General features: G+C 42.5%; 2 protein-coding genes across 5 annotated transcripts; one reads left to right on the plus strand and one right to left on the minus strand.

Moving 5' to 3' along the window:
- The first annotated feature begins 2,057 nt into the window (after positions 1-2,057).
- Positions 2,058-53,872, plus strand: DLD (dihydrolipoamide dehydrogenase). Of its 2 annotated transcripts, XM_060108925.1 has the most exons (15): positions 2,058-2,184; positions 3,671-3,749; positions 11,487-11,566; positions 12,056-12,124; positions 12,705-12,774; positions 14,256-14,356; positions 14,661-14,804; positions 15,241-15,342; positions 30,446-30,636; positions 31,303-31,473; positions 31,994-32,183; positions 32,601-32,738; positions 33,636-33,725; positions 33,814-33,926; positions 52,178-53,872. In XM_060108925.1, exons 1-14 carry the CDS (start codon positions 2,146-2,148, stop codon positions 33,877-33,879), a joined length of 1,530 nt encoding a protein of 509 aa, XP_059964908.1. In that variant the 5' UTR covers positions 2,058-2,145; the 3' UTR covers positions 33,880-33,926; positions 52,178-53,872. The 2 variants fall into 2 exon arrangements, with proteins under 2 accessions (XP_059964908.1, XP_059964907.1); XM_060108924.1 differs by lacking the exon at positions 52,178-53,872 and having other exon boundaries at positions 33,814-34,098.
- Positions 40,303-116,263, minus strand: LAMB1 (laminin subunit beta 1). 3 transcript variants are annotated; one of them, XM_060108921.1, is made up of 34 exons: positions 115,982-116,262; positions 115,749-115,871; positions 114,522-114,697; positions 111,551-111,686; positions 107,985-108,058; positions 100,094-100,282; positions 99,940-100,003; positions 95,669-95,871; positions 90,929-91,049; positions 89,241-89,429; positions 88,807-88,986; positions 88,557-88,669; positions 87,340-87,419; positions 77,254-77,389; positions 75,831-75,989; positions 74,399-74,526; positions 74,061-74,184; positions 73,418-73,622; positions 71,981-72,124; positions 71,535-71,766; positions 68,648-68,811; positions 67,225-67,449; positions 66,005-66,219; positions 65,183-65,279; positions 54,702-55,071; positions 51,786-51,970; positions 50,604-50,845; positions 47,730-47,933; positions 46,966-47,110; positions 45,079-45,286; positions 44,743-44,884; positions 42,379-42,555; positions 40,763-40,922; positions 40,303-40,580 (listed from the first exon to the last, which is right to left on the minus strand). In XM_060108921.1, exons 2-34 carry the CDS (start codon positions 115,783-115,785, stop codon positions 40,444-40,446), a joined length of 5,361 nt encoding a protein of 1,786 aa, XP_059964904.1. In that variant the 5' UTR covers positions 115,786-115,871; positions 115,982-116,262; the 3' UTR covers positions 40,303-40,443. The 3 variants fall into 3 exon arrangements, with proteins under 3 accessions (XP_059964904.1, XP_059964906.1, XP_059964905.1); XM_060108923.1 differs by having other exon boundaries at positions 116,002-116,097; XM_060108922.1 differs by lacking the exon at positions 67,225-67,449 and having other exon boundaries at positions 115,982-116,263.
- Between the last annotated feature and the right edge of the window lie 18,817 nt (positions 116,264-135,080).

Genomic DNA, 135,080 nt, shown 5'->3' on the forward strand with positions numbered 1-135,080 from the left:
CTTACTGGTGTCTCACCTGTATCCTTTTAGCACTCACTTTTTCTTTTTCTTTTTTTTTTTTTTTTTGTGGTACATGGGCCTCTCACTGCCGTGGCCTCTCCCGCCGCGGAGCACAGGCTCCGGACGCACAGGCTCAGCAGCCGTGGCTCACGGGCCCAGCCGCTCCGCGGCATGCGGGATCCTCCTGGACCAGGGCACGAACCCATGTCCCCTGCATCGGCAGGCGGACTCTCAACCACTGCGCCACCAGGGAAGCCCACTCACTTTTTCTTTTCATGTTCACCCAAACCCTTCTTATTGGAAGCACCAGGGACTCTTTGCCCGAGAGATTTCTCCGGCTGTTGGTGCTCACTCAGCCCACTTACAGGGCAGGCCAGATGTGCCAGGGAGTTAAAATCCCTACGAGCAGTCCTAAACCAAAGCCTGATGGAAGTTGATGGATATATTTTGGGTAGGACAACTCTGAAGTATGCTGTATGCTGTCTTCCAGAGGTGTCCAGTGAGTCTGAGACACAATTGCCCACAGTGGTAATCTGCTCATTAATGTAACTGAAATCGTTTCCATCTCTTTTCCATCCCCTACTGATGCTTTCTTGGTTCATCTCTCCAACAGACTTGTTGCACTCAAATGCTTGTCTCCAGGTCTGCTTCTAGATGTAGTCAAGTAAAACAGTGACTAATTAGATATTGGGATAAAGGGAAGAATTGAGAATGGCTATGATATTTTTTCCTATGGATGACTGGCTATTTGGAGGTATCATGAGTTATAAATATAAAGGAGACAATATGTATTTAATATTTTAGGTATTAGATAATTGCCATGGAGGTGCTGGCAGAACCCCCCAGTTGGATGTGGTCAGTAGACAGCTGAAAATATGGAATTGGAGTCTAGGAGAGAAGTAGAGACAGGAGCTAAGGATCTAGGAGTTATCAGTATCAGTGTATGCAGGTGGGTGTCAAAGCCAGGAAAATGGTTAAGATGGCCAAAATGCTTATTTACAGAGGAAAGAAGAGGGAGCATGGATATTGAGTACAAAGTGGCAGCCTCTATAACAAACACTAAACATCATTCATATCTTCTCCCCTAAAACAGCTTACCTCAGCAAGGAGTAATTTCTTTTTTTCTTTTCTCTTTTTTTGGGGGGCCATGCTGCGAGGCTTATGGGATCTTAGTTTCCCAACCAGGGATAAACCTGGGTCCTTGGCAGTGAGAGTGCCGAGTCTTAACCCCCGGACCGTCAGGGAATTCCCATTAATTTCTAATTAGTATTTAAATCCACAGTGCCTGGGCAGTAAACTTTCAAGAAATGTAGAATTAAGTTTTATCCACGCTATACAGAGTTATTGCAAAGCAAGGATCAGACCTTAGATCTCCGTGCTCAGTTCTGAAGACAATGGTTTTCAGTGTCTCTTTAAAAAGTATATCACCCCAACCCCCCACCCATTCTAATTTGCTTCAACAGGGAGGTGTCTTTCCCAGCTGAGGAGATAGAAGATAGTGTGTTTTCTACACATTGCCAGTTAGCTTAGTTACTTAAGAGCAGGATGCCGGTGATACCACAGTCTGTGACCCCCATCTCTTACATGGCATTTGAACTGAGGGAGAGATTATAAAGCAGTAATTAAGACTAAAGGCTTTGACCTCAGGGCTGCAGCTATCTGTCCTTGGTGAGACCTTGGGGGTGTTGTTTAACCTCTCAGGGCCTCATCCGAGAAGTAGAAATACTCGGAATCCTTCGTATAGTTAGGGATAAAGTGAGATAGTGCCCGGAAAGTGCTGAGATTCCTCAGCCTAGCAGCATCAAGAACTGGTGAAACCTTACTTTTTGTAGTGTGCTTTAAGCAAACGATAGCTTTACGAAAGCAAACGCCTTTCAAGTATTCTATAAGATCACATTACAACTCCGGACACTTTCATTCCCCTAAAACGGTCCCTCATTCCCCGCTGCCACAAAGCACTACGCTCCTTACGACAGTGTACGACACCGAGCCTGACTGGTCCGCACGGCGCGGGCCAATCGCGCGGCGCCCGACCGATGACGTAGGCCGCGCTCGTGCATGCGCAGAGCGGGGAGACCTTGGCGAGGCGGCGGAGACGCTTAGTGGAGGTGAAAGCTTTGGCGGAAAGGAAAGTCCAGCGGCAAGATGCAGAGCTGGAGTCGTGTGTACTGTTCTTTGGCTAAGGTGAGGGCCGACTGGGTGGGGTCGTGCTGAGCCAGAGGCACAGAGAGGCCCGCTGACGGGGTCCGGGACGCGGCCTACTTGGTGGGGTTGGGAGAGGCCGGCGGCCAGGCCGGGACCAGCTGCGGCTCCACCCCTGAACCGGCTCAGCCCGGGCGGCGGCTCGGAGGCAGAGGCCTGGGCGGTGGAGAGGCCCGGCCGGTTTTATGGGTTGTATGACGGCCAGTAGTCACACACAGTTCCCTCTCAAGCCTGGGCCGTGGGGCCTGGCGGTCGCACATAGGCCTTGCCCCCTTGGCGGAGGAAGTATGAGTCTACCTTGCCCCATATGGTCGATTCTTTTTCATACCTTTTGCTAATCCTCGTCCCGGCCCCTGAGTGGCCTTTCTACAGTGGACAGGTAACCTTGGGCCACCGCTTGAAAGACCCAGACCGAGTCAGCCCTAACATGTAGCCCTAGGAATTCCTCGAAGGTCCCTTCCGTGTTTGCAGTTTTAAGCTAGTGTGCATTGACTTCCCTCTTAGCAGCTTGTATTTTTAATTGTAACAGGTTATCCTCAGGAAAGCTTTCCTTTTTCATTTATGTACCAAATACAGCCAAAGTGTATATATGTGGGATCGTGGCTGGATACAATATTGATGCAGACCTTAAAAATAATACAGTAGTCAGACTCCTTTGTTTCAAAGATGAGTAGCTTATGTTTTCCGAAGTTAATGTAACATGCTAGAAGTCGTACTTTTAGTGAAAGGCAGAGCTGGGACTAAAACTCAGGACTGATATTTATTCTGCTGTTCTTTGGACCGCTGTCCTGACCTCAGCAAGAAGTGCCTTGAAATAGACAACGTTACTAGCTAGTGTAGGTTTTGTCACTGCTTCCCATTTGCCTTCTGTGATCGGAGCTATTTGCTTTGTTCCTTTGTGCCTCACCGTTCTTAGGAGATAGTAGCCATCCACATTTAGAGGTTGTTGTGGAGATTATGATGCAGTTTGTAAAACCGTAGTAGCTCTTGAATATGAGTACATTACTTGGTGCATTTTTCTAAGGTATTTTGTCTCATTTTCTATTCCTGTTGGACGGTTCAGGTACACCTTCATAGGTTGTACGTGGATCACGTGTAAAAGGTTTGCATAATGAAATTATCCAAGTACTTAAGCTAGAACTTTGAACACTTTAGTTATGACATTAAAATGATCCCTGGTACCAAAAGTTAGCCATGCTTCCTTAAAATTTAACACCATTGAGTAACATGTTTTAGTTAGGTTAAATATGAAATGGGATGTTGACTGTTCATAATGAAAAGTGTGGCAAGCTGACTGTTTTTACAGAAGAGGAGAAATTGATATGTAACCTCTGTGGCAGTGGAAGATACATTAATAATCATTGCTTGATACATTTGCCTTAACTCATTCTTTTCAAGGACCTTCAGGAGTTCTGTATTTTGAAATCATATTTTACATAATAGGAACATTTTCTTTTCTTTGTTTCAGAGAGGCCATTTCAATCGAATATCTCATGGTCTGCAAGGAGTTTCTGCAGTGCCACTGAGAACTTATGCAGATCAACCAAGTAAGTACTTAGTAAAACAGGTTTTCCTCATATGAACTCATATTTCCTTTGTGTTTAAATGTAAAAGCAAGTGAACGGTAGAGTAACTAATAATAAAGTAATCAGTCATAGAATTCACTTGTTCATATGTTTATTCACTTAAATGTTTATTGAGCATCTAGTGTGTTCCGGGTGGTGAATGAGGCAAAGCCCTACTGTTATGGAACTTATAGTCTGGGGGTAAAAGACAAACAGTACACAAGTAACGGAAATATTTTGGGAGGTCTTTGAAAACGAAAGCTGGTAATTGGGAGGTAAGGAGGCTATTTTAGATAGGGTGTCAGGGCTTTTCTGTGTAAGGGCCTGAGTAAAGAGAGGGAGTGAGAAGTTTATTTCAGGCAGAGGCAAACAGCAGTGAGAAGGGTCTGAGGTGAGAATTCAGTTGTGAGGTTTAAGGAATTGCAAGAAGGCTGGTGTGGCTAGAGCAGAGACCCATAAGAATGTAAAATCAGAGAGGTAGGCAGGGATCAGATATGGAGGGTTTTATAAGCCAGGCCAGGATTTTACTCCCAAGTGTGAGGGGAAACCACTGAAGGGTGTTGGGCAGAGGAACGATTTTATATGTTTACACTTGAAAAGTTCCGCACTTCCACTGCAGGGGGCATGGGTTTTGATCCCTGGTCGGGGAACTAAGATCCCGCCTGCTGTGCTGTGTGGCCAAAAAAAACCCCCCAAAACTTATTCTGTCCACTGGGTAAGATGGAGTGTGTTAGTTGCTTAACACTGTTTAGAATGGTGACAAATCTTTTTCCATGCTGAATGAAAATCTTGGTGGGCTTATCAAAAGCACGTTTTAAAGACTAGAAGAATGTACCCTGAAAGGAAGCTATGGACTATGAATACTTTTTTCTATATATTTGAAGTTTCTGTAAAGGATACCTACTTTATTTTTTAAAGTATTTAAAACAGGGAGTTAATGGGTTTGTAGTAAGATACTTTGGCCTCCCAGTACCAAGACTATTGAGTATTTGAAATTATCTGGGTTTTTTTGTTTGTTTGCTTGTTTATTTGCGGTACGCGGGCCTCTCACTGCTGTGGCCTCTCCCGTTGTGGAGCACAGGCTCCGGACGCGCAGGCTCAGGGAAGCCCAGAATTATCTGTTTTGACATTTTCTGGAATCGCTCATATAATCATAAGTAAAGTTGCATATGATGTCTTAAAGCTTCATTATAGAAAACATTAACTGGGGGGAGCTGTGACCATCGGTCTCCCTGCATCCTGTGAAATAATTTTATTCTGTATCCTTAAACTGTTGTCAAACTATTATCATTTTGTATATTCCTAGAAGAAAGAGGAGGAGGAGGATTTGGGTCACTAATGACCCCCAGTGGGTGATTTATCCTAGCTTTGAACAGGTCAAGAAATCCTATAAAAAATACAAATTTGATGGTGGCGGGGTTGGGGGGAGTTGGACCCGTTATGTCCTTTGTCCCTTCTTTCCCCCTTTCAGTTTATTGAGGTATAATTGGCATACACCCTTTGTCTCTTTTGTTAAGTGGGATTATTATTTATTCTTCTCAGCTCAACAGGAGAAATATTAGATCTTCATTTCCAAAGCATGCAAGTAAAGACTTTCCATGGCTCATTCTACACCTTTGGTATTACATATTCAAGGAGGACTTATTCAGTACCTTCTATTTGCCAGGCAGTCCCTGGGCAGGAACTTAGATTGTAATGTTACGGGGATAACTGAGCACGCATGAATCCAATAATGTAGTGATCCCTTGACATCGAGTAAGTTATAAATCCTTTAGTACCCATGTAGATTCCGTGCATAAAGTCTTTGGTTGCATGAAGTAACAAGCATTTTTTGTACATATTTATATTTGTCTGAGGTGTTTATTTAATGTCTGTACTTTCCTCAAGAGTGCACACTTCAGGGCTTCCCTGGTGGTGCAGTGGTTGAGAGTCCGCCTGCCGATGCAGGGGACACGGGTTCGTGCCCCGGTCCGGGAAGATCCCACATGCCGTGGAGCGGCTGGGCCTGTGAGCCATGGCCGCTGAGCCTGCGCGTCCGGAGCCTGTGCTCCGCAACGGGAGAGGCCACAGCAGTGAGAGGCCCGCGTACCACAAAAAAAAAAAAAAAAAAAAAAAAAAGAGTGCACACTTCATTAGGGCAAGGACTGTGATTTGTGACTGTTTAGCACCAAAAATGATGTACTCAGTGCATATTTATTGAGTAAACTCTGGGGCCATGCCTGTTTTAGTAATGCTCCATCACAAGCGTCCAGTATGATGCCTGGTACACAGTGAGTACCCAGCAGCAACAGGGATATTAACTGATGCATTGAGGGCTTACTCTGTCTCAGGCACAGTCTTTAATCCTTGTGGCTCTCCTACCAGGTATGTGCTGCTATTTTCCCCATTTAGTGAATGGAGGAGCTGAGTCGAGAGAGCTTAGCTAGGAAATGACAGAGCTGGGAAAACTCTTCTGACTATAGAGCTTACACTCTTCATCCTTGTTCTGTTTGGCTTGCCTTGTTACATGAGTATTGCTTGACCAACTTGAGGAGTTCAAGCTTATTATGATACAGTCCCTGTTACAGCATCTGGGAGGTGTTTGAATATGAACCAAGTTCATCAAGATTTGAAAAGTATTGTGTGTTGTTGTTGATATGACCTGTTTTGTGACAGGAATAGACTCACAGCCCTTCATCAGTCACATTTGCTATGTTTATTTATTCATTCATTATTTCAACAGATATGGAGTATCTACTGTGTGCTAGTTATTGGACTAGTTGCTGGGATACAACAGTGAACAGGACAGACAAGATGCAGCTTTATGGTTTACAGTCCACTGGGGGATATAAACATCCAACAGATAATTGTGATAAGGACTCCACAAACTGAGCATTGGGAGTTATGATATCTGTATATGGATCAGGAATGGCCACAGTTATTTTCTGAGGAAATGATGATATCTGAAAAGGGTTGGGGTGGGAGTGGGTATGGGAGGAGGTGTTCCAGGTAGAAGGACCTGCATGTGGGAATATTTTGATGCGAGAAGGAGCATAGTGCATTTGAGGAGCCCAAAAAGGGCCAGTGTGGCTGAAATGTGTTGATGGTTGACTTCTCCAGGTTACAGAAGACCCTAACTCTTTATTTTAAGGGCAGTTGGAGGTCGTTGAAGTGTTTTAAGCAGGGGCAGATTTGTTTTTAAAGCTCGTTTTGGTTGAAGATCAGAGTTTTTATTGTAATAACTTTTTCTCTCATTAGTAAGAACCAGGGCTCTGTCATTCATTGGTAGCCCAAGAGCTTAGAATTGTGTCTGTAATGTGAAATACATGCTGTCAGTATTTATTTCTAGGTAGATGGGCCAGAATGTATGTGGGTAGACCAGCCCAATTCTGTGCGTGTAAGGTACCAGTAATTCATTATTGCTGCAGCTTAAACTGCATGGTATTGGTGGATAAACAGAATGTGGTGGAAGATGAGGCTGGAGAAATAGTTATTGAAGAGATGTAGATGTGTATTTAGGAACTTGGATTTTATCTAACAAGAGGCAGGGAAACCAATGAGGAGCAAGAGAATAAAGTCCTAGTTGGGTTTTGGCAGGAGGGGACAGCGTGGTAGCTGAGGAGGGTGGGGATGAGACTGGCGGCTGCAGGACTTACATTGGCAGGAGGATCTGAGAAGGGAAGAAACATGTGTTGAGTGCCCAGTGTGCAGCTGGCATCCTCCCAGGATCTTGACATACCTCATCTCTCACCTTTCAACCCTGGGATGTAGATATTACTGTCACTGCTATGCCTGTGTTGCATCGAAGCCCAGAGAGATTAAATAATTTACCCAAGAATTGAAGAGAGGGTAGAGCTCATATTTGAACTCAGGTTTGTTTAACTTCAAATCCTTTCTTCTTTTACTGTGTTTCTCTTTCGTTACGGACTAGAGGGTTGTAGGGTTATCATCAGAAAGTAAAAGTATTAGAATTCAAGATTTTCTTTGAAGCTGAACGGTTTAGGGTCATCACAGGTAGAGGATGTGACTATGGAAATAGACTGAAGATTAAGGCTATTGATTATTTTATTGTATTTTTGTTTTGTTTTTCGGGTGTTTTTTTTTTTTTTTTTTTTTTTTGGCTGCACCACACAACATGTGGGACCTTAGTTCTCTGACCAGGGATTGAACCAGTGCCCCCTGCAGTGGAAGTGCAGAGTCTTAACCACTGGACCGCCGGGGAAGTCCCAGGCTATTGATGATTTTAAAACAGACCTCCCCCCGTCAACAAAACAACAAGTAAACATTACAACAAGTAGCTCTTATACTCATTTAGTGAAATTGGTAATTAATAATTACTGCCTTATATTTCTTTTCCTATTCCTGTTTTTGTTTGTTTTAAAAATGATCTTGATTTATCTACATTTTGATACGTGCCTATTTCCCCTAACTATAACGTAAGGTTTTTGAAGGTAGTGATGATTTCCTCATAGGGTAGGCATTCATGAAATTTGATTTCATTCTGATAATGAAGAGCTTCGTGTCATTTTAGTTGGAGTTCCTGATTGACCTGGAGATTATGGGATCATCTGAGTGTTTGGGAGGCATAATGGCGTAGGAGCATAGGCTTCAGAATCTAAAGAATATGGCTTGAATCCTGGCTGGATCAGTTACTAATTGTGCAACCTTATATAGGTTGTTTAGTTACCCTCAGCCTTATCTTCTCCCTGTTAAATGGCAGTAATAACTGTGTAACAGAGGTGTGCCAAGGCTTAAATAAGACAACAGGAAGCATTTAGCTCACTACCTGGCATGTATATTATCCAAGTGGCAGATAATATTGCAGACTGACTTCTTAAAACATGTGTTGTAATTTGTTGATGATTACAGTTGGTTTGTAACCGGACACCTTTACTTCAGTGGTAGCCTTGATAATGTGGTAGCCTTAGTTTCCTCATAATGATATAATAAGTAACATTTGTAGAGTAACTTGTACAGCACGTTTTCCTGCTTTTTCTTTCAGTTCATTTCATGGCGTTGACTAATTAAGTCAGTCACCTCTTACTGTACCCCAGTATTTTTTAAAGTATCAACCCAATAGCTTTCTCCTGGTATTTTACTGCCACCTGAAATGAAGATTGCTATCCAGCTGTCTTCTGCCGTTTTGGCTTAGTCATCGTTCTCTTATGCTATCAATTTGTATATCCTTTTCAGCTTTTCTTTTTCACTTTTAAAGGCTGATGCTAGTTTTGTAAAATTATATATTAAGTGTTCCCTAAATTAATGTGTTTGGTTTAACTACTTTTCTATATCCTGATTTTTAAAACTACTTTAAAATTGAGAAATGCTTCTTGACAAGGAGATGGTGAGTCAGAATCAGGTATTGTAAACTGTCACTTGCAAGCAGCTTTTGGTAAAGGTGAAAGCTAGCTGGTTTGTTTTTCCAGTATTTTATTATGAAAAATTTCAAACATTTAGAAAAGTTGCAAGAATTTTACAGTGAATACCCATGGATTCTTCACATTTTACTATACTTACATTATCACATATCTGTTCATCCATATATGTATCCATTCATTCTTCTTACTTTTCTGATGCATTTCAAGGTAAATTGCAGACATTGGTGTACTTCCCCTAAATAATAGCTTATTTTTGAAGCCTTGCATTGGATCATACCCTCCTATACTTTCAGTTGACAAATCTTCAGATGAAGACTTCTTTTTTCCCTTTATCTTTGTGCTTCCTAGCACTTTAGTGGGATTCTGATGGAATGGTACACTTAGTATCTTCAGTGCAAGGTGAACTGTTTTTTGGTATTTTCTACGGTTTTTAAAAAGACCTAAGATGACACAGTAAATTGGGAAATAAAATGCAAGTATTTTGGCTTTTTTGTGTTTAAATTTAATCAACAAACATGTATATTATAACCAAAAAAATGTTAAAAAAAATCAGCAGAGAAACATGTTTTGTAGCTTGTATTTAGATTACTGTGAAATTAAAAATTAGGACCCAAACTAAGGGATATTGTTTAGGTCCTGATTTGGTTCAAGACTTGAAAAAAGAAATACATTTTATTACATACTATTCTGAATGTGAAAGAGTGAACCAAGCATTGTGGCCAAAAAGCATAAATGGATTAGTAAAAATTGAAGCAATACTTTTATCATGTATTGGACCAGCTATAGTTTTTTCATGTATTGAGTAATCCTAATTATCATCTGACATAACCAAGGAGAATCAGTACTATGATTTATTCAGTAGGACGATTCTTAGATTTTGTGGATAACTGGCTAGGCTAACTTGTTAGTTGTCGTCCAACATAGAGGTTATTTGATTCTGTTCAGGCCAACAAAGGTCTTTTGAATGATACTACACTCCCATCCCCTAGGAGGTGTGTGTTTTGTGGGGGAGGGATGATAAGAAATTAAAATTGCTGTCTTTGTAGGTCAGAATATAGTTATTATACAGTGAATACTTACTATGTACGTTCCAGGTACTATGCTAAGCTATTTGTATACATTATTTATTCTGTATTACAACCCTATGAGGTAGATTTTCTTGTACTGTTTATTTTTCAGATGAGTAAACTGAGGATGAAGCAGGTTAAATTACTCATCTAAGGTCAGATAGCTAGTAATTATAAAGCTTGATTATTGCCCTTGGGGATAGGTGAAACTGAGGAATGGAGTAGTTTGAATAATGGAAATACCACTGGAAGGAGAGACAGAAATTTTGTCTCTGCCACACGATTGCTAGATGACCTTGGGCAAGTTAATTGACCTCTCTGAACCTAGTGTTTTTTATCTGTGATATATCGGATATATGCCATGCTTACCTTCCTCCTAGGAAGTTCTGGGGAAAACATGATAATATATGTGAAAGTGTATTAAAAACTGCTAAATGCTAGGTTGCAGTGACAGTTGGGGGGTGGAGAAGGGAGACTGTCTCTAACTCTAACAGTTATTGTTGCTTTATTTGATGTTGGATTGAGGAGAATAGGAATAATTGGACTTAATTTTACATTTGTATCATAATTATTATATTTCTCAGGCTACTGATCAAAGTTAATTTTCAGTTTCTTATCTTTATATGATAAATGTCCAGAATAATTCATTGAGTTCTGTTTAGCCTATTATCTTAAACCATACAAAATGTATCATTATTCAAATAAAGTTCAAAACGTATTTGCCATGCATCATAGGGAAGCAGAGTTTTTTCCCCCTGATATCTTAGAAGTTAAGTGCCTGAAAAGGATATAATCAGTCTTAAATTTATTGAGAGAACTAAAGTATTATACAAATTTATCTTATTTAATCCAAACATCAATCATTTAAGACAGTGTTATTGTTCCTGTATGACAGAAAAATGAGGTCACTTAGTCACACAACTAATAAGTGACAGGAGCTGAGATTTGAAGCCAGGTGTCAAGATTCCAAAGCTCAGGCTCTTTCCTTCATACAGATGTGTCAGTAAATGCCTGTCCGTTATGAAACTGTGGAATTTAGCAAGGTCAGTGGGTACAAAGCTCAGTTGTATTTTGGTATGCCGTAATGAATAAATAGAAAACAAAATTTAAAAATCTGTGCCATTTTCAGTTATGTCAAAGAACATCAGGTACCTAGGAATGAATAGTACTGTGTAGAAAATGCTGATTTTTTGCACTTTCTTGGAGGTGTAAAATGTAAGATTTTTTTTTTAATGTACTGTTTTTGGTCGATATTAAGCAATTTATTGTTTTGTATCCATTTGCTTTTATTGTAGTTGATGCTGATGTAACAGTGATAGGTTCTGGTCCTGGAGGATATGTTGCTGCTATTAAAGCTGCCCAGTTAGGCTTCAAGGTAAGGTTTAGGCTCGGACTAGGTGTTGATTCCTTTTCATTTGGCAAGAGTTGCTCACATTCACAAAATACTTTGCAGGTAATTAATAATGGTAAATAATTTCTTAATTCTATAAATTATATTTAGGCCTGAGACTAATGAAGAGAGAGGGTTTATTCGATTGTAGTATTTTCATGAAATGGAACGTGAAGTCATTATTTTTCCCCTCCCCCCAATACTTTTTTGTTTTGGCTTCTAATCACACTTTGGAAGATACAGTAATAGAGCCAGAAACATATATTTGGTTGTTAAACAAAAATATCTTTTAGAATAATTCGCTTTTGGGTTAGTATTCTTCAAATAATAAATTATAAAGGAGTCTGTTTCATTCTCACAAACACAGCTTCAGTAGCATGTTTTGTAGAAGAATTAAGACAGATATATTTGGAATTTTAGTGAACCGAAACATTGCAGGTTATGTGCAGTAAATAATGTTTTCTTTGGTTGTAGGCAGTCTGTGTTGAGAAAAATGAAACACTCGGTGGAACATGCTTGAACGTTGGTTGTATTCCTTCTAAGGTGAGCATATGTTTTGTGCAGTGCAGAAATTTTTTCATTAGCCACCAGCTAGAAGGATATATTGAGATTCAAATATTAAACTAATACAGTTATTAAAAAATAAACCAGGGATGATAAAAACACGTTTTTCCCTTGTTAAAACTTAGAGTACTGTCATCAGTCTGCCATAGATTCCTGAAATAATTTCCTTGTCTCAGAATGCCTAGCCTTTGAGCTAGGCTCTGATGATAGACTCTGATGTTCCACTTTTTTTTTTTTTAGTTTTCCTTTACAGTGAAACAGATAATAGGTAGTAACTGCTTCTTTTAGCCCCTTTATATATGAAAATATGACTGCTTTTTTAACCTGCCTTTCTGAAGTGTGTATTTAATTCACTGCTTTTAAAGAAAGTAAAGATGTTTTTTCATTCTTGTTTGTTGAACATTTAAGTCGTTATTGTTTGTCTTAGATTAATTATGTAAGAACAGAAACTGAATTGGTGTAGTCCTATATGCTATTTCACGTAGAGAATGTCATTTTGTAAGTGGTTTTTTATTATATATAGTTTGTGCAATTTGATAATTGAGTCTATTTCCTTTAGGCTTTATTGAATAACTCTCATTATTACCATATGGCCCATGGAAAAGATTTTGCATCTAGAGGAATTGAAAGTATGTATACCTTTCATATTTAGCCATATTTTCACTTAACTTGACTCTTCTGGCTTAACTTGACTTGTGTCTAATCAGTGTGTAATATATGTTCAGTGAGGGAAGCGTAAGACAAAGATCTTAATGTGAGAAGATTTATTTAAGAAAGAAGGCTTAAATTTATATTTCTACTATGATATCTTGTGTTCCTTTGCTAACGTGTGTGTGTGTGTGAGAGAGAGAGAGAGGGGAGTCAGTTTTTATTTCCCTGAAACCTAGAGATCATTGGGAGGCGCTGGATTCCTGAGTGCCATGGGCAAATAATGGTGAAGGAAGCAAAGTCTCCTTAAGTTGTCGGTAGTGGAAAGAGATGCAAGGAGAGGGGGAAGGATGCAGCATAGTGGAAAAGAAGGACATTTCATAACATTTTAATTTGTTATGTCATGTCTCCTGCCATTCTTTTTGGACTGTTTTCATTTCATCCTTTTTCTCCAATTATTGTTGTTTACAGATATCTATATATATCTATATCTATCTATGTCTATATCTATCTATATCTATATCTATATATAGTTTGGCCCTTCTAGGAAGGGCCGAAACACACCTTGGTTGGAGGGGGGGGTGGTGTTAATTGATTTTCCTTCATTTATTTCTTTGTAGCGGTAGGTTTCTGAAAGATTGGGCTGTAGTGTAGGCAGGCAGGAAGGTATAGGAGTGATGTATATACATTAAAGCAAATATATTAAGCTAGACGAAAAGTAGAATCAAAACTCACTTTCTGTGCCCACAAAGGAAAGAAGAGACAGGGCTAGTCAAAGACATGCATTGTAGGTAAAGCTTCACGTTCTAGCTCTGTGACTTTAGGTAAATCAGATCTCTCAGGGCCTCTGTTTCCTCATCTTTAAGATATGTGTTGGTTGCATGAGCTGATTTCTGAGGTATGCTTACATGTAAAGTTCTGTTGAGTTTGAGTTTCTTTATCTTCTGAGTTGTTTCAGAGTTTTCTTCTGAATTAAATGAGTGAGTAAAATCTAGTTTATTAAACTCTTTTATATTAAGCTTCTGTATTTGAAGTTTTCAAATGTGTATTTTTAGTAGTTGTTTCATGAGATTTACCCTTTTGTTTGCAATTTCCAGTGATGTTTCACTTTGTCATTTTTGTCAGTACTTAAATTTAAATCTCTTCCAGATTTATAGTTATCATAAGGTGTTTGGAGAATATATTGTCATAATGGGGTGTAATGTTTCATTTTGGACTTCGTTTTTCCTGAAGGTGGACTTTTTACAGTGTGTGATAGGTTCTGTTATTGTGATAGGACGCTGTTTGCCTTTTGCCAGCTACGATTATTGTATCAGTCATTAGATTAAAAAATTGTAATACTGCCTTTTATACAGTTCCGTAAGCATTAGGCTGCAGTTTCTTAGACCTTGATTAGTGAAACATACCACACGTTGCTTCAGGAATTTAGCTACGGACTAAAGATTTATTTACCAAATTGTAGTGTCTGAAGTTCGCTTGAATTTGGAGAAGATGATGGAGCAGAAGAGTAACGCAGTCAAAGCTCTAACGGGTGGAATCGCCCACCTGTTCAGACAGAATAAGGTCAGTGTGTTTCCTGTGCACATGTTTGCTGTAGTTTACGTACACCGTAACATTGCGTTATGCTCACAGTGATGTCATTGGAACTTGGCTGCTGGAGAATACTTAATTTAAAACAGTACGTTAACCTGACGTAGATTTCCCCGATACATGTAGCAAAACGTCTGCTGTTCCACACGTGGCATTACTAAGTAGGGAAGTATTTTGTATTGGATAAATGATTTAATAGTTTTTTCTGACTACTCATATTTGTTTCTCCAAAAAGTTATTTTAAACGTTGTGAATTTATAAACATTATTTTTTAAAGGTTGCTCATGTAAATGGATATGGAAAGATAACTGGGAAAAATCAGGTCACCGCTACGAAAGCCGATGGCAGCACTCAAGTTATTGATACAAAGAACATTCTTATAGCCACAGGTTCCGAAGTCACTCCTTTTCCTGGAATTACGGTATTTACGTGTCTTACAGCTGTCACAACCTTCCTGCAGAAATATGTTTTATAAACGACTTTATGCTCTTTATGAACTTTGAATGACAGATCTCTGACGGAAGTACTATATGTTGACAGTCATTCAGCTTTAGGAAATTGCCTGTCTTTATTCTGCAGTGATCGTGACCAGAAATAGAACACTGTATATTAAGATATATTTCAATTCAATATGAAGTTAAAATTGACCATGTTGTTTTGAAATGCTGAATGATAAATTTTTAAGTGAGCATTTTTAATGGGTTTTGATAAAATTGAGTCTATGGATAAAAGTCATAAGTAGCTCAAAGCAAATAAATGACCTAGTATTTGTAGTGATTATACTGAGTGAGATCACAGTTTATAATCAGTAGGTTTTTCCAAATAATTTTGATTATATCTTTTTTTTTTAATTACAGATTGATGAAGATACAGTAGTGTCATCTACAGGTGCTTTGTCTTTAAAAAATGTTCCAGAAAAGATGGTTGTCATTGGTGCAGGAGTAATAGGTGTAGAATTGGTGAGTGATGTTTTTTTTCTGCCCCTTATTACTTAACATGGAGTTGGACAGGACTTAGTGGTGCCCTGTTTGATTCTTTGTATAACATCACAGGTAGATCAGCATTGAGGGGTTCTTTTTGTTTCTTTTTAAAATATTTATGTACATCCATTAGTTTTTTTAAAATAATTTTTTAAGAAAAATTTTTGGCTGCTTTGGGTCTTCGTTGTTACATGCGGGCTTTCTCTAGATGCGGCGAGCAGGGGCTACTCTGTGTTGCAGTGCACAGGCTTCTCGTTACGGTGGCTTCTCTTCTTGCGGAGCACGGGCTCTAGGTGTGCGGGCTTCAGTAGTTGCAGCACGTGAGCTCAGTAGTTGTGGCTCACTGGCTCTAGAGCGCAGGCCCAGTAGTTGTGGTGCACGGGCTTAGTTGCTCCCTGGCATGTGGGATCTTCCCGGACCAGGGATCAAACCCGTGTTCCCTGCATTGTCAGGCGGATTCTTAACCACTGCACCACCAAGGAAGTCCCAGCATGGAGTTTTGCTTAGACACTTACCTAGTAGTAAAGAATTTTCAAGGCAACCTATTTAAGTAATCATTAGTCATTAGAACATTCTCTTTTGTTTTGAAATCTGCTTCCCTGTATCTTTCACATTTCCTTTTCCCTAGAACTGGACTAATTTTTAAAAATCTACCAGCCCTTCGACCCTTCAGCAGACAGCTCTCGTTCTGAGTGAATTACATTTCAGATAAAGACATGACTTACGTGACCTGACTCTTCCCTGCCTCTCCATCCTCATCTCGATCCCTCTTGACTCAAGTTTTAGAAACGTCAGAAGTTCTCTGAATACCGTGCTGTCTCCTACCTTTTTGCTGCCTGGTTCTCCCTTCTTGTCCATCTGGCAGTTTTCATGTTTGTCCAGTGACCTCTATCCCTCCATTTTAGGAGTCCTTTCCCAGGGCCGTTTTACCTTGTAATCGCCAAGAATGGCTCTACTTCTGAAATCACAAATCCAGACATTTTATTCTCTAACCATAAGCTCCTTTCCTCTTACTAAGTTATTCCTCAGGTAGACAGGCTCTCTAACTTAATCAAGTTTTCTAGTCCCTAGATCCCTCTTAGGATTTTGCTCTCTGCCTTTATCCCATCTTGACTGCTCTCCCGAGCAGGTTAGATTCTATAATGTGTCACTTTGTTTATTTTATTTTATTTTATTTTTTTGCGGTACGCGGGCCTCTCACTGTTGCGGCCTCTCCCGTTGCGGAGCACAGGCCCTGGATGCACAGGCTCAGCGGCCATGGCTCACAGGCCCAGCTGCTCTGCGGCATGTGGGATCTTCCCGGACCAGGGCACGAACCCGTGTCCCCTGCATCGGCAGGCAGACTCTCAACCACTGCACCACCAGGGAAGCCCCTATAATGTGTCACTTTAATCACTTCCTTACAGGTGTTCTTGAGTCCCTTGCCTTGCTATTCTGTCATATCTGCTTAGGAAAACTAGTCCTGGTTGAATTCAGCTGTCTTTTTATGCTATACCCAGGATACTGACTACACCAGGAGAAAGACACGCACCCTGCAGATTAGTACCTGTGTAAATTTTTGGCCACAGGTCTCAACAAGATCCTCAGCCTTGCTGACAACTCCATTATTTCCTTAGCTGGTACACTCTCCTGATGCCTGCAATGGTTGTTCCATTTCCCACTCATCTCAAACCTCTGCCAGCACAGCGTCTTCCCCTGTTTGCAGATGACCTTGTCTCCTAAATTCCACATAAGAGAAACCATCAGGTGAGAACTCCCTCAGCCTGATGCCCCAGGTTTCAAAATATTTTTACCCATTGTTACACTTGTTCTCTTGATCTCTGTTGTAACTCTCGAAGTGCTTTTTTCCCTAAGACTGAGCCCTTCACCTGTGCTTGGTAGTGCATCATCTCCTGCCTTCTTGGGGACTTTGTTTTGTGATTTTTATTTTTGTATTTTTTTTTGAGTCTTCAAACTCTCCTCTGTTTTTGCTTCCTTATTTACGTTTAAACCTGCTTCTCTGTGGGCACCTGTGTGCATTCACACATGCCAAGATGCCTTTGCACTCACAGACGCGGGCTGTGTACACATAAGTAAGCCTTTTTTTGATCCTGTGTCCTCCTTCAGTTGCTAATTTTCCTCCCACCTTCTCTTCACAACCAGACTTCTTGAAAGAGATGCCCACACTCTGTTTCATCAGTTCCCACTCACTTCTTTGTCCATGGCTTCTTGTGCCATCAAATTGCTCTTGACAGGGCATGAATGGATTTATTGCTCAATCCAGTGGACTGTTTTCTTCACTGCTTTATTTGGTAGCAAACAGCATTGCTGGTTTTCTTGCGTTTGAAACTTTTCCCTTAACTTCTCTGATCAAACCACACTCTGTGGGTTTTCCAGCTGCCCTTTGGGCTGACTTCTCCTTCCCTTTCTCAGCCTTCCTTTTAATTGTTAGTATTACTCTAGGTTCTGTCTCAGGGTTCTATTCCAGACCCTTTTTGTCTTTCCACAGAATATTCTCTTCCCTCTTACCTCAGTTACACAAGGACTCGTAAATACTTGCAGCCTAATCCTTTCTCCTTGCCTCTGAATTTTTATATCTGAATGCTTACCAGCATCTCTGTTTGAAGGTCTCACAGACCCTCAGTTCAGTAAGTGCCTCTTAACCTTTCTCTCCCTCTTTCACTCCCCAAAAATAAAACAAAGCCTGTTTCTTTTCTAACATTTACCATCTCTGAGTGGTACTGCCATCTATCTAGAGGCCTAAAGAAGTTTGGAAACTATATGTGACCTCTCCCATGCTTTTGTGCCCCATACTGAGTCAGTCCCTGGGTTGTAATGTGATACTACCTGTTAGGTGGCTCATGAATATAATCCTCTTCTTTCTTTTTTTTTTTTTTTGCGGTACACGGGCTTCTCACTGCTGTGGCCTCTCCCGTTGCGGAGCACAGGCTCCGGACGCGCAGGCTCAGCGGCCACGGCTCACGGGCCCAGCCGCTCTGCGGCATGTGGGATCTTCCCAGACCAGGGCACGAACCTGTGTCCCCTGCATCGGCAGGCGGACTCTCAACCACTGCGCCACCAGGGAAGCCCCTCTTCTTTTCATGTATCTACTTAGATCCCAGTTCATGCCAAGATCATGTCTTACCCTGGGTTTCTCTTACTTCTTTAACTTTTTCTCATCTGTTTTCCCCAGAGTGGCTGAAGTGATTTTTCTGTAACACAAATGTAGTCATGTCTCTTCCTGCTGAAAACCCTTCAATGACTCATTATAGCTGTTAGGACAAGTACAAGCTCTTAACTGTAGGTTGGTGCTGGCTCAGGTCTCCAGCCCCTTCCCTCTCAAACTATGTTCAAGGTCTATTGAAGTATCAGTTCCTGAACAAGCTGCATTCTTTATCTGTAGGTAGGCCTTGCTTCTCTTTGGAACATTTCATCCCTCTACGAGTTTCTGCACTTTCTGAGCCCTTCCCTGCCTACCCTAGATGTCCTTAGGTACTCTTGCTGAGTGTTCCATTGCACCCTATACTTCTTGTTCTAGCCTTTATCTTGCTTTCTTGATGTTACTTGTTCACTTGTCTCTCTTTCATTAAATCATAAACTCCATGAGGGTAGAGATGCTGGCTGTTTCATTTACTGTGTGTCTAGGATCTAGCATAGTGGCTGATCTATAATAAGTACTCATGTATTGGCTTTTATTATTGCTCTGTAAACATTTGTTGATAAATACCTTTCAAATGTCAGCTTAGAAGTTACCTTTTTAGTGGAGACTTCTGTTTAAGAAAGCTCAGGTCTTTCCTTCTTCGAGTCTTCAGTATAATGTGTCTGCATCTTTGCATCATCTACTAATAACAGTATATTGAATCTATTTATTTATGTCTGTCTTTTTTATAGGACCATAAGCTCCTTAAAGGCAGAGATTGAGTTTTATTCATATTTAAATCTCCATTGCTTTTCTTGTTTTGTTGTTGTTTTTGTTTTGTTTTGTTTTTTTGTCTGCACCACGCCGCATGCGGGATCTTAGTTCCCCGACCAGGGATTGAACCCGTGCCCCCGACAGTGGAAGCACGGAGTCTTAACCACTGGACCACCATGGAAGTCCCTGATACTACAGTCTTTAACCAGTTATAAACATAACTGAATACCTTGCTGATACCAAAATATACTACATTAACCAGCCCAGAAAAACTTTTAGAAAATAAAGTGTGGGTCGTTTACATGACCTGTTTGAAACACTTGTGGTAGTGTCTAATGATTGTCAAACCAGCTGTTTAAAAATCTCTTCTAGTGTTTAGCAGAGATTGACCTCTGCTCCACATTTCAGTCTATTCTTCTTTATTTTTATTTTTTAACTTTTTATTTTATATTGGAGTATAGTTGATTAACAATCTTGTGTTAATTTCAGGTGTACAGCAAAGTGATTCAGTTATATGTATATATGTATTTATTCTTTTTCAAATTCTTTTCCATTTAGGTTGTTACATAATATTGATCAGAGTTCCCTGTGCTCTACAGTAGGTCCTTATTGGTTATCCATTTTAAATATACTAGTATGTACATATCAATCCCAAACTTCCTAACTTCATTTGTATTTTTCTTTTTTCGACCTCACATATAAGTGATATCATATGATATTTGTCTTTCTCTGTCTGACTTACTTCATTCAGTATGACAATCTCTAGGTCCATCCATGTTACTGCAAATGGCATTATTTCATTCTTTTTATTGGCTGAGTAATACTCCTTTGTATATATGTACCACATCTTCTTTTTTTTGTTTGTTTTGGGTTTTTTGTTTGTTTGTTTGTTTTGTTTGCGGTATGCGGGCTTCTCACTGTTGGGGCCTCTCCCGTTGCGGAGCACAGGCTCCGGACGCGCAGGCTCAGCGGCCATGGCTCACGGGCCCAGCCGCTCCGCGGCATGTGGGATCTTCCCGGACCGGGGCACGAACCCGTGTCCCCTGCATCAGCAGGTGGACTCTCAACCACTGCGCCACCAGGGAAGCCCTGCCACATCTTCTTTATCCATTCATCTGTCAGTGGACATTTAGGTTGCTTCCATGTCTTGGCTATTGTAAACAGTGCTGCAATGACCATTGGGGTGCACATATTCTTTTGGACCATGTTTTTCTCTGGATATATGCCCAGGAGTGGGATTGCAGGATCATATGGTAGCTTTATTTTTAGTTTCTTAAGGAGCCTCCGTACTGTTCTCCACAGTGGCTATACCAATTTACATTCCCACCAACAGTGTAGGAGGGGTCCCTTCCCTACACGCCCTCTCCAGCACTTATTGTTTGTGGATTTTTTGATGATAGTCATTTTGACTGGTTTAAGGTGATATCTCATTGTAGTTTTTTCTTTTTAAGATTTTTTTTTTGATGTGGACCATTTAAAAATCTTTATTGAATTTGTTACAGTATTGCTTCTGTTTTATGTTTTGGTTTTTTTGGCTGTGAGGCATGTGGGATCTTAGCTCACCCACCAGGGATTGAACCTGTACCTCCTGCATTGCACTGCCAGGGAAGTCCCCTTGTTGTAGTTTTGATTTGTATTTCTCTAATCATTAGCGATGTTGAGCATCTTTTCATGTGCCTCTTGGCCATCTGTGTATCTTCTTTGGAGAAATGTCTGTTTAGGTCTTCTGCCCATTTTTTGATTGGGTTGTTTGTTTTTATGATATTAAGCCCTATGAGCTGTTTGTAAAGTTTGGAGACTAATCCCTTGTGGGTTGTATCATTTGTAAATATTTTCTCCCATTCTGTGGGTTGTCTTTTCATTTTGTTTGTGGTTTCCTTTGCTGTACAAAAGCTTTTGAGTTTAATTAGGTCCCATTTGTTTTTGTTATTATTTCAATTAGTCTGGGAGATGGATTGAGCAAGATATGACTGTGATTTATGTCAGGGAGTGTTCTGCCTATGTTTTCCTCTAAAAGTTTTATAGTGTTCAGTCGTACATTTAGGTTTTTAATCCATTTTGAGTTTATTTTTTTGTATGGTGTTAAAAGAGTATTTTAATTTCATTTTTTTTTACATGTAGTTGTCCAATTTTCCCAGCACCATTTATTGAAGAGACTGTCTTTCCTCCATCGTATAATCTTGCCTCCTTTATCGTAGATTAATTGACCATAGGTGCATGGGTTTATTTCTGGGCTTTCTATCCTGTTCCATTGATCTATATTTCTGTTTTTGTGCCAGTACCATACTGTTTTGATAACTATAGCTTTGTAGTATAGTCTGAAGTCAGGGAGCCTGATTCCTCCAGCTCCATTTTTCTTTCTCAAGATTGCTTTGGCTATTCGGGGTCTTTTGTTTCTCCATACAAACTTTAAGATTTTTTGTTCTAGTTCTGTGAAAAGTGCCGTTGGTACTTTGTTAGGGATTGCATTGAATCTGTAGATTGCCTTTGGTAGGATAGTCATTTTGACAATATTGATTCTATCCAAGAACATGGTATATCTCTCCATCTGTTGTGTTGTCTTCGATTTCTTTCATCAGTGTAGTATAGTTTTCAGAGTACAGGTCTTTTATCTCCTTAGGTAGGTTTATTCCTAGGTATTTTATTCTTTTTGCTGTGATGGTAAATGGGATTGTTTCTTTAATTTCTCTCTCTGATCTTTCGTTGTTAGTGTATAGAAATGCAACAGATTTCTGTGTATTAATTTTGTAACCTGCAGCTTTACCGAATTCATGATTATGGGCTCTAGTAGTTTTCTGGTACAGTCTTCGGGATTTTCTATGTATAGTATCATGTCATCTGCAGACAGTGACAGTTTAACTTCTTCTTTTCCAGTTTGGATTCCTTTTATTTCTTTTTTTTTTCCTTTGATTGCTGTAGCTAAGACTTCCAAAACTATGTTGAATAAAAGTGGTGAGAGTGGACATCCTTGTCTTGTTTTGTTGCGTATGATGTTAGCTGTAGGTTTGTCATATATGGCCTTTATTATGTTGAGGTATGTTCCCTCTATGCCCACTTTCTGTAGAGTTTTTATCATAAATGGGTGTTGAATTTTGTCAAAAGCTTTTTCTCCATCTATTGAGATGATCACATGATTTTTATTTCTCAGTTGATATGGTGTATCACACTGATTGATTTGTGGATACTGAAAAATCCTTGCATCCCTGGGATAAATCCCCCTCGATCGTGGTGTATGATCCTTTTAATGTATCATTGGATTCAGAGTTGCTAGTATTTTGTTGAGGAATTTTGCGTCTATGTTCATCAGTGATATTGGCCTGTAATTTTCTTTTTTTGTGGTATCTTTGTCTGATTTTGGTATAAGGGTCATCACCCTCATAGAATGAATTTGGGAGTTTTCCTTTCTCTGTAGTTTTTTGGAACAGTTTCAGAAGGGTAGGTGTTAACTCTTCTCTAAATGTTTGATAGAATTTGTCTGTGAAGCCATCTGGTCCTGGACGTTTGTTTTTTGGGAGTTTTTAAGTCACAGTTTCAATTTCGGTGCTTGTGATTGGTCTGTTCATATTTTCTATTTCTTCCTGGTTCAGTCTTGGGAGATTGTACCTTTTGAAGAATTTGTCCATTTCTTCCACGTTGTCCATTTTACTGGCATATAGTTGCTTGTAGTAGTCTCTTATGATCCTTTGTATTTCTGTGGTGTGAGTTGTAACTTCTCCAGTTTCATTTCTAATTTTATTGATTTGAGTCATCTCCCGTTTTTTTCTTGACAAGTCTGGCTAAAGGTTTATCAATTTTGTTTATCTTTTCAAAGAACCAGCTTTTAGTTTCATTGATCTTTGCTGTTGTCTCTATTTCATTCATTTTTGCTCTGATCTTTATTTTTTTCCTTCTACTAACTTTAGCTTTTGTTTGTTCTTTCTCTAGTTGCTTTACTTATAAGGTTAGGTTGTTTATTGGGGATTTTTCTTACTTCCTGAGGTAAGATTGTATTGCTGTAAACTTCTGTCTTAGAACTGCTTTTGCTGCATCCCATAGGTTTTGGATTGTTGTGCTTTCGTTTTCATTTGTCTCTAGGTTTTGTTGTTATTTTGTTTTGTTTTTGCCAAGCTGGGCGACATGTGCTATCTTAGTTTCCTGACCAGGGATCCATCCATTCATTGTTTAGTAGCATATCGTTTAGCCTCCATGTGTTCGTGTTTTTTAGCTTTTTTCTTGTAGTTGATTTCTAATCTCGTAGTGATGTGGTTGGAAAAGTTGCTTGGTATGATTTCAGTTTTCTTAAATTTATCGAGGCTCATTTTGTGACCCAGCACATGGTCAGTTCTGGAGAATATTCCACGTGCCCTTGAGAAGAATGTGTATTCTGCTGCTTTTGCTTTTTTTTTTTTTTAATAAATTTATTTATTTTTGGCTGCGTTAGATCTTCGTTGCTGCATGCGGGCTTTCTCTAGTTGTGGCGAGTGGGGGCTACTCTTCGTTGTGGTGCATGGGCTTCTCATTGAGGTGGCTTCTCTTTATTGCGGAGCACGGACTCTAGGCGCACGGGCTCTGTAGTTGTGGCTCACGGGCTTAGTTGCTCCGCGGCATGTGGGATCTTCCCAGACCAGGGCTTAAACCCGTGTTCCTGCATTGGCAGGCGATTCTCAACCCCTGCACCACCAGGGAAATCCCCTATTCTGCTGCTTTTGGATGGAATGCTCTCTAAGTGTCAATTAAGTCCATCTGGTCTAATGTGTCATTTAAGGCCTGTGTTTCCTTGCTGATTTTCTGTCTGGATGATCTGTCCATTATGAAACTGGGGTGTTAAAGTCCCCCACTACTATTGTGTTAGTGTCGATTTCTCCCTTTATGGCTGTTAGTATTTGCTTTATATATTGAGGTGCTCCTATGTTAGGTGCATATATATTTACAATTGTTATATCTTCTTCTTGGATTGATCCCTTGATCATTATGTAGCGTCCTTCTTTGTCTCTTATAACAGTCTTTATTTTAAGGTCTATTTTGTCTGATACAGGTATTGCTACTCCAGCTTTCTTTTGATTTCCATTTGTGTGGAATACCTTTTTCCATCCCCTCACTTTCAGTCTGTATGTGTCCCTAGGTCTGAAGTGGGTCTCTCATAGACAGCATATATACAGGTCTTGTTTTTGTATCCATTCAGCAAGCCTGTGTCTTTTGGTTGGAGCATGTAATCCATTTACATTTAAGGTAATTATTGGTATGTATGTTCCTATTGCCATTTTCTTAATTGCTTTGGCTTTGTTTTTCTAGGTGTTTTTTCTTCCCTTCCTCTTTTGTTCTCTTCTCTTGTGGTTTGATGACCATCTTTAGTGTTGTGTTTGGGTTGCTTTTTCTCTTTTGTGTTTGTACGTATTGTAGGTTTTGGGTTTGCTGTGCCCATAAGATTTTGATATAGCAGTCTATATATGTATAAGGTTGTTTTAAGTTACTGGTCTCTTTCTTGCCTAGAGAAGTTCCTTTAGCATTTGTTGGAAAGCTGGTCTGGTTTTGCTGAGTTCTCCTAGCTTTTGCTTGTCTGTAAAGCTTTTGATTTCTCCATCAAATCTGAATGAGAGCCTTGCTAGGTAGAGTATTCTTGGTTGTAGATTCTTCCCTTTCATCACTTTAAATATATGGTGTGACTTTCTTCTGGCCTGCAGAGTTTCTGCTGAGAAATCAGCTCATAACCTTATGGGAGTTCCCTTGTATGGTATTTGTCATTTTTCCCTTGTTGCTTTTTTTTTTTTTTTTTTTTTTTTTTTTTTTTTTTGCGGTATGCGGGCCTCTCACCGCTGTGGCCTCTCCCGTTGCGGAGCACAGGCTCCGGACGCGCAGGCCCAGCGGCCATGGCTCACGGGCCCAGCCGCTCCGTGGCATATGGGATCCTCCCAGACCGGGGCACGAACCCGTATCCCCTGCATCGGCAGGCGGACTCTCAACCACTGCGCCACCAGGGAGGCCCCCCTTGTTGCTTTTAATATTTTTTCTTTGTGTTTAATTTTTGTCATTTTGATTACTGTGTGTCTTGGCATGTTCCTCCTTCAGTTTATCCTGCCTGGGACTCCCTGCACTTCCTGGACTTGGGTGACTGTTTCCTTTCCCATGTTAGGGAAGTTTTCAGCTATTATCTCTTCAAATATTTTCTCAGGTCCTTTCTGTCTCTCTTTTCCTTTTGGGACCCCTATAATGCGAATGTTGGTGCTTTTAATGATGTCCCAGAGGTTTCTTAGACTGTTTTCATTTCTTTTCATTCTTTTTTATTTATTCTGTTCACACTGTGATTTCCACCATTCTGTCTTCCAGGTCACTTATCCATTCTTCTGCCTCACTTATTCTGCTATTGATTCCTTTTAGTGTATTTTTCATTTCAGTTATCGTTCATCTCTGTTTGTTCTTTAGTTTTCTAGGTCTTTGTTAAACATTTCTTGCATCTTCTCGATCCTTGCATCTTCTCGATCCTTGCCTCCATTCTTTTTCTGAGATCTTAGATCATCTTCACTATCATTATTCTGAATTATTTTTCTGGTAGGTGGGCTATCTCCACTTCTCTTCATTGTTCTTCTGGGGTTTCATCTTTTCCTTCATCTGGGACAAATTCCTCTGCCATCTCCTTTTGACTGACTTTCTGTGATTGCAGTTTCCATTCTGTAGGCTACAGTATTGTGGTTCTTGCTTCTGCTGTCTGCCGTCTGGTGGATGAGGCTGTCTAGGAGGCTGGCCGGCTTCCTGATGGGTGGGGATGTGTTCCCGTCCTGTTGGTTATTTGGCCTGAGGTGACCCGGCACTGGAGCCTACAGGATGTTTGGTGGGGCTGATGGCTGCCTCCGGCAGGGCTCGTGCCAGTGGGTACTCCCCGGAAATGTTGCTGCCAGTGTCCTTGTCCCTGCAGTGAGCCACAGCCGCCCCCTGCCTTGCAGGCAATCCTCCAATACCAGCAGGTAGGTCTGGCCCAGTCTCTTACGGGGTCACTGCTTTTTTCCCCTCGGTCCTGGTGTGCATGAAATTTTGTGTGTGCCCTCCAGGAGTGGAGTTTCTCTTTCCCCCAGTTCTGTGGAAGTCCTGCGATCAAACTCCGCTGGCTCTCAAAGCTGGATTCTCAGGGGACGACTCCTCCCACTTCCGGACTCCCAGGCTGGGAAGCCTGTCGGGGGGGGCTCAGAACTTTCACTCCTGTGGGAGAACTTCTGTGGTATGATTGTTTTCCAGTTGTGGGTCGCCCACTGGCGGGTATGGGATTTCATTTTATCTCGATTGTGCCCCTCCTACTGTCTTCTTGTGGCTTCTTCGTCTTTTGATGAAGGGTATCCTTTTTGGTAGGTTCCAGCATTTTTTAGTTGATGGTCATTCAGCAATTAGTTGTGATTTTGGTGTTTCCATAAGAACGGGGTGAGCTCACGTCCTTCGACTCCACCCTCTTGAGCTAATCTCCAGAATCTATTCTTTAGAATCTATTCTTTTCCACCTTTGGCAGTACTCTTATGCTAATATGTTCTCAGAGTTCACTGATGGACTGTCTCTGTTATCCGAACCCTGTGATCTAATTTGTTTGATTAGGGAGTTAATTCATCCAAAATCATTAGGAGTTGTTGTCTTGGGCTTCACTTCTCGTTTAATGGTATTTCTTCAGTTCACTCCACTTTGAAAATTGTTCTCACAGATGGATAAAACAGGCAAGAAAAAGAATAATAATAGATTTACTTTCTTTTGTTAAACAGTATAATAATATCCCCAAGCAGTAATTCTGTTTCCTCCATCTCTGCACTTTTGCTTTAGGTTTTTTACAAGCCTTGGGTCATTCCAGATATCTTGCCACAATGTTTTAGGGGTCTGTTACCATATTGAATTAGTTTTTACACGTCATTTTAAAAATTTAGGCTTATCAGAGAATTTACTGATAGTCATACATAGCTCTTTACTTTCTCATAAAGTTAGTCATATGAGTTTTATTTTTTATTTACAGTTCTAGTTCCTTCTTCCATTACAGTGTAATGTAGTGCTTTCAGGAACATAGGTTTTGGACTCAGATATAAATTTGAATTTTAGCTCTGCCTTTTAATGACTTTATGTCCTTGTTAAATTTATATCCCTCTCTGAACTAGTTGATTAATCATAAAAAGGAGGAAAAGAATAATTGCCTTATAAGATTTTGTTGGGATTTTATAAAGTTAATACATTTAAGAAACTTAACATAGTGCCTGGCATTTAACAAGCTGTAAATAAATTGTAGATATTATTGGAGTTTTCCTATCTCTAAGGATTTTGAAATCAGCTTTCCTAAAGAGTAGGGCACTTGTCTAGCTATGCTCATTGTTCCATACTTTGAATTATAGACTTTGAGATGCTGCTTCTCATCATTTCTACTCTTACTATTTCGATTTAGGTTCAGAAGAGTGATTCCTTTCTTTTAAACATCTTTATTGAGATAAAATTCACATATATAGTTCACCCATTTAAAGTGTACAATTCAATGATTTTTAGTCTATGCACAGAGTTATGCATCTGTCATCAGTATCTAATTCCAGAACATTTTCATCACCCCAGAAAGAAACCCCGTGACTATTAGTAGTCATTCTATATTCCTCCCTTCTTCCAGCCCTTGGAAATCTAATCTACTTCCTGTGTCCATGGATCTGCCTATCCTGAACATTACATATAAATGGAATTCATGCAATATGTGGCATTTTGTGTCTGGCTTCTTTCACTTAGCATAATGTTCTCAACGTTTAGGTATACTTCATTTCTCTTTATGGCCAAATAATATTCCATTCTATGGATATAGCACATTTTTAAAATTAATTGATCAGCTGATGAACAATTGGGTTGTTTCCACTTTGGGGCTAGTATGAATAATGCTGCTATGAACATTTGTGTACAAGTTTTTGTGTAGACCTCTGTTTTCATTTATTTTGAGTATATACTTGGGAGTAATTCTGTTTTTAACCTTTCAAGGAACTGTACAGCAGTTGGGAGATTGGGATTGACATATATATACACTAATATGTATAAAATAGAAAACTAATAAGAAACTACTGTCTAAAATAAATAAATAAATTAAATTAAATTTTTAAAAAGAGTTGGGAGGCCAGAAGGAGGAGCTCTCTTGCCCTACCACTAGTAGTCAGTTGCAGACCCAACAGGAGACATACCTCGCATCTCCAACAGGAAGAAGGTTACTACTGTACTACCACAGCAGAAGGAAGGAAGATTCTCCTTGCAATAACCTTGCCAATGGGAGACTGTCATTACTCAGCCAATAAAAAACCACTACAGCTTCCAATTTGCACGACTCCAATGGACTTTTTATTTGTAACAACCTTCCCAACTCCACCTTTTCCTCTATAAGAGAAACGTTCGTCTTCTTTGTTCTCTGGACTTGCCTGTGGTTCACCATGGATTGTATGCCCCAAATTGCAATTCTTTGATATTCCCGAATAAACCAGTTTTACTGGTTTAAAAAAAAAAAAGGAACTGTACAGCAAAGTGAATCAGCTATATGTATACATATAGCCCCTCTTTTTCGGATTTCCTTCCCAGTTCGTTTGTTTTGTTATTGAGTTTTGAGACTTCTTTATGTAATCTGGATTTAGATTCTTTATTTAAATACTTTATATGTTTTTTTTAATTTTATTGTGCGTTGTGTCTTTGCTGCATGCGAGCTTTCTCTAGTTGCAGTGAGCGGGGGCTGCTCTTCATTGCGGTGTGTGGGCTTTTCATTGCCGTGGCTTCTCTTGTTGCGGAGCACGGGCTCTAGGCGTGCAGGCTTCAGTAGTTGTGGCACACGGGCTCAGTAGCTGTGGCTCGCGGGCTCTAGAGCGCAGGCTCAGCAGTTGTGGCACACGGGCTCAGTAGCTGTGGCTCGCGGGCTCTAGAGCGCAGGCTCAGCAGTTGTGGCACGTGGGCTTAGTTGCTCTGCCACATGTGGGATCTTCCTGGACCAGGGCTCGAACCCGTGTCCCCTGCCTTGGCAGGTGGATTCTTAACCACTGTGCGACCAGGGAAGCCCCCAGTAGATGGTGTGCAAACATTTCTTCACAGCCTATGGTTTCTCTTTTTGGGTTCATAATGCTGTCTTTTGAAGAGAAGTTTTTAATTTTGATGAAGTCTAATTTATCTTTTTTCTTTTATGGATTGTGCATTTGGTATTGTAGCTAAGAAATCTTTGCCTACTCAAGGTCACAAAGATTCTCTCCTATATTTTCTTCTAGAAGTTTTATAGCCTTTGGTTTTACGTTTAGGTCCATGATTTTGAGTTACCTTTTCATGTATGCTTGTCACTGGATTTTTAGTGTCATTATATAGCCTCTAGTTAACTCAGCTCTCACCCCAAAAATTCATGAAATTTTAAAAATGAATACATGAACTTAATTTAGTTAGTAAGGTAAACTCTTAAGGTGAATTTTAAATTATGAGATGAATTTAATACAGATTCTTGCAAAGGATATATTCATAGCTTTTCATAGTTTATTTAATGCTGTAAAATTATCTTCATATTGCCGGTTTCACATATAAGTATTCACAAGTTATAACTGATAAAATGTTGTTAAAATAAAAAGCCAGCATTTACTTTAAATTATCATTTGAATGAAAATGTAAACATTTCTCTGTTGAGAAAATAAAATACGAAACCAGTTTAATATTTTGCAAGCATCAGTAATTAGCAATAAGAGGTTACTTCTTCTCCCTCAGGACCTGCCTTCCCACTGCAGTTCCTCTTTCTGGACCAGTTACCAGTGTATTTCATTCCTTCTCCAAGTCTTTGTGCAGATGGCACTTGCAGTGAGGCCTTCCCCTGGCCACACTGCTTAAAATTACAGTCCCTCTCCTTTCAGTAGTCCTGGTTCTACTTCCTGCTTTATTCTTCTCATAGCTCTTCTACTGTCCTCTGCATGAATTTTACTTATTTGTCTCCCCTGTCAGAATCTAAGGTCCCTGAGGGCAGTGTTTTGTTTGCTGACGTATGTCTATCACGTAAAATGGTGCCCTAGCCTATAGTACTTGCTCAGTACATGTTGAGTTAGTGAATATTAAGTTATATATGTTTGTCACATGTTAATTTTAAACCTCAGAGTTTCTAATAGGAACATATTAACACAAGAAAACATCGTACACTAAACTGTTTAAGATGATTTTTTTAAACGTTTGCTACAGAAGCCTTTATGTTTATGATTATTGTTTTTTTATTATTTGCAGGGCTCAGTTTGGCAAAGACTTGGTGCAGACGTGACGGCAGTTGAGTTTTTGGGTCATGTTGGTGGAATTGGAATTGATATGGAGATATCTAAAACCTTTCAGCGCGTCCTTCAAAAACAAGGACTTAAATTTAAACTGAATACCAAAGTTACTGGTGCTACTAAGAAGTCAGATGGAAAAATTGACGTTTCGTAAGTACGCTACATCTGTTTTTGTTATGATACCCTTCTGTGCGTTTCTTTAAGAAAAACATTCCGTTTTTAGAATCAGATTCTTCTATAACTTACTACCATTTTACTGCGTAGTATAACTCAGTATTGCTTATCAAGTCAGTCCATTGAAATGCACGATTGCAGTGATGATAGAAAAATGAAGCCAGTGTTCTCATTTGTAATGTACTTTTTCATAGTATACATTCAGGAAAATTTAAACTCTGAACGTTCAGTAAAATTCATTCAGTATGTTTAGACAGATACATGGGGAAATCAGTAATATTACGGGTTCCGTTGCTTACTGTGTGCTTGGCATTCTGCTCGTTTAACCCTGAAATAACTTGCCTAAGGTCACCCAGCTGGTGGGGGCAGCAGCAGTACTTGAACTTGGATCTGTCGGACTCTTAAGACTCAATGTTCTTAAACCGTGTTGTACAGCCTTTTGGTGTGAGGTTCTCATGATAGACCTCCAGAGGATATGTACATTTTTCTTTGCCTGATCCTGACGTTCATATTTGTAATAAAATAAAGGTACACTGTTAGAGGTGTCCTCGATACTTGAGAAATGTCTGGTCTTAAATTTCCAAGTCTGTCAGCTATTCATGTAGACGTGTGTTTAACAGTTATACACTGTTCATTATCTAGCATTGAAGCTGCTTCTGGTGGTAAAGCTGAAGTTATCACTTGTGATGTACTGCTGGTTTGCATTGGCCGACGACCCTTTACTAAGAATTTGGGACTGGAGGAGCTTGGAATTGAGCTGGATCCTAGAGGTAGAATTCCAGTAAATACCAGATTCCAAACTAAAATTCCAAAGTAAGTTGGATACTTACCTGCATTTTCAGTAATTTTAAGCAAACACTCTTTTGAAAATAAGGCTTTTATCATGCTTAAAAAGTACACTGGTGGCACAGTGGTTGGGAGTCTGCCTGCCGATGCCGGGGACGCGGGTTCGTGCCCCGGTCCGGGAGGATCCCACATGCCGTGGAGCGGCTGGGCCCGTGAGCCATGGCCGCTGAGCTTGCGCGTCCGGAGCCTGTGCTCCGCAATGGGAGAGGCCACAACAGTGAGAGGCCCGCGTACCGCCAAAAAAAAAAAAGTACATTGGCTTTGGGGAAGAACAGTAAACTTATAACATGTAAAAGCAAAAGTAATTAATTGAATTTTTTCACTACCCAAAGATTAGAACCTGAACTCACAGATATTTGAAGAGCTGTATTTGATTTATTTTTTGGTGACTTTATAACTAGAAACGTGTATTTTGTTACCCTGGTATAACTGTAGATGAGTGTCTGTGATTTCAGAAGTTGACTGTTTCTTTTGATCTCCGTGGCAGTATCTATGCAATCGGCGATGTGGTTGCTGGTCCAATGCTGGCTCACAAAGCAGAGGATGAAGGCATTATCTGTGTTGAAGGGATGGCTGGTGGCGCTGTGCACATTGACTACAATTGTGTACCATCGGTGATTTACACACACCCTGAAGTTGCTTGGGTTGGCAAATCAGAAGAGCAGTTGAAAGAAGAGGTAATTCAGAGTAGTTTTCCTCTAATGTGTGATTTGAGTTGATACCAGTGGTTGAGAATCCTTTCATTGTTGCATTAATGCATTTAAATAACTATGTAGAACAGTATAGGTAAGTTTGTATAATTTTTTACTTTGTATCTTAAAGGAGATCATTTGGTTGACTGTATTCAAAAACTAGTAATTCCAGAGCTCTGATATTTGGCTTTGAAATGTATCCAGGTGGGCTGACCTGTGCATTTGCTTGTGTTTGTACCCAAAATATATTTCAGTAACAAGCCTTTTGGTCTTTCCTTCTATATGCTTTGTGAAGAATTGCCTTCTTGGGATTTATGTTCTGAAGAAATGGCAGACACTTTCACCAAATGGGAATGAATGTTTTGATAGCTTACGTACATCCTCATTTTCTGCTTCTCACAGGGTATTGAGTACAAAGTTGGGAAATTCCCATTTGCTGCTAACAGCAGAGCTAAGACGAACGCTGATACAGATGGCATGGTGAAGATGCTTGGGCAGAAGTCAACGGACAGAGTATTGGGGGCACACATTCTAGGACCAGTGAGTACTGTGAGACCAGAAATCCCACTAGGATTTCTGGGAAGCATTGCTGTTTACCAGATTAATTTAAAACCACCTGGTGTTTACATTCTGCGGTTATTATTTACTAGCAAAAGTTTGCATATGGCTTCTTCATGCATCGTTTCTAGCACCGACATTCTTGCCCATCGCATCATCTGCATGCTGTGCTGCAACTAAGATTATCCCTTTAAAACAGAGATCAGGCCATTTGCCTGCTTAAAACTCTCTAATGGTTCTTTCTGCTCTAGACTTATATAAAAGGCCCCACTGAATTCGGCCCTGGTTACTTTTCTGACCTCATCTCTTTCCACTCATCCCCTTTGCTTATTAATTCCCTGTCTCATGGGCCTTCTGTCAATTTCTTAATAGGCTGAGCTTGTTCCCATTTTAAAGCCTTTGTTCTAGAATCCTCTGCCTTCATATCTTTGCATGACTGGCTTATTATTCAGGTCTTAGCTCAGATGTTACCTTCTAAGAGAAGCCTTTCCTGTCACTGCACATGAGGTATGCCCTCCCCTAGGTATCTGGTGCATCAGTAATGGTACTAGAACATTTGAGTGCTTACTTTGTAACAGTTTTTCCTAGATGCATGCATCAACTTTAGTTTCCATGACCCTGTGGGGTAGGTGGTGGTGTTCCCATTTCTGAGGTGAATAAATGGGCCAAAGCACAGAGTCAGTGAGTGGTTAGGGCAGTAAATGGTAGGAGTTGAATCCAGGCCATCTCGCTTCAGAGCCCAGGCTCTTAACTTCTGAACTGCTTTTTTCTGTTAAGGTTTTTCTGACTGGAGGCAATTAACTGTTCTAATCTCTCGTATTAGAAGGTAGTTGTTTTTGCCATAGAAACAAAATTACTTCTTGGTTTATTATTTTAAAGGGTGCTGGTGAAATGATAAATGAAGCTGCTCTTGCACTGGAATATGGAGCATCCTGTGAAGATATAGCTAGAGTCTGTCATGCACATCCGGTAACAACATATGCAGTTAATGGCTATCTCAAGTTTCTTCTCATTCACAAATACTTGGTTTTTAATTCTAAATTTCTTCCCTTTGCAGACCTTATCAGAAGCTTTTAGAGAAGCAAACCTGGCTGCATCATTTGGGAAATCGATCAACTTTTAAATTAGAAGATTATATTTTTCTGCAATTTCCTGGGAGCTTTAATAGAGGTAACATTTCTGAACAGGAAATGCTCACAGCTCCAAGAATTTCTAGGACTGAATTATGCAACTTTTGGAAGGTATTTAATAGGTTTGGACAGAATGGAATAATCTCATATCTATATTTTAAATAAATTTAATATTTTATTTCACTGCATTAATACTGCAGAAAAACTGCTTATGGTAGCATCCTGGAAAATTTTCTTCAACCCATATTTTCATGCTGTTTATATAAGGCTCAACTTCACTGAATTTATGCTAAGTAGCTTTTATCTCTGATACAGGATTTACTTACATGGATAGAGCTGGAGTGTGGTATGTGAACAGCTGTGTTTGAAACAAGGTGATCAAGTTATTTTAAACTTGGTTTTCACATTGGAAAGTCATTAGAATAAGGTAAACATGTATAAACTTAACTGATGTAAATAAAAAATGATGGTCTATCAGTTATTTTAATCCCCAAAGTCTTGGCAGTTAGAGGTAGAATTTGTGTTTAGATTTTTAAGGTTCTAGTGAGGTCTGCAGTCTGAAGTATAGTTATACAGTTGACCAAAGTAAGGCAGTATATATATGAAATTCATATATTAAGTGGAGAAGTAATGTATTACAGTGGGAAATTAAGATATGGAAATAAACACGTCTTAAATATTCATTTACTGGTTATTCTGAGTGGATGTCAAGATGGTCCTAGATTTTTTATGACTACCTCTACCATACATTCTTGTTTATTACTCTTTATTGCTTTTATAGGCCTGGATAGATCTTTTTTTCCCCACACTGTAGGACAGTATTAAGGTATTTAAAAGGTCATTATCCTTTCATCTGTTCTAGTGATACCTACTAAATGTTTAACATTTATTTTTGAAGAAACAACATAAGGCAATCTTTAATCTGTTGTCTTTTAAGTGGATTGCCAGTGTATCCTGGCTGGGTAAAATTGACTATTTCTTTAAAGAGTGCTATAAAATTATATTTATTGGTAAATGCTTAAAATGGCTGTTTCTTAAAACACTTACATAACAAAGTGTTGAATACTAAGTAGACTTTATTATAACTAAATTTAAGAATCATTTCAGATTCATTCATCATATTTGATATAGCATAAATTTCTACAGAAAGTAAATTAAGGAACTGAAATGTGCAAACCAGATATTCACTTGATTGCAATTTAAAGGTTATATATCATCTTAAGGAAAGTTTGGAGAATGTAATTTATGAGCAGAAAGCTGTATGGAATAAGAAATCATCAGTTGATCCATAGATAAAAGGAAAATGTTTTGTAGCCTTCAGGTTTTTATTGATTTATATGTAGGTCACATTTTCCTTTTATTTCACACATCCAGGGCTCTTGAATTGTATTATGGTCATTATAAATGGATACATTGTAAAGACTGGATTCTGTTACATACCTCTGAAAAATACTGAATTTTTTAGTGGGCAGTTAACTTGGTTAAACTCCAAACTCTTGTTGTCTTTGTGCGCGCGCACGTGTGTGTGGGGGGGGGCGCGGGTGGACAGCTGAAATCTACGCAGTTGTTTTAGCTTTACCTGGGCTACGTGAAGTTTGTGCCATGCATGTAAAGTTCACAGATCAGCTAGAGATTGGACAAGGGATATGCAGAATTTATACCTCTTTTCTGGGGTTCCTCCCCTCATACTTCAGTTGCTGTTGGTTACCCCAAACTCTGTCCTCCAATTCCTTAACCAGTAAAACTTGGCTTCTCTCCAAGTTGCCACTTGGGACCTCCCCTCAGTGAAAAGCTATTAAAAATGGAAATCTCACGCAAGGCTGTTATTTGAGTGCGACGCGCACCCCCCTCTTCTGCCTACTTCTGGTTGTTGTCCAGTACCTTTACTTTTTAAAAATATATTTTATTCAGAGTTTTCAGTTGTTATCTGTAGGAGTGGTGGTCTGATATGTGCTATTTGCCATTATTGGTAATGAACGCTGCATCTTTTTAAAATATGAAATCCCAATATTATGTGAAGTGCTAATTTATTTAAACCTCAAACATGTCCTCTAGGTAGAAAGATTCTGATGAGGGAATAGTGAAAATTAATTTAATACAAAGTCCTAGCTATAGAGAGACACAAAATAATAGTTAAGTGCAACTTTAAGGTCCCTTTCACTGTGAGAATGGAAATATATATGGTTGGGAATGAAGTCCTAGGTATAAGACAAATTTTTAATGTTCACTTATTGTTATTAAGTTATGAGTATTCTCCTGGCTTGTGAAGGGTGGGGCCCACCCTTGTGAAGGGTTGTCCAATTCATTGATCTGATTGAAATTACTAATTTTAAAGTGCGACTTTTAGTTGTTTAGCTGAAAAGCAATGGGGGGTAGTGAAGGTTTCTACCTCTGCTTTTAAGTAAAATACTTATAATCAAGGGGAACAAAAAGACTTAGTTGCCCTGGTAGATGAGGAGTTACAACCACTTTGCTAGCAGAATTCCTATCTAAATAAAAGTGACAACTGTGTGGAACCAGAGGGAAGTTGCCTTATTATTGAGATTACAGCAATTAACGTAACTTTTGTTCAGGCCCAGCTTCAAATGCAGCTGTGTTGGATGTGTGGGTTGTTGTTACGTGGTGCAGAGTAGCCTATTCTCTAAGAAGAATGTGTGAAAAAACCACTTAAGGCCTGGCCTGTTTCCAGCTAACTCAGCTATAAAGTCAACAAAGGCTTGGCAATTGTATTCCAGCTATTTTCTTTTTCTTGTGGAATAACTGTTATCTGATTGTGAAATCAAATAAAATTCAATGTAAAATCTGAGAAATTATAGCATCCTTCTGTACTTTGAGTAGCACTGCTCACTGTGCACAAGCAGTAATATCCCCAAACTTCGGCTCAACTTAATTTAAACGTTCCCCTCAGCAGCCCTAGCCCTGTTTTAGGTGGCAATACTCGTATTTTTTTTAAATTTTATTGGAATATAGTTGATACACAGTGTTGTTAATTTCTTCTGTACAGCAAAGTGACTGAGTTCTACATATATATATTCTTTTTCATATTCTTTTCCATTATGGTTTGTCACAGGATATTGAATATGGTTCCCTGTGCTATGCAGTAGGACCTTGTTAACCCATCTTGTATATAATAGTTTGCCTCGGCTAATCTCAAACTCCCATTCCTTCCCTCCCATATGCCCCCTCCCCCTGTAGTTGTAAAGGCAACTACAAGTCTGTTCTCCTTATTTGTGAATCTGTTTATGTTTCAGCGATAGGTTCATTTGTGTCATATTTTAGATTCCGCATATAAATGATATCATATGCTACTTGTCTTTCTCTTTCTGATTTCAGTTAGTATGATAATCTTTAGGTCCATCCATGTTGCTACAAATGGCATTACTTCGTTATTATTTATGGCTGAGTAGTATACCATTGTACATATGTACCTCTTCTTTATCCATTCATCTGTCAATGGACGTTAAGGTTGCTTCCATGTCTTGGCTATTATGAATAGTGCTGCTGTGAACATAGGGGTGCATGTATCTTTTCAAATTATAGTTTTGTCTGGGTATATACCCAGGAGTGGGATTGCTGGATCATATGGTAATTCTATTTTCAGTTGTTTGAGGAACCTCCATACTGTTTTCCATAGTGGCTGCACCAATTTACACTCCCACCAACAGTGTAAGAGGGTTCCCCTTTCTCCACAGTCTATCCAGCATTTGTTATTTATAGACTTTTTAATGATGGCCATTCTGACTGGTGTGAGGTGGTACCTCGTTGTACTTTTGACTTGCGTTTCTCTAATAATTAGTGATGAGCATCTTTTCATGTGCCTATTGGCTATCTGTATGTCTTCTTCGGAGAAATGTCTATTTAGGTCTTCCCGTTTTTCGATTGGGTTGTTTTTTGTCGTTGAGTTGTATGAGCTGTTTGTGTATTTTGGAAATTAATCCCTTGTCAGTCACATGGTTTGCAAGTATTTTCTCCAGTTCTGTAGCTTGTTTTTTTGTTTTGTTTATGGTTTCCTTTGCTGTGCAAAAGCTTGTAAGTTTGATTAGGTCCATTTGTTTATTTTTGTTTTTATTTCTGTTGGCTTGGGAGACTGACCTAAGAAAACATTGGTACGATTTATGTCAGAGAATGTTTTGCCTCTGATCTCTTCTAGGAGTTTTATGGTGTCACATCTTATGTTTAAGTCCTTAAGCTATTTTGAGTTTATTTTTGTGCATAATGTGAGGGCGTGTTCTAACTTCATTGATTTATATGCAGCTGTCCAGCTTTCCCAGCACCACTTGCTGAAGAGACTGTCTTTTTGTCAAAGATTAATTGACCATAGGTGTGTGGGGTTTTTTTCTGGGCTCTTTGGTTTTGGTATCAGAGTGATGGTGGCTTCATAGAAAGTCTTTAAGAGTGTTCCTTCCTCTTCAGTCTTTTTGGAAGTGTTTGAGAAGGACCAGTATAAGTTCTTTGTATGTTTGGTAGAATTTCCCAGTGAAGCCATCTGCTCCTGGACTTCTTTTTGTAGGGAGGTTTTTTTTTTTTTTTTTAATTACAGATTCTACTTTGTTTCCAGTGATTGGCCTGTTCAAGTTATCTATTTCTTTTTTATTGGCGTATAGTTGATTTACAGTGCTGTTAGTTTCTGCTGTACAGCAAAGTGAATCAGTTATACATATACATATATCCACTCTATTTTAGATTCTTTTCCCATATAGGTCATTACAGAGTATTAGGTAGAGTTCCCTGTGCTATACAGTAGGTCCTTATTAGTTATCTATCTTATATATAGTAATGTGTGTATGTCAATCCTAGTCTCCCAATTTATCCTCCCCCCTAGTAACCATAAGTTTGTTTTCTACATCTGTGACTCTGTTTCTGTTTTGTAGATAAGTTCATTTGTACCATTTTTTTAGATTCCCCATATAAGTGATATCATACGATATTTTTCTCTAACTTACTTCCCGCAGTATGACAAACTCTAGGTCCATCCATGTTGCTGCAGATATCATTTCATTTTTTATGGCTGAGTAATATTCCATTGTATATATGTACCACATGTTCTTTATCCATTCCTCTGTCAGTGAGCATTTAGGTTGCCTCCATGCCCTGGCCACTGTAAATACTGCTGCAGTGAACATTGGGGTGCATATATCTTTGCAAAGTATGGTTTTGTCCTCTATTCCTTTTTGATTCAGTTTTGGTGGGCTATGTTTCTAGAAAGTTGTGCACTTCTCTAGGTTGTTGGCATATAAATTTGTTCTCAAATTTGTTGGCATATAATTGTTCATGGTATTCTCTTATGGTGTTTTGTATTTCTGTGGTATCAGTTGTGATTTCTCCTCTTTCATTTCTTATTATTTCTTGTGTCTTCTCTTTTCTTCTTGGTGAGCCTGGCCAGAGGTTTGTCAATTTTTTTTTTTATTAGTTTCTGCTTTATAACAAAGTGAATCAGTCATACAGAGGTTTGTCAATTTTGTTTACCCTTTCCAAGAACCTGCTCTTGGTTTTATTTTTTTTCTTTTAATCTCTATTTCCTCCATGATCTTTATTATCTCCTTCCTTCTGCTGACTTTGATTGTTCTTCTTTTTCTAATTGTTTTAGGTAGTGGGTTAGGTTGAGATTTTTTTGTTTCTTAGATAGAAAGGCCTGGGTTGCTATGAACTTCCCTGTAAGAACTGCCTTTGGTGCATCCCATAGATTTTGTATGGTGGTTTTCTCACTGTCATTTGCCATGAGGTATTTTTTAATTTCTTCTATGATTTCATTGTTGACCCATTGGTTTGACAGTAGCAATGTGCTTAATCTCCTTGTAATTTTTTTTTCTGTGGTTGAGTTCTAGTTTCATGCCATTGTGGTCAGAAAAGATGTTTGAAATAATTTCTATACTCTTAAATTTGTTGAGGCTTGTTTTGTGCCCTAGTACATGGTCAATCAATCATAGAGAATGTTCCATGTGCACTTGAATGTGTATTTTGCTTTTTGGGGGGATGTAATGTCCTGAAGATATCAATTAAATCTGACTGTTTTATTGTTAGGTGGCAATACTTTAAAGTCAGTCACACTGCCCTAGAAGTTGCTTTTGTTGTTCTCTTGCCTAGAGCAAGGAATACTTATAGGAGTTTTGGAGACTGGAGCAACTGAGCAGCCAGGGAAAGGGTGAACGTAGCTCAGGCCGCTTCCTTCCTCTTTAATCTCCACCTGGGAATCCAACTGGGAGGTGATTTTTAGGAGTGGATTTGTAGAGGATATTGACCCAAACAGATGACTGATACTTGTTTATAGACATAAGAAAAATTAGCATCTCTGTGAAGGCAATCAGCTTGCTTTTAAATCCATCTTTACAGTGAAAATAACATTCTTTGTTAAAGGGATTCATGAATGCTAAATCAGGAAAAGTAACAATGAGTTTAAGAATTATTCTGAATATACATTTATACAAAAGCACTGTACTTTATTTAAGTCCATACAAAATGTGGCGATTAAAAACATTAAAAGTCAGTTTTTAAAATGTAGTGATTTTGCTTTGGTCACACACTGTAGCCATCTTTTACTTATAGCTCCTCCTCCTCTGTTACAAGCAGGTGCTGTAAACAGCGACTTTCTGGCTTATATCCTTTAGGAGTGAACGGACTTCTCCTTCCAGTCTTACTAATTCTTGAGCTTTGTCTTCTAGATATTTTTGATTGTCCTCATATTTCCTTTCTAAATCTGTGGGAGATAAAAAGGTCTGAGCAGTTACACTACTATGATGATCATCTCAAAATCAAACACTGCTCCTCTTTGCCTATAAGGCTCTATTTAAGTGCCTAAGACAGAGTGAATAGATGCTTACCATTTTTTAAATAAACTAAAAACTCATGAGTCTTAAGTGAAAGAAAAAAAAAATCTACCTTTCAGGAGTTGCAGCTTGCTGTTTGCTTGAGCCAAAAGTGTTTTTGCTTCGTTTTGTAGCAGTTCAGCTTTCCTTCTGGCATCAGCCGACTCTTCAGTTTTTTGGGCAATTATATTTTCTACTTTCTTGTACTTTTCATCAAGTTCACCATCCAGAGTCTGCAGTTCCACATTTCAGCACAAAGAGGTAATAGCATTAGTAAGTTACATTTAAGACTGGTAAACCGTGGCAAGCTTGGATGAGATTAACTTGCATGGCCAGCATTCTGAATTAAAGGCCACTACCAAGGGTACTCGGGCTTCAAGCTACCCAGTAGTAAATAACTGAAAACATTAACTTGAAACAGTGGAATTAGAAGACACAACATTGACACACAACATTTTTTAAATGAAAGATCTTAAAGACATGTTGTGGTAGGTCTTTGGGGATTAGTACTTTTCTATGGAGATGTCCTAGGAGAATGCACGGAGGGAGAGTTTGAGAATTAGGGTTTCTCAGAGGTAGGTTTGCCGAGATCCAAATATTTAGAGATCAAAAGAAGCCAACTTTGGGGGGGAAAAAAAACAAAACAGGTAAGACCATCTTGATTGTGACTAATTGAGGGTTGATAGAGACTTGCTATCAGGAAAAGGCAGATTTAACAAAAGGGAGGGAGGGCAAGATAGCACAAGTGGGGTTAACGTGGGTTTGGAAAGATGGTTGTGAATAATTCTGTTGATAGAGGAATTTCATGTCAAGGGGTTTTGTTCTTATTTCTAGTGAAATTTAATATTGATTCAAAGTGTTCTATAAGAAGACTACTTGGGAGATTTACGCTCTCAGACCTGTAGGAACCTAGACTAGAATGAAAAAAGACAGATGTGGCAGTAAACGTATTGTTCTCTTCCCCAAACCACAGGTGTAGAGAAGTCACCTGTATGTAATGCCTAAAAGCTACAGTCGCTTCTAGGAAAAATCTCGACTTCATGTCAGTTTCTAGCACCCTGCTATTCATTTAAAAGTTTCAACACTCCTAAAAAGTTTTAAAAGGTTTCTTTAAATATTTGCTTACAGAAATGTAGAAATTAAATGTGTCTCCATGATTACTTGGCTTGTAGTGAGAAATCTGGGCTTGAGACTTTCCTCTGCAAAATATAGTACCATCCACTGAGAAGCAAGAGGTGGTTAATTCCAGATGAGCACAGAAGAGTTGAGATAAGGGTTCCCTACTAGCTGTTGTCTGTTAGGAATTCTTTAAGCATTTTCTACCCTGCTTTGGAAGATTTCTCAAAGGGCCAGGTAATTTACTGTTTGCCATAAAGGTCTTCCTAATTGAAATATAAGCTCAATAATGCTTGTTTGAAGGTTTCACCCCTAAGTTAATTTCATTTTTCTAAACCCTTATCCAAGTTTGGAGTTGAGGGCCTACATCACGTGTATGGATACATTTATATCCACTCCCATTCTTTTCCATCTGTGTCTCTGAAGACTGCTCTTTCAAAACAGGTCACTTGGGGATGTTTCTGATGAATAACCATGTTTAGGTCCGTGTCCCTTATTAATTCCAAGGAAGGCATGAAGGAGACTAGTTGCTCCTTTATCCACATAGCTGTGACGTTACAAAGATTTACTTACCTTCTTAACATCTTCTGCACTTTGTTTCACAGTATATACTACTTTTTCAATGTATTCTGCCTCCCCAGAGTTCTGGGCAGCTTTCCGCTTAAGTTCTTCCACATTTCTCTCTAGCTCGCTGAGGCGCTGGGAGGCATTGAACAAGGTTTCCTCGGAAGCTGCTGTTTCAGACTCAATCTAAAAGCGTCATCATTCAGCAAGCCATTAATTCAAGAAGTGGTAGCAAGTGCTATGACTATAGTGTAGAGGAAGATTTTAAAAGCTGCTACGACATTGCTCTAGAACAAAGGAAATTTCAAGAAAGCTTATATAAAGTGCCCAAGTTTAAAATGGTCTCTGCTACATCTCATATATTAACTTCATTCTTTCACTACTTCTGCTGGTCTAGGCTGAAAGTTTTGTAAAATTTTTCCTTACTGAACCACCTCGAGGCAGCTTGATGTGTTGAGAAAGCATGTTAAGAACACCTGCAGACTTTGAGTAGAGGGATATCCACACAACTTTCTGAAGTATTACGGGTGGAAAAATGATAACTTCTATCAACTGTAAATGTTAAACTCTAGTAGCAGAGGTTATAGTACTTCAGAAATGACATGGAAATCAGGAATGTTAAAACTCTGAAAAGTTACTATAGGATTGTGAGATGGCATAGGTCTGGGAATGTTATAACTGGAAGCTATAAGTGCTCAAAATTATTTAGGGAAAAAGTATCTTACCTGTGCAACTGGTGAGGGTCCACGTTTGCTCTCATTTCAAAGTATAATCAGTAACCGTTGTTGTTTTTAAAGCTAGCCAAAGTAAGCGTGAACCATAACAGAAGAACCAGTTTCACTGAGCACCTAATTTTTCTGAAAAATGATCTTCAAGGATGGGTCTATTCCACAGAATTACTCTGAATAACAATGTCGTAACTAATGGGTCAGTATATGCATATGCTAGAATTTGTAACTATTTGATTCTTATCTGAGAGTTCACCCATTAGTTAACTTAGAAAACAATTCTTAGGGACTATTCTTACAAGATAACCCTTATAGTTTTAAGTAGGCAAATAGTTTGTGACGAGCTTTCATTAGTGTGGTTTAGGTAAAGGCTCTCTTTTTTCTTACTGTTAACCTGAAACACTTCTGCCCACCATTATTAACTTGCAACAACAAGCCAGATATTGCACCTACAGTTTGATTAATAGTTTCCATTTTGCTTTTCAAAACAGTCATTTTTTTAAAGTCAGTTAAAGTTCATTAACATGTTAACAACCCACTGACAAATTTGCAAATCCTAGAGATAGAAAAAAAAACTAATTGAAAGGGTTAGAACGTAGTCTGGTGGGAAAACATAATTTTTCTAAACTTGAACAAGCAGCCTGAAGAAAGGGCCTTAAATTGCTCATAATGTAAGAAAGTGGCTTGGGAATGGTCCGGCTTCATTCTACTGAGAGTAATGGAATAGGGGAAGATGGGCTTTTATCAACTACTCGTAGGGAAAGCCGGCTGAAAAGGCATTTCCCAAGGTTTTAAACATTAGGGGTCGTTGGCTTGAGAAGGGGGATAGCAGCAAGTACTAAGAGCATCTAACTTCACGGTGTGTTCTGAGAACGTAAGGAGGGGTTAGACGAGTCCTCAGTTGTCTTTACCCAGTTTCATAAAAAATGAACTTTCCTAAGATTGGAAGGAAAGGAAAAATTTGCCTCTAGAACTGATTTTTGAAAAGTGAAAGAATAAAACAATTAGTTTGCATTACTTTTAAGAGGGAAGTTTTTAGAATAAAACACTAAATCCACATGAAAAGTTCTTAGTGTCTTAAATATTTGGTAGGCTCTAGGTTATTTTGCTTATAGATTTCCCATGCATTCTGAACAAAACAGATTGTTTGTTTAGCTGTAAGAGCTCTATTAGGATCCTCTAAAACTGGGTGTTAGAAGCAGACGTTTTGTGAACAATCACCTCATAAATCTGAAGGCACTGGTCTTACGTGTAGTTGCTTTTGGGCTGCAAAACCTTGCTCTGTTCGTCCTCTCTCTCCAGCCAGAGATGTTCTAAAACTGGATAAGAGTAAGAGTGTGCTTCATACTAAATAAAATCTGTGTGATTCCTTGAAGGAACAGGAAACTCTCTATCTTTCTTAGGCTTTCTGTGGGGATGAAAATGAAAGGGGGTTTAATGTTTCTCTTTAGAGTCCTTTTTCTTCCTTGAAAAATGACACTTTTAGCACCTTGTGCTATGGGAGTAGTTTAGATTTACTGAAAGGACTCCTTTAGCGTTCAATTGTAAGATTTTTCATAGATAACTGTCACAGGCGCTTCTTTTCTGATAAGAGTATATGTGCCCGTGTTTTCTCCCACACGTAATAATGATTGCAATCTCTTACTGAAGTTAGCAGGTTCTGGGTTCCTTGGATGTCTTCGTCTGCTTGTTTAATTGCCTTCTCTGCTGCAATCTGGGCCTTTTCTGCTTCTTCCAGAGCTTCCTTTACCATGTCTGCAGTGACTTTAACATCTGTCGCACTGATGCTGAGTAAAAGAATGAGACAGTATATTATATGTGAACATGAAAAAAGTACTTCCTCCCAGAAGAGAGCATTTCTTTTAAAGAAAAGCCTTCCTGAAGTGACCCCGAGAGACTCACGTGGAGAAATACTTCACTCAGTGCTGGATACACAAAGCCCCCCCCCCCCCCCAAACGCCATAATACTGTCTTCAGATACCTGGCTCTTTGAGCTTCTTCTAACAACATCTCAGCTCTGGCAATGTCAGCAGCACTCTGCTGTAGAATAACCTCTACTTGAGAAAGGCTTTCAACGCGTTCACGAATATCTTCTGTCAAGTTCTGTAACTGCTGTGGGGTGCTAGGCATTTCCATTTTCAGTACTTCGTTAGCAACTGCTTCAATGCTGTCCAGGTCAGCACTATCCTCTGTTAAAAGCAAAGATATTCCCATGAAGAGGTGAAAATCATATATGGTTCACTCATTCAACCACTTACTGGTCATCTTCTATGCAATCAGCATGGTGGGGTTACACCAAGACAAAGGTACTTCCTCTTTAAGAGTTTTTAATCTAGGTTGGGGAGATGAGACCTACACACAGGAACAGTCCTGCAGACAGCGTGTACTACTGGAGTGGGTTGTAGGCTGGGGTCGTCGGGTAAAACTGTGGAGGGTGAGGAACTGATCAGGTTTTGAAGGATAACAGGATTTGAGAGAAGAACATCTCTGGCTGGAGAGGCAGGATGGGCAGAGCAAGTTCTGTGGAAGTTGAGTGAAGCGAAAGGTTCAGATTATAGAAGATGACACAGGCCAGGGTACAGAAGCTGGGTCTGGATCCTAAAGGGCAATGAAAACTTTTAGGAAACTACTGTAAATGCAGATGTAAGTGTGGAAATTCCTAATAAATTATCTGGATTAAAAAACTACAGAAAGGGAGAAAATCCAGTCAGAAGCAAGAGAATCAGGATAGTTGCCTTATCAAAGAAGCCATGGAGTTTCAAATGTCAAATGTGAAAAGAGATAAAAAAAATACCAGAGTTTAAACTTTAAATATGTCATCGATATTTAGGCTTTTTTCTTCTTTTAAACTGTGCAAGAACATAAAAATGGAGCCCTAAGGGTTTAAGCACAGGATAATATATGATTGAATGATGGCTTCCACAGAATATTCCATAAGATATCCTTAGCAAATACTGTTGGCGCCTTACTTATTAGCCACTCTCCCTTTTTCCTTGCTAACAGCATACTGATTTCGTTCAGGTACCAACCTCAGGTAAGGTGAGCTTATCAACTCAGTTAAATACTGCTTAGCCTGCCAATTACGGTAATCCCTTTCCTTTAAAAATGATACAACAAAGGAATAGGTGGTCTCTTCTTCTGTTAGCTATTATTGTGTCTTTATGTGAAGTCTGGAACTCTGGCAGCCACCTTGTAACCGGGAGGAGCTAGCCTGAGAACAAAGCTGATATGCTTAAAATGGCAGTACAGAAAGATGAGAAGTGCATGGATCCTAGAACGATGGAGCTGTTCTACTACTGAACTTATTACTATGTGTTATAACATACATCCCTTTTTTGATTAAGTCCATTTCAGTTGAGAGTTTTCTTTAACTTGCAGCCAAAACTATCCTGACTGGTAACACTCAAACTGTGACCTGCAACATTTATGAGCTGGACCACAAATCCCATAGATTTTCTGTTTCTGTACAGAACACTTAAGGTATAGAGCTATGTAACTAACTATAAGTATAATATCCTATAAATAATAGGATTACAAAGCTTTAGGGACAATGTCAAAAAAGCTCTACTTTGAATTAAGGTTCTTATGACGCATTATATGTGATCTCTAACACAAATTCCAAATTTAGTTCTCACTGTATGTTTGATTTCTTGATTTGTTACTTGGGTATCACATCGGGTGTGTCTATATCAGCGTAAATTAGAGGTTATTTACATACAGATACATTTAAAAATGTGGAAGTATTTCATTCCCTGCAATAATTTGATTTTATCTACAATGCAGATTTTGAATTATGGCCTCTCAAATACTCTTTAAAAATTGTTGGACAGAAAGAAATGTCTAAAAGTAAAAGTAAAAAGTTCCTTACGGGTCAAAAAGTTCCTGATTTGCTTGATCAGATTTCTCAGATCCTCATTGCTCTTGTCCACTTTTTCTTTGGTAGCATTGGTTTTCAACAGAACATCTTGAGCATTCTGTTTTGCCTCATCTGCCCTCACTTTTGCTTCAGAGACCTATGTATGGGGAATAAAATACCCATGGAACAATGTCACTCTTTCTAAAACAGACGAGAATATTATAAATGGTCCAGAAAATGATGTCGAAAAACTTAAGCATTTGGAGTCATGGCTTTTAGAAACAAACATCTCCCATTCAACCATATTATATTCTTGTATAGACAAAGTATTCACTATACCAGTTCCTATACAACAGTCTTACATAGCTAGGGCTAGCATATAAAATTTTTTTCTAGTTGTTTTTAATTCCTGCAAAACATTTGGTGGTGTAGAGATGTTCATTAGTCTTTTTCTCAGGTACTAACCTACATACTTCAGTTAACATGAAGTTAATACTTCATGTCACTTCAGAAGAATAAAGGCTCAATTGAAATAACAGCTGGAGGTAGTCATAACCCTGGACCCATAGTTAGTAACATGGTTATTTCAAATTTTTGTGAGAAACAAGCAGATTCTTAAGCCATATATGAATAAAACCTCCTCCTCTCTTTCCCTGACCTCACAAAAACTTAAGCCTTTTCGTTTTAGTCAGCATTTGGAATTGACTTGTCCCATTCAGATCCTCCAGTCCACAACGGAAAGCAAACAAACAAAAACAGCCCATCCGTTGAATTACCATCTTGGAGAGCCGTTCCACCTCAGCCAGGGCACTCAGGACATCTCGGTCAAAGTCCATGGCTTTCTGCCAGGCGCCGTGTGCGACAGTGACCAGCCCGCCACAGCCAGGCCCCCCACACTGCTTCTGTCCTTCGTCAGTTCTGCAGTTTGGGCCGCCACACTCGGTCTCGGAACAGGAGGCTCCTGGAGGTGTTCCACACGTCTGCAGCGAGCCAAGGAACAAGCACGGGGTGCAGAGTGAGTCCGCTGCGGCCAACAGCTGTGCAGGGCCTGGGTGGCCCCAGAGAGCGTGTAGGTGGTCCTCAGCGAGGGTGCTTGAAAACAGTGTTCAGGATAGAGCGGAGCAAAGAACCTCAGGACTGAGCTAACCTGCTTATTTCCAAGGAAACGAAGATTTACAGCCCTGCATCAGTACCTTCTGCCCTAATGAACTGCAATGCCATATGGTTTCTGTGCAGGGTGCAAATGTTACCTGCCCCATCAGGCTGAAGTCGGCCAATGTGAAAGCCAAAGAATGTGTCCCGTCCCCTTTCTCCTAACTGGTAGGGTTTACCAAAAACAAAAAAGTATTGAGAACCTTCTTTAGACCTAGCACCATGTTAACTGTTCTGGTGAAAAGGGTGATATAAAAGGCCCATTATCGGGCCTTTTAGTAATTTCCCATCTAGTAAGGAAGACAGGATCATTCTAGGTAAAACAGCCAAGAATAGGTCAGATGCTGCAAGTGCAAAGGAAAGCAGGCAAAGCAGAGACCACCGAGTATTACTGTAGTTTGGGAAGGAGTGTCGGCTGGTGGGATTTAAGCAGGGGAAGTGGGGGAACATTCCACATGGGAGAAGAAGAGAAGACAAAAGTACGGGTATAGCTTTTCCAAATAACCTCCCAACGGCCCTGCCAGACTACTCCTTTCTTACCTACCAGAAACTTCCAAAGACCAGGGCTTGGTTGTAGAATATACACAGCAAATTGATAAATTACAAGATTGCTATGTGATGGAAAAGGCTGAGCAGGAAGAAAAATTACATTTAGAGCTATCCTTTTGTGGAAAATGGTCATGTTGAAAAGAGGCAAAAGCTATATACTACAGTGAAAAACAGTTAACAGGATACTCCCAAACAAGTACTCCTTTTAATAAGTAAAAGAGTAGGTTTTGAATAAATACTGTCAACTGTTTAACCGAATAGTTTTGTAATAATAATAGTCCCATTATATCTCAAAATAATAAATAGTAGTCTTTCATGTGTCTGGTTTACAGCACATAAAAAGCTTCAGAAAATAACATTTATTCCGCATGCTGTACAAGAACATGAGCCTTAATCAAGAAGAGATGCTTTCTAAAAACTATCTGACAGCACACTAGAAGATCTGTTTTGTTTCAGCAGCCTGGCAGGCTTAAAAAAAAAAACCAGCATGGGTCTAACTAAACATACACAAACACAAAGAACCAACGGTACTTGAAAACCACAAAGGAGCAAAAATCTTTCTACACGAGAAGTGGTGGTATGGACTCTATAAAGGGAACTCTCACAGGATCATTAACACACGACAGAGTGGGAGATTGGAAGGAGCGAAGGGTGTTCCTAGGCCACGCCCCTGATGGAAAGCAGGCCCAGGGCAGGGCTCCTGCTCCTGTGGCCAGAGGCACCCGCGGCAGCCCCCACCCCCACCCCGGCTCCCAAGACACCCTCTGCTGCAGAGTCAAACATCCTTTAGCATGCTTATCTGCTTTTCAATTTAGTTTGGAGAGATTTTGTTTGTGATGACTAGTTTTGAATTAGAATTTATAAGGAAGGAGCCAATACACCGAAAGGAAGGAAGACAGATTTGGCATTTCACGCTCTTGTGTGATGGCTTTGTCTCAGGTGCGATTACACATTGATCTAGGCCTCTTTCTCTGATAGAGAAATAACTCCCTATTTCCATTAGATGCCATCAAGTTTCCTAAGATAATGAAAATGTAACCTTGTAGGCATTAATTATAAAGCACAGTGTGTTTTTGTCTATTTTGGAGAAGGCGGGGGAGGGGAGAAGGCCGAGAGGGCGGGGGGACTGTTACTAAGACAAAACTGTAGTGAGGCCTGAACTCACAGCTTCCTAGGAACCCACCTTCGCCCTTGTACTGACCCTCTGTTCTAAGCTAAGAGAGCAGAAGCCTTATAAAATAAAGGTACAGTACATAAAAACATCCTCCAAAGTCTCTCAGATAGGTGTTCCTCCATGAAAAACAGTAAAGGAGCAAGAGGAAGAAACAGGCTTAGTTTGGCTTTTTTTTTTTTTTTTTTTTTTTTTTGGCTTTCTGCCTGATTTTCATTGAACTCGCTACTCAGTTTCATTTGGCTTCAGAGTTACTTTTTAAAAGCTTCCGGGAAATGAATCCACTTCCTAGGCTGGTCTTCACTAGGTAAAGTTACTGGGACAAAGGAGCATTTTCACTAACACCCACCCACCCATGAAAAAAAATTCTTTAGCGCCCTTTAATTTTTTTAAGAAGTCTCTCGCAGAATGATTCTTAGTTGCTCCCCTGAGATGGAGTTTGCACTTCAAATCAGAACAAAGTAAAAAATGTCCACAGTATAAAAAGGATCCAGTTTAGATAAGAAGGCAGTGACTCAGTTCAGCAGCCTTGGGATAGTAGCCCTGATTCTTGGTTGTACCACAGAGAAACCTCTAGGAGAGAGGAAGGTTGGAAACCCACACACTGTTGTGTTTAATCTGGCTTGGTCACGGATATCCCAGACTGTGGGCCAGAGACTTGAGCTGGGGAGTTTCCCTCCTGCTGACTCATTTGCAAAGTGGACAATGTTAAAGACAAAGCAGGGTGTTTTTTTCTCCTGTAGCATGGCAGCCTTGAGGCCAAACCCTCAAACCTTACCATTTCGGCAGCAGCTGAAAGGTCAAGACTTTGTAGTTTGCCTGCCAGTTCATCCAGAAGGCGGGCCTGCTCCTCCTGTTTTTCCCTGAACTGGGACTCGCGCTCCAACATCAGGTCTTCCACTCTGTCCCGAGTGCGGGCCGACTGCTCCACGGTGCCACTGGAGTCTGTGGTGGAGGCGTTCACGCGCTCCTCTGCCTCGAGAGACATCTGGAAATACTTGGTGATGCTGTCCAAGGCGCCTAGGGCATGAAATGAAACTGCCCATAGTTAATCCCCTTGTATTCGATCTCCTCCATCAAGCAACGGCTGTATTTCGCGTCTAAACTGACCATATATGGTTTTGTTTTAAAATTCAAGGAATAAAATCTTTATGAAGAAATATAACTTTCCTCTCATGATCAATGAATACACTTTGTCCCGTTAGCACCTAACTCTGGCTCTGGAGGATGCCAAACATCTGGATTAGAAAATTAAGGCAATCATGCAGATGTTGTTCCTACACACAGGCAAGCGTCCAGTTCTCTCTAAATAGCTGGTGTCAGGCAGCCTGTAGATTACATGTCCAGATGATTTTTCCCTTTTCTCAGTCATTTAACTATTTAGATTCACTCAAACGGCTCATATCATATACATAAAACAGCTTGACGTGTTTTGGCTTTAAGGATCTAGCCAAAAAAATAAGCAATCACGCATAAAGCAGGATGGATAGGGTGATCGGACACATTTTTAACTTTCTTTTGCTTTGGGGAAGGGAAGGTCCTCTAATATGGCCTACAGTACCAATAAACGATTTGAAAATGTGATTTCCTGACCAAGTAACATTCTTGAATATAAAACGATGTGCAGAAGTATCAACTTAATTTCTTAGCTTTTTACAAGAGCCCGTTTCCAAGAGAAGCCAAGGAGGTAAACCACTAACTGGAAAAAAAATTTAAAAATCAGAGAACGCGTGCCGTTCTAACGCAACCACCACTGCTCGCTCCGTGCAACCTTCTGTGCCCCACGTCCCGTGTTTGTAAAATGGGGACTTCAATCCTCATCTGTGCCAGTCTCAATGAGAAAAAGCTTAAAAATGATTACAAAGCACTTAATTTTCTTCTGAAAGTGCTCTATTAAAAGGTTAGGCAGGTGGTAAAATCCATTGCCCAGGATTAAGTATTTGCACAAAAAAATGCTCACCCCGAATATCTGAATTTTTGATAAATTCCAATTGTTCAACAAGCTCTTTCACTGTGTTATCCAGGCTTTCTGCTTCTGTCTGTAGAGCATCTAGTTCTCTGGCCGTGCTGTTGTTTTGCGTAGCTGTGTCAGATAAATTTACTTCTACTTGAGCCATCTTTTCTGTAACATCTTTGGTTAGTTTCCTGTAAAGAGGAGGGCAAATTTACTTAAAGGAAAATAAACCAAAGGGAAAACTTGAAGTCTCAGTTTTACATTTTCTACTAATACTTTATCCATTCCTCTGTAATTTCAGACTGATTCAGCAGTCTGTAATAATTTATCTTTAAGTACTGGTTTTATTCTGATCATTAAGAGACTCTGTTAAATCTAATAATTTTTCTTTCTTCAAGACTTTGAAGAAAAACATAGCAGCACCACTCAGCTGTGTTGTGGCGGATGGACTACAGGAGGGATTCCGAATGTCTGATGTAACATGAGCACAGATCCAGGGCGTGGAGTACCAGCTCTGTGCATAAGCAGCTTCAAGCCCATACAGTCCCACAAACTCGAACCATGTAAGTGACTCCAGCGTACAATTATGCCTCCCAGCCACCCACCAAAAATGCTCTCATGTGAACCTCAGGGATCTCCTTCAAGATGTGACATTCAGAAAGCAAGCCCCACCGCCACCAGGAAGACAGTGGGAGCAACCCAAAGGAGCTTTTCATACCCAACCCCCTTCAAGCCACGTCTCATCAGAGGAGCCTCCTCCTTCCACCAACAAAGCAACCCTTTCGTTTTTCCTGAGAACGGAGGTGGTACCAGTAAGCATGGAATATGATCACCAGTTAAGCTTTCACAGTATTTCATGTGGAAGCGAAACCCACCTGCATTTTGTTCTGTATCTTCCTGTCTCCAAAGCTGTACTTTAGGCATCTATTTGTAAATTACTCGTATATACAGTGGGCATGTGTGTATGTATCTCAAAGAAAGGAATATTTGAGAAGACCTTACCCCTGGGTATCACCTAACTCAGTATTATTGTCTTCTCAGGAATATAATCGTACAAAAAAACGGGGAAAATGCAGAGATGCTGAAAGGTTGGGGGCCAATCGAAAAATGATGTTTAACGCTGAGAGAATACCATGACCCAACTCAAAGAAAAAGTGCTTAAAAGGATTTGCGGGTTAAATTACATTTTGTAAACCTGATGGCTCTTTTCCTGAGGCTACTTTCTGTTTTTTTCAGTGCTTTGCTTTTATTAATCGGTTGATTCACAGAAGGCTTTCATTTCTCCTCAGGTCTCGTACAGTGTTACAATTTTACAAAGTCAAATCTCATTGTATATTTGTAAATAATGCCCCTTTGGATCCTAGACCATGAGTCCTTGGATACTGTGTTGAAAAAAGATTGATGAAATTGGTGTTCCTGAGGTGATTACAATCTGTCTGATTAGGTGAAGAGTGAAGGTAGGACCAGGGCTGTCTGAAGAGTGTAGTCGCTCTTCTGGCAGGCTCTTGATGGATACCAGATTTTCTTGTTTTCCCTTAAGGTGCATGACACCCAGGTCAAGACATCATTTCCTAAATGGGCTTGCACTCAGACCGGGGCCTTCCACGGCTCGTGATCGCTACATGTAAGAAGGCTGAGCTGTACCATGGTCTTTTTAATGAGGTTGAATTCCTCACTAAGTGCATTATGGCCCCACATCAGACATCGCCTAACACCCTGATCAACCGCACGATCTTGGCCATGAGATCTGAGGCTTGAAATCAAGGGACTAGTTACTTTAAATCTAGAAGGTCTAGGAAGGACCTCCTACAAGGTACTTGAGCTAATGTCAGCCGTTAGCTTCCTGCTTCTCATACACAGCACTGAGATGAAAAGGCCATCTCACTTCGTAGAGATGCTGATTAAAAGTCCCATCACACAAAAATGTTACCATAGTCTGTCATGATATAATATCGCCTTAATGTATAGGACTTAGCCATGAAACAACCCCCTTGCTCATACCAAACGGTGAGTCTACAATAAAAACCCATAGCATTTGGGGAAACACAAATGCTTCATACCTTTTCCTGTTTTGTCCTTTAGCCTAGACCTTATGCTGTTTTGGGTCGGGGGTGGGGGGTCCTTTTTGGCAAAGGGAGTTGGAATGTTTGAGAGCAGGAAAGATGACTGGCTGGGAGAAAAAAATGGGAGAAAGTTCAGCATCACTTTGCTCAATTCTCTCTGCTTCCACTGGCAAAATACACACTTTACAGTTAGCGAGATGATTACCCAGAGAAGGGCTAAGAAGAGGAATTTTCATCACAGAGAATTTGTTATAATTCGATGAATGAAGCACTGCTCTAGCGGACCAACAGCTGAGCAGTGGAAATAACCTAGAAACAGGAGTCTTATTTGTGGTAATGGACTTTTCCTGGTAGTAGCAAAACATATAATAACAATTCATACTGTTTTCTGCAATTACCTTCCCATTTCATAGATCAGTCCTTTTGTTACTCTGTCGGGGAAAGGTAAATACTATCCTCCCCTCCTCCGCAGGAGAGGAGGGAGAGGCTTAGAAATGAGCGAGTCATTCAAGTTCACAAGCCTAGCAAGTAACCCAGCTGTGACTCTGTTATGGATCCTTTGTCTCTGAATCCAGCATCCTTGCCCTTCTCCTGCCCAAGAGTACTATTTGCAGAGAAGAGTGCCGAATATAACATTTACACAGTTTGCACTGCAATCTCTGCAACTCTGGTCCCCAACAATGAGCCAGCGTCCACTCACCCCCATGCCCAGAGCAGCGACTGCTGGAAAACGAATGGCCCAGTTACCTGTTTTCACTCACAGCACTCACCACGCCTCCTGGTGGAAGGGCCAGGCTGTGGATTCATCGAGTGCAAACAGCACCGTGAGCTGTTACTCTCTGGTCCATCAGCTACTTACTCTGCTTCCTCAAAGAGGTTCCCGATGTTCTTCAGCGGCTCGGCGGCTGGGCTCTGGGCCAGGACGTCTCTGATCTCGTTGACTTTCTTCTCCACCGAGTCCACAGTCTCCCGGTAAGGCCCAATCACGCCACTCATCTTCAAGGCCTTGGCTTTCTCCAGGAACTTCCGGGTCCTGTTGGTCAGCTCGGCGATGATCACGTCCCAAAGCGCAAAGCACTGGTGGCAGGGCGTGCAGTCGGGGAAGACACCCGAGTACCCCCGAGTGCACTTGTCACAGCGGGGACCCTCCACTCCCTCGACGCACACACACTGGCCGGTGGACTGCTCACACTGCGGCGTCTCGATGCCCCTGGGGTCGCAGTTACAGGCTAGAAGGGAGACGGCAGTGCTGGGTGAGCTGCTCGAGCCCCAACCTCAGCGACTTGGCCGTTAGAACCCTCAGTCACCGTTACAATGGGAAGGTTTATAAATGGTCCACGGCAGCTTGCCAACGGTTTGCACAGAGACTGCGGCTGCTTCCTCCAGAACACGCGTTACCTCAACCCTGGCTAATCATGTCTTAACTATACTCGTGACGATAGCTATTTTTTAAGTGAACACCATCGTACACCATTGTGCCTGCCATTGCACAGATGGTTTACATGCATCATCTCATTTAATCCTCAACATAACCCTACAGGATCCAGGTGTTACAATCATCAGTTTTATGGATGTGGAAACTGAGGTTTAGAGAGGTCACATGACTGCCAAGTCTTCCAGCGAGGAAATGGCCAAGCCAGGATTCTAACTCAGCACTTTGCAGGCTCCAGAGCCTGTGCTCTGAAGCTCTGTCCTGCCTTTGCCTCCCTCTTTTTTTGACCCGTCTGTAGATCCTACCAGGACAGACAATTCAGGTGACGGCCTGATGACGTGAGGCCTCTGGCCTGAGATACAGCAGTAATGAGCAACACACCAACATCCCTCTACCTGGTCACAAAGCAGAACAGTGAATGCTTGATGAAATGCAATGAAGTTGATAAAAAGAAAACTAAATCAGGCAGAAGTCTCAGGAATTCCAAGTATCCGATTTAAAAGGCTTTCAACTCAGTATCATCTAACTCAGGCTTTCAACTCAGTATCATCTAACTCGTGGGTGGGTGTCTGCCATTGTGATAACCACCCCTAGCGCTAAGAGCATAGGCTCGTAAAACATCTGAAGTGATAGGAAGGGCCAGCCTCTCACTGGCCCAAGAGGGTGAGGCACCTTAAGCAGACCAAATGGTACAGGGTGAGATCTGTGTTCTTGGCCAACGGACTGTGGCTGAGATTACCCATCACGATGCTGTTGAACCCTGGCTCAGAGTCCTAAAGCTCAGGTGACTAACTTGGTTTTATATCAACACTTGACATTTCACAGTATCTGTACAGTGTTTGAGTAACAAAAGGCCTGTACAGACATCTTATCACTGGCCTTAAATCCTTTCTGGGAAAAGGTGGGGATAAAAACAAAAACAAAGATCCTATTTCCCTAACTAGATTGTGGACTCCAAGGGCAGCGGTACACCTGTAACCATTTCTCCATTCTCAGCTCTGAGCACAGGGTCAACTTGCAAACTGGAGTTCAACCGTCTTTGCCAAACAAGCCTTTAACCTCGCTTTTGATACAGGTACACAAGAGACATCCATACACCCCTACAAAAGAAAATAATCCTCCTAAGAGTCAATGTCAACTGTGGCAAAGCACAACAGAATCATCCTGTCTGAGGTAGCTTTGCACCCCGGTGCTCCTAGCAGCAGTCTTTACAATAGCCAAGACACAGAAGCAACCTAAGTGTCCAAATGGATAAAGAAGATGTGGGGTCTCTCTCTCTCTCTCTCTCTCTCTCTCTCTCTCTCACACACACACACACACACACACACACACACACACACACAGCCATCAAAGAAGAATGAAATAATGCCACTTGCAGCAACATGGATGGACCTACAGATTATCATTCTAAGTGATGTAAGTCAAAGACATATGATATTGCTTATATGTGGAATCTAAAAAAAAAAATGATACAGATGAACTTACTTACAGAACACATAAACCCTGAGACAGAAAACAAACTTATGGTCACCAAAGGAGAAAGGTGAGGGAAGGGAGGGATAAATTAGGAGTTTGGGGTTAACGTATATACACTACTATGTATAAAACAGATAAACAACAAGGACCTACTGTACAGCACAGGGAACTATACAATATTTTGTAATAACCTATAGGGAGAAAGAATCTGAAAAAATATATAACTGAATCACTGTGCTGTATGTCTGAAACTAACACAACACTGTAAGTCAACTATACTTCAATTAAAAACAAAAAACCCGGGCCTCCCTGGTGGCGCAAGTGGTTGAGAGTCCGCCTGCCGATGCAGGGGATACGGGTTCGTGCCCCGGTCTGGGAGGATCCCATATGCCGCGGAGCGGCTGGGCCCGTGAGCCATGGCCGCTGAGCCTGCGCATCCGGAGCCTGTGCTCTGCAACGGGGGAGGCCACAACAGTGAGAGGCCCGCATACCGCAAAAAAAAAAAAAAAAAAAAACCCCTTCTTGAGTCAATAGGTATGATTGCCTCTGACAGACTTTCTAATAAAACATCTTCTAGAACCAGTTTCACCGATGGTCCTGAGAAACAAAACGCCTCTATCCTCCAAAGCCAGAAAGACGTGTTTGTGGCTTGGACGGTTCACCTGAACATCCTCACACCTTGCCTTGTATTGTTTAGCTTTTCCTGGCCTTTGTTTGCCAACTACACTCCACGATCTCAAGCAGCAAGTTTGAGTAGCACAGCGTTGTGATAAGAGCGCAGGCTGCCTGGTGGTGAATCCTGCCTTCCCCACACCCAGCCATGCGGCCCTGGGGAGGACAGAAACAGTCACGGCTTTCCGCGTAAAAGGGGTGATGATTATACCCAGCTCCTCCTAGGATTGCTTTCAGGATGAAATAACTTAACTCTAGAATAGAGAAGTGTCTGGTCCAGAGTAAGCACTCAAGACATGTTTTTATTCTTATCGCTCTATGTCCAAGTGTCTGGTGGTTCCTGTCCAGAGTGTTGATCATATTTCCATTGGCAAAAAGTTGTCACAGCCTTACGTTTGTCTCTGCATATTTGCCAATAACACGATTATTAAACAACTTGAAGTTTGGAATACTCCAGTCTTCAACCTTTAGGATTTAAAATCTATAGCATTTTCCTGGTACCTTAGGTTTTCAAAACAAAATTTCTTTTTCCTTAAGCATTTTGTTTCTTTCCAGGCATGTTTCATTTTCCTGTGTTCTTTGGGGCATTCTCATGAATCGGGAAGCAGCTTAGGTGAGCTGTGGATAACTGTTTTCCCTAGACCATTAATTAGTTCTAGGAGATGTTCCCAGAAATGAGAGTTCCATGAACAAGCAGGTTTGGGAAATTCTACATCCTCCTCTTGAAGGTTCAAGACAAACGGCATATTAAAGACTCACAGGAGTTCTGCAGGAAAAACCCTGTTTCACTTTTTTTTTTTTTTTTAACCCAGTCATATCCCAGACTCACTGGACTGTGGGATCTTTCTCTAGTGGAATACCTAATGACACCCCAGAAAAAGAATGGGAAAGGCTTGGGGAGACCACTGCCTTCATCAGTTTCTACAGTCAGGAGGATGGGAAGCACTTCAGACTTTAGGAATGAATTTCCGTATCGTCTCATAACATTTAGTCATCGTCCAAAAAGCTGTAAGTTACCTGGGTCATCTAGGTCCTAGCCTCTCAAACTCCGGCACGCAGCAGATTCACGAGCAGGACTCTTTAACACATTTCCACCCCACCCCCAGATCTGGAACCGGTGAGGTCTGAGAATTTGTATTTCTAGCAGTTGCCAGGAGAGGCTGATGCTGAGGGCTGCTACACCCCATTTTGGGGAGTACTGACTGTTATCTTCCCAGCTGTTCTCCTCCCTTTTGCCTGTTAAGTGTGTATGTGTGTGTGGCGTAGAGCCATCATAAGCCTCGAGTTAAGCCATATAAGCTGATGCACAGACCTCAGGACCTGTGCAAGTGGGGGGCCTTCATGATGCCATGTGAAACGAATCAGACTGTCCGTTGCTCCTGTCCCACAGGCCCCAGCAGGTAGCCCTGCTTGGGGCCTCAGTGGCCCAGCAGATCTGTCCTGTTTTACCATCCCCCTTAGGCTTGGGACAACGGTAGCAGATGCTGCACATGCTTAGACAACCTTTCTTTCCCCTAGATAATGCAAAGGTACACTTCAGTCCTAAAGAGGTTTTCAATAGATGCATGCTGGGGCCAAGGGCTGTGTGCATATGTCAAATTTAGTTTTAATTTCTCTAACACTTTTTCATTTAAGTCATTGGTAAAGGCATGTCTTGCTCTCATTCTATCATGGGCATCTTTGAGGGGGAAAATATTGGCCCCAAACGGGGGGATTTAGAAGGCAAGTGCCCTCCCGTTAAGGCTTTCCTTGTTTGTCTTTCACACAGCTACATCTTTTATCCATAAGGAGAATACTTAGCTATGACTCAAGTCTTTCCAGAAGCATATAGGTGGTCCCAGAAAGTCTAAACCTGTGCCCTCCAACAAACCACTTCAACTGAAAGATTAGCAATGGAAAGCATATTTGGCAATTAATTACATCATTTGAGAAGAACGGTCATATTCTTTTCCCATAGTCCACCTAATTCTCATCCCAGCTGATCTCTGGACCCTTCCCCTCAAGACCAGCATCACAGAGGCAGGGCAGAGCTTCGGCGCCCTCCAGAGACCAGGACCCACTCAGCTGACAACATTCCTCCGTTTGAAAAGCAGAGTCACATTTCATAGATGGCTGGATTGCGGTTTCATCACTGAAAACGTCAATCCTGACCTTTCTCTAGAAGGGTACCAAATGACTACCTAAAACGCATCAGGTTTTCATTTCAAACTGAAGCTGGGAAACTGCTATAGTGCCGAAGGGCACGTGCTTCTTTGCCTCATTGAGTTTCCAGAACTGCTTCTCTAATGGGGCCACCTGGAAGGCAAGAACTAGAAGGCCCACACTCAGGACCTTGTAAAAAGACCTCCCCTACGAGTAAAGGTTGGTTCTCACCTGACAATTTACAACTTCAATGACACTAAAATTGTGAAGGAGACTCTCCAATCAATCATCTCTCACATCCACTGGGATGGGAAAAATTATCAGCTAACTGTGCAGGCTGTCTCTGACGGGGGCCAATGGGTTTCCTCCTCTCTTCAGAGAAAGGCATAGGAGTCCAGGGGAACCTGGAACTCAATGTGGCTTTAAGGAATGGGATTATTTGGCAGAGGATCAAAAACTTTCTCTTGGGAAGAAGAAGAGTGTATATAGCAAAAGTTATTGCCTGATTTTTAAGCTAAACAAATTGTGAAGATGACGAACAGCATTCTAAAGATGAGACCGTCATCATTTTAACGAGCCATGAGAATTCTACCTTCATCTATAAATATATTCTTGGTTATGTGGGCAGCGGGTTCTCTCAATTTTTACGAAGTTTTCTCATCATTTAAAACAAGAGGTACAAACTATTAGGTATAAAGTAAGCTACAAGGATATCTTGTACAACACAGGGAATATAGCCAATACTTTATAATAACTATAAATGGAGTATAACCTTTAAAAATTGTGAATCGTTATACTGGACACCTGTAACATATAATATTGTACAGCAACGATACTTCAGTTAAAAAAATAAGTAAATAAAATATGTTCTCTGGGCTTCCTGGGTGGCGCAGTGGTTGAGAGTCCACCTGCCGATGCAGGGGACACGGGTTCGTGCCCCGGTCCGGGAAGATCCCACATGCCGTGGAGAGGCTGGGCCCGTGAGCCATGGCCGCTGAGCCTGCGCGTCTGGAGCCTGTGCTCCGCAACGGGAGAGGCCACAACAGTAAGAGGTCCGCGAACCGCAGGAAAAAAAAAAGAAAAAAAAAGTTCTCTAAGAGGTAGGCAGATGAAAAATATTGTACCCATTTTAGAGATATTGAGATCTAGAGGAAAGCATTAGCAAGTGAATGCCAGAATGGGAAACGTCGGCCCGTGTGCCTCTTTATCAGCAGGTGTAACTTTTCCGCTCTCTTTGTATCCTCCCCTCCCAGTCTGCAGACCTCCCCTGCCCAATGAAGAAAATCCATCCCCAATGGTGAAACCAAAGCTCCTCGTTACTCTCCACGAAGACAGTTTCCATGACACCTGCCAAGTGACTCCAGTTCCTACCAGGCTTCCCTCCTCTGATGCTGCAAAGGACAGCACCACTCACCTCCAGCCGTCCTGCTACTTTACCTATCCTTTCCCACAGCCTGCAAGCTCCGCCCCCCAAGCCCCCCTCTCAGGGAGTGGCTCTCCTCTGCTGCATCCACTCCCCACTGGGCACCAGTGGGCAGTCACTCAGGGTTGTGTTGGTCCCCCCTCTTTCCTTTTGAAACTTGAACCTGCCTGGGGAGCGAGAGAGTGCTATATCCTAAAATCAGGTGACTGGGTTTATTCGCTTTTGCCGTGGACCTTGCCTCACAGCAATAAGGGACCCCAGGATGTGCTATCATGCCCAAAGCTTTACTCTTACTTTACTTAGGCTTTTCTATTTTACTTTAATGTGGGAAATTTAATGCTTTTAATGCTTTTTCATCTCTGAAATGTGATTTTCTTTTCCTTTAAATTCTCTACCTCCTCCAGCCCCACCTTTTTTTTTTTTTTTTTTTGGCCTCAGTACTGTAACTTCAGTTTTGAAATGAAAGTTGGGGGAATGACTATGACTTCACCTGCAGAAATGAGCTGGCTGTCTGGCCCAGGAGTTGGCAAACGTTTTCTATAAAAGATGGTGCATATTTAGGCTTTGCAGGCCCTGTGGGCTCTGTCACAACCGCTCAACTCGGGCACTGCAGCACGAAGGCAGCCCCAGACAGTATGTAAACAAATGGGCATGGCTGTGTTCCATTAAAACTTTATTCACCAGCCCAGGCTGTGAGCTGGATTTGGCACATGGCCGTAGACAAGCCTTCCCTCTACTACTGTGGTTCTCTAAAGAATCAAATTAAATCTGATTTCCTGAACCACCCTGGAAATAAAAATGTGGGTGACTGTAAATGAATCTCAGCCTGAGAAAAGATGACAAGCATTAAAAAAAAAAAATTATGTCTGAGAAAAAATGTACTTCGATTTTCTACAAAAAACAGTTTGAAATGAGAAACAAGCAGGATGAAAAAAAATGGCCACTCTGCAGAGCCTCTCACCTATGGCCCACATTTCCAATCAGCCTGGGTTTAAGAAACACTGGCCTTGGGCTTCCCTGGTGGCGCAGTGGTTGAGAATCTGCCTGCCGATGCAGGGGACACGGGTTTGTGCCCCGGTCCGGGAGGATCCCACGTGCCGCGGAGCGGCTGGGCCCGTGAGCCATGGCCGCTGAGCCTGCGCGTCTGCAACGGGAGAGGCCCGCGTACAGCAAAAAAAAAAAAAAAAGAAACACTGGCCTTTTCCAAGAGCCAGGATCCCTGCTTCTGCTATCCACCAATCAACAGGAAGATTCCTCCTGTGACCCCTTCAGTCCTCAGGGCACAAGGCAGCGCTCCGGGCTGAGGCTTTCTCGGGCACGTTCAGGACAGGGTAGGCGAGATCCTCTCCATCCAGCACAGTGATGGACTTGTTCGGACTCGGCACCATCGGCCAAGAGCCCCAACCCGCCAGGACAATGGGAACATTCAACCATTCATGAGCTGGAGGCTCAACTCGTTTGTCCTTGACATAACTCCATTTTCTTCCATAAGGAGACTACTTAGCTATGACCTAAATCTTTCTATAAGCATATTGTTAGCAAGGTGGCCCCAGAAAGTCTAAACTTGTGCCCTGTTCAACTAAATGATTTGAAACTGAAGACTCTTGGGCAATCAATGATGTAATCTGAGAAAAGTGGTCACATTTTTTCCCCACAGCGCCACCTAATTTCAGATGACACCTATTCTTGTCCCTGCTGGTCTCTGGACCCCGTCCCTTCAAGTTCTTATCCTCCCATTTTCACTGGTGACTCTGTTCCACTCCTGAATTTTTGTCCCTGCCCTCATCATATTATACTGGTCCTGCTCCGACTGCCATCCTATGTGCACAAGGCCCGCAGCTGGCCAGGACTCCCCCGTCGTTAACTCAGTTCTCACCCTCTCTGGGTGCCTTGTCAGTTACGAGCTGCCTCCACAGGGTGTTGAAAGCATTTGGGTCCGCATAGTTTCTTATGTAACAGGCTGACCTTTCAACTAGATAAAACGAACAGAGAAGTTGGCGAACATGGATGCCGTGGATCTCTCTCTTTGCAAAGTTTCTAAAACATGATCTAACTTTTGACCTGAACAAGTTGATACTGTTCCTATAAGCCACAATGTCTCTGGCAGATTTAGAGGTGAAAGTTTAAAGATTAAAGGGTAAGGGGTAAAGTCCTGAGTATTAAATGAACAATCCTCTGATTGACTCTGACTCCAGGAAACAGGTTTTTCATGCTAATAAAGCTTAGATGGAGCAAAAGGTCAGAAAGCTTTGGCAGCCAAAGCTATTTTGCCAATGACACATGCTGACAGAATCAGGCTATAAGCAATGATAGAACTATTATCTGGAGAAAATCAAGCCCTTGGGGCAGTACAAGATTGAGAAATTTAACAGAATTGTGGTTAGAGCTCTGGAGAAACCAGATTTTAAGCAGGATCTTACTTGCAGGAGACATCTCGAATCAAGTGGTCCACTGAATGTCAGGGACCTTCTAAAGGAAGTGAGAAAATCAGATCCCGTTAAGAACCAACGTTGGGACTGAAGCCTGATGAATTAAAGCACGCTTATCAACAAAGCCTTCATTCCTCCCCTGTGGAGCAAACCTTCATCTCATCTAAGATGTTAATACAGACCCTTCTGGCTACACCTCGAATGAAAACAAACAAATCATATGCCATTGGTCCTGGCCATGCCCACTGTCTGAAGTCTTCTGGCTATTCAGGAACAGATGAGTTGACTCTGAAAGAACACTTAGTGTCTAGGTTTGTGACTTTCAACAGAAGAGTCTGAATGAACCGCTAACTTGCAGATCTGTATTATTTCTCAGTTGTATCCAAGAAAGAAAAAGATGTATTTTTTTAATGTAGAGTCCAACAGGGACCTAGAATTTCAGATGTGTGATGAAGAAAATGGGTCAAAGAGCAAATAAGAAACTACAGAAGATGTTTATCCATAGTTATAAACTTAAAACACAGGGAAGAAAACCCAAGTAGGAAAGAAAGAAGAGGAATACAGAATAGCAACAATCTATTAACATCTTTCCCATAAATGCTTTTACTTGAAGATCTTAAAAATAACCTGGCCGGTCAAAAAAAATTGCAACAGCCTAAAAATTAAGCAATCCTTCTGACCCACATGATTGTAACAAGTTTTATTCTTAAGAAAACATCAAGTTTTCCCTCACAGTCCTAGCTAATCATAAGCCTAAGTGGGACGTGGCGCTCCTGTCACCTGTTCCTTTGTTGTCCTCGCTGATGAGGACAGTGCACTCCTGCCGAGGGCTTTAACTGTCAGCACCACCTGCTTGTTACACTGGGATCAAACAATCTTTCCAGAACATTTAGCTCTGCTTGTGCAGACAAGAAAGCTGGCCCCAAAATACTGTTCAGAGGGGGAAAAAGTCAATTTGCACAACTCGATGGTGAATACGAACACATTTTGGTTAAACGCATTTTTAAAAGCCATTCTGGTTACTCAACCATAAAAAAGAATGAAATAATGCCATTTGCAGCAACATGGATGGACCTAGAGATGATCATACTAAGTGAAGGAAGTCAGACAGAGAAAGACAAATATATAATATCCCTTATAGGCGGAATCTAAAAAATAGTACAAATGAACTTATTTACGAAACAGAAACAGACTTGCAGACATAGAAAACAAACTTATGGTTACCAAGGGGGGAAAGAGTGGGGGAGGGATAAATTAGGAGGTTGGGATTCACATTTATACACACTACTATATGTAAAATAGATAACCAACAAGGACCTACTGTACAGCACGGGGAACTCTACTCAATACCCTGTAATAACGTATAAGGAAAAGAATCTGAAAAAGTATATTTTTATACACACACACACATATATATACCTGAATCACTCTAATGTACACCTGATGCACTGTAAATCAACTATACTTCCATTTAAAAAATAATAAAAAAAATAAAGCCATTCTGTGTGTATTTGGGGTACGTACGTATGCTCGTCTGTGCTGAGACAAACCTCACCCCTGGGGAACAGAGCTGGAAGCCAGCGGGTCCACTTTTTACCACTTACATGCCTCCAGGATTTTTTTGTTTTTAAACCATGAGCATGCATTTCTTTTGTAATCAAACCTCGTGTTTATAGACAAGTTCAATTGTGCTGTACTGGACAGAAGGCTCCCTCAGACACCCGTCCCCCCCCGCTCCACCCGAGAGCCCGGTGCCCGCGCCTCACCTCGGCACTCCACGCTGGGGTCCCCCCAGAAAAGCTCCTGGCACTCGCTGCACGTGCGGCCTCCGAAGCCAGGCATGCACTGGCACTGCCCCGTGAACTGCGGCCAGAAGACAGAGCCGGGTCAGACAGGCTGCCGGGCCAAGGCCAGGCTGCACTGCCTTTTCCGGCTGCCGGTTATGGGAACGGGGACCCATCTGTCTGCCTGAGAAGGCCTCACACCTGACCAGGAACAGGGCATCTTACACTGATCCCAGGTGCTGAGGGCCCCAGGCCGGTGTCTCCTAACTGCTCTTCTGCAGCTGGGGCTGGGAAGGCCCACAGCACGTCCCCCTTTATTGACATGTTTCCTCACATCGCTCACAAGCCTGGACCACCTGTGACCTGTGACCTCACTCACCATTCTGTGTGTGTCAGGGAACAGGAGAACTTTCTACAATGTTGGGTATGACTCTGTGGCTCATTTCAGGCTGTGGGGTTAAGGGAAAAAAAGCCTGACTCGGCAGCCAGGTATTGAAGAAAAACGGCCCCCCTTGTCCACTCTAAAGCGAGTCTGCACCCCTTCAGGTGGGGCGCTAGGCTGCGGTGCTACGGGTGCATCCGATGGGGCCTCTGGGCACAGTTACGCAGCCCCAGCCAAGGGGGACCGGTGACGGTGGATATCCAGTCTGCGCTGTGTTTGCCAAGCTGTGTGCCCTGGTGCAAGGCTGTGACAAGGAGGGGTGCCTTTCTCTAACTGGGGCCCGGCCACCAAACAGCTGTCACCAGGACTCAAAGTCATCTTTCCATATGCCATGACGGCCTCCGCCGGCCACCACACCTCACCTCGTTACAAGACGGCCCAAAGGAATGAGCAGCCTCGCAGTCGCACGGGTCACACCCTGTCCCGCTGGCCAGATGCCAGGTGTTGGGTGCACAGCGGTCACAGTTCTGGCCCATCACATTAGGCAGACAGAAGCACTGCCCAGTGATTTTGTCGCACTGGCAGTCAGAGCCGTTACAGTGCTCCTGCACGGTGCCCAGGTAATTGCAGACACACTCTGAAAAAGGAACAACCGGTCAGATGTACTTACAGAGTCACACTCGGAAAACATACAGATCACGCAAAAGTGAGCTACATCAAATGACTACCATTTTCCCTCTGCAGATTTCAACTTGGAAATGCAAACAAGTAGAGAAAGGAACAGAGGGGATTAAAAAAACCCTAAAACTGTGGTCTTCATCTTCTTATGACGTTCCATGCAGTTCTGACATTTCCCAGGCAGACCTGCAAAATGACACATTCTGCCCGGCAGTGTTTTCACAATACTTGATTGAATAAGCGGCTGGTGAGTCATTGTAAAGTTGAAGACTTAACTGGAAATAAAACCTACGCTGTGGGAACGGAGATACCTAATGATTTCCAACGCCTGGCAGGGAAGAACAGTCATGGCTGTGTGAGCCGTGGCAGGGAGAAGCCCTTGAAGCTAGGAAGGCTTAAAGCAATCAGGTCCTGCTGGTCCTCAACATTCCGCATGTGTTTGTATCAACAAAGACAGGGGCCTGGGGGCCGTGCAGCCACAGCAGGACATGCTGGCTGATCTTGTGATGAGAGAGAAATAATGTGTTCCAAAACAGAGACTTCAGAGATGTTACTTCCTTCTTTTCCTTAAGCTGGAAGGCTCTATGCATCTATGACGTAAGAAAAGGTACGGACCAAAGTGCGTATTTAGGACGCAGAAGTCCCAGCCCATTAGCCAGTTCACGGGCAGAACACGAAATCAATATACTCTATGGGATGGCATTTATCACGGGGACAGCGACACAGCTTTTGGTTCCCTTTCAGCCACAGCTCGACCCTTCAGCTCTGCCAGGAAATGAGGAGGTAAAGGAAAAATTTAAAAAATCATCCTCCTCTTTCGTCACCAGTGAAATTTTACTCCTCTGAACAAGCATTTTCCCCGATGAGATCAACCCCTGAAGAATAAAATCCCCCAAGGAGGAGGAGGAGGAGGAAGAGAGTGGAAGTCATCCACAGGAGCGGGCAAAGGGAACGGGCAGCTTACTGCGACAGTCCTGCTGGAGGGCGTCGCCGTAGTAACCAAAGCAGCAGAGCTGGCAGTGCTCCCCCTCCGTGTGGTACAGGCACTTGAGGCACCTCCCGGTCTCCTTGTCACAGGCTTCTGGGTCCGTCGTGTCGATGTTGTGGTGACACCAGCAGGGCTGGCACGCGCCCCCCGCGCCCGAGGGCTTGCCAAAGAAGCCCGAGGCACAGTCGTCGCACCTGGAGCCTGTTGTCCAAGAAGACCGGCATGGGACCTTCGGCTTGCCCACTGCGAGGTCTGGTCCCCGACATTCCCGCCGCCCAGAGGGGCCACCCAGGCAGCGCCTGGGTCCCCAGTGTGCTAGTTACCGAGCCGGGTGGCTGAGCCTTCAGGGGAAACGGGCCGTAGCCGTGAGGGGAAGCAGGGTCTTTGCAGCCATGCTGCTGCAGCCTGGCTCCGCGGCCACGGCGGGGCAGGGAGAGTTTGGAGGTTCCAGCACACAGGAGGTTAGCTCCCCATTACACAGGGACGGACAGATCAGGAGTGAAACAGTGGTCTCACAGCGGAAAGCTTAGCTTGATGTTACATCCTAACCCAAGGCGTGTAGTCACGGAAAAATCCCCGCTCTTCCGTGAGCGACCTGAAAAATGGGGCCCCTCGGGATGACCGATTTCCCTTCTTAAGGAATCCCGAAGGATGAACAAGCTCCTACTGTAGAGCACAGGGAACAATATTCAGTATCCTGGGATAAACCGTAACGGAAAAGAATATGAAAAATAATATATATATATATATATATGGATAACTGAATCACTGCTGTACAGAATTTAAAACACTGTACATCAACTATACTTTAGTAAAATAAATTATTTTTAAAAATCCTGAAACATGCCAATTGGCTGAGCCATGGAGAAGCATAACGAGTATTTGAAGCGGCGGCATCAGGATGAAATAATGTTTGTATGTACAACGATGTACACGATGTAAACTACGTAAACAATGAAGAATGTATCTAGCTTTGACTGGTTCTGTTGTCTGGGGACTCCCAGGTGATATTCTTTTCTTCCTTTTGCCCCCTATTTGGCCACTTCACTACTCTGAGACTCTTCCACGAGAAGCTGGATAAGGAAATGAAGAAGTAAAATGTAAATTAACTTTTCTACTGGTGAAGACCAGAAAAGTGTCAGCAGGGACTTACGGATTAAATGAGCTTGCTGTTGTGCCCTGTATTATAAGATTATTATCAGAGACACAAAAATGGACTCTACCCCACATGCCAGACAGGAAAAGAACATCTTCTATATATTTCAGATTCCCTTCACTTTTAAATAAGGATTGTAAAAAGAAAAGCAACTAAATTGGCTCACTCTTCATCTTTTTTCCTCCTTAACAACTAATCTCGTGAAGACGCATCTTTTCCTCCCAAAGTCTGCACATCACTTACCGATGTATCCAGGATTACAGACACAGGCAAGCTGTAAAGTAACAGGGTCTTGGTAACAGCTACTGGCAAAGTGGCGTCCGCTGTCGGGACCATCTGGACAAGGACAAGGACGGCAGTGATCTCCTGACCCAATGATGGGATCTCCATAGTAACCAGCCAAGCATCTACATCAGTTGCCGAAGAGAGAAGGTCATGAACCCCAGTTATAAGAAATCTGTTACAAGAAGGAGTCTAAGAAACCATGTTCCCTGTTTAGGAACATCATTCCTCACGTTTCCACACGAAGCACTTCCCAGCAGAGCAGTGGCTCAAACACTAGTTCTAATCCGAAATCCCTGGAGGGCTTTTGAAACACAGATTGCTGGGCTCCCTCTCCCCGTTTCTGATTTAGGGGCTGATGCTGCTGCTCCTAGCCTGGGGACCCCATGGCAGGACCCCTGCATTAGGGTGACGCCTCTGGCCTCACCCGGACCCTCGTTCACTCCTCCCCAGAGGAAGAGGTACGTCTCCCCAGGTGCACCCTACTGCCTGCCCTGAGCATCCTGGTAGCTCCCGTCCTTGCATTAAGGAGTCTGGGGGCGGGGCTTGGGGGAAAGAGAGCCCGTGGTTGTCAGTCTCTGCCTATGCCTGGGAGGGATGTTGTGTCAGCAAGCCCATGGTGCCTTGGTTCTGCAGTCCAGCCTTTACCAGTAATAAAGCCGATAAGGATGCTCTCCAGATGCCTGACCCTTGTGTCTGCCTCTCAGGGATGAGAGATGTTACTTATCAGTTCTCAAACCCAACAGGTTCCGTCTCCTCTCCTTACAGACAAGGCAGCCATGGAGCTTAAACGGCTGGCAAGCCTTACAAAACTAGTGAATAAATGAGCCATGATTTGACTTCAGCCTCCTGACTTTTAGCAAGGAATTCTTTTAGTATGTCATGCTGCTTTTCAACATGACTGGTAATTAGGTTACTTTTTTACTTCCTATAACATGAGAGCTTGAAGGACGTTTGGATATCATCTAATCCAACTTAGTTATTCTACTATCAGAAAGTTGGATACTTGGAGAGGTGAGCTAACTCACCCAAGATAAGCAGGTTACAAGCACAACTGAGCCTGGAACTTCTAATTCAGTGGGTTTTTTTGTTTGTTTTTTTTCTTTTTTGAGGCAGAGGTAATTTTTTTAAAATGGGGAGCGGGGAAGGATGAAGAAATAGAAGGGGAAAGTTGTTCAGGGGACATTAACCTTCTATTTAATTAGACACAGACACAATACAAGAACATGTGCCCCACTTATGTGCTGGGAAAATCAGCAGTGATGAAGCAATTTTGTGCAACAGTTTGTGAGAAAGTTTCCTATGAGGCTTTTCTAGGTGAAATAAGTCCAAATACATCATGGTAAGAACTGAGTGTTCATTTCCTGTCTCCTCCCCTCTCTAACCCTCTCGGCAATAATCTGAGCCTAGAGCTTCTTTTTAAATTCACAGGAATGAAAATTGATCATCTCAGAAAGAGGAAAAGAATGAGAAATCAGCTCAAACTAGATAGCAGCATCTGAAATACTTTAATGCACTTTTGTCATCCAAACTAGGGCTGAAAATCTTTTCTCTTCCTATACCCTTTTGAGTTCTGCAAGAAATCAAAATGCTTTACAAAAAAAAATTCACAGTGGGCCTGATTTCAGATTGGTCTTGTGGACAACCACCGCTGTTGACCTGTGTTCCCCACCCATCTCTTCCCCTTTTTCATCTGATTTTCTTATCTGTTTGTCTCTCTCTCTCTCTCTCTCTCTCTCTCTCGAATATATTCTCCATCTCTCAATGAAAGAACAGTAATGAAAAACTTAAGGGAGAAAACAAAAGATGACACTAATATATTAATTTCTTCCTTTTAATCTTGTGTAACTGTTTCCTTGTTATCTTTTCACAACACCATTTGTGGTTAGAAGGACTGACTTTTACTCCAAGGAGTAGTCACTGAAATCGCTGAATTCTTGAATACCATCCAGCAGTATTCGCTGCCTTGCGTATCTTCAAGCCATAAGGTAATCGCAAATGCAGTTTTCACTAACAACTTCTTTCATCTGATGAGCAACTTTTGCACTGACTGAAGCACTTGCTGAAATTTTTTTACAACAGAAATCCCATATAATGTGGATGGATACTAGAAGAGAGAAGAGTTATTGACTTGAAAGGTGGAGACTAGTAATCCAAAAAAAGCAGGTTCTAAGAGCATGTCTGCCTTTCTTAATTAGTAATGAATGCTGTAGGTCAGGATGTAATTTTTTCATATGGACTGTTCCTTATCTACTGAGCTGGGCTGTAATGTTATTAGAGGCACATTTTATGTCCAATTTTTACTATCCCTTAGTGCAGTGCACTACATCCATAATAATTATGCAATTAACATCTGCTAACTGGAGAACAGATCTACTTGTGCACATTTTATGTGGGCTGTAGCTGCATAACATGTTTCCAAAAAACAAAACCATCTAAAATGACTAAGCCCCATTTGGATTTGGTTTCTACTTTGACCTAAATTAGGCATTAACATTTCACAACTCTCATCCTAGGCCAGGATCTGCTGAGACAGAGAGATGATTTCTATACAGCCTTAAGGTGACCCCTAGAAAGACTCTCCAAAGAGGGCAGATTCACATCAGTTCTGTTCTCTGCTGTATCCCCCCACACACACACCAGCCCTTGAACAATGCCTGGCACGCAGAGGGTAAGCTAAATCTGTTCTGCATAAATGAATGAGTTCCTAGAAAATAAATACCGAGCTGATCGGAAATGAAAGGGCCATCTGGAGACTGGCAGAGATTCATTCTGTGGTTTGTCTAAGATGCTGTTTGCTTAGCCAAAAACAATCTCGTTCTCTTTACTTTCAAGAGGCTGCGTGTACCTTTCACAGTTATGCCCCGTGGTGTAGTCCTGGCAGCTCAGGCATTCCCCTGTCACTGAGTCGCAGTCATCGGCATGGCCGTTGCACTGGCAGGGCTGGCAACTTGGAAAGCCCCAGTACCCGGGTAAGCACCGGTCACACTGCCGCGTGTACACCCCCTGGAAACAGTGGCACTGGCCAGTGATGGGGTCACAGAAAGCATTGACAGATCCTTGCAGATGGCACTCACAAGCTGAGGAAACAGGCAACCAAGGGACCAGCTGAAAAACTCATTAACTGCAAACACAGCCCTTACATAGGCCAGTCCCCCCCCTGCCCAGTGCAGAATGCTCATGGGCCCCTGTGGTCCATTTCCAGAGTGCAGCATGCCTTCTGAAGCTACGGAACCCATGCTAGTATGACTCATGATCTGAATGAATACGTTACAATTCTTCTGATCAACTTACGTTTGCACCCGCTGGGGCCAAAGCCAAAGGTGCCGGGCGCACATCTGTCACACCTTCTTCCAACCACGTTTGGCCGGCACTGACACTGGCCTCCGTTGGGGTCGCAGACGGAACTTAAGGAGCCCTGAGGGTCACACTCACAAGCTGCAGGGAAGAGAGGCAAGAGCCCATGACCCTATATACAATGGAATATTACTCAGCCATAAAAAAGAACAAAATGATGCCATTTGCGGCAACATGGATGGACCTAGAGATTGTCATACTGGGTGAAGTAAGTCAGACACAGAAATACAAATATCATATGGTTTCACTTATAGGTGGAATCTAAAAAAAAAAAAGGTACAAATGAACTTATTTACAAAACAGAAGTAGAGTCACAGATGTGACTCTGGTTACAAACAAATTTCTGGTTAACGGGATAGCGGGGGAGGGATAAATTGGGAGTTGGGATTGACATATACACACTACTATATATAAAACAGATAATTAATAAGAACCTGCTGTATAGCACAGGGAACGCTACTCAACACTGTAATGGCCTATATGGGAAAAGAAGCTTAAAAAAAATAAGAGTGGATATGTATAACTGATTCACTTTGCTGTACACTAATGTTGTATTAATTTCAACTATACTCCAATAAAAATTTTTTAAAAATTAAAAAAAGGGCTTCCTTGGTGGCACAGTGGTTGAGAGTCCACCTGCCGATGCAGGGGACACAGGTTTGTGCCCCGGTCTGGGAAGATCCCACATGCCGCAGAGCGGCTGGGCCCAGGAGCCATGGCCGCTGAGCCTGCGCCTCCAGAACCTGTGCTCCGCAACGGGAGAGGCCACAACAGTGAGAAGCCCATGTACCGCAAAAAAAAAAAAAAAAAAAAAAAAAAAAAAAGCCTGTGACCCAGGGCAGCTGTGCGCCCCACAGCGATGAGCCCAGTGAGGACCACTTGGCTTGCACTGGTCTGTCCTTTTGCTGGGGCCCTTCCCAATCCTCCCACCGTGAGCACCTTAACTTGTTCAGAATTCCCATTTAAAGCGGTATCCTCCCTCGGATGGGTGCCAGGGAAGTGGCAGGAGCCGGAGTTGACAGATACAAGCAGTTTTTCTAGGAAGGAGGTCATTAAGGTTTTCCCTCCTTGCCTTCAAAGCTCAAATATCACAAGACCTTCAACAAAAGCCCAGTGACCTTTCAAAGAGCAACATATCCATTTCAGTTATGGGGTGCTGTCATTCCATCCCAACTCCCCACCCTGCGTATGGAGAGTCTCAGGGACCTTTCCCTAGTCCCCTATGCTTTGTGTGTTACTTGATGACTGAGTCCACTGTCAGCGGTGATCTATCACTAACATACCCTTAAAGAAACAAACAACGCACCTCGTGATGTCAAGTATCCTCACGCCTCTTGAGAAAGAAAGGGCAGGAGCAGCAGCAGTAATACCTACCCAGGCCCATCTGGTGTAACAGGGCGGAAACGCTGAAGATGATGTTTCTGCAAACATCGGTCATCGGAGTCTTCACGACGCTTCTGCTGTTCTCCAGACATCGGTATCTCTGAAAGGTTTCCCAGGCACTGTTGGTGACGACCCCATCTCCTGAGCCTCCCACAGTGAAGATGTCCAGCGACTTACAGAATGGCATGAGAACAAGCTAGGAAGAAAACAGACCACCACACTGTTCTTACGGGGGTTGTCTCAGGTCATCGATGAACGCAAGCAAACACATAAAAACCCCAGTGCTTCTTTGACTCTTGAAAAAAAAAAAAAAAAACAGACCCCTGGAGTCACGTGAAAACCTTTTCATTCTTAAATATTCTTGCCAGATAAAGTTTAGAGACTTCTTACAAAGTTGGATGGGGTTTGAAATGGCATCATTAAGACACTTCATATTTTCAGGGAGGACCGTCTTCAGTAGATCCTTTCCAGAGGGTGGAGTTTTATTAAAATAAATAAGCAAAGTGGCCTCGGGGGCAGAAAGAAGGACTGTGCCTCACCTCTCAGCATCACCCTCCACAAAACCCTCTGGGGAAGCTGACGCACACTTTCTGCCCAGCCCTCCTTGCTCATGTCAGAAACGACCTCCACTTACAGAATCGATCAGCGTGTAGGGGCTGTCCACACTGCTGTCCGAGGAGGTGTACCGGGGCAGCTCTAACCTCACTGTGTAGTTCACACCCTTCTCCAAGCACACGGGGCGGGGGAGGACCACATACCTGCCCCGAAACAAAAGAGAAAAATAACCACCAAAGGTGCGCCTTTAAGTATCTAATCCATCAAAGCTCCACGTAGATCATCCCAAAGGAAGGAACAGTCCACGTTTGGCTCTGGCCCCAAAATGGTAACTGTACAACTCACCAGGCGAGACATGAGAAAAAGAATTAATTTGCATGTTGGTTCTGTTGAGCTGCAAACCACTGTCACACTGACCTGGAGCCCGGCGACAGGGACACCACCTGGTTGTCATCATCAGGAACAGTGTTTCCACATCGGCTGCTGGTTGGAATCTTCCCTGGTCGCTGCACTGTGATGACAGCTTTCTCCCAGTGGTCGGGGAGCTACAGCAAGAAACAGATGATCGGGAAGACCAACCGAGCTGGCCCACTGCTGCCCGTTTGTTTGGATGGATCCATCCATCCATCTTTTGCCAAGTTTAAATGGGAAACACTCGCTTGCGTTTCCCTTCCCTCTTGACCATTCCCTCGGCTATTACCCCAGTTCCAGCCCGAGCCCCTTCCCACCTGGACACTGAAACAGCCTCCCACTGCGCTCCCTGCCTCTCCCAACGTCCCTTTTCATCCAGCTTAAAACACAGCTTATTATTATTATCTTTTATTGGAGTTGACTTACAACGTTGTGTTAGTTTCAGGTGTACAGCAGTGACTCAGTTATACATATGTATCTATCTATTCTTCTTCAGATTCTTTTCCATTATAGGTTATTACAAGATACTGAATATAGTTCCCTGCGCTATACAGGAGGTCCTTGTTGATTATGTGTTTTATATACAGTAGTGTGCATCCATTAATCCCAAACTCCTAATGTATCCCTCCCCCACTTTCCCTTTTGGTAACCATAAATTTGTTTTCTATGTCTGTGAGTCTATTTCTGTTTTGTAGATAAGTTCATTTTTATCGTATTTTAGATTCCACATGTAAGGGATATCATATGATATTTGTCTTTCTCTGACTTAAAAGCAAAAAAGAAGATTAAAAAAAAACCCAAAACCCCACAGCTTAGATAATGACAATCCCTTGCCCCAAACCCCTTGACAGCTTCCTGTTAGTATAGAGTCCAAGTTCATTTACTGGTGCCAGCTTTTCTCCTAACAGCATCTCCAGCCATATCCCTTACCTGGCTATGTGGAAGGATGCTCAAAGCACCCCCTTCTCTACTGCTTATGATATTCCTTACTTCCTCTTGTGTCAAAATTCCACCTCTGTTTTAAGGCCTACAACTGACTCTTTAGTAAACATTTTGGCAGCCCCTGGCCAGTCCGGCTGGTATGAACCTCTCATCTTGCAGCCCTGTTTGTGTCTCTGCTCTTAGACTTTCCACCTTTGATGGCAGTTAGGGACATGTGTCCATCCCTGGGCAGGGCAGGCCATCAAAGCAAGGAGAGAACCTGGCACATTCTCATCACCACCTCAGTTCTCAGCAAGGCTAAGTGCCTAACAAGGAGATCACTAAATGTTTGTGAAACTGAAGAAAAATGTACATTTTTACTTCCAAGGAGCAGAGAAAGTCAGAGAGAGTTCCCTCTGTTACAGTGCACCCTCCACAATTCACAAAGACATAGTGTCCATTAGAAGAAAGATTTTTCTACCAGTATCCCCCCCGCAATAGTCTACCAAGGGGTTACCTGTGGCTCATAGCGAATTAGGATGTCATACTCCATAGAATACGGTATGTTGTCGATGAAAAACTCCAGATAAGCCCCTTCAGGCACTCGGACGAAGCCTGCTCCAGTCCAGGAAGGAATACGGTCCTGGATAAACTGCCGCTCCACTATGCTGACCCCCTGAGGACAAGGGGACAGGACTGATGCTTTATTTGAAATGGAATTCAATGTAACGGTCAAAGAAATCTGAAGTCACCCAAAGGTCCAAAACTGTAGATATTAAACCCATTTTTTGCAGTCATATTTTCCAGTAGACTGTATAATTTTTTGCTTTATAAACAGGTAATTGGTTTCTTTTCAGTTTTTAGGTTGAGGTAGTCTTGGGACATTGGAGATGGGCTTAAGGCTTAGGATATACCTTCTATGATATAACCAGGAAAATGAGCATGAAGGAAGGAAAGAGAACATCCCAAATGCCGTTACTAGCAAGCCTAGGAGTGACCAGGTATGTCCCAGATTTCCACAAGGCTAGCCCGATATCTAGAGGATGTATTTCTGTCATTCTCATTGGTATTTGTTTCAGGCGCCACATCCAAGTGAGGAAACTTGTTACAACCGTGAATGTTCACTACTGATGAGTGCATTCTGTTTGTAAGGCTGAGAATGGATCAATTTGAGTTGCTTAACTCAAGTGTGCATTTGAGTTTGTTCACAGGATTACATACAGTAACTGTGATTAGCTACCTCCAGAGATGAAGTCCTTCATTCCCTGTAATGTATGTGTGTGCAGCCTTACCCATCATGAGGTGGAACCTATGTTCCCCTGCCCTCAAATCTGGTCTGGCCTTGTGCCTTGGGACCAGCAAAGTGCGAGAAAATGACATTCTGGCACTTCTCAGCCCAGACCTTGAGAGACCTGGCAGTTTCTGTTTCCTCCTCCAGATGCCAGGTAAGAATTCTCACTGTCCAGACACCTCCATGCAGTGAGGAAGCTCAAGACAGCTGCTTGGAGAACAGCACCCAGCTGGCCTCCAGCTGTTTCCGCCGTCCCAGCTGAAGTGCCAGACGTATATTTGAAGCCGCTAACTTTGGGCACGGCTTGTTACACAGCGTTACAAAACTGAAGTTATCCTCTCTGAATATTTACTATACCAGCTAACTCTGGTGCACCAGTAGAGAAAAGAATGGAAAAAGAAAAAAAAAAAAAACCCACCTGCCTAAAAACACCAAAAGCCTTACTAGTGAATGTTCCGAAGTCTCCTTCTGCATTACGGATTTACTTACGCTTTAAATACGACTGTTCTCAAGAAGGCTGCTCCTGGCCCTTATTTCGTGCTCACTGATGAGATGCTTCTTACTTGGTCTCTTTACAAAATGTGTATGGCCATTACCGCCCGCCCCCCATACTCTGCTTTACCCACCTGGCCAGCACCCCCCTACTTACAGGCCCCAAGTTGGCTTCTTCTGCTTCGTAGATGTAGTGATCCAAGGTGGGGAAGTAGAAACCAGATTCCACTCCGTTGCACTGGCGTCCGATCATGTGGGGTCGGCAGACGCACTGGCCTGACTCTGCAGAGCAACTGGAAAGGAAGGAGAGCTGGTCAGTTGTGCTCACCACGTTCATAAGGACCCCACTGGAAGCAGATCCACGTTTGCCATTAAATAGTAAGTGGGATGAAATATTCAGGTAGGGTTTTCTTACTTCCTGCAGAAAATAAGTACACGGAAAGAAACACTGCCCACAAATTAATCCCGGACTCCTGAGGTTGGAAGCTCTCAGTGACCTGGTCTTTCGGTTTTATCTCCCTTGCTCTCTTGACTATGCCCCATCTGTGCCACGTTAAGGTTTTCTGTAGTTGTCACATATGTTCTTGCATTGATCTATCTTTTGCAAATGGAACCCCTTTTCCTGGGCCTCACATCTAATATCCAGCTCCCAGAAGGACAGCTCCAACTTAGTTGTCCCAGAGGCTAATCAGAAATCCCAGAAAGCAGCACCCCATCCCTCCCATGTTCTCTCCTGGGGAGAAGACTTCACACTACCCAGAGTCGACCACATCAGAAGCCAGAAGTTCTTCTCTAGATTCCTTCTTCATAGCCAATCAGGAACCAAATTCGGTGATTTCCCCTCCTAGCGTCTTGTGTATCCTCTCCCCGCTTTGCACTGACTAGGCTACGCCTTTCTTCTCTCTCTCGCTCACAGTAAAAGCAGTCACAGTCCTCTAATTGGTACCCTTACTGCCAATCTTCCAACTTCCCAGCCTGAACTTCCTTCCACCTTCCCCCAGAGCTGCCTGAATGACCCTTATGAGATGCATTAACCACATCACTTCCAGGCACGATGGCCTCGGGGAGGTGCACCAGGCCCCCACCAGCTGGTTCTTCTCTACCTTCCCAGCCTCACCTCTGCCCTCACCTCTGCAACCACAATGAACTACTTAAGAGTTTTTCCAATGCACTGGGGGACGCATGACCCCTTCCCTTTGCTTGTGTGGTTCCTGCAGCCTGGAATGCCCTGATCCCTTATTTACCCAGCAAAGATCCACCCACTCTTCTTTCAAGATTCAGCTCACAAATCTCTCCCGCTGTGGTGTTTCCTGACCATCACTCCCCAACCCATAGAAGGAACCACCTTCTCCGTCGTGCCACCTCCTCCTTGCAGGAGAAATGATGTATGCGACACATCAACAACTAAGCTGTCACCATTAAAGTTGACGCACTATGTCTTCAAATCCTCCTGATTTTTCAACTGTCATCCCTTCATGAAGGCTTGTGTGGTTCCCTCCCTCTCCTCTTCTCAAATGGTGCCTTCTGAGGCCTCAGTTGTTTGCTAACTTTATTGTTAAGACATTGATCACTTCCTCTCTTGTTGGACAATTATTGACAACTTTGCTCTATACCTGAAACATTGTAAATCAACTATACTTCAACTAAAAAAAAGAAAAAGCCCTGAATTACATGCATCTATTTTTACTTCATTAAAGTCAAGATGTGATTTGGAATTGTTACTTTAAACCTATTCCCAGAGTTCTTTTTTTTTCTTGTCCCAAACTTCATTTTAAACCAAATACCTAAGGCAAGTTACAACTCACAGGAAGACTGAACACTCAGAGCTTTATTAAAAATGCCCCGAACAGCCCTGTCATGGTCCAGCTGAAGTCTTCTTCCTTTATGTCATATAAATAGTTTTTATCCTACAGGGATAAGAACACACTCAACATCCTGTAGACAATTCCCAGAGGAGGAAAGCTTGTTCCAATTAGGACCTAGACGTCTTTCGAGCTAATCCACCAAAAGCCATTTTCCAAAATTCAGGCGTCAGACATGACATCACAGGGACAAAAGAAAATCCCTTTCCTCCCCAGCAGATGTTTACTGAGGGAACAAATGTCTCAAACGTGAACCACCAAACAAGAAAACACCCAGATTCTTTCCAATGTCATCCATTTACTAGAGAACAAGCCAACGAAGGCAAGGATAGAGACAGCTGGCAGAGTCCCAAGAGGTTTTTACCCACAGCACAGTTGGAAAGAAGAAACAACTCACCAGGACCTGACCCTGTGCAGGGAATTCCCCTCATGTCAGCTCCACAGCCACACGCCTGTGTCCACACACTTGAACGCTTGTCACCGGTAGGCGTGGCCCCCACTCAACACCCACTCCTTTGGTGAACTCGTTCTTGGGGCTTCACCTGCCCCCCTGCAGGTGGCGCTCACCTGCAGCTCTTACTTCTGACTCACGACTGTGCTCTGGTCGCACCCCTCCAGCCGTGGATGGGACATTTCCATGGTTTGCCCAGCCATCACCTCTAATTCATCCTGTCCCAAACTGTTCGCCACCTCACACAGACTTATCTTCAGCTCTGCTATTTCCGTCAGCAGATTTAAAATTACTCTGATGTAGAACACACTTGTGCTTGCCAAGGGGGAGAGGGGGAAGGGATGGATTGGGAGGTTGGGATTAGCAGATGCAAACTATTATATAGAGAATGGATAAACAACAGGTCCTGCTGTAGGGCACAGGGAACTCTATTCAATCTCCTGTGATAAACCATGACAGAAAAGAATATAAAAAAGAATGTGTGTGTGCATGTGTGTGTGTGTGTGTGTATATATATATATATATATATATATATATATCTGAATCACTTTGCTGTACAGCAGAAATTAACACATTGTAAATCAACTATACTTTAATTTTAAAAAATTCCTCTGGGCTTCCGTGGTGGCGCAGTGGTTGAGAGTCCGCCTGCCGATGCAGGGGACACGGGTTCGTGCCCCGGTCCGGGAAGATCCCACATGCTGCGGAGCGGCTGGGCCCGTGGGCCACGGCCGCTGAGCCTGCGCGTCCGGAGCCTGTGCTCCGCAACGGGAGAGGCCACAGCAGTGAGAGGCCCGCGTACCGCAAAAAAAAAAAAAAAAAAAAAAAAAAAAAAAAAAATTCATCTGATGTAGGTGAGACGTAATCTTCCCTTTATCCTCAATATAACACGTGTTATTTCAAGACGGTTCTTGACTCAGCCGTTTCCTCTCATTGTCACTGCGGCTACCCTAGTCCCATGTGTCATCGTTCTACACCTGTTACTCCAGCCACCTCCCGAGCTGATCTCTCCAGTTCCTCTCTCTCCCCGCTACCCAGATCATCCAGCTACACGGCCAACTGGCCAAACCAACCTTCCCAAAGCCCTGCCTTCCCCAAAACCCACAAATGTTTCTTCTTCTATCAAGTCACGGAGCCTCTGCCTGGTTTCCCGCAGCCTCTATAACCCCTCCTCTGAAAACAACTGCTTCTCTTTCGGGTGCCCACCCTTGGCTTTAGCTGAGCCACACTCATACTCTTCCACAAATAGTTACTGAGCAGATATTAGCCCTGGCAGCTGTGCTTCCTGGTGTCGAGACCCTCCCATTTTAGTCCATGTCAGCTCTTTATTTATTTCTTTTTTTGGCTGCACCTCGTGGCATGCGGGATCTTAGTTCCCCGACCAGGGATCGAACCTGTGTCCCCGGCAGTGGAAGCGCAGAGTTTTAACCACTGGACCGCCAGGGAAGTCCCTGTCAACTGTCTTCTGAACCAATCCTACCTTCCTTGTTAAGTCCATTATTTCCAGTGAAATGATATGGAGAAAGAAAAATGGGAGAAAAATATAGTTCCTGCCCTACAGCACTTCCAATCTAACCAAGGGGGATAAACAATAAAGCAACTGCCCAGTACAACCAATCAAAATGCAGGCAGTGCCCACACAAAGCTAAGAGCAAAGAACGGCAGGTGAGAGGAAGACGCTGCTCACCTGACTGAGGAGACGAGGGGACACCGGGACAGAGGTGGGCCTGAAGGCCGCAGAGAGGAGACAGGAAGACAGGAGCCGAGACGGCTCATGGAGAAACGTGAGCAGACACGGTCGAGATCAGACCAGGTCATCCCACCTGTGTGCCTTCACCCCAAAGCTCAAATCCCGCCTCCTCCCGAGAGAGGAAAAAGATTTATCACGTGCCACAGTTCTTTCCTGTGTTCAAGCAAAATCAAATCAGATAGAAATGGTACGTCTGACAATGCTGTATGTTTCCCCACACCCCAATGTCCCTGTAACTAGATACAGATGCAATTCACTGGATCAGTGAGGTAGAAAAAAGACATAAAACACAATATATCAGGGCCCGTGGCAGGCAGAGTAATGACTCCCAAAGATGTCCACATCCTCATCCCTGGAATCTGTGGATATGTCACCTCATGGGGCACAAAGGACTTTCCTAATGAGATCAAGGTTAAGGCCCTTGAGATAGGGGATTATCCTGGGTTACCCAAGTGGGCCCAAGCCAATCACATGAATCTTTAGAAGCAGCAGAGGAAAGCAGGGGAGTGGGTCAGAGCTGTGGCGCGAGGATGACCTGACCCACCGTTGTTGGTTGTGAAGGTGAAACAAAGAGGCAAGGCATGTGGGCAGCTTCTAGAAGCTGGGAACAGCCCTCAGCTGACAGCCAGCAGGAAAACGGGAACTGCATCCTACAACCAAACGAACTGAAATCTGCCAACAGCGAGACTGAGCGGCAACAAGTCTCCCCAGAACCTCCAGGTGGAAATGTGGCCCTACCGACGACACCTTGATTTTAGTTCCCTGAGACAGTGTCTGACATACAGGACTGTAAGATCATAAATTTATGTTGTTTTCGGCCACTAGGTGGTGGTAATTTGTTATGGCAGCAACAGAAACCTAACACAGGCCCTATTTTTTTCCTCAAAGGGTAAAGGCCAAGATTATTTCTCAAAAGGGAACCCTCCCACACTGTTGGTGGGAATGTAAGTTGGTGCAGCCACTGTGGAGAACAGTATGGAGGCTCCTTAAAAAACTAAAAATAGAGTTGCGATATGATCAAGCAATCCCACTCCTCGGTGTATATCCAGAGAAAACCATAATTCGAAAAGATACATGCGGACTTCGCTGGTGGCGCAGTGGTTAAGAATCCACCTGCCAATGCAGGACACACAAGTTCGATCCCTGGTCTGGGAAGATTCCACATGCCACGGAGCAACTAAGCCCGTGGGCCACAACTACTGAGCCTGTGCTCTAGAGCCCGCGAGCCACAACTACCGAAGCCCGCACGCCTAGAGCCCGTGCTCCGCAACAAGAGAAACCACCGCAATGAGAAGCCCGCGCACCGCAACGAAGAGTAGCCCCTGCTCACCACAACTAGAGAAAGCCCACATGCAGCAATGAAGACCCAACGCAGCCAAAAAATAAAATTGATTCTTAAAAAGAAAAAAAAAGAAAAGATACATGCACCCCCATGTTCACAGCAGCACTATTTACAATAGTCAAGACATGGAAACAACCTAAATGTCCATTGGCAGATGAATGAATAAAGATGTGGTACATATATACACAATGGAATACTACTCAGCCATAAAAAAAGAACGAAATAATAACATTTGCAGCAACATGGATGGACCTAGAGATTATCATACTAAGTGAAGTAAGTCAGAGAAAGACAAAAATCATATGATGTCACTTATAAAATATTACACAAATAAACTTATCTACAAAACAGAAACAGACACACAGAGAACAGACTTGTGGTTGCCGGGGGCATGGTGGGGGGAGGGATGGATTAGAAGTTTAGGTTGAGCAGATGCAAACTATTATGTATAGGATGGATAAACAACAATGTTTTACTATATAGCACAGGGAATTATATTCAATCTCCTGTGATAAACCATAATGGAAAAGAACATGAAAAAGAATGTATAGAAATGTGTAACTGAATCACTTTGCTGTACAGCAGAAATACAACATTGTAAATCAACTATATGTCCATAAAATAAATTTTATAAAAAGATCATTTCTCAAAAACACAGATTTCTCATAAATGTAGCAACTGGTAACTCTTGGAAGGAAAACCCTTTCATTTAAACAGTGATGAGCAGGGAGAATACTGTACAATCTCAACTTTACTACTAAGAAATAAAGCAAAAGAAAAACATTAAAGGATAAAAATCATTCACAAGGACCACTACTCTGTTCAACACTGAAATCTCCTCCAAAATACTGATTACAAGTAAGAGCTGGTTCCCCAGTGATAAGCAGTCAGCACCATCCCTTCTATCCAGAGCAGCTTTCCCACCACCCCTCCACCCAACCTCCACCGCCAATTCCCCTACAACTAGAATAGGTTCTTAAAGGGTAGGAGCTATGTTCGATGATCTCTTTATGTCCAGCTGCCACAGCAGTTAACAAAGGGTTAGATACACCACAGTTATCCCATACGTTGATGAAAATATCTATTAACTTCTGCTCTGGTTTCGAAGTACAATAAATTTCAGCTCATTTACTGAGCACCTATCAATGGGCTGGGAACAAAAGAATATGCAAAAACAGCTAAGACAAGATCCCTGTCCAAAGAGACCTTTCAAATACAAACAGCTATAACACAAAGCAGAATGAGTGCTAACAAAGATGCAGAAGTAATGTGTTTTCACATTAAGGGAGGGTTGGGGCCTTCAGTCTAAGAAGGAGAAAGGAGAGGTCTTCAGAAGAAAGTGGTGGGCTTCAAGCCAGGTATCAAAGTCCTAAATTTAACTGATGAAATAATTTTGAAGGCTGCTGTCAAGCTGCTTCTATTTTTCAACGTTTTAAACAGTTGCAAGCAGCATTTACTTAGCAACCACTCTTATTTATTCATTGAAGCAGGTTAGGGGACTTCCCCACTGGTCCAGCAGTAAACGCCTTGCAATGCAGGGGATGCGGGTTTGATCCCCGGTCGGAGAACTAAGATCCCACATGCCATGGCCACAACTACTGAGCTCGCACACCTCAACTAGAGAGCCTGCGTGCCGCAGACTACAGAGCCCACGCATTCTGGAACCCGCGTGCCACAACCAGAGAAGAGAAAACCCGCACGCCACAACTAGAGAGAAGCCCGCGCGCCGCAACAAAAGATCCCGCGTGCCTCAACGAAGACCTTGCGTGCCGCAACTAAGACCCGAAGCGCCAAAATAAATAATAAAAATTAAAAAAAAAAGCAGGTTATCTACTAGGCAAAACGTCATTAACCTGGTTTGAGTCACGTTACTTAAATCAATTAGGTCTTACTTTAAAATATTCCAAAGTTCAGACTAGCTGTCAATATAATAGGCATGGATTACACACTTTAATTGTTCTACCAAAAGCCACTCAGCTCATTAAACATTTAAAAACTTTTTCCACTTCATGACTTTACACTTAATCTAGCCCTAGCCAAAGTAACTAAGGAATGTTTGGGGATTGATTTAGAGATTGCCTGTCCCGAGGAGGGCATGTTTAATTTTTTTATATCATAAAAATCTTTTGTTTCTCAAATTCTTTTATTCAGTCAACATTTATTCAACATGTGTCTGAGGCAAAGCAAAGTACGATAATACTGTCAGGTGGAAGATATTTATGACTGTCTGCAACAAATCAATCATTCAGCAAGTATGATCCTGAGCATCTGCTATGCACCAAGCATTCTAGAAGAACTGGTGCTTTAGAAGACCGACCTCTGTCACCTCTTTGGGACTCGTAAAGTCCTGTGGGGAAAAACAACCTTGAAAAGGATGACTATAAAACCCTGAAGAGTCACAAGACTAGAGGTATCTTGAAAGTTTCTTTTCTTCCCTCACCAATGGTGCCAAAATATAAGGCATTTATTTCATCCATCATGCTAGAAAGATCAAATCACCCACTTTAAAATCTTCACTAAAGGATAAAGGATATACGTATACATGTGTAACTGATTCACTTTGCTGTACAGCAGAAACTAACAAAACACTGTAAAGCAACTCTACGCCAACCAAAACTGAAAAAAAAAAAAAAAACTTCACTAAAATGTTTTGTTTCACAAACTCTTGACTAGCACATTCTGGGTTTTGCACATTTTTTGCAGGAGAGATTAGGGGCAGGCCAGGGGCTGTGCGTGGGTGCATTTAGAGACAGGAAGCATGTGCGGACGAGCGAGAGAGAGGAAGGGAGTGTAAGCAACAAAAACCGTTTAGGGTAAAGGAACACAGGACATTCCTGAGTTTAGGACATAATTTGGAGAGTTACATATGTCACTTTCCTCTAATCGAGAAGCATTTTCGGAGTGGCAAGAGCTTTGAATTGAGGAGTCAGTTACGAAAGGAATCATCAGCTTGTGTTCTGGGGGTCACCAAGGGAAGTCAGGGAAGTGGCTTCATCAGCAGAGAGAGCAGTTGGTCTCGCTTTCCTCCTTTATGGAATTATCCTCGCTTCCTCCCCTCTGGAGGTTTTCTAAGAACAGGCATTCACCCTGGAGTTCCGGAGGCAACATGCCGTCCCAAGTTCACTGCATGATCTGGAACAGAACAAACCCCAATACGGAGGCCAAACAGATCATGTTCTTGCTGCCTAAAATCTCACTCCTGCCCAAGCAGACTACTACGGTGTTGGGAAATCTTCCTGTAAGAGTCAGTTTTTGAATCCATGAGGCTTACTCAATGAATTCAGCACATTCTCCCGGGGAAGATCCTGGGCCACAAGGAAACATCTGTCTATCCTCCCAACAGTCACTTATGCTATTTTTACCAGATGTTCTGAATCTGATCCAGTAACACACAGAGACGACTCAAAGGTAATTAATCCAACTCCCACAAATTGAACATCTTGCCAAAATGTGTACTTTGATCATTTTGAGGAGAGGGTCATGTCTCACCAATTCAAGGAATATCAACCTATTTAAGTCACTAAAATTATTGTATGTAATTTTCATTAATGTACCCGCAAGTTGGAAAAAATGAAATAGTGAAGAATAAAATGAAGAGCCTTTACACAAATCAAAATGGGACTGCATTTTCCGTCTTTTAAACTGGTGAAAATAAAAGTTTTGATGATACCAGCTGCTGGTGGGGGGACTGGGGAAGAAGGTACTTTGTAACTGGTTGGGAGGAAAATAGACTAGCACCATACGTCTGGAGAACAATCTGACATCCTCTAGTAAAATAGAAAATGCACATGTACTTTGACTTAGCACTTCCATCACTGGGAACCCAATCTATAGACAGTCTACAAACACTCATCGAGATTACCAATAAGGATATTCACTGCAACATTTTTGAAAAGAAAGAAAAGCAAAAAACAGAAATCAATAAATCATGGCACTATCACATGATAGAACACACAAAAAGAGGTAGATGAATAGATGCTGATATTTAAAAAAAACCCTCTAGATTAAAAAAACAAGTTGCAGAGTAATGTACATACATATATTATTTGATTTATAAAAAATGTTAAGCTAAGTAGGAAATCATGGACTATATTCCTTTGTACTTGTCTTGTTTAAAAAGTAACATCTAAGATGATTTCAAAAGAAATGAGAGGAAGAAAACTGTCATTTTTATAGGTATTTTGAGCACTATTATTAATTTCTAGAGAGACACAAGAAACTGTTAACGGTGGCACTTCAAGGCAATGGAACTTGGTGGGGAAAAAAGGCAGGATACCTGTTTGAACTTTTTGAATTTTTTTTTAAAACCACGGGCATACACTGTTTCCATAATTTAAAAAATACTAAAAAGTAAAATACAAAACAAATAACACTATTAAAAACCAAGAAACAATAACCAACAAGGACCAACTATATAACACATGGAACTATACTCAATATTTTATAATAAACTATAAGGGAAGAGAATCTGAAGAACATATATATACAACTGAATATACACATATATAACTGAACCACTGTGCTGAACACCTGAAAATAACACAATATTGTAACTCAACTATACTTCAATTAAAAAAAAAGACAAAAACTAAAGACACATGAAAAAACAAAATAAAAAACCCAAGAAAGAAAGACTAGAGAAGGCTTCAAAGCTAACTCTTGGAATGAATAAACCTTTGAAAACTTTGAGAGCACAGGTAAAAGTGATTCTCAGGCAGTCAAAGCAAAGGCGAATGCGCTCTATCTTCTTAGGAGACACTGAACGTCACCCTCGTCCTAGAGGTCGCCAAGACCCCGGGGGTGACTGAGCGCAAGAGTGTCAGAGCGGCTCCACTCACCTATTGTTTAAGGCTCCCCCAAGGTCACAGTCACAAGGTCGACATCCATCCAAGTCGTTGCTTAAGCCCCAGTGCTCCGGCTGCAGAACAAAAGATTAAACATCTAAAGGGGGGTTCCTGTAATTACACCATAGACGCAGCAAGAGACAAGTTATGGCGTGTTTGGGATGTTCCACCAAACGTTCATCTGCACCGTGAAAGCAGTAAGCCTACAATAGGTGTGAGTAGGAGTATTCTAGCATAAAGAACCCAAGCTGCGGGTCGCTGGGGTCAGAGAGGGTTGCACACACCCACATGGTAACCCCAGATCAGAGCAGTTTCTCTGCCCTGTAAACAGCCTTCATCCAAGAATTAACGTGAGCTATAGCAGCAAACATGCCAATCTTCTTCACTGGAATTACTCTGGCGGTGAGACAGGCATACGACAGCAACCACAACAGTGTTTTAAAAGATATAAAAATTACTCTCATAAGTACTCCACCCAGAATCACGACAGTGAACCTTTTGGTCTATTTCCTTCCAGAGTTTGTTTTTCTGGATGAACTTTTTCCCTAGTCAAGATACTACTCACATCCTGTGTTCTTTTATTTATTTTTTTCACACCAGCATAAGCATTTCCTCATGTTACCATCATTTTCAATGGCAACCAAATACCACACTGCACAGAAACACCCACATTCATTTAACTATTTTCCCTACTGTTGCTTCCAAGTTATTTTTGTTATGATTAATAAAAGATGCAATGAGTGTTCTGGTGAATACATCTTTGTCCAATTTTCTGATTATTTCATCAGGATAGATTCCCAGAAGTGGGATTACTGGGTCAAAGGGGATGCACATTTCTACAGGCTATGGATACACATCTGCAAAACACTTTTCACAAAGTATGAACCAGTCTGTATTTCCATCAGTAGCACACGAGTACCCGCCCCTCACTTAACAGTCAGCATTCCTATTTTTTTTTAAAAACTTTTGTTAGTTTTGTCTGTAAAGATGGTACTTCACTGTGGTTTTATTTTGCAACTCTAACAGTGATGGTGAATATCTTGTCAAAATTATTCATTAGTAATTCTTCTTTTGTGAATTGTCTGCTCGTGGCTTTTAATATTAATATTTACATAAAAGGGTGATGGTAGAATCTACAACTGTGAACATCGTTCTCTATTGAAATGTCATATCCACAAACCACCCATCCCGTGTAATTACGATTTACCTACCAGACACTGGTCACAATGCTGTCCTGTCACCAGACGCTTACAGTAGCAGTAACCAGTCTCAGAATCACAAGGATTCCTGCCAGGAATTGTTCCCAGAGGACTGCAAGTACAAGCTTCATTAAAGATAAAATGAAGTAAAGAAACACAAACCAAGTGAGTCTGTAGTACTCGACTGGATTAAGAATTGCAAAGTAAAATGGGAATCACGTGCACATGAGAACTCCCAAACTTTTTGAACACACGTACTTACGTTTACAACCAAATGGATCTTCCGTGCTTAAACCATAGAAGCCTTCTTTACAGGTATCACAATGTTCTCCTTCCACGTGTAATTTACACCGACACTGACCAGCAATGAGACCGGTAGAAAAATCCGTGTAACTGTCACAGATTCCCTTGTTCTGAGAACCAGCTGGGTCACAGGTACATTCTAAGGAGAATGAGAAGCATCAGGTAACACAATGTGTGTGTACGTAGAAATACACATATTCCCTTCACCCTCCAAATGTCACAAAAATAGACTCAAAAAGGCTGGACTACTAAGTAAATTCCACCCCCAACATCCTATACAGCAGCTAAAATAAGGCTGGGTCTGAGTCCCAGGAGAAGGATGGTGACTAGCAGACTATTCCAGCTGAAAGCTGACCTAAACAGGTCCCCCCATCATGACCTCTCCCCACATACGTTCACAGAGGTTAGGATCCCGGACGTCCCTCTCTGGGTGCTGGTAGTAAAACGGTTTGCACTGCTCGCAGTTGCGCCCCATTGTGTTGTGCTGACACTCATCACACACCCCTCCACTGACATTGCCAGTGGCCAAGTAGACCGCCATGTCGAAGTGGCAAGAGCTGGAATGTTCGTTGCAGTTACATTCTGCGAGACAAGACCCACAGCAGGAGAAGTCTTTTCAATCTACGTACCGGGGGAGGATGGGGTTGGTGGGAAGGAAGCTCATTTTGGAAACTGGGGACGAAGTTCAGGCAAAATGGCAATGAACAAGTAGGCGCTGGCGGTGAAAAGGACGCATCTGCTTACGACATCAGTTTAAATCCTAAGCCATGCTGGAAACCTTCCGAGTGTGACCTTTATGAAATAACCTCACTTGCCCTCTTTGGAAGAGAATGGGCTATAAAAAGTTGAAAAGTTCTGCGGGAAGTCCCCCTTGGAGACTCGCTCACAGGACGGCTGCACTGCATGGAAAAGCGTTTGGGTCATGCTCAGGGTGGGATGGGAATATGTCCCTCCAGAGGGTTTTCTACGAGGTATGTTCCTGGGGAAGCCTGTCTGGGCTGCCGGCTTTGAGGAACGTGGTATGAAGGCCGGATTCCCTTGCTTCTCATTCCCACCACCACACCGGGCCAGGTTGTTAATCAGACCCTTAACAGCCATCCAGCCGGCCTTCTTGGGTCATGCTGTCCCTCCTCTAGCCCATTCGGCGGAGTCCTCTTGGTCCAACCCAGCTTTAACCATCTCTCTCATGCTCAACAACCCCCATCGACGACTCTTGTCTTCTCACAGTGAAGCTTCTGTCACTGGGGCCCTCACGGGGCTCTACACACTGGCCTTATCCGTCCTGTAGGGAGGGACTGTGTCGTCGTGCCCTGGATACGTTGCTTTAATTAAAGCCCAGAATCATGAATTAAACCCTCATGTCGTGAGAATGTCCTTAGAGCCTTGTGTTTTGTGTTCTCCTTATCTGAACTCCCTTCCACCTCCCCCCACCCCCCGCCCCCCTGCGCTTTCTTCTCTTTACCTAAACAATCCTAACTATTTGTTAAGGGCCAGCTGGTCGTCCTTACTAACAAAACCTTGACCACTCCAGCCCTCACTGTTTTCTGAGCTCCTAGAACAGTCCTCAGTGGGGGAAGAGACGGCACGCCTCGCAGGGATGATAGTCTATCAGAATCACTGTGTGGAGGGGGGGCAGGGTGGTGGTGTTGCAAACTACCCTTCTGCTCAGAGAATAGCATCGGGAGGGATGGGTGGATGGAAAGATGCCACAGGCTGCAGCTGGGCTGGCACAGAAACAAGGCTGACAAATATTCCGTCTCTTTTAGACCTTACTGATCCACCACACGATTGTTTTCATTCACTGTTCGCTCATGGTCATCTTGCCTTAAAAACAGGTACAATGTCAGGGGTGGCATCTCTGTCTTCTACTAAACCTGCCAAACACATAGGTGCTGCTCAAATACTAATTGATTAATTTAATAGACTGGATAGTGGCTTCCTAGGATTATCAGGGTGAGGCTGGGAAAAGAGTAGTAACTTTTCTTCCTTTTGCAGACCAAGGTACTGTTACAGCATCTCCACTCCAAAAATGGATACCGGGGTCTGAATTGATTCAGAACGTCCCTTTGCCTGAGACTTACTTTTACAGGCATTGCTGTTTCGACCTTCGGCGGGTCTCCAAGGTAAATCATGGTAGAAATCCATGCACTGTTCACAGTTTAAGCCCTTAGTGTTATGCCTGCACATGCAGTGTCCGTGAACCTTGAAAGTTACAAAAACAGAAGAAAGCAAAGGAAGAGATATACTAACGGCCAGACCTTTCCCACAATCAATGGAAAATATCAACCCCTTCTGACACTAATCCTCATCTGTAGCGCACCACAATGAGGGTTTCTTTGTTTTTATTTTGTCCCTTCCCCCTGGTGCGTCCTGTCTTATTTTTTTTTTTTTTTTTTTTTGCGGTATGCGGGCCTCTCACTGTTGTGGCCTCCCCCGTTGCGGAGCACTGTGGCCTCCCCCGTTGCGGGGCACAGGCTCCGGACGCGCAGGCTCAGCGGCCATGGCTCACGGGCCCAGCCGCTCCGCGGCATATGGGATCCTCCCAGACCGGGGCACGAACCCGTATCCCCTGCATCGGCAGGCGGACTCTCAACCACTTGCGCCACCAGGGAGGCCCGTCCTGTCTTATTGATGTCCGTAATTCCCAACTCTAGGAAGAGTTCCTGCTATATAACGGGTACTCGATAAATATTCTTATTGAAGTATTGATGAGAAAAACACAGAAGAACAAAATTAGTCACTTAAAAATTTTTTAAAAAAACAAACTAGTTACTTAACAGTTAAAAAAATCTATTATAATAGAAATCAACAAAAGTTATAATGGAGAACTAAATGTGTACACACCACTGGGAACCAACTCAATTTACTACAAGCTTTACCCCATGCCATACAAAAGACAGGTTTTCTCTGCTTGCTTTGTTTGGTTTTTGACTTCCAGCTCAGCACTTAAAAATGTTTTTTCAACCCAAAATGAGATTTTAGGAATTAATCAGTTACCACATTTACATTTTTAAGGAAAGAAATATAAAATGCCAGAAAAAGAAACAGATTATTTTGCTTCAGTAAGGGACCATGATGTGCTCTTTTACACCACACCACCAGTCACACTTGAGCCCCTGAGGCACATAAATGATAAATCAATTCTTTCCGTCGAGCAAATATGCACGTTCACGGATCCCTCACCTTAACACTAGTTTCTACAGGATGGAATTCAGAAACAGGACAGACAGGTCCACCCTGAACCCACCTCGACAAGAGTGCAGTTAGCAGAAGATTAAATTCCTCTCATTATAAGGTGGTTTTACGTAGACTGAAAACCAGTCCCAAAGCCCATACCACAGGAACTACAGCATCTGAACCAACAGTACAAAATACTGTGAGGCGCATGGTAGTGACATGACTACATGAGGTTAGCTACACGCAGGATTTGTTACTCTGAGAAGAAAATATCATCTACCTGGCACTCTCTGAAAGATGGAGCAAAAAGATTAGAAGGACATATTCTCCCTTCAGGCTCTGTTAAAAATTCAAGTTTATCTGCGCAATAAAGGTTCTAAATGGAGTAAAGGGAAGACAGAAGTTTTAGACTGTTGAATACAAGTCAGTCCTGCACCTTCACCTTCTTAGATGAGCACTAACAATTTTTGAAAAGGCCAGCATCAACTAAGCAAGGCACACCTTTCGTCAAGAAGCAAGGCCCACAGTCCAGTGGAGGCCCCGGTGCAGAGTCAAGTGGGGTTTATCCCAGGGATGCAAGGATTCTTCAATATACACAAATCAATCAATGTGATACACCATATTAAACAAACTGAAGAATAAAAACTATATGATCATCTCAACAGATGCAGAAAAAGCTTCTGACAAAATTCAACACCCATTTATGATAAAAACTCTCCAGAAAGTGGGCATACAGGGAACCTACCTCAACATAATAAAGGCCATATATGACAAACCCACAGCAAACATCATTCTCAATGGTGAAAAACTGAAAGCATTTGCTCTAAGATCAGGAACAAGACAAGGATGTCCACTCTCACCACATTTATTCAACATAGTTTTGGAAGTCCTAGCCACGGCAATCAGAGACGAAAAATAAAAGGAATACAAATTGGAAAAGAAGAAGTAAAACTGTCACTGTTTTCACATGACATGATACTATACATAGAGAATCTGAAAGATGCCACCAGAAAACTACTAGAGCTAATCAATAATTTGGTAAAGTTGCAGGATACAAAATTAATGCACAGAAATCTCTTGCATTCCTATATACTAATGATGAAAAATCTGAAACAGAAATTAAGGAAACACTGCCATTTACCACTGCAACAAAAAGAATAAAATACCTAGGAATAAACCTACCTAGGGAGACAAAAGACCTGTATGCAGAAAACTATAAGACACTGATGAAAGAAATTAGACAATACCAACAGATGGAGAGATACACCATGTTCTTGGATTGGAAGAATCAATATTGTGAAAATGACTCTACTACCCAAAGCAATCTACAGATTCAGTGCAATCCCTATCAAACTACCAATGGCATTTTTTACGGAACTAGAACAAAAAACCTTAAAGTTTGTATGGAGTCACAAAAGACCCCGAATAGCCAAAGCAGTCTTGAGGGAAAAAAACAGAGTGGTAGGAATCAGGCTCTCTGAATTCAGACTATACTACAAAGCTACAGTCATCAAGACAATATGGTACTGGCACAACAACAGAAATACAGATCAATGGAACAGGACAGAGAGCCCAGATATAAACCCACGCACCTAAGGTCAATTAATCTATGACAAAGGTGGCAAGGATATATGATGGAGAAAAGACAGCCTCTTCAATAGTGGTGCTGGGAAAACTGGACAGCTACATGTAAAAGAATGAAATTAGAATACTCCCTAACACCATACACAAAAATAAACTCCAAATGGATTAAAGACCTAAATGTAACACTGGACACTCTAAAATTCTTAGAGGAAAACAGGAAGAACACTCTTTGACATAAGTCACAGCAAGATCTTTTTTGACCCACCTCCTAGAGTAATGGAAATAAAAACAAAAATAAACAAATGGGACCTAATGAAACTTAAAAGCTTTTGCACAGCAAAGGAAACTACAAACAAGAGGAAAAGACAACCCTCAGAACGGGAGAAAACGTTTGCAAATGAATCAACGGACAAAGAATTAATCTCCAAAATATATAAACAGCTCATGCAGCTCAATATTAAAAAAACAAACAAGCCAATCAAAAAATGGGCAGAAGACCTAAATAGACATTTCTCCAAAGACATACAGATGGCCAAGAAGCACATGAAAAGCTGCTCAACATCACTAATTATTACAGAAATGCAAATCAAAACTACAATAAGGTATCACCTCACACCAGTTAGAATGGGCATCATCAGAAAATCTACAAACAACAAGTGGTGGAGAGGGTGTGGAGGAAAGGGAACCCTCTTGCGCCGTTGGTGGGAATGTAAATTGATACAGCCACTATGGAGAACAGTATGGAGGTTCCTTAAAAGACTAAAAATAGAATTACCATATGACCCAGCAATCCCACGACTGGGCATATACCCAGAGAAAACCGTAATTCAAAATGACACATGCACCCCAATGTTCATTGCAGCACTATTTACAATAGCCAGGTCATGGAAGCAACCTAAATGCCCATCAACAGACAAATGGATAAAGAAGATGTGGTACATACATACAATGGAATATTACTCAGCCATAAAAAAGGAACAAAATTGAGTCATTTGTAGAGACATGGATGGATCTAGAGACTGTCATACAGAGTGAAGTAAATCAGAAAGAGAAAAACAAATATCATATATTAATGCATATATGTGGAACCTAGAAAAATGGTACAGATGAACCGGTTTGCAGGGCAGAAATAGAGACACAGATGTAGAGAACAAATGTATGGACACCAAGAGGGGAAAGTGGCAGGGGTGTGAGCTGGTGGTGTGATGAATTGGGAGACTGGGATTGACATGTATACACTAACATGTATAAAATGGATAACTAATAAGAACCTGCTGTATAAAAAAATAAAATAAAATTCAAAAATTCAAAAAAATAAATAAAAATATTTATTTAATTTAAAAAAAAAAGCGAGGCCCACAGTCCAGTGGAGGCCCTGGTGCAGTCAGGAGAGCAAGATTTCAATTCGCATCTGCCATGTACTTACATAAGGCCCTTTGGCAAATTAAACTCTGGTCTATTCTAACAAGAATCAACAATTCACTTAGAAACTGGTAAAATATCCTAACGTTACCCATTTGGCAAGTTACCTAAGTCCTCTATTTTTAAAATTACATAATTTGAAAACACAGCATAAAAGTGGGAAAAGTATGAAATTAGAAGATCAAGAAACAAAGTCCATTTGACTCCTAAATGGTGTCCGTGGTTCTAGGTTCAAATTTCCAGGTTCTCTGGGCTGGGGTCAACTTATGCCTTCTGGCATGCAGGCTGGAATGCTTGTGGTTTTTAATATTCCCTCAAGTAAAGGAAGATGTGACTGTCATGTAGAAAACTCTTTAATCCTTACTGACTAAAATATCTACTGTAGCAGCAGCCCACAGGGACAATTTCCAAAAATTCGGTGTCTATGAAATGAGTATTCTTTACATTCTTGTAGTCCAAGAAAATCAGCAAACAGAAAAGGAAAAAAAAAAAAATCAACCACTGGAATGGTACAAAGGACTAAATAGCAGTCTGGAAAAATAAGACCCCAAATTAAAAGGCTTAAGGTAATACTAGCTTCCATCTGCTTTTTAGAATCACCCGTACGAAGAAGGAAGCTGCCTGGAATGTGTACTTACCATTCCTTCTCCTTCTGTGTGGAATCCATCCACCGGGGCACACTCGCTGGCGTGGCCATAGCAGAAGCAGTTTCCTCGAATCACCATATCGTAAACCGCGTAATAGTACTTTTCTCTGATTTCCATTCTGGAATCCAAAAGGTTATCTCCCAAAGTATGTAGTTTCACAAACTTGATTCTCAAGTTGGTGATTTTTAAGAGATCTACGAAGGTCACCAAGAATATGAAAAGTGTGATCAAAGAAGCAAGGCTTCCTTTGCAATTAGACAACTTGGTTTTTTTCCTTAATAGAAAGGCATGACAAATAAAAATGGCTTAAGCTTACCGCCCCCGCATGATCTAGATGCACGTAATAATAAAGGTTAACATAATGTGACAGTCTCTCGAAGAAAGGTTATTCCCTTCTCATCAATTTAACAAGAACATTTGCTCTGTGATGGATTTGTTGGCAGACTGATGTCTCAGGAAGAAGTGTGGAGGCGGAGAAATTTAAAAATGCGGTTGCATGATTGCCGGAAGCCACTGAACACACAGTAATCTAAACTATTGCAATACCATCTGGTTCCCACAGCAATTAGTCTCAGAATCAGAAAATTCCATTCAGGTGGGAAAGAGCTTATCAAAGCACTCCAATTCTCATTATCATTATAAGACAATTAGAGACATTTTTGTGTTTATCTTTGGAGAGGAAAATGCTATCTGAAATTTCCCACCATTTAGGTGAAATCCAAGTTACTAAAATCGATTTAACATGAAAGAATAACCACAATCCAGGGCCTGACTTTTCAACCAATTGTGGAAGCACCGTTACAATCTACAACTTTCTGGGTCTCAGTTTTACAGTTGACCAATATAATTACCAATATAATACAGTGGCGTGAAGATCAAGGAGCTTAGTATTGGGATGCTGAGGCAAATTATTTTTTCCTAAATAGAAGTTACTTCTAGACCAATGTCTCTTATTTGATCTTTTCTTCCTTTTTCTGGGTCTATGCTTACCACAGAAGCGGGGTTGTCAATTACGTTCTCTAATAACTTGATAAACCAAGAGTCATTCAATCTTCTCTATCAGTGTTTTCATTAATCACTAAGTGGCTCTGGCTGAAGTGGACCCCAAAAGATTGATTAGTCCACCTGTCCTCCCCTTTTAGCTCTGTAGCCTAAAATTGCTCCTAAGCTTTACTTTCATTTCTGCTGATAGATTCTTAAAATTTACAACACGGGACAACGGGGCATTGGCCCAATGCATCAGATACTTTCAAAGCCCAGATACAATTTTAAATACTTATAATATATGCATAGCTTACAATGAAGACTATAGAAATAGCTGTGGGTTGAAAGAGAAAGCCCATGAGTCCATGCATTCAACTTAGGCTCTTTGAAAAGTCAAAAACTAAACAGAGAAACTGTGGTACTACTTCACCGAATGGAATTTCTGAATGCCAACATTTCCTCCTGCACAATATGAGCACAAGCGCCTATTGACAAGAGGCCAAACAACAAACTTGAAGAGCAGCTGGAGTATTTAGAAGCCCTTGAGTGATCTCTGTGGAAGCCCTCAGCAGAGCAAATAAGCTCCCTCGCTCTCTCCTGCCATATTTAACAACAGCTAAGCCTCGTATTTACCGCTGTTATAAGAGGCACAATCACTTTTGAAGTGACTTTCGGAGGCCTCAACAATAGGGACAACTAAAGAGATATTGTTCCCTTGATTACAAAGTAAATCCAAAGCATGATCTCTTACAGTGGATGCTTCTTTAATATAGGAATAGGTTTTCTGATGCCCTTTAATAGCCAAAGACAATAGAATTATAATGGCAGCACACTCTCCAAGTCCCACAAATTTCACCCAAAAGGAACAGACCGTGAGTCCTTTTACGGACCCAGGAGGTGTTGGTCATGGAGCCTGTGTGGACATTTCTCGCAACTGGATTTTGAGAGCGGGGAGGGCAGGCCTCCCAGAGCTCACTCAGAAATGGCACAGGGCTGCATGTACCATTAAATATTTGTTTGATATCACGCTAAGTGAAGTAAGTCAGACAGAGAGAGACAAATGTCATATGATATCGCTTATATGTGGAATCTAATTTTAAAAAATGATACAGATGAACTTATTTACAGAACAGAAAGACTTACAGATATCCAAAACAAACTTATGCTCACCAAAGGGGAAACATGGCGGCGGGTGGGGGAGGGATAAATCAGGAGCTTGGGATGAACACACACACACACTACTATATGCAAGACAGATAACCAGCAAGGACCTACTGGATAGCACGGGGAACTCTACTCAATATTCTGGGATAACCTATACGAGAAAACAGTCTGAAAAATAACAAATATATGTACATGTGTAACTCAATCACTTTGCTGTACACCTAAAACTAACACAACATTGTAAATCAACTATACTCCAAAAAAATTTAAAAAATAAAACTTTAAAATAAATATTTGTTTGACAATACAATGACTGAGTAAATTACAGACCAGACACAGTCTGCGCCATAGGTAAAATTAAGTGGGGAAACAGCACTTTTCTGGCAATATTCCCTGGACTCCTTCCATTCTAGTCTCCCTTGCTGTGAGCCAGGAAGTGCCACGGGGCTTTGGTTCAAAGGAGGGCCATGCTCCACTGAGAAAGATCAGCAAGACCTCACCCCACCTCTGCTCAACTGACTGCACCTCAGTAGCTGGAGAGGGGGCCTTATCCTCACTCTGAGGTGCAGGACCCGGTCTACAGAAGGCCTGAGTGACAGCTGATGGCAGTGACCGACACCAACAGCGGCAGCAGCTTCACGGACCCAACGTTTTCTATGCGTTGGGCACCTTGGTGAGTCATTTATCTACATTATTCATTTTCCATCCACAACAACCAGAAGGTCAATATGACTCTCCATTTACAGATGAAAAAGTAGAAGCTAAAAAAAAAAAAGTTGTAAGTAAATTACTTGCCCAAGGTCACAGAGCTCTAACACGCTGGAGCTGGGACTTAAACCCAGCTGTGTCGGACTCCAAAGCCCATTCTGCCTACCAAGAAGATCAAAGTGTATTTCTGTAAAGACATGAGCCTGGTTGCTGGATGCTGGAAAGCACTCTGATCTAAGAATCATAACACGTGTGTTCAGGATCTCTCATTACATAGCCATGTCACTTTATACGTGTGAGTCCAACTCTGAGCCTCAATTGACTCATCTGTGAAATGCAACTGCAACCCTCATCTTAATGAGCACATTGAATATGGCTGAGACCTCAAAATTTCCCCCAGGATTCTTTCTTCTCTTCTTCTTTTGACAATAAGAGCCCTAGCCAAGAGTTTGAGAGAGCACACAGCCACCAGCTAGAGCATCTCACATCTCCTGCGGTGTAGCCAGGGGACTAATTTTGGCCAGTGGGGTGTGAACGGATGTGATGTACGGCTTCAGGTCGCTTGCTCTTTACTTGTCCCCTCCCACAGGTTGGGACAAGGACAGGGTGGGGTTGATCCAGGTCTAACCATGTGGATACAGACTACAAGACAGAGGGAACCTGGGAACCTGGGTGACCTAATGGCTACAGTTGCCAGATTTGGCAAAAATAATACAAGGTGCTCAGTAAATTTGACTTTCAGATAAACAATCATTGCAGTAGCAATATGTCCCAAATATCACATGGTTATACTAACCACAAATATTGCATGGAATAGGCTCGTACCAGTCACAAATATCACATGGGATATGGTTATCCGAAAAAAATGATTTGTTATTTATCTGAAAATTCATACTGAACCGGGTGTCATCCTGTATTTTATCTGGTAAGCCTGCTTGCGGCAAGTGAATGGTACTTTATCTGTAAATCTACCTCGGTGATTTTGTAAGAGAGAAGTCAACTTTTTTTGAGACACTGCATTTTTGGGGACACCTTGTTACAATGGCCTGATCTGTACCTTTATATACATAATTATATATATGTATGCATAATATGTGATATGTATCATATATGCGATATATATACACACATGTGTCATATATATATGATACTGAGCAATAAATAAGGTATTATGACCAGCATAATGGTTTGGGGTCTTATGACACAAACCTTTTACTCTTATCAAAATGTGTTCCCCTTCAGTGAGGACTGATAACTGCCAATTTCAAGAGCATTGCAAAGAAAGAAGGAAATGGAGAGGGTGGAATTAGCACTTGATATTTAGATTCTGGGTAGCAGTGCTCTGGGTAAGCATTCTCCCATGATTGCTGTTCTTCATTAAAGCTTTTATTTGAAAACAAGCTTACTCTGTATCCTTGGACTGTAAGGATCTTCTATTCTGAAAGCAGGATCTAAAGCACGAAAAATCACCTAAAAATAGATATAAGAGTAATTGGTATTTTTGCAATGATCCAAAACTAGATTTGTAAGTAGAATGGAAAACAAAAAGAACAAACAAACCTCTCCTTCCGTTGAGGGTTCAATGTCAGAATATCGGGAATCACAAATTATATCATCGACTTTTTTCATGGGGCCGGTGGAAATGCCAGGAAACGAGCTCTCACAGTCATAGGCAAAGTATCTGTATACACCCCAGGATTTTCCAAAGTCGGACGATCGTTCTATCAGCATAGCGGCTGGACGGAATGTCTAAAGGCAGGGTGGAAGAGACTCATTGGACGTTTTTATTGGTAATCTGTATTTTAAAATCTCAGAGGAAAATATCATTCAATTGTGTGCCACAAACCCTGACTGCAGGTGGTTGGTATTTCAGACTGTGGCTGGATTTCAAATATTTCAAGCTGTTCCATGGAGCCTCTTTGCACAGAAAAGTGTCTCGCCTCTAAATTTTGCACTTGCTCCCACCTTACCAGAGACTAGTAAGCTTTTCCTATTTAGAAGCTGATTATAAACAGGCCTTAATATCATACAAGTTTTGGTGCATTTAGCCACCATGCCCATGAAATGCCTGATTAGCTTGAGTGTTCCTTCTTTCATTCATTCATTTAATCATTCAGTAGATGTGTAATGACAGCTACTCGGTACTAGACAGGGGTCTAAATGTTGTAACTAATGCTGTCCAATGAGATAGAGGAATGGGCAGAAATTATTTACAAAACAATTCGTCAAACACTATAATAGAGTCACATGTGGTGTGCTTTGGGAAAACAAGAGGAAGGAATTACTAACCCAAGAAGCTAGAGAATCCTGCAATTCCAGCTACACACCCCAAAGAGCTGAAAACAGGGACTCAGATGGACACTTGTACATGAACAGTCAGAGCAGCATCATTCACAATCGCCAAACAAGTGGAAATCACTCAAGTGTCCATCAGTGGATAAACAGATACACAAAAGGTGATATATACACGCAATGGACTGTTATTCGGCAATAAAAAAGAATGAAATTCTGATACTTCCTACAACATGGATGAACCTTGGAAACATTACTCTAAGTGAAATAAGCCAAACACAGAAGAATAATGTGTGATTCCACTTATATGAAACATATGGAATAGGCAAGTACATAGAGACAGAAAGTAGATTAGAGGTTAAGAGGGCTGGGAAGGGGCTTCCCTGGTGGCGCAGTGGTTGAGAGTCCACCTGCTGATGCAGGGGACACGGGTTCGTGCCCCAGTCCGGGAAGATCCCACATGCCGCGGAGTGGCTGGGCCCGTGAGCCATGGCCGCTGAGCCTGCGCTCCGCAACGGGAGAGGCCACAACAGTGAGAGGCCACGTACTGCAAAAGAGGGGCTGGGAAGAGGGAGTGATGAGGAGCTATTGCTTAATGGGTAGAGGGTTTCTACTTGGGGTGATGAAAAAGTTCTGGAGATAGTGGTGTTGGTTGCACAACATTGTGAATATACCTACTGCCATCAGAACTGCACATTTAAAAATGGTTAAAAAAGCAAATTCTGTGCTACGTATATTTTAGCATGCGTGTGCAGACACACACACACACACAACTAGGGAATGCTTCAGAGAGAAGATGGCATTAAACTTATCTTAAAACGGTAACTGGGTGTTTTCTGGACAGTGGGTAGAGATGGTTACAGGTGGCAGGAGGGGTTGGTTGGGAAGGAATGTGTTGCCATGCTAAGGGGTTTACTTTATCTTCATGCAATGAAGGGGAATACTGAAACATTTAAGTGAACAGAATGAAACGCTTAGATTGCACTTCAGAAAAACAACTCTGGCAGTTATTGGACATGGACAACACAAAAGACAAGGGAACCAAGTGACAGAAAAAAGATGAAGGTCTTAACTCAAGCATTACAGTGTGGATGGCGATAAAGGGATGGGATTGACTGCTCTGAAAATTTACTGGAAGTAAAATATGCTGAATTGCACTTGGTGATCAGTTTGATTCCAGTGGAAAGGGAGGGAGAAGAAAGAAACAGGAACCCCTGAGCTTAGGTAGGTGGGCACGTGTGCTGCTACTAACAAAGATACGGAAGAGAAGCAAAGGCATGTAGTTTTGGTCTAGTTACGTGCAAGGTCTCAGAATCGAGACGCCCACTGGACAACTGGAAACAGTGGTCTTGGACTCAGCTATGAGAATGGAACTTGAAACATGGATTTGGGAGGCACTGTATACATACAGTATTTGAAACCTCCAAATATTTAATTTCCCCTCAAAAAGAAAAGGACAAGATAAAAGAGAGCTAAGTCAGTGCTCTAACATCAACCAAGGGCTAGCAGAAGACAAGAGAGGAGTGCTGGGAACTTTAATCACATTATTTCATTTAACCTTCCATTACGGGCTGAACTGTGTCCTTCCCAAATTCTGATGTTTAAGACCTAATCCCTAGTACCTCAGACTATAACTGTATTTGGAGATAGGGTCTTTAAAGGGGTAATTAAAATAAAGCGAGGTCACTGGAATGGACCCTAATCACATATGACTGGTGCCCTTCTGAGAACAAGACATCAGGACACAGACAGGTCCAGACAGAAGACCAGGTGAAGACACAGGGAGAAGACCTTCATCTAAAAGCCAAGGAGAGGGCTTCCCTGGTGGCGCAGTGGTTGGGAGTCCGCCTGCCAATGCAGGGGACACGGGTTCGTGCCCTGGTCCGGGAGGATCCCACATGCTGCGGAGCGGCTGGGCCCGTGAGCCATGGCCACTGAGCCTGCGCGTCCGGAGCCTGTGCTCCGCAACGGGAGAGGCCACAACAGTGAGGGGCCTGCGTACTGCAAAAAACAAACAAACAAAATAAAAAATAAATAAATAAAAGCCAAGGAGAGACAGAGGCCACAGAAGAAACCAACTCTGCCGACACCTTGATCTCAAACTTTGTCCCTTGAGAACCCTAGAAAATACATTTCTGTTGTTCAAGCCACCCAGTCTGTGCTACTGTGTTATGGCAACCCTGGCAAACTAACATACCTTCACAACACATTTGTCTGACAGATGAGGAAATCGAGGCTCAGGGACATTAGTTAACTCGCCAGGTACTGGCAGAGAGATTTCAATCCAGACTGAATGAAGACCTTTCAAATCCAGGCTGAATGAAAATCTTGTTTGCCTCACTGGCTAATGGTGTCATAGAAGCCTGAAAAATGGATGTCAGAGAGGAAGGAGGAAAAAGACAAGAATTCTGGAAACTGGCAGCATGGAGATTTAAGAGGGTGTGGTGAACAGGGGCAACGGGAAAAAAAGAGATGAAGCAGAATGAGCACTAAAAATAGGCAAAAGCTTCAACAGTGATGAACAGGCTAAGTGCCTTTCGGGAAGTGGCAGTCAGATGACGATGGAGGAAGACCAAGAAAGTTAAGGCAACTCAGCAAACGGAGCCTCAACAGAGACACTCACTTGTGAATTTAAACCAGTGCTTGACTCACAGATACAGAGAACTAGTGGTTACCAGTGGGGGGTGGGGGAGGGGAGGGGAAGTGGGAGGCACAAGCTACTTGGCATAAGACAGGCTCCAGGATGTATCGTGTTGTACAACACGGAGTACAGCCAATATTTTCTAATAACTGTAAATGGAAAGTAACCTTTAAAAATACATAAAAATAGGGCTTCCCTGGTGGCGCAGTGGTTGAGAGTCCGCCTGCCGATGCAGGGGACATGGGTTTGTGCCCCAGTCCGGGAAGATCCCACATGCCGCGGAGCGGCTGGGCCCGTGAGCCATGGCTGCTGAGTCTGTGCGTCCGGAGCCTGTGCTCCGCAACAGGAGAGGCCACAACAGTGAGAGGCCCGCGTACCGCAAATAAATAAATAAATAAATAAATAGAAATAAAAAATTTTTTTAAGAGAGTAAATGTTGGGGGCCAAGACGACCCATATAAGAACTTGAACAGAACCATAAAAAAAAATAAAACAAATGCTTGACAAATCTGGGTGACAACTAAGGGTGAAAACTAGTACATGCCCAGTTCTCCTTGTACCATCCTTCATAATCCTGATGGTCTTTCTCAAGGATAAAAGGAGACAAGGGTAAGGAAGTGGAAAGTCACATTTCGACAGATTCCTTGACTTACACATTTACTAGTTGCTCAGGTTTTTGTTTTTTTTTTAACCTATTCAGAAATATAAGAAAATGATACTTTATTAAACCCAAAAGAGTATTAGACTAAAAATTTTAAACAAAGGGGGAAAAAAACAATAACTGAACCAAGGCAAACTCCCCAGGGGACCTGCCTCGTGGGTGGCAACACTTTGGAGAGAGACCAGCCTGATGCCTCTGTGGCACAAGACAGCAGAGAGGAAAAGCCTTATAGCCAGTCCTGGCTGTGCTTCCTTCTCTCTCCCTTCTGGAACCTTCTGAGTCTCAAAAGGCCATTGATGAGTTATCCAATTTCCTGTGAAGTTAGGAAGCTGCTGGAAACTGGGACAACACATTTTACCTACAGAAGGGAAGCCTTTCCAGGTTCACTGCTGAGTCATTGACCCTCTCAGGCCTCACACTGCTGCATAGCTGCCTCTGAATTTATACTAAACAAAAGAGCTGTGAGTTTGGAAACCTTTGGCTATGAACAAAAACAGACTGTGGATATGCTAACCGGGTTTTGCTACCCTAAGAAAATCCAATCCACTTACTAAACAGCCATGTCCACGCAAACACGAGTTAGAACAAACACACTCTCGTAAGATCCAGCAATCCCACTCCTGGGCATACACCCAGACAAAACTATAATTCAAAGATACATGCACCCCTGTGTTCATAACAGCACTATTCACAAAAGCCAAGACATGGAAGCAACCTCAATATCCATCAACAGACGAATGGATAAAGAAGATGTGGTACATATATACAATGGAATACTACTCAGCCATAAAAATGAATGAAATAATGCCATTTGCAACAGCACAGATGGACCTAGAGATTATCATACTAAGTCAGAAACAGGAAAACAAATACCATATACTATCACCTATTATGTGGAATCTAAAATATGACCCAAATGAACTTATCTACGAAACAGAAACAGACTCACAGACATAGAAAACAGACTTGTGACTGCCAAGGGGGAGGAGGGTGGGGAGGGAGGAATTGGGAGTTTGGGGTTAGCAGATGAAAACTATTACATACAGAACGGATAAACAACAAGGTCCTACTGTATAGCACAGGGAACTATACTCAATGTCCTGTGATAAACCATAAAGGAAAATAATATACATATATATACATTCGTTTTCATAACTGAACACTTTGCTGTACAGCAGAACTTAACAGAACATTGAAAACCAACTATACTTCAATAAAATAAATTTTTTTAAAAAGGAATAAACACACTCTTCATCCTCGCCCTCTGCCTGTCCTCACCACTCAATGGTATCACCACCCTCCTGATTCCCCAGCTTGGACAACTCAGTAATTTTTGACTCATCCCTGCCTTCTGCTGTTCTGCTTCTAATCCTTCTCCAACTCATAGCTGAGTCTTGATTCTAAAGGGTCCGACTGACTCCCTTAGAAAACAGGGGCTCCTCCTCTCGGCAATGACTCTCCAAGGCCACAGTAGCAGAGGGTAGCAGAGAGGGCAGCAAAGGGAGACGTGGGACTGGGAAAAGCTCTCCAGGTCACACTGCCAGGACCCTGGGTTGCAGCAGGAGGCTTCCTCCTACTTGAGAGCCACAGCCAGCCTTGGCGTTAACACCACCCCTGCCTAAGGCAGTTCCAGCTCCCCCTGACCGCTGACCTTGAGAGCCCCCTGCCTCTGTGCCCTCTCTTCTCCATGCCCCAGGCCCTCCTCTGCATTTCCTCTTGGCTCCCTTCCGGAAACACAGGTCTCATTTCCTGTCGATGGCTCCCCATTTTCTATGAAGTTCACACCCCTCAGCAAGGAAGCAAGGTCCTTCTGGCTGTAACCTTACTTCCCGCTCCTCTCTTCACCAGCCCAAGTTCAGGGCGCGTCTACATAGTACGTGTTGAATAAACTCTGCCCGAACTGTCCCACCACCAGAGCTTTGCCCTCACACTGCCAAGAAGGGTTTCTCTTTTACCTGCTCTCCCTAAAATCCTGTTCACTCTTCCTGGCCCAGGTCAAGTGCAATCCCAGTCCTCTCCTCGTAAAGCTTTCTCCTTTATCCCAGGCAAAAATGAATCTCACTCTCCTCCCTGCCCATGTACATTACCTGAACTTCTGCTATAGCAGTGAGCACATCCTACCTTGTACTGTAAGTTATTTGCAAGTACGTATTTCTCCCCTAGAAGACTGGAGCTTCCGGACAGCGCAGAGCAGGAACATGCTACCTTTAAAATCTAAGGCAGTTTCTTACAAACAGAAGATGACTGAATTCATTTATCCACGTATTTAGGCCGTATTTGTAAAGCAATTACTACATGCCAAGCATCAGCATATATAAAAGCAATCAGGCTCCCATTACACGCCAGGGTGGTAAGATCATTCCTACCCCCAGGGCAGAGGGGTGTGCCACACAACCTATAATGCAAGTGTTATTTTTCTTCCCATTTTACCAGAGAGGAAGGAGAAGCTCTGGCCACACACGCCAGTAAGGGACAGGATGGGGAGTCACACCCAAGTCTGTGCAACCCTGTAGATGTTGCTTTTCACACGTGAACTAGGGGCCCAAAGGATGAATTCTGCCAACGTGTACCCATTCTTTAGGTCTCAGTTTAATCACCACCTCCTCTGTTTGACTTTCAGCACTTCTGCGCAGAACTTCATCTTTGGCCCATTGTATTCACTTGAATGAGTATTCAACTACAGGATATGTGCCCACCCGACTTTTGGATATAAACGAACTACCCATAAAAGGTAGTTTTACCTTTTAAAAGGAGAAAACGAACAAAGTAAAAGATAGCACCATAAACATTAATAAAGACGATTTTGAGTATTTTTAGGTGTCCCATAACATGAAGGCAACATCCGAAGCTGAGTCTCAATTCTAACTGCCAGGTTGAGCACATGGCCAATGAAGGGACAAGGCGTGGTTTAGGGAAAGTCCTCCCCACCCATCGTGGGACCAGGTGCCACAGTGTAAACCTTCCCCCCGCCCACCACAACCAGCAACAGCAGGTTCCCGTGGAGGAGCAAGGGGAGGAAGAGCTCAGGCCTGGGGACCAGCAGCCCAGCAGCCCTCCTAGTCACGCTGTGATTTCCACGCCCACCCCTGGCCCTTGGCCGCCCAGGCTTAGGCAGAGGACACAAGTAAGACTTTCATGGCTACCCGCCCACACTGTAAACCTACCCCTGGCACCTCTTCCAAACCTGAGAAGGTATAGATAAGGCCCCCAACTGAAAACGATTCAAAAGTGATTTTAATCTGAGAAGCAATAAGTAAATTATAGGTTTTGTGTGCACCAACATGTACTTTAAGCCATGTGAAGCCTGTCATTTCCAGGCAGCTGCTTAAGAAGAAACAAAGGGACTTTGTACACAGACATTCCCTAGTCCTGGAGTCATTTTACATCTCTCAAAGAAAAAGGATGGGAAAAATCCACGTTGAAGAAGGCAGGCACATTTCTTAAGGAACTCAAAAACCGTTCCCACATATTTTGCAAAACCTTGAAAACTAAAGATAATACACTTCCTTTTCAGTTACCAAAGTCAGCATTAAAACATCAACCCAAGGGAGGAGGGCCTGACTCTCCAGATGTCTTACTATGATTTGGGAGCAAGTCAAAGCTGCCTGTCTCCATGGGGAAATAAACAGATATCTAATTAAAAGTTTACAGTCGAATCATCTGAGAACAGTGGCTCTCTCTACTTACTGCCATGAAGAGAGAGTATCTGTTAAGCGTAGTTCTTCATGCCCATGTTGGAAAGCTGTTCAATTATCCCAATTTATAGCAACAATAATGTTTAGGTTCCCACTGAGGCCAACTCGCAACAGCCATCCATTTTGAAAGGGGAATTTGTGACAAAGTTAGGGATTCCTTACCTTGAAGGTCATGATGAGATGAGTGAAATGGAATTCTGCTTCCAGATCCAGTTGGATAGTTACATTTTCCACGCCTATAGGAGAGTTTTTTGAAAAGACAAAAGGAAACAGCAAGGTAAACAGGAACATCTGTGAACAACTGAGACTATTCTCTTCAAGTATCCTTAGGCTCCGCATAGAAGTTCTCTCTGCAGTCCATCTTAAGCTGAAGATAAGTAATGATAAAACCCTGGCTTGATTCAGGTGATGGAGCACAGCTGAGAATGATTCCTCAGTTGTTCATAAATCATTCTGGAGTTCAACGTATTGAATGTGTTCCCTGGAACAAGACATCTGGCAGAATGTCAGAATGACAGCCTTTAGTTGCTGTCAACAAAGACATCTTTTGCTTAGAAAAAAAATGAAAAGTCTTCCCAACCCACTAAGCCAAGGGACTCTCAAAGGGGAAACAAGAGGGGGCACTTCCTGTGCACAGTAGGGGTTCAGCTTTGCTGTCTGAAGCCCAGGAACACAATCCTCTTCCAGTCCAAACACAAATATTCCTTTTTTTCTGTGCAGCAGCAAAGAAAACAAATAAGAGTCCACCACGTTTTGTGAGTTACACTCCAATTTAGAAAAACCTATCCCTGATGGAGAAGCCTTTGGGTGCATTTCCACAACTGAGAAACAATGCCAAAGAGACAAAGAATGGGTCAAATAAATAAACTGGCCCAGAACAAATACTAACATCTTCCCTTTCAGGGGAAAGCCTGAACAAACAAATGAGCCTCTGCACTATGCCCTGGGGGGTCAATCCACTGGAATTCCAGGGACAGAAAGCACCTCCTCCCCAATCCCTTGGGCCCTCAAGCCTGCCTGTTTAGTGAAGGAGACCTTTCCACATTTCCTGTGCTCCAGAGAGCTTTTGGGGGGTCCATCTTCTGAAGCAAAAGAAGTCTTAAATGCAGGAAGACAGGAATGTGTCGGGATGAATCATGTCACAGGCTGGTGTATTTTCAGGAAATCAGTAGACTTTTGAAATAAACTCTCCCGCTGGACAACTGCCAAGTCAATTGGGGATGGGGGTTGGGGGGAAGTGGTCACTGGAACGGATATGAGTTAGTTGGAATGTTAAAGAAAAACATAGCCGTGCTAACTAACCTTATCTAACTTATTAGAAAGAAACGAACTACAAACCTACTCTCCGCCTTTCTTTTTGAGCGACAAGGTTAGCTAAGCAACTATCTGTCTCTCCTTTCCCAGGCTTTTAAAGACCTGCACTATATGTTTAAAATGAAGAGATAACGAAATAGTGTAAAGTACGAGCAAGACTAGGACCAGTTCTGTAACATAAGAACGTATTCGGCAATGTGGGCTTGAAAAGCACATTCCATTTTAGATTCCTAACCTGATAAAGCACTGCAGGTTTTTTTTTTTTTAAGTATGGGAAGAAAAATCCACGGAGAAAAGAAATGAGATCATTCTTCTATAGTGTACTTGATTTCTGTCAGACCTAGGAATAAAGCATCATGAGGGGTAAGTTAAAAGTAGCTGCACAGGGGGGCCTCCCTGGTGGCGCAAGTGGTTGAGAGTCCGCCTGCCGATGCAGGGGATACGGGTTCGTGCCCCGGTCTGGGAGGATCCCATATGCCGCGGAGCGGCTGGGCCCGTGAGCCATGGCCGCTGAGCCTGCGCGTCCGGAGCCTGTGCTCCGCGACGGGGGAGGCCACAACAGTGAGAGGCCCGCATACCGCAAAAAAAAAAAAAAAAAAAGTAGCTGCACATTCCAAGACTGTTTCTGGGCCTGAGCACTGATAATTTAACACGTCACGTAAAGCTCATCTTGGGGGCTTCCCTGGTGGCGCAGTGGTTGGGAGTCCGCCTGCCGATGCAGGGGACACGGGTTCGTGCCCCGGTCCGGGAGGATCCCACATGCCGCAGAGCGGCTGGTCCCGTGAGCCATGGCCACTGGGCCTGCGCGTCCGGAGCCTGTGCTCCGCAGCGGGGGAGGCCACAACAGTGACAGGCCCGTGTACCGCAAAAAAAAAAAAAGCTCATCTTGGACAAAATATAAATAGATAAAATCACATTCCTAAAGAAAGTCTTCACTTGTGACCTATCAGACAGCAGAGAGATGAGAGGGGACAGTCACATTCAGTCTGACTTTCTAAAACTAAGTTCCATCCACCTCATCTCATCTGATCTCTTGTGACAGAGTGACAGTGCCCTCAAACCCCTCTATTTGAAAATCCCTTCTTTCTGGCATTTGGCCTCTTTTGTCCCACAAACTCAAAGCTGTAGAGACTGATTAACTCCTGATGTAACCAAGAAAAACCCTCCTCTAGAACAATAGCACGCGATGAACTATTTTACTGTCTATCAGCTTGATACTGATGTTGAGGCCTCCTTCTTCTAATTGTCTTTCGGTCTCACTGGAAAAACGTGGATCGTCAGGAACGTCCTACATTTGTCGTAAGCTCTATGTGGTTTCAGAAGTCCCAGGCTTTCTCTGCCCAGGCTTAGATTCACTCTTTGAGAGTCCTTTCTCATAAATGTTGTGTAAAAAGGATCTAATGTTCGGGACTTCCCTGGTGGCGCAGTGGTTGAGAATCTGCCTGCCGATGCACGGGACACGGGTTGGAGCCCTGGTCCGGGAAGATCCCCGGAGCAACTAGGCCCGTGAGCCACAATTACTGAGCCTGCGCGTCTGGAGCCTGTGCTCCGCAACGAGAGAGGCCGCAATAGTGAGAGGCCCGCGCACAGCGATGAAGAGTGGCCCCCGCCTGCCACAACTAGAGAAAGCCCTCGCACAGAAACAAAGACCCAACACAGCCATAAATTAATTAATTAATTTTAAAAACAGAAGGAAAACATTAAAAAAAAAAAAAAGATCTAATGGTAACATTGTTAATGACAAACACATGAACTCTACCTTTAGTCCTCAAATTTCAGCATTCAAGTTTGAAGCAAATGCAAAACTAATTTGGGCTTAGTTGTACCTCAACAGTAACATCGTATCGGATGAATTTATTAAACCAAAACCCAAGAGGCAAAGAAAGGAAAAACGGTGGGATTCACACACTCACTGGAAAAGCTGACTTGGGGTCATTATCCACATTGAGCCTGAAAAACTACATCTAGTGTGTATTCAGAGTACTATGATTAAATGTTCTCTAGATGGAAGGAAGATGGTGGGTGTCGATTCTGCCCTTTCCTTTGGCGTTGATCAAAATGAAAGATGCTGTTTTGTGGAGGAATAAGGGCCTGAGATGGTGCAGGGCCTTCCCACGCCCTCCCCAGACTGCCCCTGGCCCATGCCCACGCTCCCCAAGGCCTCCTCAGGATGAAGACTATGAAATACTCCTTTGGTCTCGCATGAAAGACTTCTTTCTTATAGGAAGTGCATACTTCAGGAAGAAGGATTGGATTTTACCAAGAGAAGTTTGTGCTTCAGGCAGTAAATCTGTCAAAGGCCGTAATTCCAGGATAGAGAAACCAATCGTAATTACAAACACCCAGTAGCCCGTAAACCCCTTCCAGGTGACCAATCACACTCCTTAGAACTTATCCCCATACCAACCACATACCATTTTCGGATTGCCACCAGATCTTAAGACGGTTTGGAGCAAATGTCGTGACCACATTTTCAATGAGATGACTGTCAGGGTTCAGGGTTTCATGATAAGGATCTTGTGAATTGCATATGAAGCATTTTTTGTCCTCCTGAAAGCAAAGTCAGCTCTATGAGTCTAGGAAGCAATCGCGCGCGCGTGCACGCACACACACACACACCAAAATCAAGCCCACAATACAAAAACCCAACCTACTTGCTTCAAGAAAAAACACACCAAAATCAAGCCCACAATACAAAAACCCAACCTACTTGCTTCAAGAAAAATGCATGTGCCAAAATTACTTAAATGGCCTGTCATATGTCTTTCACTTTTTAACTTAACTGAGTATGAAATACTCCTGAAATTTTCCTCTTCTCTTGCAACTTCAAGGTCAAAAGTAGAAGGCATTGTTTCCACAAGCTATTAATTTAATCAAAATGAAACTTCTAGGCTTAAGTCTTAATCTCAGTGAATAGCTGGAGAAGTTTACTCTTGCAGCAAACTGCAGAGGAGGTTTTAGAGAATTTTTGCTGACATAAAGCAAACTGAAAATAAAAAAAGAACAGTTCAATTGGCCTGATTTTCGAAAACCTATATAAAGCAGAAACCAAGTATTAGGCAGACGTATTTAAGAAGCTTTGGGAACTACAGATAAAGATTTCTTAGCTTCTTCTCTGCCCCAGCAGTGAATTCGCAGTGGCAGCGAGCAGGCTAGCCTACAAACTGCTCAGAATATCCAGGAAGAGGACACCAGACTCTCATGTTGGGAGCACTGAAAACTGGGACCAATTCAAAGAACACCAAATTGGACCCGAACTGAAAATATACTTTAGGTTTTAGAGTAGCTTTGAACTTCTCTCTTCTCATTTTCCTTTTCCCTAAAATGGGGGTCACAGCCAAAAGAGCCCTCTTTGCACTCCATCACCGTGAATTATAAACAGTGTCACTTAAAGTTCCCTTTTCCACATAAGGATTTACTCTCTAAGATTTTCTGAAATGCATATTATTCTTAGCTCTGAAAGTGACACTGAGATGGAAATCTATAGAGACCCACACACATCTTACAAACATTTAAGCAAGGGTGGTATTCTTATAAGGACAGTATCAACTGCCTGTGCTTTTTATGTTTGTATTTATTTAGCTAGCTATTACTTATCACCTTCCTCCCAAAAGGATTTAGAGACTGGCAAGATGTACCAACTAGAAAATAGAAGCCAGAAGTCAGGAATACAATGGGACCCTAGACAAAATACTTAGGCTTCCTACCTCAATTTTTGACCTGTTCAACGTCTGAGAGAAGTACACACCCAGTACCTTTCTTTAGGCTCTAATATCTGTGAAGACTGCTCCACAATTTCATGGCTAATCACATAAACCAGGGAGTCTGGCTCTACTTGCTTTTAAGGCAAAGAGTCCAATTCTCATTCTGGTCAAAGCTGGTTTCAGGACCTGGTGATTCATTTACAGGATGTCCTGGCCTTGGAGGTAAATGTTAGCATAATATTTTAGGTAAAATTTACATGTTAATATTAGAAAAGGTAACATCAACTGCCTTCAGTAACTTGTAGCCAAGGAAACTAATACTGGAGAACAATTACCAGAACTTAAAAAAAAGTTTAACTACAGCCTCCCTTCTAATCAGGAGGAAGCAGTCTAGACATCTCCGTATAAAGCTGGAAGCAAGTAAGTGGAATCCACTTTACCACATTCCTTTGGTTTAATTTATCGGGTCTCCAGAACGGGCTCTCCTTCTGCTTTGTAAACGTGACTCCACTTGAAGGCATCTGCCTGCAAACCACACGGTATTCTGACCCACTCCTGAAGGGCAGATCTGCAGGTGGGTGCAGTGACCAAGTTTAGAGCAAGTGGCTTGGCACTTGCCCTGCGCAGGAGACTAAGCCCTTATGCTGTCTTTAGAGGCCAGAGATACCTGCCTCCCTTTTCAAAATCAAGGAAAGGGATTCTGATTCTGGGTGGTTTATGCTTTGTGTCTTCTTTTAAAATTAGTTTTATTAAAAACGTGACCTTTGGGGCTTCCCTGGTGGCGCAGTGGTTGAGAGTCCGCCTGCCGATGCAGGGGACACGGGTTCGTGCCCCGGTCCGGGAAGATCCCACATGCCACGGAGCGGCTGGGCCCGTGAGCCATGGCCGCTAAGCCTGCGCGTCCAGAGCCTGTGCTCCGCATCCAGAGAGGCCACAACAGTGAGAGGCCGGCGTACCGCAAAAACAAAAAAAACAAAAAAAAACAAAAAACGTGACCTTTGAAAGCTAGGATCTGGGTCTACTTTTAGAAACAGATAACACTCGGAAATTTCATTTTGGTCTTCCTCTATCAGGTACCATGGCAACCAGGGCATTTTGAAAAAGCAAGCATCTGATTCTCCTATCTAACAGAAGTAGATGGGAACAGCACCAAATGAGGAGACAAAAACATTGGAGTGTTTTTCTCCATGACGGGAGTGACCTTGCAAGATGTCTGTCAGTGCTGGAATACTCTTTATCCAAGTGAAAGATTTGGGAAAAGCCCAAGATCACCACTCAGTATATAAAAAAGAAGAGGTTAAACCACCTTTTATATACATTTCCAAAGAGAAAAGGATTAAAAAACAAACCAAACCAACAAACAAAAAAAGAGACATGGGTTTTTTAGACGCCTGGGTCTTTTAGAGGTCAGGGCTTGGGGGCAGGGGCCACCAGATCTGTCTGCAGCCCTGCCTTTCCACACTGACTGTGGCCGCGGCAGGAAATGTTTGGCGGATACAACTGTGCAAACTGTGAGCCACCACAGTGCAAAAGGGTGAGAGCTACCAGCCTAATCCCGGGACTCCCTGGCTGCGGCGCTTCCTATCTGGATCGCTGGCAGGATGCGGAGTCCCCTGGGCCTTCCCCTTCGGTCTGGACTGGAGGCGGCGCGCGCAGAGCCTGGAGCCATCTCTCCTCTCACCTGGAGGTGGCTGACGATACAGTAAGGCTCGGGTTTGTACAGCCCGCAGGTCGAGGTCACCGAGAGCTTCTGGGCTCGGCCGATGAGAAGGTCGCCGGTGGCCGGGTAGCAGCTGCCCTCGGCGCAGCCGTAGCTGAACTCGGGTTCTTGAGCACTCACTTGGGCTCCGCACAGGGCTGTGGAAAGGGTCAGGCGACAGGGTAGGGCACAAGCAGGGAGCGGGCCCCAGCAAAGGGAATAAGCAGGGGCGGGGAGAGAGTAGATTCAGTAAAAAAGCAGGATACACAGAAAAGAGACACAATGGGGAGATGAACGAGGCCGGGAAGGCAGGACGTGGAGAGGAGGATTCAGACAGAAACAGAGACGCCAAGTTTGTCCAGAGCCGAGAGCATCACTCCCAGGAAACCCACCTACACTCGTGCCCACCCTAATCTGCCCGGCAAGCAGATCCGGGCACTTCGACATGCCTGGACCTGGGCGCAGGGAGGCAGGTAGCCAAACGCCGCACACCCGTACTCGCGCACGTGTGTGTCTGTGAACCCGCGTGCACGCGGCAGCGTGTGTATGCTCGGCGTGACAGCGCGAGTGTGTGCGCGGAAACCTGTGAGCGTGCGGGCGCGTGAGTGTGTGTGCATGCACGCTCGGAGGACGCGGGCGCTTCGCCGGGCGACGGGGGATGGTGGGGCTCGCGGGGGACGCCACTCTCCCGAGCGAGGGGCCGGTGGACAGTCCCTGCGGCTTTGGATTGGCTTCAACAATTCGTCATTCAGGGGACGCTCCCGGTCCAGCTGTTTCTGGCGCCATCCGGGGGCAAACAGCGATGGTTAATTAAAGCCACATGGCCCCAATCTGTTCCCAGGACGAAGCCTGCGCTCAGCTCGGGGCACTTTCCCGGAAAATGGGCTCCCGGCGAGCCCTCCACCCCAATAAGCCCGACCCCAGCGACGGACAGACCCACCGAGAAAGGGCCGGAGATGCAAAGCCCAGAGAGGCAGCCGCGGGAGCACCCGGAGCTCTGGCACAGCCCCCCGCGATGCAGTCGCCTGCGATCCTCGCACGCCGTCCCCGGCTACCACCCAGGGCGCTGGCGTTTAATCCCAGCGCAGAATTTCCACCGGGCCCCTCTCCCGATCCCCCAGGCTCCCCCGAAGCTGGGACCAACGGCTTGGTTTATTCTTTCTCCGCGTCCAAGCCCACGCCCTTCCCCCACCGTTTTCTCGGAATTACCTAAGAAACTGAACACGAACATCTGGAGCCGCCCCATGGCCAGTCCCTGCAGCCGAGGGGACACAGCAGAGGAGGGCAGGACACGGCCGCCGAGCCGCCGGCTCTTTTCCGCCGTCTTCCTTTCTGGAGAGGGGGAGAGGGAAAAAAAGGCAAGTATTCAGGGAGAGAAGAGGGGCCCTCGCATTTCCTGCCGCTCCCACGGAAGCGGGGGGATGGGGAGGCAAAAATCGCACCGCCACTTTGTTCTCCTCACCCGGCGGGGCGAGCGCTCTCCCGGCTCCTGGCAGCCCCGGAGCCCAAAGAAGGGAATTAGAAAGTTTCGCCCTGGGAGGAACCGAGGGTGGCGCCTCTGCTCATGCGCACTCGGGGAGCCGGGGCGGAGGGGGCGGGCGGCGGGCGGCCCCGACTTGGCGGGGAGGGGGTGAGGGGCAGGTCCAACCCTCCCCCGGCGCCTCTTTTGTTTTAAGGCCGCATCTGTGGACGCGGCGGGGCTGTGGCTCTTAACATTCCCTGCGCAAAGCTGCGGGGCGACCGCCGGGTGCGCGTCCCGAGGTGCGCAGTGCTGGGGCGGGAGGTGCTCGGATCGCAGGCTAGGAGGCGGGTCGGGACCCAAGGCGAGCTCCTGCATTTACATTTGTAAGCAGTGAGTCACGAAGAGGTGCCCAAGGCTATAAACTCTGGCACCCAGCGCTTGGGGAGGGCCGGTTAAACCCTTTAGATAGAGGGTCGGTTAAACCCTTTAGATAGAGGGTCGACCTGGCAGGTTTGCTCCTGAGAAAGCAGGGAAGCCCCCTGTATTGCTGAGCCCGGGCTGGGCGCCACCTCTGATGTCTTCATTCGAAGGAAGGAAAGTGCTCTTCGGTCGGCTGCCTTTGCGCACCAGCTCGGGACCTGCCTGGAGTCCCTGCTACCCAGGTGGCCACAGCATTGAATTACCCATCTAATTCTTTTTTTTTTTTTTTTTAATCTACTTCTTACCTAAATCCAGACGTATGGCTGGAATTCAGGTGACTTCTCGAACGCCGCTCTTGGTAATGACGCTTTTTTCCCATCTTACCGTGAAAGGGTCGACTCAGCCACGAAGCTGGAGGTCTCTCCTGAGACGCACTTGTCCACAACCTCCACAAAGCACAACCTCGCAAATTCTAGAGAGGAATTCCGTGGTGTACAAATGGTGAGGTGTGCGAGCAAGCCTCTAACGTCGGGTCTCCAGCAGCATTGTGTGTGACCTGTCTGGTTAAATAAGGGGTAAATACACACTCACCCTTCTAGGGGTTGGAGAGGGAAGAGAGGCTGGTGGTGTGATTCTGCCACGCCTTCTGTGAATTAACCCAATTCTGCTGCCTTAGCAATGGCTGGAGTGAGAGCTTGAGCTTTCTTTAGTCCGCTGGGCAAAAGTGTTCCCTAGAATGAGGAGAGTAGAATTAGTTTAGTCCAGTCAGGAGATTTGGTTTCCTAATTAATCACCCCAGGGAGAAGCGTTTAAGTGGCCAGTTGGTCAGCTTTTAACTTAGTTGCAATGAAATAGGGCCCAGGGAAGTTTAATCATTAGACCATAGAGTAAGCTGCTTTGTGAGTTTATCTACATCCTTTCCACGGAGGGAGGCCTTAGGTCTCGGTGATACATTAATTATTCACCAAATCAAGACTCGCCCTGCTGCAGCCTTTGGAGATTTTTGCCTCTCCCTGATGTTCAGGATCCTTGGTGCTATCTGGGCAGCCCTGAACACCGAGAAAGCGGGTGCCTTTGCGACGGTCTTAATATTGTGAATGGAAGGTCTTCAGAACTTAAAAAAGAGATTCCCAAGCAAATGTCTTCTCCCTTTGTGGAACATTTGATACCCTGGGCCAAAGTTGCTTATTTTCATCCATACGAGTTGCAGGCAGCGTTCGGTTCTGCCTCTTTTGGGGAAACTGGCCTCTGCTCTCACAGCAGCTGACCCCTCCCTGCTACTTGGCAGTTCTGTCTGTCGCCAGTCAGTGTCCTCTCCCAGAGGGCAAGCACCCTCAACACTCTCTTAAAGCCCCCCTGTGTGCCTTAACACTTCACCTACAGTGGTAAACTTACCGTTACTGAAAAAATTAGATTTGTTGGGTTTTGTTTGTTTCTGCATGCATATATTCTGACCACTCCATCTATGAATGTGTCTGTCTCCGTTCCCACCTTTATCTTTTGTACTTCTGGCCTGGAAAGTGTGCCCTCATCTCACCTCCTGAGAGCAATGCTCTCTCACACACAAACCTGCTCTATTCCCCCATCTCAAGAGGGAAAAATAAAATAAAATAAAAAAGCTTTATTCTCCACACCCCTCTACTACTTTCCTCCCTTTGACTTCACAGCTCAGGTTCTTAAAAGGATATTCTGCACTCACTTTTGTTTCCTCCTGGTTTCTCCTCCATCCCATTGGAATGTGGCTTCCGTCTCCACCACTGGTCTCCGTGATGACCACCAACCCTCTAACTGCCAAATGCAATGGACAGTGTCCCTATTTAATCATTTTGTGGCATGTGTTCCTCATGATTCCTCCCTTCTTAAGACATTTCCTTGGCTTCCAGGACACAATTCCCTCTGAAAATTTCCCACAGGACTCTGACTCCTCCCCCCAACCCCCTTTTCTCTCTCCCTCTCTGATCCCTTACACATGAATGTTCCTGAAGGTTCCATTTCCAGCTTCTTTCTCCTCTACACCCTTTCATCCACATCCTGGGGCTCTACCACCTTGGCACGCCCCACATGGATGACTCTAGCATGTACCTTGCTTAGGATTTACATCTAATTTCTAAGAGCCTATTGACCATCACTACTTTGATGACCCATAGGCACATGGCTGCAAAACTGAACTCATCCCTGCACCCATCTCTTCTGCTTCCAGTTGCAGTTACTAGTACCATGATCCCCACCCCACCCCCGCCCGTAGCTGAATGCAGAAACCTGGGAACAGGACAGACCATACGATTCACAGGACCCAGTACAAAAGGAAAACGAGCACGTGGGGCCCCTCATTCAAAAATTATCAGTGATTTCAAGATGGTGCCAGTAGGGACTCTTCTGAGTGGGAGGCCCTGTGAGGCTGCATGGATCATATATCCTTGAAGCCAGCTCAGCCTGGGAATCACACTGGACATTTCTGTCTCCTTCACCTCCTCCCTTCATCAGGTCCCATCATTTCTACTCTAGTGGCAACTAGCCATCAGGTCCCCATCACTCCAACCTCATCACGCTGCCTTAGTTCAGTCTCTGCTCACATCTGGTCTGAAAGCCAGCAGGAGCCTCCTGGCTCGTGTTCCTACTGCCAAACTCTTCCCTTGTCCAGCCTAACCCTCTGTAACACTGCCGGAAGGATTTTTCAGAGGCACAACTTGGATCACATCACTACTTCGTTCAAAAGCGTTCAACGGTTTCCCCCTGCCTACGTTAACCTCCTGAAGTTCCCTAGACATACTCCTTATATTATACCTTCATTTCTCCGCTACATGGACCCTCCTTGACCTTATCAACTTAGGGAGCTACCGCACATCTTCAAGGCTTCTACTTAAACATGACTTCCTCTCCTCCCTCTTCTCCACTCCCAGCTCTGTCTACCACCTTGTAAAAGCCTGTTACAGCATACATGACATAATCTTGTAACTATTTGTTTATGCCCTTATCTCCCCCAATAGACAGTGAGACAAATACCATCACTGTGTAACATTCCTTTGTGCATAAACATTGTCTCATGGGACATGGGGCACATCTTAGGTGCTCAATAAATGCTTCTGGAACCAACGTAAATCAAGACTTGTCTCCATGTTTTAAAAACCTTCTTAAATCTTAAATATCTACTTTTGCCTAACAAATTTCCAGTCCAAGACAAAAGACTTGGCCTTGGTACTTGGCCACCAGACTTGAGTTCACTTTAGGAATGCTTCCCAATTTCACTGCTGAACAAATTCTTTCTCTCTGTTATATTTCATTCAACTTCCTCTGATTTCTGAAGATGTTACAGTTTAGGAGGAATGAATCCCTTTTGCTAGTGAACCCTAACAATGCTTTACTCCTGCTGACAGGGGCCTCTTGTCCCTGAACTTACTTACTTGGCACTACGTGCTTCAGCGGAAGGCAGTCTCACTGGAGAGTTCTACAGCAGTTCTGAATGGCAGATGGGATTGCCAGCTGTTGGCTGTTCCATCTCAAAAGAATGTGTGACAGTTGTCGCCCTGAGGCATTGTTTTTGTTCAAAAAAAAATCCAAGACGTGCTTTCAAGATTACCTTTCTCAGGACTTCCCTAGTGGTGCAGTGGTTAAGAATCTGCCTGCCAATGCAGGGGACACGGGTTTGACCCCTGGTCTGGGAAGATGCCACAGAGCAACTAAGCCCGTGCGCCTAGAGCCCGCGCTCCACAACAAAGAGAAGCCACTGCAATGAGAAGCCCGCGCACCACAATGAAGAGTAGCCCCCACTCTCTACAACTAGAGAAAGCCCACATGCAGCAACAAAGACCCAACGCAGTGAAAAATAAATAAAATTTTTAAAAAAGATCACCTTTATCATCTTAGAATGTCACCTATGTGCCTCATTTTAAATTCTTGGGTTGACAGTGAAACAAGGACATCACATTCTAGACTTTGATCATTAGGTCCTAAAACCCGGCTATTTACTTAACACTGTTCTCATGAAAATTACTAGGTTTTTGCTGTTTTGAAAATTAGACTTAAGTGTACTTTGCAAGCTTCAGAATTCATCTAGAAAAGTAGGTTCGATGACTAGTAAATTTCAGGACAAAAGTCACAGTACCTTCTACATACTTATAATATGCAGGATAGTCATTTGTAGTTTTGAGTGTCCTCCCCCCACCCAAATCCCCGGGAGCTCTTTGAGGGCGAGGACTGTATTTTAGTGGAATTTGTATTCCCATAAGTTGGCAGAGTTTCTGGTATACTGTACACTCAATATCTGCTTGTTGGATGAATAGCTAAAATTGAATAACCCTTACTTATAGCCATTATAGAGAGCATACAGGATTATTACTGTAACCAGTAATATAATATGGAAAACATCAGGGGCTGAGTCAGGCAGTTTCAGTCTGGGACCCACACAATAGAAACTGCTGCTTGGGCTTGCATTAACATCCTTTTATCAGGAAACAGCTCCTAGATGTGAGGTGACTAGTCCTTCCACATTTTCAACCCACATCACTGGAAGAGGCTCATCCCTCCATGGGCTCCAGGCTAATCAGTGCATTTCCATTTCCCTCTTCCCAGTAATGGGTTCAGGGATGGGTATGCAACTTAAGATTTCCAGTTAGGGTGACTTGTGGGATTTTTAAAAAATAAATTATTATTATTATTATTATTATTATTATTATTTATTTTGGCTGTGTTGGGTCTTTGTTGCTGCGCGCGGGCTTTCTCTAGTTGCGGTGAGCTGGGGCTACTCTTCATCGCGGTGCACAGGCTTCTCATTGTTGTGGCTTCTCTTGTTGCGGAGCACGGGCTCTAGGTCTGCAGGCTTCACTAGTTGTGGCACGTGGGCTCAGTAGTTGCGGCTTGCGGGCTCTAAAGCTCAGGCTCAGTAGTTGTGGCACACGGGCTTAGTTGCTCCACAGCATGTGGGATCTTCCCAGGCCAGGGCTCGAACCCGTGTCCCTTGAATTGGCAAGCAGATTCTTAACTACTGTGCGACCAGGGAAGCCTGACCTGTGGGATTTTTGTGGGAGTTACTGGAATTTTCATGGGAGAGAAGAATACCTTTCTCTCTAGACTTGGAGTTATATGGATGTCTGCCTGGAACTAGTAGAGGCTGCTTGAGATTGGGGCCAACACAGAGGAAAGCAGAACTAAGGGATGCAATAGGACAAATCCTTAAGGATCACCTTGGATTATCTTGATCCAGCTATGCCTGAAGCCAGAAGATATTACCTTAGCCAATAAATTTTTCTGTATATGTAGTATAAGAGAGTTATAAACCTTTTCTGTTTTTAGCCTGAGATTGGGAGGTTTTTGTCTTCTGTTTTAACTGCAACATAACCTAATTTATCCTGACTGGTTCTGGCAGGTTTTTATCAACATAGTCTTAAAAATAGTCACCTGTCTATTCTTGGATATCTCAAAAGCAATGTCACAAGTGAGAGAGTACCCAAGTCAATACTTGAGTGTTTTAAGATAGTCACTAAAATAGGTGTAGGCAGGCCTCATCCACGCTTTTTACAGGTTTTCTGCAAGGTTGCACACACATTGCATTTCACCTCCCAGTAAGTAGCAAGATGATAGTTTAGATCCAACAGGAGATGGGTAGAAACAAAGTTCCTCCCTATCTATGCCCATGAATTCCAAGGTTTTTTTTTTTTTAATTTCTAACCTATATTTAACATGAATGCCATAGAAACACCCTAAATGGGGCAAGCCCTCTCAGTTCATTGTTTGTGGATTTTTAACTTCTGGTTGCTAACCTCATTTAAAAATGAGTAGGAGAGGGCCTCCCTGGTGGCGCAGTGGTTAAGAGTCCGCCTGCCGATGCAGGGGATACGGGTTCGTGCCCCGGTCTGGGAGGATCCCATATGCCGCGGAGCGGCTGGGCCCGTGAGCCATGGCCGCTGGGCCTGCGCGTCCGGAGCCTGTGCTCTGCAACGGGAGAGGCCACAACAGTGAGAGGCCCGCATACCGCAAAAAGAAAAAAAAAAAAAAAATGAGTAGGAGAGGGCTTCCCTGAGTAGGAGAGGGCTTCCCTGGTGGCGCGGTGGTTGAGAGTCCGCCTGCCGATGCAGGGGACACGGGTTCGTGCCCCTGTCTGGGGAGATCCCACATGCCACGGAGCGGCTGGGCTGGTGAGCCATGGCCACTGAGCCTGTGCATCCGGAGCCTGTGCTCTGCAACGGGAGAGGCCACAGCAGTAAGAGGCCTGCATACCACACACACAAAAAAATGAGTAGGAGAGATTAATGTCTGAGGTTGGGCTAGGGAACCTCAGGAAAGCTCTGACAATTAAAAACAAATTAGATTTATAGCAGAATTAACTGAAATTTAGTCAATTAAACCCCTTAAGACTTGAATACTAGTCATGAGCCCAAGTTTCATTTTTCTGGCGTATCCTATCTTTACCTTCATTCATGAGTGCCCTAACTAAAGAAGGGAAGTAAGAATTTAAAAAAATACAAATACTTGCCAATTCACAGGTAAGACTTAAGGCCTTCGAAAGTAAAGGCTTTTGTTTCTCTGGTTAGCTTTTGTCACCTATAATAGTTACATTCAAACATTTTTATTTGTATAATTGGAAGTTTACTACTATTTACTATAGAAATACTTAAGATATTTTATATAAGATACTTAGACAAAAACACATTGGCATCTAAAACTTAAAGTGTAGGACTTCCCTGGTGGCACAGTGGTTAAGAATCCGCCTGCCAATGCAGGGGACACGGGTTCGAGCCCTGGCCCGGGAAGATCCCACATGCTGTGGAGGAACTAAGCCCGTGCGCCCCAACTACTGAGCCTGAGCTCTAGAGCCCATGAGCCACAACTACTGAACCCCGCACGGTAGAGCCTACGCACCACAACAAAAGAAGCCACCACAATGACAAGCCCGCGCACCACAACGAAGAGTAGTCCCCGCTGGCTGCAACTAGAGAAAAGCCCACATGCAGCAATGAAGACCCAATGCAGCCAAAAATAAATAAATTTAAAAAAATTTTTTAATGAAGTGCATTAAGACTGCTTTTTTTTAATGTTTATTGAAAGTCACCAATGGCAAATTGAGTAGGCAACTAACACTCAGTGGTTGATGGTTACTAAGTTTTAGAAAAACTTTCCTTAATTAAAAGAAAGCTCATCTCTTATAGCAATCCACCTAAAATTGTATTTTCAAGATTATCTTGAAAATTTTATCTTAGCTGGTAGTGTTACGTCCTCAGCTTTTTAAGGATGCTGAAATTCAGCACTAGCCAGGAGGAAAAAAAGGACTTTCTGTATTCCAATATTTTAATTTTTTTAAATCCACCTTTACTCTTTTAAAAAAAATCCAGAGTCTGTCTTTCTCCATTTGAAAGGTCAAGTTCAGCTCCTACTGAGCCTCTGAAGTCCTTGCTGCATCTCCCTGTGAGTTCCCATACTTGGCACTTAGTGGGTCCTTAGGAAATGCTTATTGAATGAAAAAGCGCTTCTTGTTTAGTCTATATTTTGAACCTAGCAAGGTTCAGGCAATATCTTTGTACCAGAGGCTTGAAGCGATAGTCTAATCTACTCGCTGGCTGCAAACCTTTCTCATAGTTCTGGGTTGTTAATTATTACACAGAGGGATCCAGGAAACTAGATTTAATTAGCAAGTTAAATGTTCCACTAATATTCATGGCTTGTACTAGGAACAGTTTCTAGTTCTCAATCCAGTAATTTTACCTTGGGAAAATGGGATCTTTGCTCTGAGCACATCTCAGAAGTGATGGAAATGCTAGTAAAAGCCATCTCCATTCTCAAAGAGACGCAGTATCGCCTCATCTCCCCCAACCACTACGCCCTTGGCTTTCTAGACGCATTAACGCCACGACTGCAGTTCCTCTACAGGAATAAGCCTGCTCTTCGGGAAAGAGAGCATTTATTTCATGATGGTTGCTGTACTGCTGACGCCAAGGCTGCTAATCAGATTTAGGAAGGCCAGCCCACCCAGAGCACAGTGGCTGTGTTTTTTATCACATCAGAGACAAGTCAGCACTAGGTCTCACCCCAGGGTTAAATGCCGTCTCACATAGTGGGCTGTTTGCCAGACAAAGAAGTTGTAGCATGTGTCTGCCCTTTTCAAAATGGCTAGTAAAATGCTGCCATCAACCTCGAGGACTGCATACTTTCTCAGGGATTCTATTTGGAAATCATGGAATATGGAGCTGACAATCGAGTCATTGACTCTGTTTTAATCCAGGTGGTGATAATCCCCACTACTTTGTTGACCTTTGACTCTGGCAACTCCCACATCTGCCTAATTAGTACCTTAAGCCTTAGCAGTGACCTATCTCTTATTCTTTAAGATTTCTTGAGCATTTACTATGTGCCAAGCTCTGCTATGTACGAATGGTGTATATTCTACATTTTGAGGAGGCCAGGATTGTCTTAGTTGTACATGCTATTGGTAAAGACCAGCAAGGGGTAAAGTCTAAGATGAAGGAAGAACATTACAGTTCTCTATTTTTGTAAACATATACACATGAGTAGACAATGGTAAAGTTCTAGATGGAGGTAGAGTAAACAGATTAGTGGGTAACTTGAAGGAAAATACAGGGATTGTATTTGGGATGGGAGTTAAAGGGAACTGAGGCCTTACCTGTAAGGTTTTAACTTTTTTTTAAGTAAGGAGACTATTTGTGTACAGCTGGTATAATTAAAAACAAAAAAACAGCACCAAAAGTCTGTTTTGAAGTATAAAATGTTATATTTGGAATGAAGTGTGCTATAAATGTTGACAAAATCAGGGTTCTTCACTTCAAATATAAATTCAAAGACCTACAGAATTAAAATTCACTGTTTCTAGTCACTAATGAGTTTACTGAATAACATTACAAGGCTCTTAAGTTGGGACCATGTGAGTCACATTTCTGTGTGCCTCAGTTTCCTTATCTGTAAAAGGAGTACAAAGTTCAGTTTCCTTAACTGGGAGTTTGGGATTAGCAGATGCAAATTAGTATATATAGGATGGATAAACAACAAGGTCCTACTGTATATTATATTCAATATCTTATAATAAACCATAATGGAAAATAATATGAAAAAGAATATATATAACTGAATCACTTTGCTGTATAGCAGAAATTAACACACTGTAAATCAAAAATACTTCAAAAAATATTTTTTACAAGTTCAGGTGCCTTAGCACACTATACAGGCTCTTTCCAATCTGGCTCCAATACAATCTCTCTCATCTCTGCATTCTCAGGATATCAGTCTCCCACTAAGTCTCTGTATATTCACCAGTCCCCAAACCCAGACCCTGTTTTATGGCTCAGACTGTTCCTTCTGCCTGGAATGCCTCTCTCTCTTCTCTGCCAAGCCAGCTTTTACTTATGTTCAAAGTCTACCTCTGATGATACCTCACTTGTGGAAGCTTCTCAATGCCACTTCCCAGGTACAAAACTTGGACATACCCCTATTGGAGAAGGCCTTGCTAGATTGTTCTAGGACAGATGTGCCAATCATGAGGTCATGCACACCCTCTCTCCCACTCGCTGCTGTACCCCCAACACCAGCATGGCACAGAGCACATTGTAGGTGTATAATGAGTATTAAGGAAATAAATGGTTAGTGCATGAATAGATTCTGTGTGGGTTGAATTCCAAGTGCCTTCAGAGCATCCTAATTTCCCCAGCACTGAGCACAAACCTCATCAGGTATCTGTTTCATGCATTTGTTCAGTAAACAACTGGCACTATGTCCATTGTGCTTTTTGGGGAGAAATCATTCCCAGGTAGTGCTTTAGTCAAAATGAGTCATACTCAATACATATTAGTACTTTAAAAGAGCATATAGTACATTTCATTTTATACCATGGGAAATCTCTCAAAAGTGAACAGTTTCTGATTTAGATATATGAAGGATTAATCAATATACAGTATTAACATACACTTGCTCTGTACTATTATGTGGAGAATGTAAACCTACACAAGGATAACCAAGAAGTGACTACACTTTCACAATCATGTGAGAAGCTGCGAGGTGGTGATGATATGGTTAAGTCAATGTCCCCAAGTCTTACCTGTAATCAAACTCACGAGGGCACTAGTATAAGTGATTATGGGGAAGGTAAAATTGTGCCTTTCTGGAGGGCAATCTGAACAACGTATAAAATTTAATATATACATCAAACTGACTCTAGAAAAATATGTCAAATTAAGCATATAAAGATGTTTACACTATTGTAATGAGAAAAACTGGAAATAACCTAAAAGGTCCTCACTAGGGGATAAGTTAAGTAATCATGCTAGACCCCTGTAATGGGATACTCCATCGCCTAAAAAGATTGGACCTATTTCTATGATACAACTGAAGGAAAAAGTAGGCTTCAATTATGAAAAAAGTATACGTTATCATATTTCTTGAGATTAAAAAGAGGTGTCACCCAGGAATTATCTGTGTGTACAGCCCCAAATATTAGATGATAGTTCTCCTCTTTTTTCTCCATAATGAACATGTATAGCCCTTGTTCTAAAAAATCAAAATTAAGATAGCTTCCAGTATTTGCATTCCTGTGGTTGCATAAAAGACTGACTCTCCTTGTTTAGAAGTGAAGGTCATGTTAATAGACTTTACAACCTAGATGGAGATATTGGACAATGTTCATATCTCTAAGAAAAGGGTCAGTCTTCTGGCCAGCCAAGACTGAGGAAAAACAAATCAATCTTGCAGATATCCCTTAAAATATGCAGGTACTCCATAAAAACTTGAGTTTGAGTTCAGTAGGAAGTGTCATGGTCTATCTGGGTTTGAATGCAGTGTTACAACAGCCATGATTAATTTTTTAACCACTTCCTTTGCTCCTATGTTCTAATCAAAATATGGTAAGCTGCGTTCACAGTTAAAAGTAGATTTTTCTTAGAGTGTGTTTATGTCAAAATTTAAATCTTTAAGATTGTCTGTATATTAAATGTGCCTCCCATAGTAGGGTGAAAGAAAATTGAGCTTAAGTAGAAAATTTAGTATACATATTTTTCTGTATCTGCTGTTTAGCATGTATGATGGTGGTCTAGAGAGTTGAGGAACAGAACTGGGATTTTTTTTTTGGCCATGTGGCATGTGGGATCTTAGCTCCCTGACCAAGGATAAAACCTGTGCCCCCTTCAGTGCAAGTGTGGAGTCTTAACCACTGGACTGCCAGGGAACTGGGATTTTAAAAATAAAAAATTGTAACTTAACATATCAATCATATCTAAATAGATTGACGTTTTTACATTTATTCATAAGAAATGTTATACTTCCTCTTTCCAAATGAAAGCAATTGTTCCCTTAATCCTGAATATTTGGTTTTTCCCATTCATATCTTGCCTTTCCTAGATGAGTCATAATGCAGTTAAGGCCAAAAAAAAGCTAAACCTGAAGGTCATAAGATCCTAAGTGTTTATCTTTAGATATGGAATGTTTATACAACTTCTCCAAGATTTGAGCATCTTCCCATGGTATGAAACCCTGGAATACTCACACACTAGTTTGGTTGCTAGATTTTTCGGGCTCCATTTAACTTCCATTTCTACTCCTTTTAAGAATGTTCACAGTATTGTGATAACTTTAATAGGCTTAATTAACTGAGAATCAAGAAAAAAAAAGACATTGAATAGTAAAAGGATATGAACATGTAAAAGAGGACATCAGGAGAGCAAGAAAATGCAGATTTTTTTTTTCCTAGAATGTGTTTGAGCCTATATGACTACCAGTCGAAAGCAAGTAAAGATAGGAAGGGGTTAATATAATTGAAAACAGGGTAATCACAAATCAGAAACATACAATAGATTCACAAAAACGAAAAAGATGACAACATGAATATAATACAAAAGAAAATCAAACCAAAAAAAGAAAAAGAAGAAAAAGGGACAAAGAAGAAATATAATAAAATCAATGGGAAGACAAGGTTTAAAATGGCAATAAATACATATCTATCAATAATTACCTTAAGTGTCAATGGACTGAATGCTCCAGTCAAAAGGCAGAGGGGCAGATTGGATTAAAAAAAAAAAAGAGCCTACAATATGCTGCCTACAAGAGACCCAACTTAGGGCAAAGGATACACAGAGATTGAAAATGAGGGGATGGAAAAGGATATTTCATGCTAATGGAAATGACAAGAAAGCAGGGGTCACAATACTCATATCAGGCAAAACAGACTTTAAAACAAAGGCCATAAAGAAAAAGAAGGACACTATATAATAAAAGGATCAATACAAGAAACGGACTTTACACTCATCAACATATATGCACCTAATATAGGAGCACCCAAATACATAAAACAAATACTAACAGACGTAAAGGGAGAAATCGATGGGAATACAATAAGAGTAGGAGACTTTAAAATCCCACTCACATCAATGGACAGATCTTCCAGACAGAGAATCAATAAGGCAACAGAGATCCTAAATAATACAATAGAACAGTTAGACTTAATTGGTATTTTCAGGGCATTACATCCAAAAAACCAGAATACACATTGTTTTCAAGTGCACATGGACCATTCTCTAGGATTGACTATGTACTAGGGCACAAAACAAGCCTCAACAGATTTAAGAGTAGAGAAATTATCTCAAGCATCTTTTCTGACCACAACCGCATGAAACTAGAAATCAACCACAAAAAAAAAAAAAAAAAAAGAAACGAGAATAAAACGATTACATGGAGACTAAACAAAATGCTACTAAAAAACCAATGGGTCAACAATGAAATCCAAGAGGAAATTACAAAATGCCTTGAGACAAATGACAATGAAAACACAACTATACAAAATCTATGGGATACAGCAAAAGCAGTCCTTAGAGGGAAGTTCACAGCAATACAGACCTTCCTCAAAAATAAGAAAAATCTCAAATAAATATAACCTACCACCTAAAAGAATTAGAAAAAGAACAAACAAAACTTAAAGTCAGCCAAAGGAAGGAAATAAAGATCAGAGAGGAAATAAGTAAAATAGAGATTTAAAAAACAATAGGGAAAAATCAAAACCAAGAGCTGGTTCTTTGAAAGGGTAAACACAATTAGCAAACCTCTGGCCAGGCTCACCAAGAAAACAGAGAACCCAAATAAAATAAGAAATGGAAAAGGAGACATAACAACCGATACTACAGAAATAAAAAAAAACCATAAGGGAATACTATGAACAATCATAGGCCAACAAGTTTGACAACCCAGAAGAAATAGATAACTTTCCAGAAACATACAGCCCACCAAAACTGAATCAAAAAGAAATAATTTGAACAGACTGATCACTAGAGGTGAAATAGAATCTGTAACTTAAAAACTCCCTACAGGGCTTCCCTGGTGGCGCAGTGGTTGAGAGTCTGCCTGCTGTTGCAGGGGACATGGGTTCGTGCCCCGGTCCAGGAAGATCCCACATGCCACGGAGCGGCTGGGCCCATGAGCCATGGCCGCTGAGCCTGTGCGTCCGGAGCCTGTGCTCCGCAACGGGAGGGGCCGCAGCAGTGAGAGGCCCGCGTACCGCCAAAAAAAAAAAAAAAAACACTCCCTACAAAAAAGTCCAGGACCAGATGGCTTCACAGGTGAATACTACCAAACATACAAAGAAGAACTTATACTGATTCTTCTCAAACTTTTCCAAAAAATTAAAGCGGGAACACTCCCAAAGACATTCTATGAAAGCCACCATCATCCTGATTCCAAAACCAGAGAAAGGCACCACCAAAAAAGACAAAGGCAAATATTTCTGATGAATAAAGATGCAAAAATTCAGCAAAATTTTAGCACACCGAATCCGACGACCCATAAAAAAGATCCTACACCACGACCAAGTGGGATTCATCCCGAGTTCACAAGGATGCTTCACTATATGGAAAATCAATGTGATACATCACATAAGCAAAATAAAATACAAAAACCACATGATCATCTCAATAGATGCAGAAAAAGCATTTGACAAAATTCAACATTGATTCATGATTAACAAAAAAACTCTTGGGCTTCCCTGGTGGCGCAGTGGTTGAGAGTCCGCCTGCCGGTGCAGGGGATGCGGGTTCATGCCCCAGTCCGGGAGGATCACGCGTGCCACGGAGCGGCTGGACCCATGATCCATGGCCGCTGGGCCTGTGCATCTGGAGCCTGTGCTCCGCGGCGGGGGAGGCCACGGCAGTGAGAGGCCCACGTACAGAGAAAAAAAAAAAAAAACAATTCTTACCAAAGTGGGTATAGAGGGAGCATATCTCAACATAATAAAAGCTATTTATCACAAACCCACAGCCAATATAATACTCAATAGGGAGAAGCTGAAAGCCCTCCTGCTAAAATCTGGAACAAGACAAGGATGCCCACTCTCACCTCTCCTATTCAACACAGTATTGGAAGTCCTAGTCACAGCAATCAGAGAAGAAAAAGAAATAAAATCTATCCAAATTGGAAGTGAAGAGGTAAAATTGTCATTATGTGCAGATGACATGATTCTATATATAGCAATCGTAAAAACTCCACACAAAAACTACTAGAACTGGGCCTCCCTGGTGGCGCAAGTGGTTGAGAGTCCGCCTGCCGATGCAGGGGATACGGGTTCGTGCCCCGGTCTGGGAGGATCCCATATGCCGCGGAGCGGCTGGGCCCGTGGGCCATGGCCGCTGAGCCTGCGCGTCCGGAGCCTGCGCGTCCGGAGCCTGTGCTCCGCAACGGGGGAGGCCACAGCAGTGAGAGGCCCGCATACCGCAAAAAAAAAAAAAAAAAAAAAAAAAAACTACTAGAACTGATCACTGAATTCAGCAAGGTAGCAGAATACAAGATTAACATACAGAAATCGTTTGCATTTCTTTACACCAACAATGAAATATCAGAAAGGGAATGTTAAAAATACAATATCTTTCAAAATCACACCTCCCAAAATAAAATACTTAGGAATAAACCTGACAAAGGAGCTGAAAGACTTATACACTGAGAACTATAAAACATTAATAAAGGAAACTGAAGATGATTCCAAAAAATGGAAAGCTATCCCATGCTCTTGGATTGGAAGAATTAATATTGTTACAATGGCCATACTACCCAAAGCAATCTACAGATTTAATGTAATCCCTACCAAATCACCCATGACATTTTTTCACAGAACTATAACAAATAATCCTAAAATTTATATGGAAGCATAAAAGAACCAGAATTGCCAAAGCAATCCTGAAGAAGAAGAACAAAGCAGGAGGCATAACCCTCCTAGACTTTAGACAATACTACAAAGCCACAGTAACCAAAACAGTGTGGTATTGGCACAAAAACAGACATATGGATCAAAAGGACAGAAAAGAGAGCCTATGAATAAACCCACACCCCTACAGTCAATTAATCTTCGACAAAGGAGGCAAGAATATACAATGGGAAAATGACAGTCTCTTCAGCAAGTGATGTTGGGACAGTGGACAGCTGCATGTAAATCAATGAAGTTAGAACACACCCTCTCACCATACAAAACAAATGAAACCACGATGGCTTAAAGACTTAACACATGACACCATAAAACTCCTAGAAGAGAACATAGGCAAAACATTCTCTAACATAAATCATACCACTGTTTTCTTAGGTCAGTCTCCCAAGGCTATAGAAATAAAAACAAAAATAAACAAATGGGACCTAATCAAACTTACAAGCTTTTGCACAATAAAGGAAACCATAAACAAAACGAGAAGGCAGCCTACAGATTGAGAGAAAATATATGGAAACAATGTGACCGACAAGGGTTTAATTTCCAAAATACACAACAAGCTCATACAACTTAACAACAAAACAACCCAACTGAAAAATGGGCACAAAACCTAAACAGACCTTTCTCAGAAAAAGACATACACAGGGCCAGCAGGCACGTGAAAAGATGCTCAAGGGACTTCCCTGGTGGCGCACTGGTTAAGAATCCACCTGCCAGTGCAGGGGACATGGGTTCGATCCCTGGTCCGGGAAGACCCCACATACCTGAGAGCAACTAAGCCCATGTGCCACAACTACTGAGCCTGCACTCTAGAGACTACGAGCCATAACTACTGAGCTCATGTGCCACAACTACTGAAGCCCATGTGCCTAGAGCCTGTGCTCCGCAACAAGAGAAGTCACTGCAGTGAGAAGCCTTCACTGCAACAAAGAGTAGCCCTGCTAGCCGCAACCAGAGGAAGCCCGCACGCAACAACGAAGACCCAACGCAGCCATCAATCAATCAATAAATGTATTAAAAAAAAAAAGATGCTCAACATCGCTCATTAGAGAAATGCAAATCAAAATTACAACGAGGGGGGCTTCCCTGGTGGCGCAGTGGTTGAGAGTCTGCCTGCCGATACAGGGGACACGGGTTCATGCCCCAGTCCGGGAAGATCCCACATGCCGCACAGCGGCTAGACCCGTGAGCCATGGCCGCTGAGCCTGCGCGTCCGGAGCCTGTGCTCCGCAACGGGAGAGGCCACAACAGTGAGAGGCCCGCATACCACAAAAAAAAAAAAAAAAAATTACAATGAGGTACCACCTCACGCCAGTCAGAACGGGCACCATTAAAAAGTCTACAAATAACAAATGCTGGAGAGGGTGTGGAGAAAGGGGAACCTTCTAACACTGCTGGTGGGAATGTACGTTGGTACAATCATTACAGAAAATAGTACAGAGCTTTCTCAGAAAACTAAAAATAGAGTTGCCATATGATCTAGCAATCCCACCCCTGGGCATATATCCAGAAAAAACCATAATTTGAAAAGATACATGCACCTCTATATTCAGAGCAACACTATTCACAATAGCCAAGACATGCAAACAACCTAAATGTCCATTGACAGAGGAAAACATAAATAAGATATGGTACATATACACAATGGAATACTACTCAGCCATAAAACAGAAATAATGCCATTTACAGCAACATGGATAGACATGATCATACTAAGTAAATCAGAAAGATTTGATACCATATGATAACACTTACATGTGGAATCTAAAATATGACACAAACAAACCTATCTATGAAACAGAAACATGGACATAGAGAACAGACTGGTGGTTGCCAACAGAGAGGGGGTTGGGGGAGGGATGGATTGAGAGGTTGGGGTGAGCAGATATGAGCTTTTATATACAAAATGGATAAACAACAAGGTCCTACTGTATAGCACAGGGAACTACATTCAATATCCTATGTAAACCATAATGGAAAAAAATAAAAGAAGAATGTATATATATGTATAACTGAATCAATTTGCTGTACAGCAGTAATTAACACAACATTCTATATCAACTATACTTTAAGAAAAAAAACATGGACTAATTTAGATATGCACTTTCACAGAAGTCATAATCTGGACGGCTGTTTGGTTTTTACAGAGTCCTAGAAGTTTTTATATCATATAGAACTAATGCTCCCAAACAAGTAGTTCTTTTAGTAGTTAGGTTTTCTTTTCCTACATGATCAAATGAATTTGTTAAATATATATTGTAATAAATTTTAAATATAATAAAGCTTCATACCTAAAATTTGGGCTATCTTGTACTTATGTTACATTGTAGTTCTATTTTTTTTAAACTACATGGAGAGTTTTGAGGACTGAAAAGAATTCAGCTGAATGTGTTTAATAACTACAATGTATGCTCATGAAGTTGGATATTCTCTCAAAAGACATACTAGTTTGAAAAGTGTATACTTTTTTGTTCATACGTTAAGGATAAAGTATTTCTATTTGGTTAGCTACTTTGACCTTTTTTTTCCCAGGCAGAAAGAAAGCCTTTCTGTGAAATATTAACATTAAAATATTTAACTTCTAAGACAAGCCACTTATGTAAAGAAATGGGTTAGTCCATTTTAAGAAAATGGTTTTGCTGGATTTGATGGCCCATTAAGTAGAGCCTAAGACCGGTTAAAAGAGCAAGTGGCCTTGAAAGAGAGGGCGAGAGAGAGGGATGTATTTCCTATCACACCTGCCTTGGCCTTTCTGCCAACTAGCTGTGTGACCCTGGCTAAATTAACCTCGATGCTCTACACAAAATGAGGAGATGTGACTAGGCAGTTGTTTACATCTCTTGCATTTGGGATTTCTTAAACCTCTTTCCTGATCAGGGTCAGGGAGCGTATTATGTGTGAGAGCTCCGGAGATGCCTGCATCTAGTGTCTAAGGATTTGCCCAGGTGCATCTAGTACTTCTGATAGTCATTTTATATCTTTTCCCTTGAGAGGTAACCTCTTCCACTGGTGGATTTTATTATTTGGGTCTTTTGTTTGGTTTTTACACTGAGAACATTTTGTGGGCTAAATATTTCAAAGTCTTCACTGCAGGAAAGTACCAATACTATAAGGATTAGATTTTAGGGCTTCCCTGGTGGCGCAGTGGTTGAGACTCCGCCTGCCGTGCCCCGGTCTGGGAGGATCCCACATGCCGCGGAGCGGCTGGGCCCGTGAGCCATGGCCGCTGAGTCTGCGCGTCCGGAGCCTGTGCTCCGCAACGGGAGAGGCCACAATAGTGAGAGGCCCGCATACCGCAAAAAAAAAAAAAAAAAAAGATTAGATTTAATTCTTGGTGCCACGTTGGGATGACTAGAGAGAGCTCTGAAATGCAGGATCCTTAAACTATTACTAGCTAGTGATGTAAGATAAAATGCAACCAACCATCTAACCCTAGCCTCTGGTGCATGTCATGAGCAGAGCTATGGTTGCATGTGGAACTGTGTCAGATATC

The sequence above is a fragment of the Mesoplodon densirostris genome, chromosome 9 (genome assembly GCF_025265405.1).
Source record: "Mesoplodon densirostris isolate mMesDen1 chromosome 9, mMesDen1 primary haplotype, whole genome shotgun sequence".
Lineage (NCBI taxonomy): Eukaryota > Metazoa > Chordata > Mammalia > Artiodactyla > Ziphiidae > Mesoplodon > Mesoplodon densirostris.

Coding starts and splice junctions, on each gene's coding strand:
- DLD (XM_060108925.1), top strand. CDS start 2,146: ATGCAGAGCTGGAGTCGTGTGTACTGTTCTTTGGCTAAG. Junction 2,185..3,670: donor TGTACTGTTCTTTGGCTAAG/GTGAGGGCCGAC, acceptor TCTTTGTTTCAG/AGAGGCCATTTCAATCGAAT. Junction 30,637..31,302: donor GATGGAAAAATTGACGTTTC/GTAAGTACGCTA, acceptor TTCATTATCTAG/CATTGAAGCTGCTTCTGGTG.
- LAMB1 (XM_060108921.1), bottom strand. CDS start 115,785: ATGGGGCGGCTCCAGATGTTCGTGTTCAGTTTCTTAG. Junction 100,283..107,984: donor ATCTCATCATGACCTTCAAG/GTAAGGAATCCC, acceptor CCCTGCCTTTAG/ACATTCCGTCCAGCCGCTAT. Junction 45,287..46,965: donor AATCAGGAACTTTTTGACCC/GTAAGGAACTTT, acceptor TGCTTTTAACAG/AGGATAGTGCTGACCTGGAC.